Source organism: Sinohyriopsis cumingii, chromosome 2 (genome assembly GCF_028554795.1).
Source record: "Sinohyriopsis cumingii isolate HCF-2022 chromosome 2, ASM2855479v2, whole genome shotgun sequence".
NCBI lineage: Eukaryota > Metazoa > Mollusca > Bivalvia > Unionida > Unionidae > Sinohyriopsis > Sinohyriopsis cumingii.
Window position 1 is genome coordinate 49,479,625 of NC_142962.1, and position 144,179 is coordinate 49,623,803.

The 144,179-nt window shown below is 35.7% G+C and overlaps 2 protein-coding genes and 1 long non-coding RNA gene across 3 annotated transcripts in view; 2 read left to right on the forward strand and 1 right to left on the reverse strand.

The window, feature by feature from the left end:
* Nucleotides 1–2,319: 2,319 nt before the first annotated feature.
* On the forward strand, nt 2,320–59,954 carry LOC149804811 (heterogeneous nuclear ribonucleoprotein U-like protein 1). Its single transcript, XM_089944857.1, has 18 exons — nt 2,320–2,584; nt 4,461–4,654; nt 7,103–7,235; nt 9,134–9,263; nt 10,589–10,659; nt 11,657–11,796; nt 15,303–15,399; nt 16,078–16,190; nt 19,549–19,704; nt 23,062–23,169; nt 28,110–28,232; nt 33,395–33,523; nt 34,556–34,724; nt 35,005–35,157; nt 48,041–48,169; nt 53,485–53,627; nt 54,235–54,453; nt 57,551–59,954. Exons 1-18 carry the CDS (start codon nt 2,455–2,457, stop codon nt 57,710–57,712), a joined length of 2,499 nt encoding a protein of 832 aa, XP_089800983.1. The 5' UTR covers nt 2,320–2,454; the 3' UTR covers nt 57,713–59,954.
* A 19,589-nt stretch (nt 59,955–79,543) lies between these two features.
* LOC149804812 (uncharacterized) lies at nt 79,544–84,236 on the forward strand. The gene is made up of 2 exons (XR_016416741.1): nt 79,544–79,932; nt 81,307–84,236. It is a non-coding gene; the product is annotated as an uncharacterized LOC149804812 (long non-coding RNA).
* Nucleotides 84,087–144,179, reverse strand: part of LOC149804813 (cathepsin L-like) — an 85,571-nt gene continuing 25,478 nt past the window's right edge. Inside the window, exons 4-13 of the mRNA XM_089944867.1 lie at nt 143,053–143,218; nt 141,957–142,070; nt 133,694–133,836; nt 132,884–132,980; nt 105,705–105,785; nt 103,048–103,167; nt 98,232–98,296; nt 92,613–92,703; nt 89,202–89,260; nt 84,087–86,754 (exon numbers count right to left, since the gene is read on the reverse strand). Of these exons, the coding sequence (XP_089800993.1) occupies nt 86,680–86,754; nt 89,202–89,260; nt 92,613–92,703; nt 98,232–98,296; nt 103,048–103,167; nt 105,705–105,785; nt 132,884–132,980; nt 133,694–133,836; nt 141,957–142,070; nt 143,053–143,218 (1,011 nt within the window). The 3' untranslated portion in view covers nt 84,087–86,679. The remainder of the gene's footprint in view (nt 86,755–89,201; nt 89,261–92,612; nt 92,704–98,231; nt 98,297–103,047; nt 103,168–105,704; nt 105,786–132,883; nt 132,981–133,693; nt 133,837–141,956; nt 142,071–143,052; nt 143,219–144,179) is intronic.

Consider the following 144,179-nt stretch of genomic DNA (forward strand, 5'->3'; position numbering starts at 1 on the left):
ATATCAGTCTGACATGGACATCTGTAGGCCGCCAGGGTTGAAGAAGACTTGCGTTCGGCTTGGTGTGTGTGTGTGTATGTGTGTGTGTGTGTGTGTGTGTGTGTGTGTGTGTGAGAGAGAGAGAGAGAGAGACAGAGAGACAGACAGACAGACAGACAGAGAGACAGAGAGAGATTTTATCGGGTAAATGGTTATGACTGGAGTCATATCAGTTTGATTTATTGTAACTATTTTAGTATCTGTCAATAAAGTTAGTCAGAAGATCTACCCATTTTATACATTCATTCTGAGTAAAATATTTCTCTCTTCTTGTCGTCGGAGTTCTATTCAACTTTTGTATTATAGATGCTGATTTATCGGAATAAACTGAAAAGTATTTGATATTTTATTTCTCCAATAATTCCTTAATCTTGCCGTTATACCGTTATTTCCATTCGTCCAACTATGTATTTTCTGGTTTGGGCGCATTAATATGTTATTTCTGAATGCGTTCAGTATGTCATTCCCGTTTTTAATTTAAACTTTTCAGTCCAAGCCTGTTTTAAGAATACGTTTGTCACTGTCCGAAATGCACTTTCCGTTTCGTATGATTGCTTGAGGTTTGATTGCCTCTAGTCATCTGTTTGGTTAACATATACCTTTTTAAAATGGAAATATAAGTAAATACAATTAAGCTTTTCCTCATGTTAATATCTTATATTGTGATGGCATTAAATAAGTTCTTATTTAAGATGTAATATTTTGATAAAATAGTCGAGACCCCCACCCCACCCTTGTTCGAAGTACTTGATATCGTATCTAAAAAATAATCAAATTTAAGTTGATGGAGGGTGACATATATTATTAAGAGCTATTCAACTAAACAAAAAATGAATTCCTGTCATAAATTTAAAAAATAAAATTTCTTGGCACTTTTAAAATGATAATTCAACTACAATGAATCCATTAATTTGAATACAAGACATATATTGGTACTTGATCAAAGTACTGAGAGAGAGAGAGAGAGAGAGAGAGAGAGAGAGAGAGTTTATAGTGATGTCCAGCACTGAGGCATCATGCAGCAGACATGTAACATGATGTCTCACCCAGTCACATTATCCTGACACCAGACAGACCAGTCCTAACACTAACCTCTTAATGCTGAGTGCCTAGCGAGACAGCTGTTAGTACCATTTTTTTAAAAGTCTTTGGTATGAATCAGACGGTGTTCGAACCCACGACCTCCCTCTTCCAAGATGGATGCTCTAACCACTAGGCCACCGGAGCGGTCGTGCTAAGAGAAGTCGCTAGTAAAATTGTTTGAAACAAAGTTATAGTGTTTCTAATGCACGAAATGAATCCAATTAAAAACTGACACTTGTCTCATGCATATAAAAAATAAAATGCGAATGTCTGTGTTAAGAATGAACCAACACGATTTGGGGAGGGAGTATGTCTTGCCTGCTTCGCCTATACATGATCCATAAACTTAGCATAGCTGCTTCGTAATAATATATGCCATTGAAACCATAATTTAGCTTTATGGGTGATAACGTAAGTCACATTTAGGCTAAAATGGAGTCAGTAGTGTTAGCCTATGTTTATTTTGTCCGACTGTACTTTTAGATTAGACCGACCGTACATTAGGCCGACTTTACTATTAGACCAGGCCGATCATACTTTTAGTGTAAGCCGACCTAATAGTGTCAGTATTCTTTTTTCGCTTTATTTCTCTCCTGTTTCAAAAGGTGTGAAACAGCCCGTACACAAATGTGATGGATGTTGATAAAGGAAATATTTAGGCAAAAAGAATGTCTGGGCTTGAAACATTTTGTTTTGGCAAAGTCTAGCGGAGAAAAATAAATAGCGGTTCCTTAATGTGTGCATTGATATCAACAACAAAAGTGAGTATTTCTCGCTCTTTTTCCACAGATGAAAATTTAATTTTCAATATGTCTGTTTGTTTGTTTTTATTATTTTGTTCGTTATTTTTGTTTATTTTTAAAAAGGTAAATCAATGCTATGACGTACTAACACATTAGTCACTCATTAGCTGTCCTTTTTTAATATAGATAATGATATAATGCAAATTTTATAAATCAAACTTATCGAAAAAAAATGCTCCAACGCTCTATTTTTCTCAGTATTATATATTGCAGTTCAGGCTTTGAGTAAAATGTGTCAATGTCTATGTGTTTTGGTTTGGACAGACCATGTCGCGAGGCCAGTTTTAGACACGGTGACAGGTTTAAACAAAACCGTGGTAAGAGAATCGACCAATCAGCAATCGTTCTGTTCTTCGTTTCAACTCCTGTCGTTAAAATAAACGAACATACTTTGCAAGCTCCACATGTGCGCGTTCTTTTTCGCCCGCCATTTTGAATGTGTTGAGTACATTCAGAGTTACGGATCGATTTTTATTTAACTATCTATCGTTCCTCCATATTTCTTCTTTAGTTTACTTGTTAAACAAAAATGAGTGAATTAGACCCGGCCAAATTGGATAAGTTAAAGGTTGCAGATCTGCGAGAGGAACTCAAATCTAGGGGTCTGGATACTAAAGGAACAAAAGCGGTGTTGGTGAAGCGGCTGAAGAAAGCTTTAAGTAAATTTCTCATGCCTTCTCAACTTCTGTTTGTATTTTGCTCTGTTGTTATATTTAATATCTATGTTTGTAATGGTTATTTAGATGCCTTCGAATTTTTGGTCTTACATTTTATATGCTCACCCGTTTGTTTTCGCAAAGCCATGTGGGCACAAGGTCAAGGTCAGTATGTTTGGCTTGTCGATATGCAATGTTCTCATTTAAAAGCATTGTCAAAGTTCTGACATACATTTCCTTGGGATGGTAATTAGATAGTTAACATGTATTAGATTATTTTGATAACATTTCGTTATTTTGAGGAAGCCTAAAACAACCTGACGTGACAAATTTAGAGTTGAGAATTTGTAGAAATGTTTTTTTTTTTTAAAGTCCTACAATGTAAGACTCTTCACCCGATCATTTTTGCTTTGAGGTTGCCTGACACGAGATTGAGAGGTCAAATTTTGAGGAATATCTCGCATACTTGCCCATATGTACACTTCCACAAATTTAAGTCTAATTGATATACTTTGCAGTCTTTATCCTGATGGAATTAAAATCTGTCACTGTCAAATTGTTGCATTTCATGTTCTAATGACATGCATTTCATTTGGTTGAAATGTGATGGTAGATGAGTGCTGAAGTAGGTTTCAGCAGAGTCTTATAGTACTAATATTGGTACCCTTACTCCTACCTCGTGGACAGGGTACTAACATGAGCATATACCTCTCAATGGAGCAAGCCAGGTGTGATTCACACCCGGCACTCTTTTAACCTTATAACAACACTTTGAACATATTTCTTGTATATAATGCAATAAATTGAGTAATCCTTTTATTTATTACTGGAAGTATCGAAAATTATTGTAGAAATAGTTGTGAAATCTCGCTTACCTTTTTTAGCTGATATTTTCGTTTAGATCGTCCGCCTTATTAGTTCAAATAATGATTACATCCGTTCTCAGCCTCATTTGTGTGCCATATAAGGACATTGATGCCTTATTTGGAAACGTAAACAAATCGTAAAAATTTGGCGTTGTTTGAGTCAGAAATTCTGCGCATTAAAAGTAAATATGGTTTATCGGCAACTTTGAGACTCCACCAAGAAGTGATTATTCGTCACTTAATTGATAATATAGCGTAGAATATCCAAATATGGTCTGGCAAGCCTTGCATAGAAAAAGGGTCACGACGAGAGTCTCGCGTTATCTGTCATGGTGGACAGGGTGAGGTTAGTGTAACCATGCCAATTTATTTTTTCGTGTAAGGGCTTAATGAATTCAAAATAAGCCAAACTTATTTCACAACATGATAATACTTATGTAGTAGATTTCTGCACTCTTTGTTTTTCTGATTTTAGTGATGACATATTTTGCTCCATTACATGATATGGTATCAGTTCGTAGCCTCAGCCACAACAAATCAAGTTGAGGCTACAATATCGTAGCTATCTTAGTGCAACAAAACCTAGTGTCTTGTGAAATGTGTTTCATTTTGATGAAGCCAGATTCACCAGAGAGTACATGTAGTTACACGAGTTCAGTAAAATCATTAACACTGCATGATGAATATTATACTGAGAAAATCCTTTTATACATTAAATGCAGGTATGGCTTGATGTAAGGTTATGACTGCTTGTGTGCATCTAATGTACTTTTGGAAAGACTAGTTGCACTGACCCCACATAACAATGTAAGTGTCAGAATAACAGAAATCAGGTGGGATGGGTCAGATGAAACTGAGTACGGGGGGACAACTTTTTTTGAGGGAAAGCGGTTTTTAACAATTTTACCTGTAATATTGCTAAGGGTTATCACAACCACACAATCCTACTTGGAGGATAAAGTATACATTACTGAGGTTAATTGCTTTGACCTTGTACCCTTTTTTTTTACCAGAGTCAGGAGGAGATGGTGACGAGGGAGATACTTCTCTGACTGATGGTGGAGATGGGGATGGTGATGCATCAATGGACTCTTCACATGTTCAGGATGAGAGCACACAGGACTCCAGTCAAGATGCAGAAGCTATTCAGACAGAAGAAGCTGGGGCTGCAGAAACAGGTGATGGCACCCAGGAAGCTCCTGAAAAGGTATCTGATCGAAATTTGTTGTTTGCATGTGTATTTACACTATTCTGTTACTTTTAATGGTAACCAAATTAGCTGATTTTGCTAGATAGCTATTAAATTTATCAAATGTTTTTTTTCTGCTCCAGTGACCTAGTGGTTAGAGCAGCCGCACTGGATGCGGGAGATTGTGGGCTTGATCCTCAGCCCAGTAATACCAAAGACTAAAAAAAAATATGGTACTAACAGCTGCCTCACTTTGCACTAAGCATTAAGAGGTTAGTATTAGGACTGGTCTGCCTGGTATCAGGGTAATGTGACTGGGTGGGACATCATGCTATATATATCTGTGACATGATGCTCCAGGGCTTGACATTAGCGGTAGTCCTCTAGCATGAGGCTAGCAGATTTCCTGTCGGACTAGAAACTTTCATAATGTTAATAGTCTGATGGGGTAGTAAGTTTTGGTTATCAATAGTCAGCATTTCTTTATGCCATTCCCTAATAAAGACTTGACTTTGCAGATGTTCTGTAGAATCAAAGCATTGGCCATTGTAAATAGTCATAAAATATTAGCATGAGAAGATGAAGACAATTTCTGCCTCGGAAAGGTGTGTTTCTGTAACAAGAATCCATCGATTTTGTGCATTTCACATAACCGCATATTATGGTCCCGTCATTAACAATGGAAGTTTGGTAATTGATCCTAATTAATCTGATAACGAATTAAATGAAAAATGGCGTGGTATCACACTTTATTCGATCGACAACAGTAACAAACTACAAAGCAGTATGCCACACAAAAGAACACGGCAAAAACTATTCAAAGAAATTAGTTTGCACATTTTTTCGTTTAAGGTTATTTTTATTTTTTTGCTCGCTACCCAAACGCACCAACAGTCACAAAGAGGAAACTACATATTTTACATTTCCATCAAAATAATTATAAGAATTTGATCAATTTATTACGATTACATTATTGACACATCCTTTTCATACAACTACTTTTTCTATGGTGATAAGAATAGTTTTTATATTTTTCCCATACAAGAATGAACAAATAATTGAATACACAAGAGATATCCAAGTAGAATGCCATACATTTGTTGAGAACTAAAATCTCTGAGCATGGGCATCTAAGATTTGAAAATTTTGCGCCTTATTATTAATTTCAACAATACATTGAGGTTTGATTAATTAGGAACAATTACCAAACTTGCGACTTATGATAACGTAAATGGAGCTGTTAAATACAACACGACGAGTGTTAGATGGTAACACACCTTTTCCAAGCTGAAACTAACACTATCTTCTGATGCTAGTATTTTATAACAGTGTTTATAAAAGCCACTGCTTTGATCATGCAGAAAAACCGCTGAGATTAAGTCTATGTTAGGGAGAGGCCATTTAATTGTGGGAGGGGGCAAAGAAACGCGTTTTGAAATGTGTTTCTTGCTCATATATAAAGGACACTGTGGCATTCCTTTTCTTGCTTTAAATAATTTGCGTCAGCTATACTATAACATCCCGTATTGCAAAACAAGACACAATTCCCTCCTTATAAGACAGGCAAAACGTGCCATGTGATAGGTGTTCAGCCACTGGAAAAAAGCAAAAGTTGAATGAGAATGATGAGGAATAATTCTTATGATGGGAAAAGCATCATGGAAAATTTCAGAAGAAATGTACAGAAGACAGGGAATGGCTGAATTATGACAAGGAAAGGAACGTTATGTGGTGTAACAGGTGTACGCAATTCGCAAAAACAAACACACAGAAAACATCCAGTTTTGTTGTGGTCGTTCGAACTTTTAAATTGAATCGGTAAACGTACATGATAGCTGTGTGACATTGTTTTGTGAACAGGACTGGTAGAGATTTGGCAGGACTAGTAAATTTCTCAATATATTAGTCCTTCTGGCTACAAAGAAATATGTGTTAAAGCCCTGCACTGTAAACTGTCACACTGCAGCGATATGACTGGAAAATTGTTAAAGCTTTGTTAAAAGTCCAAATCACACATGCACACTCAAATCTGTATTAGCAAAAAAATTCCTACCATTTTTGTCCAATATACTTTCAGGCCCCATTTTAATCCATCGATGTTTTGTATTTTTCAACATCAAGTTAGTGATATTAGTGGCCTTTCAAGCAAAGTTTGCTTTCAGGAGGAGTAAACTTTTCACCAGAGCTGACCATGTCGTAACTGTTACCATAGCATATATAAAATCAAAGTATTTTAATTCATGTTTACTCCATGTGAAATATTAATGTTAAGTGAAAAATGGTTAAAAAATATTTGAACATTGTTCCAATTTTGATCAGGATCTGAAGGTGTAAGTATTACTCTGATTGCAATATCTAAACATTGTAGATGCAGCTGTTTAACCAATGATGCTTGTAATTATTGCATCATTACAGCATTTTGTTTTCTTTTTTGTTTTTTTTGCACATGGAGTTTTTGTTTTTTAGCAGGAGGGTGAAGCGGCAGGAGAGCAGAAAGAGGAATCGGGTGAGGAGGAGCAAGCAACAGGGGAAGGGGATGGAGAACCTCCTGAGGGCATTGAGGAGTTCCAGACACTGGATGAAACAAAGGAAGAAGATGGTAGGCTGATATGGACAACAAATTTTGCTCTAATAGAGGCAGTGCAGGGTAGACAAGTTAATATGCTTTAAAGATAACACTTGATTGAGTTGAATCTACAAGATTATGGCTTTGATTTGGATTTGCTCATCCATGAATAAGTTTGTTGCTGGAGATTGATATTTCCACACACTTGTCATGTGTGTTGTTGAAATTGAAGAAACTACAGTGGATCTTTGGAGATCCTAAATCCTTACAATCCCATTCCTTTTTAGGTACCCTGTCTGTTTTCCGTTGCCAACCCTAGCACTTTTTTTCTGCCAAGGTAAAAAAAAGAAAAAAGAAAATGTATATAAAAATTCTGCCGAATTGATTTATGGATCTAATAGAGCTAGTTTTGCCCAGTGCTTAAAGCACTTTTGTGTGTGTGTGTAAATATATATATGCACAGTCAAACCCTGTTATCTCTATTACCGGGGTGGGTGTCCAAAAAACGTGTCCAGCTATATCAAGGTTGATAAAAACTGATTACGATTATACCTTTATTCCTGTCTCTTACTCTAAGGATTACTGAAAAGTTTGGAGTTTTAAGATTAATGATTGTTTTTTTTTTTTAATTTTATAGAGGTCAACTTTAATAGCAAGTGTTCTGATTTCATAACACTTTTTTACACAGAATTTGGACTCCAGCTGTCCATAGCAGACAATATTTCCAGACAATGTATATTTTGTATTGAACATAATAATAATGATAATAATAATATTTCATTTAGAGAAGGTGACTTGAAAAGAACTAATCTACCTTGAGGCTTTCTAGCTGTTATGTATAATATATACGGTATATACATGTGAAACATCGGACTTGACCCTAAATCAAAATATCAAGCCTGGAACATATGCGGATGCATCTGTGGACACATAAACATATATAAAATATAAACTATCATCCTGCAAAAAATACAGCTGTGAAAATTATGCAAAAGTACAGAAATATGCGCAATATTTGTATTACTTTAACTGTTCAGTGGTCTTAGTTATGAAAGAAGAAAGTGTAGGAGCCTGCTATGTGTCACTGGAAATGTTCCATACCAGTGGACCAGTTCAATGAAAACTTGTTTTAAACTTATTCCTTCTGTGGCCTTGATAAAATGTAATTTTTACTTCTAATGGACCTTAAATTTGGAGTACTGTTGGCATCTCTTTGGTGAAGGATATTGCTTATACAGGAATATCTTATCTGGATTCTTTATACATCAATTTGGCCTTTCTAAGAATATCCTTTCATGCATCATTAAAGTCGTTGATTAATATTCATTACATCCTGGAAACTATCAGTACATTGATTTAGCATGCCCTCTGTTAAGAAGTTAGTGTTAGGACCAGTAAAGAGAATGAATCTTATTAGATACGTCGCATAAGAACAGTGAAAGAAACTGGCTTTAACTTTGAACTATACATGCACCCACTCTCTAATAAACTTTGTATCAGTTTAGAGTCTATATTTTTCAAAACAGCAACTCGTTTACTTCATTCTCAAATGCGGGATGTCGCAGAATTGAACCCAGGCAGATTCATAAAAAAATTATTTATAATAATAATGCTAGTGCTCAGCATTACGAGGTTAGTGTTAGAACTGGTCGGCCTTGTGTCAGGATAATGTGACTGGGCAGGACATCATGCTACGTGTTTGTGGCATGATGCCCCAGTGCTAGATATCACTATAAATGGCCTCACTGCAGACATCATACCAGTATGACTGAAAAAATTGTTAAAGCTATGTTAAAAAGTCATAATAACACGAAACAGATTTCATTGCCTTGATCAGAAATTTTCTATGAATAGCTGATGAGGTGGCTGACTCCATTGCCATCACTTGGGCAGAATTTTATGATTATAGTGTTTGTCTTCTATTTTATCAGATGATAAGGAGGAGAAGAGAGGAGACAAAAGAAAGAGGTCCCACTCCAGGGAGCGGAAGCGATCTCGGAGCCGAAGTCGCAGTAGGAGCCGTGACAGGGATCACAGGGACGGCCGCCATCATAAGCGTGGGTAAGATAATGCTGACTACATGGTCAGCATAGTGTAGTAATCAGGAGTTCTTCACAAGAAATTGTAATTAAAAGTTTTGCTTAAAGGTTGCGTAATGTCTCCCTCTTAGTAAGAGGGGTGGTTAAATGGGTTTGGCTGACATTATCTAGATCATGACCTCCCTCGATATTATAGCCTGGTGGGAGTGAAAGAGTAGAATTTTGGCAGAGAACTGAGCAAGAATACTGAGAGAAATAAAGCAATATGGAGCCCTCTTTGACAAGAAAATAACAAATTTAATTAGACCAAATTAATAACGGCAATTCCACTTCAAGTTAGATTATGTCAGTGGAATTTAACAGGTGTGTCTCATTTGGATTTATTTCATCATTATAACGAGAGATGGAAAGAGTGCAATGTCTATGATTGATGTGCTGCATCACCTTCCTTCCTTTTGACCGTATATCGTCTCCTAGTTAGCTTTCCTAAGCTCTATGCTTTGTCCCTTCATGGACTTCCTGATCAACCCTTTTGTAAATGTCTTTAAATGATGGAATTTTTAACCAAATCGTCTTAAGAAGTTTTATTGCCACACAAAAATTCAGGGTTAAACTTTTTCGTTACAAGATAAGATTCTAATACTTTACATTTATTGGGTTTTTTCATACTGTGATAGGAAATGTTTACTTTGTATAACATGCACATATATTGTTCTAGGATTCTTTAGAATTAAAGGTTTGAAAGGAAACAGTAATTTATACTCACTATGTTGTTTCCACATAGCAACATAATGCAGGTCAGTAAAGTAAAGTTTGTATTTGTATTCTGTGCATTGAAATGGCTTTAAATGCCAATTTATGGGAATATAGTCATATTTGTTTTGTCTGACCTATTTTGTGGTTTTGTACATGATCATCTTTTCTGACATATATGTTTTGGAGAGTCTTGAAAGAGAAACATCTTCAGATTTGGAAAATGCATGTTTTATCATCCAAAACATTCTTTAATTCCATTCAGTAATGGTCATATGTTAACCTTGAAAAAATTAATTTCATCCTGGAAAAGACGTAGAAATTTATATTTAGAAAAGTGTCGGAACCATGTTTTTGTGGTAGCATGGGTGGGGTGGAGTTGTCTTAGACGGTCACCTTTACAGATCACTCACCTCTGTCCATTGGGTTTGAGTCTTATTGGTTGACATTTGTATTTGGGAAAGTTTGCCAGTAGCTTCCTGTGGGTAATTTCTTCTTCCTCCACGAAATATGCTGGCTCATGTATACACTTACATGTGTTGAAAATGGCAGACCCACAAATCACCACTTCCATGATGTTTTGTATCTTTGCAGACGTAGCCCACCTCCTCCTGAGATGGAAGATGATAACTGGGTCAATCTTACTGATGCACTGCTGGATAGATGTAAGTGCTGTACTTTCACTCTGTTTGCACCATAATTGAGTGTGAATGAGTGGCATTTTAAGGATGTGGTCGAGATGGCATCATGTCAGTTTATTACATAGTCCTGTATTTGGAGACCAGGTAAACAGGGGCATCTTTAATGTGTTATACAGTTTTTGTTTACATTGCTTTGTGAGCAAGATTAAAAGCAATAGCAGTCAAATGACTAAGTTATCTCTGCATATTATTTCAATGCAAGTATCTCAATATCCACTGATCCAAGAGAGTTTGCACCTTGTATGGAAATGTTCAGACAGAGTTGTATTCTAAAGTTCTTGATGTCTTGATCATGACACTTTACCAAGCAAGTGTCAGTTTTGCATGCACATGCGTGTCAAGTATTAAGCTTTTGGCATAATCATTAAGCTTTTTTCACTGAATTACTTCTTCCGCTTGCCTGTAGATGGATTGCATTTTTCTGATACATTAAGAATAATAGTAAGGCTTTAAAAAGTTGTTTTTGTTACATATATTATCTCTTTTATTCAACTTACAAAAATTTGAGAATCTCCAACAACAAAAAAACGGTTGTGTGAGATTAGCGCAAGAGCTAATTTGTCCATCATAAATCTATAACTACCTTCCTAATTTTCTACTGTAGCAACTATACGGCCCGTTTCCAAGAAAACAGGTGGGTTTCTTTAATTTGAAAGAGTGACTGCAGATTCAGTTTATTGATAATCAAATTAGGTAGCAGGTAGTCTGTAACCCAAAGATATCTTTAAAAATCCTGCAGAGTTCTCTGTTTTAGTAGCAGTTTATTATTTTAATATGTTTCCTACAGATTTCTTTGCAACATGTTTGCTACTTTCTCCCAAATTATGGGCCTTGGACCCATACCAGTTTAAAAAGAATTTTTTTTGTTGAAATTCATGTTTTTTTTCCCCGCCCCTTTTTTGCTCAGTAGGTGCGTTGTTTGCTGGATACGCTCTTTGCTTATGCTGTCTTGTCATTTCAGACAACTGTGACTTAAATGTAAGGATAGATGACAGTGGTTTAAAGGCACATCCCTTGACTGTGGAGGGATTTGCCATGATGTGGGCTGGATGCAGATCTACATATGGAGTCAAATCTGGAAAAGTGGCTTTTGAAACAAAAGTAAGGGAATTCTGCTGACAGCTTTTGTTTTTTTATTTTACTCAAATCTAAGTGATATTACCTTAATGTCTGGGAAAATAGTCGTGAAAAATAACTGATTGTTTAATTTTAATATTACGATGTCCGTTTCTGATACCAAGACTTAAATTTCATTAGCATTAGCTCCTGGGGCAGTTGGTAAAATCAAGTAAACTTAAAACACAACCTGTTAAAAATCTGCTGAACAGAATTTGGCCTAGTTTGATTTAAGGCATTCAGACTTGAAAGCCTTTGGAATTCGTGGACAGGATTAAGATCTGCCATCAGATATGGCAGTCATTACTTATAAATATAAAAAAAAGCTTTGGACTACTTCTCAAAAATGGCTGAACAGAATTTGATTCTGTTTCACAGCATACTAATATTACAGCCTTCCAAATTGGTAGAAAATACCATCAAACATGGTTGCCATTAAAAAAATGCAGAAACCTTTTAACTGTTAAGAATTTGATCAGTTGTGACAGAAAGTAGCCTGGCAAGAGGTCTTCAAATTTACATGTGTTAATTTGTGTAAAAATACAGCTTATGTTGTTAAACAACTTTAGCACAAAAAGTGCAAACAAAATTGTAACCAGATCTGGTGTCAAGCATCCTGGCTTACGAACGTTATTAGAGGTTGGAGAGAGGTGCTTTATATTTTAAGAGGCACTTTAAAATTGTTATTTTTGAAACACGTAAAATCAATAGGATTACAAGAAAATGTTCAAGAAAGCGTCCTACAGAGACAGTTTTTTTTTTTTTGCCATAGCCCATCATGCATTTGGCTTTCAACAAAGGCCTGCAGATAGAACAGTCTCAGGCCCACTGTCGCCTGCTTATGACGGAATTGCACTGAAAAAACCTTCATTCTAACCTTTTTTATTATTATTATACCTGCCTTTCAATTACTTGATCAAAAATTTCTCACTGATAGCAACCATGTTTCTTTAAACCATTGTATTTTTTAAAAGAAAGTAACTTGCCCTTGGCAGTAAGAACACCTCCCAGTTGGGGATGTTTTCAGTATTTGGTTTGCTTGGACCCTTGTTATAAAATAGAAAAACGGTTGCATACACCAATATTTCAGAGAGACATTCTTTACTAGCTCTGACAAGGAGTAGACCCCAACTAGTGTCTCTCTGTTGCTTGACCTGTTAATACTAGATTACAAACCCAAGAAGTTGTAGAGACTGAAGAAGATAGATGGGCTCCAAAACCTCGATTGAGATTAAACTAGTTTTGAGAGATATATCTAGAAACAATCTAGAAAATCTTTCTTAACATGTTAGGAAATTTATTAATAAACTTGATTGTTTATTGATGAACAGATGCATTATTATACAACCTGTTTACTTCTACTGGTCATAAAACGGAAGGAAATTTATACATTCACATTACAGTTCCTCCATATGGGTTATTGGGTGTTTAAAAATTGGGCTGGGAATGGATCAGCATGAGTTGGTGTGGTTAGTGATAAATACCTGTGTAACAACACTTTTCATTGGATGTGACCATTGATGCAACCTTGGATCAAATATTATAAACCAATCACGTTGACACTTTCCTTTTCTAGGAATAACTTGATTAGTGGTACTTTAGTAATAGTAATGGCATTGGGAAACTCGCAGCCATTGACAGTTCTAAGCTTCTTTGGGCCCTCACACCCAAAAGAAAATGAAATCAATTGAAGATAATAACGTAGCCAATAACAATAATAAGACACCAATCAGGCTAAACCAGTTGAGATTAGTAGTGAGATTAAATCAGATCAAAGGAGAAATTTCCATGATGGCTGAAAGATTTTCCATGGTTGGCTTAAAAAGGTGATCACAAGGCTTCTGTTATTGCTGATTCTATGGTGAGGGAATTTCATAAAGCAGTGGAAGGAGGCCAGCATTCTAGTTGCTATGAAAGTTGTATTTTGGATGGATAAAGAGGACATTTCTATTACCAAAATATGACTGTTATGAAGTTACTTGAGGAACAACAGGGATAGCATTGGACTTTGCCAATGTTGCAAATTGCAATTTTGTTTTTCTTATTGGTGACAAAATATACCATCTGGCAGTCTTGTTGGCTGTTAAAAATGTATATACAGTCTTGGGTTTGGAGTTCAGAAATTCAAAGGCACCATGACAGGAAGCTGCAAACTTTGATATAAATTGGGCTGGAATCTATTGTTACATAAATCTTTGTTCATATTGACTAGCCACCCTAACATGGCATTGTTATATAATAATCCACTTCTGGATTTATGTTGAGACAATCTCATGCTGTTAAACTACCAATGTTGTTTATAGGCTTGCACTTGTTACATCTCGGGTAGCAGATGAGGTACACTTCTTAGTTGATCATCAGAGTGTACTGACATGAATATTCTACTTTATCAAAGCCATGTCCATTCGCACTACAAGACTATCAGACATCCAAACTTTGCTTAATGAACCAGTTCTGAAAATGAAAGTGGTTCATGAAGTGCGCTGGTTGTCTGTTTATCCATGTACAAGTCATTGGACTCTCAAATCATGTTCTTTGCACTGAAAAAGATAAGTCAAATGAGTATAGAAACTAAATGAATCATTACAACTTGCCTGCTTATGGATGTCCTTTCTATAGTGTTAGAATTGTGTCTGGTATTTTAGAACTCTGACCTTGATGTGAGCATTGTTTAAGTGCCTGTGGACATTGTAAAAAATGCCTTGAACATAGATAAATTGGGAGAAATGTCATCTGTTTCTCTTCTGGAGCAGTTTGACTGTTGATAAAGGTAAACTTGTCTTCAAAGGCAACCATACTATACTGAGGAAAGAGGGATTTACTGAAGACATACATGTATGGCTTGAAAATGTGCACAAGTCGTGAATGTTTGGCTTGATTATTGAGAAATTTGCAACTACTACTCCTGGAATAAATCTTGCTACTGGGATATATTTGTTTGAAATACTGATAATAAAAGATCATATTTACATGTTTAATATTCAGTTTTTTTTTAATTTATGCCATGAACTTTATATACTGAGCCAAAACTTTATATACTGATCGTTTGATTTATCATTTATCTTTAAAATATTTTGCTTCACTGTGTTGTTGCTGCAATAGATGCAGATGTTTTAGCTGGAATGTTTGTCTAAATGAATACTTCTTGTTTTATAAATAAAAATCATTTTTTATTAAATGACAACAAATTGACAGTTCAATGTTTTTCTAATCCCCTAACAAGGAAAGCGTTTTTTTTTCAAAAGTAACTTGTCAGGAAAAAGTGGACTTAAGATGTGTTTGATCAGCCCTCCAGTCATCATTGTGACTATTGTATCTGTTTAACATAGTGTGCTAACACTAAAGTGTTGATCTACTTAATATATGAGATTTATCTATATGCTTCCGAGGGATTGAAGACAGAGCCATACCTGCATGCATCAGAATAATTGAACATGCCATGTTCCATTTGTTTTCTTCAGTGTTATAATTACTGAAATTGTTCTTTACAGCTTCTGGAGAATTTGAATGTGGATCATTTGGCAGATGAAGTTGACCCCCATGTTCTCAGAGTTGGTTGGTCAACTGATGATACTTCACTGCAGTTAGGTATGTCATTCCATAGTTTCAACTTCTAAATTTGGCATTTGTGTTTTACTGGAGCATTCCTTATACTTGTGTTTATATTTAAGGCTTGATTTGTCCAAAATTTATAATAGGTTTGACCAGGTGAGGTAGGGGTAGAACAATTTTCCCAGATGTACAATTTTTTTTATCTCAAAGTCATGCCATAGGCTTGTAAAAAATGGTACTAGTAGCTGCCTCGCTATGTGCTCAGCATTAAGAGGTTAGTTGTTAGGACTGGTCAGGCTATTAGGAAAATATGACTGGGTTGGGCATGTCTTGGGCAAGATGCCTCAGTTCTAGATATCACTGAACTGCTACACTGCAGACATTGTAGTGATATGACTGGAAAATTGTTAAAGCTACTTTAAAATTCAAATCACAAACAAAATTGAAGAAATGAACTTTAAAAAATAAACAAAAGCTGATAAGGATATACATTTAATCTGGCAATGAATGATTTTGTTGAATTTATGCAACACAACTGTTAATTCCAACTGTTTTTAACATGACATAAAAATTGTCATACTTTCCTATCTTAGATGCATTGTCTTTTGACAAGACAGTTTTATTCTGAATTTTTTAGTATTTTTACTAGTTGCATCTGTATTCTATATTTTGTTTTTGCTCTACGTTTTAATTTTGCTATCTTGAATAATTTAGGTGAGGAGGAATTTTCTTATGGCTATGGTGGCACTGCCAAATCATCTACGAACTGTAAATTTGAGGACTATGGTCAGAAATTCACAGCTGGGGATGTAGTGACCGCGTATATTGTGAGTATCTACTGGTCAGAAGATCTTGGTTTCAGCTTTCATTACACCACATTTTTTTTCAGGAAAACAATTTTGTTCAGTAATTGCTGGGGTAGCTTTGTGGTTACTATGTTGCATTCATGACCATAAGAGTACTATCTTGAATTCTGCCCAAACCAAGCATGGTTACCTGCTGTGGTGCATCTCTTGTCAGCATGCTTTACAATAATTGACTTGTCACAATGTTCTTCTGTATGTGTTTATATTTATTGTATCATTAATTAATATGAATATGTTGACCTTCAATAGGTATTGCATTATACTCAGACTTTGAGATGGACTGGGTACATAGAGTGACCATACTATGTACCTGCAAACCAACTGTAGTCCTGTCAAGTTGGCAACTCAACAGCAGCCATGGACACGCCACATAGCGATGCATAAGAGTAGTTTGAATTGTATTCCCAGGAAAACTCCCTCAATCAGCCCCAGCTTTCATAAAGCTTCTCAGTCTTTAAGGTGGCAACATTTACTAAATTTTTCAACCTGTTGATTGTATACTGTAGATAAAACTGCTGTTTTAAAAGCAATTGAAACTTGACCTTTTCCCTTATGTGCACATTAGGTGTGGACCACATCTTGAATTAGTAGCCATTGTAGAGGTATTTAGCTCAGCTGGGCTTCAGTATGAGTAACGAGGTCTTTGAGATCACTGCAACTTGAAATGCACTTTGAATGTTTTTTTTTAATAAATCTTCATTGGTATAGTTTTCATTTTTATGATATCTGCTAATGATGTTGGAACAGTCAAATTGTGATGGATTGAATGTTGACTTCCTTCTGACCACCCTGTTGGTATTTGGATCATGCTAATTGGAAATCTCACTTGCTGACTTTATATCCATCCTGATATCTCAAAGTCGGATTGTTTGTGCTGTGCAATTGCAGATTGTTTTAAAGCAGAGCTAGTAGAGGAATGTTTGTGTTTACTCTAGTGTTTCCACATTGTTTATGGATTCAGCTTGTCAGTAGTTATTACACGAGATCTGAGGTATAGAAATTCTATACGAGAAAAAGTATCATCCCTTTTTATGATATGCCAGCTCCGTCACATCTCAAGGACCCAAACTCTCCTTCTGTCTAACCTGATGCTCCTTACCTGTGTAAATTTTGATGTGGGATATGTATCCTTTTGTATTTGCATTTGGCTATGGATTCATCAAGAGTTTACAAGCTGTGAGGTGTGTATTCTGTCATGAACTTGACATTCATGAAGTCTGTGAATGGTTAAATTTGAAATAATCTCTCATCATCATTGCATTGTGTATTATTAGACAGGTGCAGATGTCTCCAAATCGTATCTGTTCTTTGGCATGACGGTATTGAATTGAATCTCACAAAAGATTAGTGTTGCAAGATGCATACATGGAGACAAATGCCCACATGTGTCTTTATCATATGTGCATGTTATGGGTCACATTTTGCAGTAGAGAGGAAAGGGTGCTCTCATCTTAGCCTTGTTCAGCATACCTTTTAAGTAAAAACCAGAATCGAACTTTACTATAGTTGATTAAATTGAGAATTATATTTTGAGACTTGCAAACCAGCCTTTTTGTTGATGAACAAAAATATTAAATTTTGCAGACCACTTTTTTATTAATCAGAACTTGTCTTGAACTGATTCCAAATGAGCTCAGAATATTAAATTGGTCACCATTGGATCTAGGTATGCATACCTGCCATAGATTCCAATTTTGTCGGATTCATTCTGATTTCATAAATATTACGTATTTTGAGTATGCTGTTAAAAATTCTTATGACGTCTAGAAGCTTTCAAAAAATTGATTTAAAACTTAATAGCTACTTGATAAATTGTTTTACGACTTTTTTTCTTTTGCCTTGCATGTTTGAGAATATGGGCAGAACTCTGCGAGAGTGTACCGTGGCCTTGTTTTTTTGTTTGTTTTTTCATTGAGAGCATTGAAAGCCATTGTAACATTGAGATTTTCCAGTAAGAATATGTCATTGTGGTGGCATTACATTAAAAGTGTAATTATGTGGGATGATGATGATAAAAAAAAATCTGCATGATCAGATATGACCAGGTGTAATGCCAAGATGAGTATCAAACATATAGTAATCAGTAATTCACACTTGGATGGAGCTTTTGTTTCTGCACAATTTATCAGATAGACACCATAAGCAGACAATATCATAAGCTGTGGTGGTCTTGATGACATAAAGAGACATCTTTCTACTAAGAAACACGTTACTGTGGCATAAGCTGTGGAATCCAGTGGTAAAATTAGTTCACGTTTTACGACTCCTGCACACTACAGTGTAATAAATGCTGAAGTATTGTTTTTAGAATTTATAGTAGAACATGGATTTCTGATATTTGTTGGCAGATCATGCGGGAAACCTTCTGGAAGCTGTTTCTTGATGCAGTACAGTTAGATGTACTAACAAAATAGCTTGGTGGAAAAAAATGTTCATAACAAGTCAACCTCTGAATAAAACTGATAACCAGTACAATGAGTTGGTTGATTCCTTTTGTTTTATCTTGAAAAGTTGGCAGATATGGGTATGACATTAAAACTAGAAAAATCATGGATTCCTGGTTGATTATCTCCATTCCCAGTGGAATCTGTCAAAGTCTTCCTTCCTCACTGTCCAATTCTAATTAATTCTGAATCCATTATCTTCATTCTGCAAAATTTGCACAGTCTGAAAGAGTGCCCAGTGCATGAAAATGATCCAAACGTCAGAATCTTGATTTTCACTTGAATACTAGTCCCATTGCTGTCAAAAGCCATTAAATTCTAGTGTACTTAAGTGGGAAGAAGAGCAGGTTATAGTATGGCCTATAATAAAATTTCCAGTGATGTGTGCAGGATTTTGACCATAAATTAACGTGCAAATGACACTGAATCTTTTTGCCACTGTTCAACAATAGAGTATTCCCCAGTCATTCTTTATTTCCTACTAATCGCCTTTTATTGCTTCTCAAAACTGAATGACAGATAGCTGCAATCATGTTCGAATAATGTTGTCTTCATCATCTACTGACATGATCCACTGACTGCCGTTGATAGTGAATACAGGTATTAATTGGCCTGAGTCACTTATATCAATGAAAAATTAGAAGTTTACTCTATAAAAATTTGTCATCAGCAACTTTCACCAGTCAGTAAAATATAGCACCACTTGGAAGAAAACTTTCGCTTTGGCGACGTGAGGCCTAGAAGAGGCCCTGTGTGCTTCACTCATGACCGTAGTTGGTAGGCTGTTATAAAGTTGGCATTGATAGAAAAAGGGTTAATAGGGCATGGATGTTGATAGCAACAGTGACTTGAGTTCTGTTTTCTTTTTCTTGCAGGAATTTGAAAATGATTCCATCATCATTTCATATGCCAAGAATGGAGAGGATCTTGGAAAATGCTTTGAAGTTGAAAAAGAAAAATTGGGTGACAAAGCTTTGTTTCCACATGTTTTGACCAAAAATACAGAATTTGAAGTTAATTTTGGTGCTAAGGTAAGCTGAATATTTAGTTAGTCCATCTTTCAATAAATGTTTCTTGATGCTCTGGAGGCCCTAATTTTGATCCAGTTTGGTCAGACTTGGAATATAGGCTATATCATTAGGGTCTTGTGAGTTTTGCAAGGAACAAGATCACACATTCATGATTTGAACTTTCATGGCTGGTGAAGTTTGTTACCACTTTGGAGTCCATATTTACCTGTATCAGGATCATAGATGAGTTCATTAACTAGCAAAAAACATGCATATTAAAGAGTTGATTTTGCTTCCACTTAATCTCTCATGTACCATTTTGGCCAGTTTTGAAATATGGACTAGTGTGATCCAGTTTTGATAAAATTTGAAGTCTGTTCTTGTCATTAAGAACTTTGTTATTGGTGCCCTTTTCACTATAGAAGCCATGTTTGTTTTCAGACTTGGAATTTATTTTTTCAGCAAGAATTAATGGGTGCAAACTGTGCAGATCTATGTGGTAATATTGCATTTGAATGGATGAATTTGTTTCCACTCATATCCATGAATATGATCCGATTTTAATGCCGTTGGTATGTGGGCTTTTATTAAGCTCTAAGCTCTAATATTTAAAATGTAAGTTGGCACCATGCATATTTAAAAGGTGATCTTATCTCTGAATGTTGTACCATATTGCCACTCTTAAAGTTATTTTTTTATCAGTATATTGGGTTTATTATCATTAAGGTCTAAATGACCTTGATTATGAGCCAGAGATGGCAAAATTTGTAACATGATCTAGTAAAATGAGTAATGCCTATGGTGGTTTTTATACAGTGTTTTTACAGTACCACTTGGGCGTCACAATTTACAAGGAAGAATAATGCTTTAGGAATAATTGCAAAATTGTACAAATATGATTGTTGCTGTAAAATCCAGATGCTGACCTGTCGATGTTTGATTCAACTCTGGTTTTCATATTAGAAGCAAGCGAGCTGGTCAGGAAATCAGACTAACTTTACAAGTTTACCTCAGATGCTTTAAACTGAAAATTTTTTTACCAGGATGTTGCTTAACAGCATTCACAGAATGGCATCCTCGAAATGATAATGTTGAAAATGAAAGGAATGATAAGTCTTATTAAAAAATTTAAATACCGGTTTCCCATGCTACCAGGAAATCGGAAAAAAGTCTCGAGGAATGATTATTTTTCCACAACCATGATAAGTCCTTGAAGTTTGCAAATATTGATGACAGTCTGGGAAAATGGGGGAATTTTCCTCCAAAACTTGATGGCCGAAACAATTATGTAATTTAAGTCTAACTGATCTGATTGTTGAGTTAAATTTTTCAAGTTCTAACCAGAATATTAGGAGGTTGCTGTATGGATCATTTGGGTGCTAATACATATATTTGTTGAGACAATCCAAATGCTCAGTGGATTAGATTCATCTAGTAGACTTTTTGTTTCACAAGAGACAGCTTGATATCCTTATCTTTTTTATATGGAAGGTATGAAAACCAGTCAATCGTCACAAGAGGTCAACATGGTGGCATTAAAGATTAGCCGCTTAGCAGATGGGCTAGCAATCGTTTAATTGAGTTATGCCTGCATGAAGTCGATATGAAAATTATTTGCTCAAATCGTTGTCCTTGATCTGCTGAAAGATGATAAAACTAATGTGTTGATGAAATTTGATCTGGTACTAGTGATTTTCATTGCTAGTTGCACGAGCACACAGAATCTCACAACCGTCATTTTCAGATATTGTAGAAAAAATATTAAAAGAAAGTCATATACTGGTTTTAATATTTTAAAAAATACAAAAACGAAAGAGCACAAAATTCTCTATATTTATTCAGAGACCAACTTCTGCAGTTTTGTTGTATTATGTTGACATGTGCTCTCTCAAACAGGAACCATATGAAGCAGAGAACCAGACTACTCTGCTTGATAAATCAGACTGGCCAAGTCCTCAAAATCTGTTGAGAATTATGTTCTTTCTGGGTTTTTTCAAAGGTATCAGACTTTCGTTTAATATAATTGAAATTTTGTACAACAAAATTAAAAAGGAGTTTGTTGACATGTGACTATTGGACTTCCGATGTCCTTGTTTGAGATTTGTGAAGTCATGTGACTATTAACGCAAATGGGAAGTACAGGGTCAGGTTTCATCTATGCCTAGTTTCATCTAGTATGTCAGCAGAATAAAGATTTTAATGATTTTAATACTTGCCATTTTTGAGAAAATAATTTTCCTATTGATTTCATGCAGGTACAAGTCTATATAACATACTTTAAATTAGCGAGGCCTGCTGGTAAGTTGTTTTACGGTGACAGCATATTCCAGATTTTTTTAATCTAATTGCTTTCAACCCACACTCCATCCGAAACGTCAAAAAGTGAAAAATGGGGCTAAAATATTCGGAGGAAACCCAGATTAGAAAAATTTCAAATCTCGGAGCAGAACTTTGCTGTGAAACTCTTACACAGTGAAATGTAGCTTGAAGCATTGGTTTCATATCTTATTATATACTAAGAAACGATAAGAGCCTATGTATTAATACAGGTTTTGGGACTGGTTTATTGAACTACAAGACGAGTTGATTTGACAGAAAATTCAGTCCTTGTTTATACAGTAGTATATAATTTTCAAAGTCTTTTTGTCAAAATTTTAATCGACCCTTTTGAAAATGTTTTTTGAAAGAAATTAAGGGTGTCAAGACTTCTTGTCTCTCAAGATTTACAGTCACTACTTTTTTTCTTCTTGTAATTGCAAATTAATTAAACTTCTTGCTTATGAATATCAGCACTCTGCCATTAAAAGGGAAGTCATGGTCTTCACTTCTATATTCTGTAAGTTCTTATTTTGGATAGTAAAGCATCAGTCTCAATGAGGGAATCTTATTTTCAAAAGTAGCCTTGCATTATACCTACTTTTTGACACGAATTGCTTAAAAGATAGCAAAATAGGCCTCACCTTTGTTATAACATGGTAGTTGGGGTCCATTATATATTACCACATGCACTGAATTGCATTATACTTGTTACCCATATCTATATTCACACACACATAGATAGCTGTAGAACAGTAATATAGGAACCATTGTATACAGGTTCTGTCAAAATTGGCAAAATAATGTTATTATGAAGAGGCAGTGCAGAAATTGAACCGAGTTGCACCATGTTTTATTTCAGCCCTTGTACATTTGTATGATTTTGGTAATGGGTTTGATAGTTGCAATGGGAGAGAGCTGTACATTTTGGGTAAATTTTGCTAAGTGTATTTATAGATAAACCTTTAATAGGTAGGGAGAGTTAATGATGTGAAAGGGAATTTGTATTGATGTGTGCAACACTGAACTGATCTATTTATTATGATTCTAATTTTTCTACAGGAAGAGCCATTTTTTCCCCTGAAAGAAGGTTTCACATTTATTGGTACGGTTCCCCCAGAGGAGCGTGTAAGGGGAACCCTTCCACCAGAAAAGAAAGAAGAATGTGAGGTAAGGTTATCTACATTTATCAAGCTTTCTCCAGGTTCTGTTTTGCGGATGTGATGCACAAATTGTATCTGTCTAACCTTTTCCAGCACTTACCTAAAAAAAAATTCATTTAGTTGGCTACATGCAGAAAATGCTGCCAATGTGCCACTTCTTCAAAAGTTGCTTGCTGCACAATAACTGTCACTTGGTCTTCCAAGTACAGGTGTCCCTTGATTTATGCCACCGATGCATTCCTGATGTGGTGTTTTTTTAATTTGTTTTTATTGGCTTTTATCCATGATTAAATATTTTGTATATCTATATTTTTTGATTGACTTTGGCCATTAAACGAGACATGGGCCAACCTCACTAGTAGTGGTGAAACGATATACTTGTGCCGCATATCAATACGAATCTCGATGCACAGCCTGTGTTACAATACATATTGATACACTTAATGGTCTTTTCCTCTCTGAAAGGTAGGTGGTGTCCCGTTATGTATGTTGACATAATGGTTTTATTTCCAGTATGCAGTTTAAAGAGATATAGTTTTATAATTATATGCAATTCTCATCAGTGACAAGAAAACAAAAATACCTTCAGACTACTTGTTGGTTGTCAGTGAGTTTTATTCAGCAATTTAGGCTATTTAATGGTGGCTCCATTTAACTTTAGACACCAGTTCCTTTGGTTTGCACTGCATGAATGCTTTGCAAACAACTTGCCAATTTCCTGTCTAACTTGGAAGCTATTACAATGGTATCTTCAAACAGAAGCAATAAAGTGATTTCCTCATGCAAAGAAAATCTCATCTAGAACAAATCTGGGCATGAGAATGAGGATGAATACCAACAAAATTATCACATTGTACTGAATATGCAAAATACTGCTGTGGCCACAGGTACTTGTATTTATTAGTGAAGAAGGAAAACTTTTGACAACACCAAGTCCTATTCTATAAAAAAAATTATATAAAAAATTACACAGGGTGATGAACTGATTCTGATTCTATGGTAGTATTATTTACTCGGCACCTTTTATTCACTGGTTAAGTATCTCTACATAGAAGGGAAATTCCTAATTTGTTCCCCATCTGCAATTTAAGGAGAGATACTGCCAGGATTATATCTTAAGGGGGACTTCACCCATTGTCACGAAAAGGAGGGGAGAAGGAACAGTCATGGTTCAGTGTTTGCCTAACACTTTAATACTCCACTTTTTTTAGAGCTCTACAGAAATCAAGTCACCTCTAGTTGTATCAGTAACAATCTGTTAATTATTTCTGAGCATACTCAGTTCCTTACCTGTGTATGAGTATTTTTCAGTGCTTCCATCTGGAAGGGCATATGCATAGCTATTTTTGTCAGCTGGAAGATGTTGGGAAACTGATCTTTGTATCTGTTACTTAGAACATATTATCTTTTGGATACGTCTGCTCCAAAATAGGATTTTTCACTAACTTTAAACTTCTTGAATCAGTAGTTCACTGACTGCCAGATTTCGTATCTGTTCCATAATGTTGTTTTTTGTTTTTTAGTTGATCAGTGCCATAGTCTGCTTGTGCAGACAGAGGTATTCAAAATAATTATCTTTGTTTAATTTCCTTTTTTTTTCCCATCCTTATTTATTCAGTTTATGCCGTAGCATGTTATTCACAGGGCTAAATTGATTGAGGAAAAAAAATTGTTTGTATTGTAATTAGGCTCAGTATTCTGCCCTTTCTACATCAGCACATTCAGTATTGGAATCCATTTGGATCACAGGAATTCCTTTGGAACTAAATATTTTTGGACTTGTGATACAGCTTTTAGGACTTTTGGGGATGTAAGCCACAATACTGATTTTGAATTTGTATTTTAGGTAAATACCTTATTTATTGAATTTTACAAGACTTGTTGATTTTTGCTCATTTATGTTAAAAAGATGATGGTCGTAACAATTATGTAATTTACAGTAATGTATGCAAGTGATATGTGCGCGAGTCGGCACATGACAACAATAATGGAGTAAAAACAAGCACAGTGATACAAATTGAATGTTGTTTCCTAATTTTAAATGGCATTAAATGAAAGCACATAAATTGAATTGGCTTAAATTGAGTATCACCTGTAACAGATCTTGTTTCTTTAGACTTGTGGAATTTGTTAGATCTTGTTATCTGATATCAACAATATTTCTCTTGAATCACTTTGTACATTTGTATATTTGCTTTATCCTTCCTGCTCTGGCACTGTCCTTTGCAGATTACTCCCCTTTAACCTGTCCACATGGGTTCAGGTTTCAGCTTGGTCAAAGTGGGTATGTGAGAATTCATCAAGTGGGTTGGTGGTTCTTTCTGGGTTCTTCCTCACCTAGATATACTGGCTACTATGTATAATCTATCATGTGCTCAAAAGGTGTTATTATCCTTCTGTGTCGTCGCTTAGGAGAGTTATAGCTCCTAATTGCGGAAACCAACCCCATTTCAGTCACACAAAAAACAGTACTTTATTAATTTTGTATGTTTACCAAAATTTGGTTTGCTGTTTGCTACTGTATCATTAGCATTTTGTGTCGTCCTTTAGTGGAATTTTTTCCTGTGATCATCAGACTCACCAAACTTGGTTTCCACAGCAATAGTTCCATTGTTCTTAGATTTTAGACAAATTTGGTATATGGCTTGATTTTCATGAGCCCTTGAACAAGTTCACTTTTCAGTGTTTTGCATCATGTTGTGACAATAAGGTATTATGTATCTGACCCACCCACTTTTGTTTTCAAACAGTAACTTCATTCAAATATTAATAGACTGCTCCTGTGACCTAGTGGTTAGAGCATTCGCCTTGGATGCAGAAGGTTGTGGGTTCGATCCCCAGCTGAGTCATGCCAGAGACTTTTAAAAAAATGGTACTAACAGCTGCCTCGCTTGGCTATCAGCATTAAGAGGTTAGTGTTAGGACTGGTCGGCTTTGTGTCAGGATGATGCGACTGGGTGGGACATCATGCGGCATGATGACCCAGTGCTAGACATCACAATAAACTGCCACATTGCAGACATCTTAGCAATATGACTGAAAAATTGTTAAAGCTACGTTAAAAATCTTAATCACATCAAATATTAATTATGAAGCCAATGAATGGGGAGGGGACTTATGTTCCTCTAAATGCTTTTCTAAGTACGATTTGGAAAATCACAAGTGCTCTCTGGGACCATTGTCAAGAGTTTTAATTGAATGTCTTCATTGGGGTTTGTGAGTTAGATTTTGTTTTTCATACTTGTTATTCAGACTTACGTACGGTCTCCCTTTTACTTCTATCCTTTCTGGAGTAGTGGTTTTTAAGGGTTAGCATAGGTTACGAAAATGTGTGAAAGCTTGTAATTTCAGTGTTTATTTGATGTTCATGAAAGCTTGTGAAAAATTAATATTTGTGGAAAAGTTTGAATTTTGAGAGAAGTGGGAGTTCATTTTTTTCTCTTTCATACCTGTTAAACATCTTGCTTTTTTCATCAAATTATGTCTTAGATTGACCTGTACTTGAATAAAGTTTTTTTGTACCTTAAAAAATAAAATATTTTTGATGTTTCGTCACCTTTTTAACGCAAATAAATGAGAATGTTCTTTAAAAGATGACTGCTGCATAAGAGTACCTGCGTGTATGCTACTTATAACAACTGTATTTGACTCATTTGCAAGAAAACAGATGGGTTTTACTTAGATCTGAACTTTTTTCTCGCAGATTCATTATATTGATAAGCCAGTTTGGTAGCGGATCAATCTGCACTTTTAACCAAAATGGCGCCAGATTTTAAGTGAAATGATTCAGTATGTGAGTAGTTCATGTTATATGAAGGAAAATGTTAGAACAAATGGATCTTTTCAAACTGCAGAACAGAAAAAAGACAACACCACTTTAAAAACTATAAAAGAAGAATATGCGGGTATGATAATATGGCACTCAGATTGAGTATGTCATGTTCATTGCAGAATTTGCAACTGAAGTTGATAATCATTCAGCGAAAGTTGCAGATGTTGACTAACAGAAGTGAGTGTTAAATATAAGTGATTTTGTCTGTATATTTTGGGTTTGTATTCTGTAGCAGGCTGTTTTCAATCATGGAACAGGCAAAACAACTCGATGATTTACTATAATATTCACAGCCAGCAGTGCTTCCTTCAAATCGTAATAAACCTAAACCCTATTCTGACTTGGAGAATAGTATTGCATCTGTTGAAATAACTCCATCACCAAGATAGTTAAACTATCAGTATATGCAATCATCATAGTACATATACAAAAGTATTCTTATGAAAGCTGGAATCATATGGACCTTGTACATTGTGGATAGTCATCACAGATTCAAACTGATGGTCAAATAGTTGTGCAATATTCCTGTGCGTGAAGAAATTTGGATGCACCACACTTTAAATTACAGATTATCAACAAAGACTGGCAGAGCAATACGTGTTTGTCTAATTGGGGAGTCCTCAAGAAAACCAACTCAAAATACACAATGAAGACAACAATTAAAAAAAAAATTTGATTAAAATTGTGAAGACCTCCGAATGAAAGTTCATGAAAAGTCTGTATTAACTCTTTGTTGAGTACGTATGGCTACATTACTATACTAGAACAAGTTCAGCTTCAGAGAGAATTTTTGGAGTACATGTGGTTTATCATTACAAAGTATGTTCTGTAATTGCATTAGAAGTAATGGTTGCCAGTCTTGTGCATAGCATGATCTTGCGACAGTAAAACCATGAAAGTGACTATCCAGGTCGTGCTTGAGAGCAATCAGAATGCTGATGCATGATTAGGTTGTCCCATTAAGATGGACATTTGATAGAATTTGTGCATAGCACAAAGGGTCCTTCTAGCAGTAACATAACATTGCATAACGTGCGTGCTTGTGGCAGACTTAATGTGCTGTTGGAATTTTCTGAGCAAAACACATTCTTATCCATTATGCTTTTCTGTTTCAGGCATTGATGATGGTGGGTCTGCCAGCATGTGGCAAAACAACATGGGCAGAGAAACACAGCAAAGCTCATCCAGAGAAGAAGTTCAATGTTCTGGGAACTAACATGATCATTGACAAAATGAAGGTGAGGCTGACTTTTTGAAAAATACACAGTTCCTTAGTCAATCAGGGTGTTTTAGCTGTTGTGTTTTATGCTTTAAACTTTGCTTAAGTTTATAATTTAGTGAGGGTGGGGACCATCTTAAGAATTAACTTTGGTACAGTTTACATCGATAATATGCATGATTTGTCATATCAGCATGGTCCAACACAGTGGCCACATGGTTATAAAATGAATATTTGTGGACATTGTATCTATGCACAGGGTTGCATCTGGGATTTGATAAATGTTTGTACTTGCCCCCACTGAATCTGAAGGAGGGGGTCCTTCCAGTATGGTAAAAAAAAAACCTCAATGTATTAAAAAAGAGCAATAGCAAGTATAACAAGTGCATTAAATGCATCTCATGTCTTCTGTATATTACATAGCTGCCAACTGTCCTGTTTTTTCTGTATTTGTCCCGTATTTTGGACCTGAATATGGGTGTATGTTTTTTTGGCAAAAAAAAAACGTTTTCTATTTTTTTTAAAAAAAATATTTAAACAATTCCCTGCAATTTTCAGTTTAGAACAGGCACTTGGTTCCATTCTGATAGAAATGTATCGCATGTACATAGGAATACAGTTCTACAATATGATTGGTTCGTTCGAAATCGAGGCTACAATGCCTGTCTTTATCTGCCATATTGGATTTCGCAAACAGTTACCGCTGTCACTGTATCTCATTTTCATAATATTCAGCTTCTAATCATGTTGAATAGGAAAGCAGAATATTCAGAATTTTCTCCAGGAAAGACAAAAAAAAAACAGAACTAGAAGGACAATTGTGCTGTCTTGTTTACATTTGTGCAACCATCTAGTGAAGGAGAAAACTACGTTTTGCAAGTTGTGTAACGTGATTTCGCTATTGGGCGCCTATGAAATAAAGAGCACGAAAAAGCTAATAAACATCAGCTTGCTGCTTCATCATACACAACTCAGCCTGAACATACGACGTATATAAATACCAGAAAGAACCTTGATGTAATTTGATCGAAATTCGGTTTATTAAATTTCTTTTGGAAATTAACCTTCCTCTTTCAGTTACTAGTGTTGCTGGCGATTTATTTCGCACACATTTTCCAGACAGTAAAATCGCAAAGGATTACTCGTATGCTAGAACGAAAACAGTTCATTAAGAAAATCACACAGAATTGAGATCATCAGTGAAGGTTGATACATTCAAATTGATAATGATTGGAAAAAGATAAGGTGTGGAAAAGGCTACAATAAAAAGTCCGTGTCTGAGTGTGTTACACTCTTGCACCTTCTGAATGGGCATCTGAATGGAATATGGTACAACATGCATATTTGACATTAAATAATTATGTAAAGCACTGTCCTACTTTACTGATGGTTGTGTATGTTGTAAATAGTTACATATGCATTAAAATTTTAAAAATCAGTATTTGTTGCTGAAAATCAGTATTTTTGTCACAAGAAGTCAGTATTTTTTTATTTGAGGGTTGGCAGCTATGATATTATAGTATAACACTTAAAACTGAAGTCAAATTCTTATGTTTTCTAATAACAATATTCTATCTACACACTAACCATTAAAGAATCAAACCATAGACTGCAAATAGTGTCACTCCTCTGGCCAATCTTAAAAAGCAGTGTCATGTACTTCCTGTGTGTCACATGCTCAATTCTGATTGGTTTCAAATCCATACTAAGAAAGATCAGAAGAGCACATTGGCATATTCCCAGTATGGTTCATCTTTGATGATTTCATTGGGCAAATAATGGCTGAGGATAGATATGATGACAATGATTTTTAAAGTTGTGAAGTATATCAGACTATTGGAGCTGGGAAAGTGTAAATGGAGCTAGCAGTGAATTTTTGAGCCCAAAAATGGTGTTAAATTCAAGAGATATGCATGCTGGGTAGTGTGCGGATGAACCCCTCCCCCCTTTCAGCACCATTTTGAAATGTAAAAAAAGCAGAAAGGCAAGCCTAATTTAAAAAAGAAAAAAGACAGTTTAAAAGCAGAGTGCAATTTTAATATATTTGCTCAGTTTAGCTCTGCTTAAATAAGAATCAAAGAAGGGAATTCTAAAGTAAAGATATATGATCTGAATACCTCTTATTGAGGAAGCATTGATAGACTAAAAACCTGAATACACCATTTTGGAACAGAGGAGAAATCTGGAATATATTTGTAGTCGTAAAGCACCGATTCCAGAACGTGTAACTGGCAGAGCTTATTATGTTAGTGAAAAATCTTATTTTGGTTTTGAAGTATCTTGAAGATGAAACATGTGAGCTGTAGTAAATTGTACATAACAACCATAAATAAGTTTCTTAACTTTTTCAGTCTGGCTGATCTAGCTATGTGCCTTTTTATATAACAGACTTTGTAAGGGGTTGGTGGTCTCAGCACAGCAATACATAGATAGGGAACAAATTAGGCTCAGAAACAATCAACAAATTAATGATATACAACTAGATGCAATAACTTTTAAAGATTTTGATTACACTAGAACTCGAGAGAAGTAGAAGGAGAGACTCGGATATTGAAGTATAGTTGTTTATTCCTCTTTTTTTTTTTTTGCACAACTCCCCCCATATTTTGGTGACAAGGGTGGAGCTCCCACTTCACACGAAGTATTGATACCATCTCTTCCTATTTCACTCCTTGTAAGACTAATTAGGCAGGTTTATTTTCATTTTTTTTTTAAATTCCCAGTGGTGGTAGATGGGTGGGCAATGAGAATTGGGGACGGCAGACTGGAAATGCACATTTTTCTTATTTTTCCTTCCTGTGAAGACTTGCATATTTTCTATTGTTCATTGCACCAGCCAGTTTGTGACCATTTATGACCAGCAAGTTGTAGATAGTTTATGGGGTATAATCATCCGTTGTATCTCTAGTCCAAAATTTGTATGGCATAGATTTTCATAGTTCAGTAAAATTGATCACTGATGTCATACACACCATGCCTTGTTGAATGAGTGCATGGTGGACCAGTTTTAAAATTGAGTACATGAATATTTTTAGGACTGCAATATACAAACAACAGTGCTTAAATTGGTGCACACTATCTATATTTGCACTCAGAGATTAAGATTGCACGTGAAAGGCGGCAGACAAATCACTCTGAGTCTTTACATATCCATGATTTGCCAGTCTCTGACAGTGTTGAAAAGTGGCAGTGATCTAGAAACAGTCGTCACAAGTGGACCTACATGTAACACCATGAAAAGAAGAGAAATCTTATGATAAAAATATCTACCTTACAGTTGGTTGTGTCTTGTTTTAATGTATTTTCAAGTCTGGAATAAGCTCTGAGAAGAGTAAAATTACAGCTATAACCTAGCAGCACAAGCTACAGATATCAGTGGAACAACGTAAAAGTCCTGGCTAGCAAGATTTACTAACTTCTAATTGCAGTATTTAAAACTGATAACTCTGGGGTCGCCAACAAAATAAAGGGTGGATTGAAGTAACAGAACACACTTATTTTTTTACTAAACATAAGAGTTAAGCATTTTATCTAACACGGTGCTCTGACTGTTCAGCCTATAATTTGATCATGTTACTGCTTTAGAAAATTAAATATAATGAATCTAACTACTTGTGTCATAATCTTGGTTTGCTTTGTGAGCTCTCAGTAAGCAGCATATTTATGATTTTTATGCATACAAATTGTTTAAACAAAAGATGTTTCTTGCATTCAAAGGTCACAAAATAGATCTTAAATTTGTGTTTCAATAAGCTTAGTAAATGTTCTTATTATGGTACAGTAGATTAATATAAGCAAGGCTTGAACATTAGCATTTGTCTGCTAGCCTGCAACTGTTAAATTTTCTTTTGAACTAATATTTATTATTTGAGTAGTCATTGGCTAGTTTTCATCAGTCAGCATTTATTTGCAAGTAATTTGGAAAATCGGAATGATTGGAGGTGTCCAGATTCATGAAGTTAATTGTATAAAACCCAAAGATTCAGTGCTACATTAGAAGGCTAGAATTTACCAATCATATTTTAAAACGAAGCTGTGTCAATTTTTACCAGTTTTGTTAAATTTATAAGAATATTGGATGTCAAAGAAGTCTGTTCTTTCCTAACCCATTTTAAATCATTATGCATGTTGACGTTTGAGTGCATTGCCTGTTGAAAAGTGGAATCTGCAGAAGCCACACATCACTGGCATAAGCTAGCTGCTTACTACATGCAAAATTAAACAACCCTAATCTCATGAAATTGATTGACAGGTGAGTTATCTTCTCAGAAATTATAACTAAAACCAGACTTGTGAAAATGCCATTGCAGTGTCATGGCCATCAGAATCTCTATTATGTTTAACCATTCTGTCTTTAAAGGATCAACATCATGGAGACACATACTTCGTGCAAAAGGGTCATATATGTTATGAAAATTTTGCTGTCATGAATGACTAATATTAAATACTAAAAGTATTGTTAATCTAGATATATCTGACATTTTCTTTAAAGAACTAGTTAAGATTCAGCAAGAATTTTAATTTCTCAGCCAGCCTGACCTTCTGGCAACTGAAATTGTTTTGAAATTCTAGGCCTGACAAGCAGCATTCTTTGGAGAAGTTTGAGATGTTCCATGCATGTTGATAATGGTGACAACAGTAGTTAAATCGATATATGTAATGACACTCTTACCTTCATCTCGGGCAATATGGACACTTGTTGCCTTTAAATCTTAGCCAGTTGATACAGTTGATGTTTTTGAAACAAAATCTCATTTGCTCACACAAGAAAAGGTTAGAAAAATTACTGCAAATTTTGAGTCTTTGCTATGCTAAACTGCTCTGTCAAAATACAAGATGGCATTGTCCAGTTCAAAGAACGAAAAATGAAGTAGCAGATACTACTTTTGGCTGGATTTCTTGTCTGAGCAGCTTTTATTTCCCGAAACATTGACCAGTTCTTATAATTGGTAGGAAATAAAGCTACTGCATTCAAGCCAAACATATTCCTTATTCTTATTACAGAAGATGGTGAGATTTAGTTCAAGTGCATTGTCAGCTTGTATTGTACTTGTTTGAAATTTAGTGAAATGCATTAGTTCCTAAATAGGAAATAAAATTCTCACTTTAAAATCATAGGAAGTTTTGTGCTTTGATCTGGTTGGATATTTAATGTAACCATTTTTTAATTTTTTTTTACAGGTAATGGGATTACCTAGGAAGCGCAACTATGCGGGCAGATGGGATGTTCTTATTGACAAATCCACCAAATGTCTGAACCGATTGATTGAAGTGGCAGCCAGAAAGAAACGCAACTATATTTTGGATCAGGTATATAATTATAATAAGCCAAGCTCACTGTCTTCTTCCCCCAGCCCCTTCTTCTATTCCCTTGGTGTTATGGTCAGCATGAAGTGCTTGGATCCTAATAATGGAAGTAATTGGATTGTAGTTGGTAAATCTCCAGCTTAAGTCTGTCATGGACATCATAATTATCTCCCAAAGTTGTGTGTAGAAAGTAGAGAACAGGTAAGACTTGGAAGGAATTGAAGTATTCCCTCACTTTACTTGTGAAGGTAAGTTTTTCTGACTGCCAGCTAGTCTGATCAGGCCTCATCAGGATTAAACAAATCATGTAGGTGGGCATCCCTGTACTGTTCCTAACTCTTACCTATATGTAGTCAGCCAGAACAGAAGGATATGGACAGTCAAGAAAGGTATGTACTGCTTTCAAAGAATATTAATAGGACTGAAGTAAGTGAAACTGAAGCATCATGAAGATGGTCTCGAAGCAAATCCAAATATGCCAGTTGTACATGGATGAATTTCTATACATATATTTGATAATCTTGCTCAGTCACCAACAGAGAGTATGTTACAAGATGAACAGTTAACTCGTCACACAGAGGATGCATTTTTATATTGTCAAATTAAATGTAAATTATGGAGGCTGTCCATTTATTTTTACCATGCTGTATGGAGATGTATCTGAAAGATTAAATATGGAACATATACCATGGAAATCATCCATTTGATGACACTATATCAGTACTTATAAATACTTGGGGCCACCCAGAGGAGAATCAAATTTATAATACTTCATTAGGGTGAGTTCTTTTCAGCATATAGAGGTAAGTAATCTTGTATAATCAGATTGACTTTGCAGAAGGAGCACAATGTTATTTTTGGAAGATTCTTGATGCTAGAGCTATAATGATATTTCTTGGAGTATATTGCAGGCCTTGCTACCAGAGAAAAAAATGCAACATAATTGATATATTTTTCCTGCCTTAGATGGCAGTTCAACAGTAATGATGCATCAATTAACATGATAAACATTTCATATGTTCTTTGCCACACCAGACAAATGTGTATGCATCAGCAAGACGTCGCAAAATGCAGCCCTTTGAAGGCTTTCATCGCAAGGCAATTGTGATTGTACCCACGGATGAAGAATTCAAAACCCGCGTAGAGAAACAGCAGAAGGATGAGGGAAAAGATGTCCCAGAAAAAGCTGTTCTTGAAATGAAAGGTAGGCTGAGCAGCTTTAAGAGCTGTCTTGATTCGATACCCTACTTGCCTTGCCTTATAGCATTGGATAAAGCAGCCAAAAGCAACAATTATTGAGCCTAAAGTAGTAATGATATCGTAAAGTAAACTTGGCTCTCAGTATGATCCTGTGTTTTAGTTTGTGATAGAAGTAGGCACAATGGTATGGGGATTGGTCAGGCACATTTTGAAAGTGGCTTGCCTGGTTTCCATACCGTCCACCTGGGAAGAACACAAATAAAATATGTATTTTCCTGTTACAGCCAATTTCACAGTACCAGATGCAGGCTCTCTATTTGATGAGGTGGAGTTTGTTGAGCTAAATAAAGAGGAGTCTGAGAAACTAGTAGAGAAATATCGGGAGGAGGCGCAGAAAGCTCTTCCTCCCCCAGAGAAAAGGTGGAGAGATGCAGGAGGTAAGTGCCATCATCTTGATTTGACCATGTCCATGTATATATTCATCTGTTCAGAGAAGCTTATTAGCAAGATTGCCCAAAGCCTACTAAATAGTCTCACATTTTTTTTTATAAACATTTGTACCATATACATGAACATGATCAGTGTTTTTGGCCATTATATTGTTGATGGCTTGCACATGGGGTAAAGAAAAAGTGTATAAAATTTGGGATCAGTATTATGGGTCAAGGTCAATGACTGAAGGACGAAGTGTTTTTTTTAAATTATTTTTTAACTGCATATTGCCATTCGATTTTGACCAAACTTCATGATTGTCGTACACTTTGGATAAAGAAGATGCCCATCAGTCTTGAGTCAGAGGTCAAGGTTACTGTGATTAAATGAAGTGAAGTGGTTTCCAAAATAATTTCTTTTGTTTACATACCCGGGGCAGATGTTTATTGTTTATGGTTTTCTTGATTTTCTCCATTTTACATGTCATTCACCATTCTTATTACACTCTGGAGTACCCATTTCTGACCTGATTGCAGTAAAACTTGGAATATAGGCATGTATCATGAAAATATCATGCAAGTTTGATCCTGAGTGAGATCCAGTCATATTAATGAGTTCATCATGTACCTGATATGCAGAGCTTGTTGCCACTCTGGAGGCCATATTTTTGATTTGATGTTGATCAAAATTTGGAATATATGCTTATTATAATTACCAAGATAGTGGACAAATTTGATAGTAAGTGAGGTGCATATACATATTAATGATCAGATTGGCTACATTGTTACCTCTCTGGAAGGCATGTTTCTGACCTCGTTTTGATGAAATATGATATTTCTGATTATCCAGTGGGAAATTTTAACCTGTCAGCTTTTCAAAAGCCAAGTAGGAAGAATGAATCTAACAATACGGAGATTGGTACCTAAAATTGGAGGATTTTCAAGGCCTTTTTAAAGCATTGTTTTCACTAAATATTAACCAATCTTTGGGTCCAATACGTTCAAAATTCACAAAGGACATGGTTTATCCCTGTGATGCACCCTATATTTGCTCAGGACGTGTCCTCTTTTCATATTCCTGTCAGCTGTGGCAAAACTGCACAATAGCTAAAGGTGTTTGTTCATTCCTTATTTTAATTTATTGATGGTAATTAACCTTTTATTTATGAGACAGTAATACCAGGTGTTCACTTATGCAGGTTTCTTTGGTGGGAAAAGAGATGGTACTGAATTCAGTGGTCATTCTTGGAATCGAAATTGCAGGCAATTTTATTATGGTGGCTTTTTTTTTGTAGTTCATTTTAGTATTGTTGTAGCATTAAAAAAAATTATTAATTGATGTGAATGTTTAAACTTAACATTCTATTTATTGCTGAAAAAGTTCTTTGTTGTGTGATATTTTATCACAAAGATATTCAGAGGTGTTAAAATAGAACATGGCTTCTGTGGATTGCATAAAATATATCAATTTATATATGGTTTTTGTTTGGGAGAAATGAAAAATGACAGACATAATGTAATAATCTTAGCACAAATCTGGAGATATTAAAAAATCGGGAGGTTGAATGACCCAAAAATCTGGCATTTTTTTTCCTCCCAGTGTGATAGTTAAATACATGCCAGCCATTACTCTTTTGGCGTAATCATTACACTTTTGTTCCCACTAAAATGTGCCTTACATATAAAATGTATTCAGATTAAACATTTTTTGGTATATCTCCCTCAAAAAAATTTGTTCTCTTATTTTTTATTATCATCCCATTAATCCTACAGACTATATTCTAGAAAACATGGCTTCTATGTAACTACAACATAAGAGTACGCTTGTCCGTAGACTTCATGCACTTTCCTAACAGTATTATGTTCTATTTATAGAAGCTGCCCTATTTCCAAGAAATATGCTGGTTTCTACTTTCAAACTTTTGACCTTGGTTTCTGTTTATAGCAGTTTATGGCTTAGATGAGAACGGACTGGTTTTCCAACTTTTAATCTTTGCTTGCAGATTCTTTGTTCTAGTTCATATATGGTACAGAACCAGTCTGTAGGTATTTGGTGCTAAAGGTCAAATTAGATTTATTCTAGCTGATGTGTGTTAGAGCAAAAATGGTTTTCAAATAATTTCACGGATAAGGAAAAGATGAAAAAACTGATTCAGAGATGAATATAAGAATTACACAATACAGTGTTCCATTCTAGGGCATCTTCATGCCCCTTGTAGGCTGTGTGGAAAGGATTTTGATATTGGTCAAGGTGGTAAAACAAAGAAACCTTGAATTAGCTCGTTTTACTAACTCCATTACTGGGGCCCCGAGTGGCCGAGTGGTCTAAAGTGCTGTCCATTAAGGATCACAGCCATCTCACCTCTGTCTGCATGGGTTCGAGTCTCGGATTCAGCCAATGTGGGTATGTGAGAAAGTTTGCCAGTAGCTTGTGGGTCGGTGGTTCTCTCCGCGGTTTTCCTGGGTTCTTCCTCCACCATTAATACTGGCTGCCATGTATAGCCTATCGTGTGCTGAAAAATGGCGTTAAACCTTACAACAACAACAACAATAACTCCATTACTAAGGTAACTTTGTTTTTTACAGCAGAACTAAATTGTGGACACAAATTTTATAAACGCAGGGGCGTTATTATACAGAGTTCTTAGTAGAACACGGACTACCCCTAGTGGTAGAAGACTACATTGGTCCTTTGTTCAAACAAATGTTTCCTGATTCCAAAATTGCAGAAAATATGCATGTGCAAGAACAAAATCATCTAATGTTAGGTGTGTAGCATAAGATACTTCACTTAAAATTGCAGAAGCCATGAAAATTAGGCCATTTAGTATTGCAACAGAAAGGAGGAGGGATTATGGTGACAAAAAGTTGTACCCAGTCTTGTGTGACTGTGATAGCGAAAAGGGCAAAGTCAGAGTGCTCTTCTTTCATTACCAGAATTAACAGTAGATTCTGCTGGAGAAAACATTTTTTTATTTGGATGATACTGCTTTGGATAAACATAAGATGGCAGAACTGTGTGGTGTTCTCAGTTGATACTGCATCAGTGATGACTGGAATTCGTAAAAGATTTGCATTCTATATTTTGAAAAATGTCTCCATGATTGTACCTATCAGGTTGTCTCTGTCATATGATGCACCATGCTGCAGGAAAGGCTGCTGATAAATTAGAAGAACTCCTGAAGTATCAAGTTAGCACTTGACTGACAATGTACTTCATGTGGATAGAGTTGATTTTTTTTTTCATCTTATTTCCCAGCTAAAAGACCCAATAACTGGAAGATATAAATTTCATCTTCTTTGTCTGGTTATGAAAGGAATATTGTTTCTTTACCATTCTAATGCCGACTGATAGAGATTGTTCAGTATTGTTAACAAAAATAAAACTGAATTCAGATCCAGGCTTTGTAACCCAGCACTTAGTGCTCTACTGGTGTGCAAAACATTCATAGTCTCAGCTGGTACAATGTGTTTTGAAATGCAATATGAGAGAGTCTGTTGCTTTTTAAAGCTCAGAGTGTTATATACGAAACCTTGAAGGAGTAATTGATGTTAGAAGTCCAGAGGGATAAATAAATCATTTTGTATATATGCTTATTGAATTTTTATCATGTTATTATAGCTGCCAACCCTCACAAATTTGGCATGAATTTCACTACTTTTTCAGCGATTCACAGATTCATACCTCAATCCAAAAAATCACGAATTCACCAATTCTCAATTATTTTAAATCTAATAAAATAACCAATTTCCTGTTAAGCGCTAGTCATGATATTCACAGTTGCCAAAACAGTCTGGTACTGCCGGTTGCGATAGTAGAACTACAGCAGATTAGTACAGTTGGTCCGGTAGTAAGCATTTTAGCCTATTTTAATCTATATGCATAAAAGTAGTTTTACAAATGCTTTTGGGGGCCCCGAGTGGCCGAGTGGTCTAAAGCGCTCTCTGTTACGGATCACTGCCATCTCACCTCTGTCTGCATGGGTTCGAGTCTTGGATTCGGCCAATGTGGATATGTGAGAAAGCTTGCCAGTAGCTTCTCGAGGGTCGGTGGTTCTTTCCAGGGATTTCCGGGTTCTTCCTCCACCATTAATACTGGCAGCCATGTATAGCCTATCGTTTGCTGAAAAATGGCGTTAAATCCTACAACAACAACAAATGCTTTTGAGAGAAACTGGGGCCTAACTGGAATTTTGCTCCGAGCATTTTGTTACCAACACTGATTTGAGTTACCGTTCAGCATTGCATGTAAGATCTTGAAAATGTCTTCACCACCAAGGAAAAAGAAATGTATTGCTCAAAAAGGGAAGTTTAATTTGGAATATATCAAAGATTGGCTGTGCATTCTGCCATTAAACATTGATATACATAAAGTATTTTCACAGTGTGCCACAAATTATAGTATTGGGCATGGTGGCAGAGATGATGCGAGGAAGCATATTGGTTACAAAAAACATGTAGCAGTTGGGAAAATTAAGAATTCGCAAATTTCAGCTCTGGAATATTTTAAACCATCGGCGAAAGACCTGCAAGCTACCAATGCTGAAGCATTATTTGTGAGTTGCCTTGTTGAACACAATCTACCTTTATCATGTGGAGACCATGCTAAACATTTTTTCCGACCAATGTTCCCGGGCTTGAAAATCGCTTCCAAATTTTACTGTAGAAGAACCAAAAGTGCTGCAGCTCCTGTGCATTCCTTACAGCAACAGTAACAGCAAAAGAGTATTTTCTCTAATGAGGAAAAATAAGACAGACCAAAGGGCCTCCTTAGCTGCAGAAAATTTTTCAGCAATTTTAGTCACCAAGATCAACCAACAGGCAAGAAGTCGGAACTGTTTAGAAAACAAATTTACGATCAAGCAGTTTAGGAAGTTCAAGTCTGCCACAGTATCATGTCTTGATAAATAACCACAAGAACACGTGAAGTTTATGAATACCATAATAAATAGAAATGCAGATATATTTCTGCATATATGTAGTGTTTTAGTTTTATATTGCGATCTTGATATAGTTTAGTATTGATGGTCAGAGTGGATGGAGTTATTGTCATCGTATTTTTCACTGATTCATGTTCAAATTCACGCCTTTTTATCCCTATTTTCACTAATTTTGAGCCTGGAAGGTTGGCAACTATGTGTTGTATGTGGATCACTCTCTTTCTGCTCGGATTACTTTTTATCCACTTGGATAAGACTTTTTCCTCGCCGGGGTTGGCATGTATGGAGTTAGATCTATATAATTGATGAGGTAATATTGCAAGCCCTGTTTCTGATGCAATTTTAGTTAAATTTGGTATATAAGCGTACATTGATAATTTTCAAGATACTAACAATGTGATCTTGCATCTGATTGAGTTGTTACCTCTGAAGGCCATAATTCTCATCAGATTTTGATCATATGTGGGGTATAGGCTTGTATCGCCAATACCTTGGACTAATATGATAAAGAACAAGATCCATGCATGGCATAACTGGCATAGTTTCCTTTTGGCTTGTATTACCAAGATCTTGTATGAGTTGGATCATTAGCAGTATTAGATTTTCATATCATTACAACAGTATACATTTTTGCTTTTAACCATGTTGGGACAACGAAGTAAAAACCACTTGATGTAAACATATAGATACCTGGTTAGATTTCCAAGTCATTATAGCAATTGCTAATTTTTTTTACTGATTTGTATATTTTGCGACCAAAACTTGTTGGCAGGATTCAGTAAAAAGTCATTTGAGACCCCCCAAAAATGACAGGCATAATGTTAAGCAGACATGGATAGATTTTCATGGCATTATTGTAATTCTTGAAATTTGCATCAATTTTGGACAGATTTTGGGATCTACACTTGGGCAGATTATGTTTTCCGATCAGTGTTTCACAGTTGGTGATTTTTTTCTGTAACCTGTATTTGGGTTTGCTTATTTTATACAGAAATTATGTCATTGGTATATTACTCATCAGAAGTCAAAACATGCAAAATCTGAAGTTTCATCTTTACATTTTGAACATTATCATGTGAACTTTATATACCCAGATGCTATTCTGGCAAGAGATTTTGAAGTTATTTTTGTCCAAAAGTTGAGCATGTATTTTTTGTTTTGTTTTAATGACACTTTTAGCACATTATTTGCTATATCATTCTAAGGCAAATGGGAGCCAAGTGTCCTGCCCAATCAAACACCAATGCAGCTGTTCTGGGTGGGTATCGAGTCTGCTACCTTTAGGTAATGCGTCCCATCTGTAGCAGTTAAGCTACCATGGCTTCTCAGTTCTGCTTGAACCCTCAATTCCTAGTGTGTAGACAATTAGATGTAATTGTTCTGGCTGCTTGCATTTTGATTTTTTTCTTAAGTTTATTCAGTAATTCTCGATAATGGGTTCAAAACTACAAGCATATTCTAAAATGGGTCTAACTAAACCTGTCAAAGTGGATTCTTTCCCATTTTGTGGGCAAGATGCTGGCAACATTTAGTTGGGTCTTCCTAAGAACCAACTTGTCTTCATACATTTCTTGAATTGGAAGGTTGCACATCAGATTATAGTTATTGGCCTGCATTTGTAATCAGAAAGGCTTCTATTGATTTTGTAGTCCAGTCATCAAGGTCACAGATTCTAAAGAGAACAATGGTTTCTGCATGATATCTGTAGTTTGTATTAACTTTGTGGAGACCTAGTCATTTTTTAGTCCAAAGTTGAGGTCATGGAAAGTGGAAGAAGGATGATTCTTAAATATTTTGAACATTATGTATAACTGATCTGACACCAAAGATAGTAGTTTAGGGAACCATGGCTAAGTATTTAAGATTGGTGCTACCAGCGCCACCTCCTCTCCTCCTACATCTAGACTGTATCAAATCTATCTTTGCAGCTGACAATTCGGTCTTGAAGCAAAAAAGTTGTATCACATTTACTAAAGTGCTCAAATTCCTGAAATTTTCAGGCTCCACCATTTAGAATTGTGGTTGAATTTGCATGATAAAATGGCATCCTCCTTGTTGTCTGGCAGATGACGAGCACTGAGCAAAATACCTACACGATTCCCATGTTTTAAAAAGCCAGATATATTTCCTTATACATCCCCCCAGCATTTTGTTATTGTATGATTGGGCAACAGTATTGTACATTAGCAGTTTATTATCACTTGCTGACCTGAAGAAAAAAACATGCTTGTCTTTAAACTGTTTGGTAAGAAGGCAAAATGTAATTTACCTAACTGCCACATCTGCACACCTCTCGAGGCCTGTTTCTCTCTTTTATTGTGAGAAAAAGTCCATTACTTTAAGATACAAGGGGAATAATAGTCTTGGTCATGTTAACCTAATATATTTGCAATTGGATGTCAAGACACCTTTTATGGTTCAACTTCTTTAGCCAGATTTCCAGGTTTACCTTTGGACTGTTAAAGATTTGGTTGCATGGAATGTGCAAGGCAAAATTGGCAACAGTAGCCAATTTGTTGGAAATAACATGCTTTGTTTGATTTAGGAGTTGATAGAAATGTGACAACTCGGCAACAAAATGAAAAGATTAATCTCCAGCAGGGTCACTTGCGATGCTTTTCTGCAAAGAGACCTTCTAATTTGTCCCCCAGGTGTTGCCCAATTAAGTGTTTTGAGGGCAGATACCTTGATAATTAATTGTGTCTTGTTAGTCCGAAAGTATAATTAGCCTTAAGACATATTTCTGGAATTTGAATGTTGCTTATCACTTGGCAGGTATTGGCCTGCATCTGTAATCATAGAAGCATCTATTTAATTTGGTGTCCCTACATCAAGGTCTGCATGATATCTATAGTTATCACTTACTTTGTCTAAACTGTGAATGTCTTGCATAAGAGGAAAGGAAGACACGTATTCCTTTTAGAGTCCAAAGTCAAAATCTGGAAAACTGAAGGAAGGAAAATTTCTGCAATATGCATAGACTAAATGTTTTTAGGGCATGCATTTTACATGAGGATGATACCTTTTTGATTTTAGGTTTAAAAAGTTAAAGGTGAAAGTGAGATGGACTTGAAGTAAGACTTTCCACAAGAAACATATTCCTGTACCAAAACCATGTCCAAACTTTTACAAATGTCTTGCATTTGAGACCAGATGGGCACTCACTGTTTTTGAGGTCAATGGTCCGATTCAGTTTTATAGAAAGAAGTAAAACAATTGTTACTGTATAATAATGTGATGTGGTGTGCTTCTTTTAGTAATTACGAAATACTACTTACTGATGTTCTATTTGATTTTATTTGAATATCCCTTGCTGCTGGCAGAAATTCCTGCTATTTGTAGTTGGACAAGCCCCTTGTATCTGGAGAGAGCAATGCTGCTTCATTTTGTCTGTTTGTGGGGTTTAGTACGTGATACAGAGATGATCTCAGGGCATGCAATTGTGTGATTCATGCAAAATTTGTGCACTTGGAAAGTGGTAATGAACTAGTATACAACTTTATTCAGCTGTTCACCCTTAAAACTACTTTTAGAAATGGTAAAAATATTGAAGAACTTGTTGACATATCTGGTTTCTTCGGCAATCTTATTTGTTCTAAATTTGAATGGCACATTAGGAAGTTTTACAAATGCGTGTTTATAATATGGGCTATCGAGAAGACCCAAAATGGCTGATTCCCAGCGTTGTTCATCTATAGATGACGATTTATTTCGTCAGATGCTTTCTGATCAGAGTAAAGAAGGCAATTCATTATTTTTAAGTCTGGAAGAATATCAGATTATATAAACTTGCAAAGTGAGTGGTTTTGAACCAAAAAGTGGCGTTAAATTCGAATCAGATGTACTTGCTGGATGGACCAAAACAGAAGACAGTCAAACCCTCATATCAGCGAGATTAAATGCAGAAAAGGCAAACAAACAAGCCAAATTAAAATACAAATTTAAAAGTACATTGCACTTTGCATTTCTTTTCTAGTCAGAATTTCACCCAGTGGGATCATGTGCTACAAAACTATAACCTTATCATAAAGGTCACAATAGATCTAATAAATAAGAATCTAAAAATGAAATTAAAAAGTAATGATATTTATTTGATTAAACTACCTCTGAACATGTAGACGATGGCATTAATGGACTTAAAATCCTAAATCAGCATTATGGTATAGTAAATCTAACATAGTAGTCCGTAGAGTGCTAATACAAGAAAGTTGGACTTTGACCTTTGACAGAATTTTGTTAGTGAAAAATCCCTGTGAGCTGTGAAAGGGTTTTCTCAATACAAAACAAGTCATGCACAGATATGAAGCTGATCAAGCTGAGAAACACTAAACATGTTAATTCTTGTACAGCTAGAAGTAACATCTTTTAAAGATGTAGATTTTAATAGGGGTCTTACAGAGTGGATTAGTAGGAAAGAGTGATGGAGATCGAAGTTTTATGTAAATAATAAAGTATGGCCGATTCCTCGTCTCACTGTTTTGTTCTACTCCTTATTTTTGGGACAAGGACTGAAATCCCTCTTTGTGATAACATCCTGGGAGTGTCTCTGAAAACACTACAGCAGCAGCCAAAAGTACTTTTTTGTAGTATACAAATATACAATTTAAATTTATTATTTGTGAATTTATGACAGTTTGAAACAAGAAAAGATGATATTGGTGCTTGTGTCTTGAGAATGAGGGGAGATGATTGCACCTTTATTTCATAAATATTTATTTTATTGATATTGATCTTGGGTCATCTCATGAAACATACAGCCAGGATCCACAGCAAGCAGACGGTGAAATTTTCATTATGAAGTCTGTCATATCATCAAAACATGCCCCTAGAAGTGTAGCTCGCTTTACATTGCCTTGATTTGATGCCATTCATCCAAACTAATACATTACATTCATAATCAGAAGTGAAAGGCAACTTTTTTCCAGGTTCTGTTGTACGATAACTATGTTATACAACATGGTGAAGAAAAATAAGCATATTTTTTATATTTTTTCAGCATTTTAATCATCTGACATGAAAACAAAAAAGCAAAAGTAAAAGGTGATCATTATTCATCAGACTTGTCCCATACGTGCCAACCATTACTCTGAGTAATCGTTACACTTTTTTCCACCAAATTAAATTTTACACTGGCCTGTATATGGATTACAGACCTGCGAACCCTTATGATTTTGCCATAAGTTTTATGAAAATAAGCCTTAAAATACGGACTTGAGTAATAAAAGCAAAAATTACAGGAAAATGACTGTTGCCAAAAAGTCCAGATAATTGGTTCATCTGTGTTTGATTAGAATTGGGTTTTCTTATTAAAATAAGTTTAGCAAGGCAGAGAGCCAGTCTAACTTAAGAGCAGTACCACAGATGCTTTAAACTGTACATAGGCATGCAAAGCGTCTGTATGATCAAACTATTGATCATAAAATTTACAAAATGGTATCCAGCAAGCAATGAATATTGAAGACGAAAGGGAAAATAAGCCTCAAAAAAAGCGTTAATAATCAGCACAGAAAAATAAAAAGGGTTATTCATATTCTTGTGAATAAAACCAGGAAGGGGCACAATTTCATTTATTTGACATCACATGTCAACTTAAGTATATCTCATGGGGGAGATATGATTGCTGTTGTCATTTGAAATTGAAAATTTTTCCAAGAATTACGTCAAGTTGAGAGATAGCAACAGGCTGTTAAGCTCTGAAGTTTATGCAACTGTACAAGTGGTAAATAAGGTCTGTGTGTACTTAACAAACTTTTCAGTTGAATATAATGTTTACCATTGCTGCATGTTTCAAATACAGAACTTCTCAATAGGTTTGACAGCTTTACAATTAGCAGTGTGTGATATTTTGTTGTACCTTACTGAAAACTGCTCAGAAAAAAATCAACTGCCTTGCTGCACAGTCTCATCAGGGTTGACATGTCTGTGATTGTGCTTTTTTGATACATTAAAAAATAAAATCAAAACAGCAATAAAAAGGGTTTTGATCATTTTTATTATCATCTCTTTAATTCCACTCACATACAATTGAGAATGTTCTTAAAAAGATCACTGCTGTATAAGAGTAATTTATTTACTTTTTATAGCAACTGTATTTGACCTATTTCAAAGTAAACAGTCAGGTTTCTTCAAATGTGAACTTTGCCTCACAGATTCATTATATTGATAAACTACTTGGGTAATGGATCATATTTTGAAGAAAATGGCTCCAGATGTTAAATGGAATGCTGTACAGTGTGTTGTTGTATGATGGAAAATGTTAGAGCACATGGATCTTTTCAAACAACAGAACTTGTCACATCAGAAAAAACTGACAAAGCACCTCTTAACAAACTTTAAAAGAAGAATGAGAGTAGAATTCAGCACTCTGAGCACAAGATCATACTCATTGCAGAATTCCAGTTCATGATCATTCATCGAAAATAACACATGTAGACTAGTTGAAGCGAGTGCTGAACATACTTTTTTCGCTATATTTTTGTGTTTGTATTCCGATTCTGATTCATATGGATTTTGCCCTTTGTGATAAGAATTTTGATCAGCTGCAGATCCAGGTTAAAAGCAAAAATCTTTCATTCATGCTATAATTTTGGCATGTAATATAGATTACACTTTGCACTTTTTTGTCCATTTGAAATAATTATGCTTATGGGTGGGGTAATTTCACCCAAATATTAGTCCAGCTAGGACCCTGAAAACTTGTACTTTGTTGAATTTTTATCTTCCTTTGGACATTTGAAGGCAGAAATTGCCCTTTAACCACTGTAATAATTTCTTGACAGTTTTCAGCTCTCTTAGCAAAGTTCCATTTTAACCACCTGTTACATGTATTAATCCACTTGTGCAGGCAGCAATGATTCCAATATTGACATACTAGCCTGGGAAGGAAGATAGTGAGAAATTTGGTCTTGAATAATCCTAATTTTGTTCTTTGTTTCTTTTTGAAGTTGGGCTGGTTATGTGAAAATTACTTGCCCATTGTTGTCTGGATTTGTTAGTTGACCTGGCCATCAGGTCAAGTAAGCTTACGTCATCTGATGGCACATCAACATCAACTGTAAAACATTGAAGAGCACCTTTTACCTGGATGCTTTACACCAAAAGTTGTTCAAATTCATTTCAGCCTTTATTACATATACGTTTTTCTATTAGTAATGTCAGCCATACAAGTTATTTTAACTCTTTAGTAACAGCTGTCATATTTTAATAAAAGGCCTGTATGCCAAGATACTTTGTGATATGATTAGCTGAAACTGGTTCTTGTAATTGTTTATGGACACCAATGACCCACAAAGGGCCATCAAATGTTTATGAGGATGGAAAAAGAAAAATCTTGAAATGGTTGTTTTCGGGAGTTGTAAAGTCAGTAGCATTAGGCAAATTTCAATAGAAGGCATCTTACAGATTGAGATTCCTTTGCCAACTGCCTTTTGTTTTGCATTTGGCTGTTGGCAGTTGGCAGCCAAGTGAGCAATCACAGGCCTATGTATGCTTCTTGTTGCCACAGTAATTTTCATCTCCTTTTGTAAAAATTTTTTATTCAGATAGAACAATAAACTTGCCATGAGTATCACAATTATGTTATTGTAATTGATTGGGCATTTTATTACTTGAATATTACATTTATCTTTCCTTAAACACAGTGTTTGGGAAATTTATGCACCCTGTATATTCTTTCTAGGGACATATTCTTTTAGCCATATCTGTACATCGTGTCCAGTAATGGCTATCACATATATAGTTTCTACTTCATAACTTTTAAGGACTTTATGGATTAGGACTGAATTTGTTATGTGCCTTTTTTATAAGAAGATCTGTGTAGAGTTTGATTTTAAATGCAGTATGAAAATATGACAGGAGTACTCTTCTTTGGCACCATATTGACTGGTATTCATGTTCTATTGTTGCATTAAATGTTGTGGTATATTAAAGAGATTCATCTGTTCCTACAGGTCATGATCGATTTGACAGAAGGAATGATTTCAGAGGTGGTCGTGGGGGCTTCAGGGACAGGAGGCCACAGCCTTACAACAGGGACAACAGGAGGGGAGGTGGTGGCTATCAGAATTACAGAGGTGGAGGTAGGAAGATATTGTGGGAAGTGAACAGCTCATCAATTCCACTTTTTAAACACAAATCGAGGTTTATTATCGAGTTCTTCACTGCATGTTTTTATTTTTTAATGACTTTTATAGGTTAATAATGTTGGAAGCTGGGCTTAGAATATTTTGTGCTTCAACACTGCTGTTATAAATAGGTAATTGGAAAGATTGTATTGGCTCTTGGCATATGCTGTATAAAGAGTTAGAAGCAGACCTCGGAAACCTAATGAAAGCTTTTAAAAAAACTGAAGGTAACCCAAATTTTGAGGAAACAAAAATGGGCAAATTTTTGGTTTAAAAACAATCTATCTCAAAAATTGCATTTCCCTCTGTACCTGTTACGTGTGTAGAAAGATTATTTGGTATCACTGTAGAGCTCCTTTGGTTTACGTTTTTGTTATACTGCCCACTTTGGTATATCTTAAATGACCTTGATCCTTCAGAGCTCGGAAGTAGGGTACATCCTCATGACGTATAAACATGTCACTCGACCTTAATGAGTTAATACTTTGTTTGCGGGACAGTGTTCACGAGGTTAATACTTTGTTTGCAGGACAGTGTTTACAAGGTTAATACTTTGTTTGCTGGACAGTGTTCACGAGGACATATTAGTGGAAATTTTGTAGACTTAAAGCTATTGGATTTTTTAATTTATTAATTTATCTTTTAATTTTATTGAGAAACAAACTTTAAGCACACTTCATATTTTTAATGTTATGCTCTCTGAGGAGATAATCTTTTAACTGTAGAAAGTTTGGAAACCTTGGCAAAAACATGAAAAAGAAACCCTAAAATTAAAATAATTACCAAGTTGCCAGCTACCAGAATAATATTGTTCACAGTTCATAACAGGAAGCAGCAAAGGAGTTAATCAGACATTGCAAACATAATTTGTAGTTTGTAGTAGCCTTGAAATGAATGTTTCCCCTACCAAATGCACTTAAAATTAACCATTAAACTTGACAAATTGCAATGATTTGACAGTCGTCAATTGTAATCATGAACGAACTAATGGTATTTTAAGCTTTATGTTCACAGGAAATCCTTATTTCATGACCATTAATGAATGGTTTTCATAATATTATAAAGATTTATCATTTTTGCTAGTCATATGATTATTTGATATCGATACAAGAGATGAAGGATCAATAAAAAATAAACTTACACTATACACGTTTGTTTACTCCAGCAGTTGTAAATAATTATTACCCTTTTTTGCATTGTTTGAGGTGGAGAATTCATTTGAGACGGATGTCGCAGACTATCAGTTTTAAAATTAAAAAATGGACACCACCCATTTACTTTCTGCAAAGTTACACAAGGTGTCTAACTCCAGTGGTACAAAATCTAAACACCCAACACCACCCCTTCCTGACATTTCCATGCTAAATATTTTATCCTATCAGTATGTTCAGCCACTGATGTCCTAAAAGCGTAAACAGACATTATAAACATGTTCCTCGTGTATGATTTAAATACTTTACTGATCATTCAGTAACTAATGTGACATGAAGCTTCTCTCTTTTGCTATGTATCTTGTATACTTTGATTGAATTTGAACTCTACACTTACTGTCGCACACTGTAATATGTTGCTCCGAGTTCTGATTGGTGGTAGCATGCTGACTGCATGACACACTGGAAGTATTGCATCAAAATTCTATCCAAAATGATGCAAAGCAACAGATAGGACCGCTCCATTGGACTATTGGTTAGAGTGTCTGCCTCGGATCAGGGAGGTCATGGGTTCGAACCCCGACAGTCATACCAAAGACTTCTACAAATGGTACCTACAGCTGCCTTGCTAGGCGCTCAGCATTATGAGGTTAGTGTTAGGGCTGATCGGCCTGTTGTCAGGATAATGTGACTGGGTCAGACATCATTGTACATGTCTTAGGCATGATGCTCCAGTGCTAGACATCACTCTAAACTACCACACTGCAGATATCGTAATGATGTGACTGGAAAATTGTTAACGCTACGTTAAAAATCTAGATCACACATACACACACGTGCAAAGCATCAGATAGCACTTAATGCAAACGTGGCTGTTAAATGATCAGTTAAGTACCTAAGTTATACACGTGTACCAAGTAGGGAATGTCTCCTTTTTACAGTAATATTTGTAGTCATTGACTGCTAATGGGATTTAAAAAATTGGCACTGAATTGGCAGAAGTAGATTACAAATGACAAAAGTTACAGCTACCTTGATAATTTTTAGATGGGGAGCAAGGTGTTGTCAATAAATTTCTTTTTTTGTCCACAGAAGCGAGTAGCAGTGGCAGATATCTTGCAGCTGCAGGAAAGTTCAGTGTAATGGATATGGCTGTTAGGCATCTATGTTCCCCCAGTCTGACTTGCTTTAGATAAGATTTTCATTTATATGTGGAAATTGAACCATCTTTTGAATATAACACTGTAATGCCCTCCAAATTCAAGCAAATACACGACTTAAGATGTTTTTAAAGCATTTGTGCAATGCAAACAGTGGGTGTGGTGATGAGGAGTCATGCATTTAATCATATGGAGTAGACTGAAATGCCATAAAAGGTTGAACAAAATCAGAAAACAGGTCATCTGTTTGGAAGTGGGTTTTGTTTTCTTCTTTCACTCGTTCTAAACGTTCAAAAGTGAGAATGGCATATAAAGATGTGACTAGTCTATGTCTGTAATCTGCAGACTGGAAATACAACCAAGGTGTCAACACATAAAATGGCACCATCCAGCACTGACAGACCTTCAAGAGATGAATAGATGAAGTTGATAAAGTGTATCAATAATGAATTATATCATATACTGTGTATCACAAATCGTGTCAATATGTGGCATTGGTTTTTAGTTTCACCCTAATATTTACACCCTTACTATTTCATTTACAAGATTTAATGGGCAAGTTTAATGATTCTTTGTTTTCCAGGGATTTTTTTGGTGACTATCACTTTTGCACAAAGTATTGTTGCAAGGCCTCCATCTCTTATCTTTAAGTTGATGATTTAATTTGAACCAATATGTTCCTATCAGTGGACAGAAATTTTTAAAAAAATTATCTGCTGAACTAAAACAGTCTTGCAAATTGTTTGGTGGGAAAAATGATCGCAAAAAGGTACAGGCATCATGCTAAATAACAGATGGTCATTTAGTCAGATTTTGTTATTTAGTTGGCTTCATTTTATACCCCAGGTGAACATTGAAGGGACAACAATTATATTGGTATGCAACTTGGCTCTCCCAGAAATGCAAGATGTACTGTCAGCAGGGATTTTATGATGCTAAGCCACTGTTGAAAAAAGTGAAATGAATTTTCAGAAAGCCTTGCCATTTTTTTTATAATTATGACCTTGTACAGTAACTTTCTCTTAAATCATGGTACATGTTTTACCTTAAATTTGACACGACCACTAGCAGTGACAACAGCATGATGGAAAAGTATTTTGCAGAGCAAGCTAGAATTTTCCTTAAAATGAGAACAATTTAGACTGTCAAATGCTACTAATAGATATTGATGTACATGCAAGCATTGATACTGCCATGCTCACGAGTATGCAAATCGTGTCAACTTTACATTATCTTGCACTTTCAGATAAGCTTTGTGCAGGAACTTGTGCATTGAAACCTGAACCCCAAGAAAAAAACATCTGTTACACAAATATAATTAACTCCTGCCATGTTTGCTCTGCATTGGTTGTCTGCTTAGTCTTGGTCAAACAGTTTTGTTTGTGTATGTGTATAATATTTCATTGAATTTAAAACTGAAAGTGTATGGTAGGGTGGCAGTTTACTTCCAGATACTCTGTTTCTTGGCATTATTGAACTTGATAAAGCAAATGCTTCTGCAGAAGTTTTATTCAGTGTCCTATCTACATTTCTTGACCATTGATATCCAGGCTTGAAACAAAAAAGAAAGGTTTGGTTTTGGGAATAGCAAGACCTTAACTGTAATAATAGAAGCTAGTCCTTTTCAGTGAGTAAAATTTCATTTTTGACATACTTGTATAAAAGGTGTGTGCGTGTGATTTTAAAATGTTATGGTTTGTAAAATAATTGTATGGTTAAATAAAAGTAGTTGTCTTAATTTTGAGTTTGCATTAATTGTTTTTTTTCTCCAGTGTTTCATTTATGTTAATGCACTGTAGTACATATTCGTATGTCAGACTTAGCTGATGGACTGATCCTTGGCTTGTTTGGACCTCGGTAATTTAGGGTCCAGGATCAGGAAGACCTTTATTCCACATAAGCCACATTTATTGGGGATCTTTGAATCTCGGTGCTGTATTTAACTAAAAGTTCTAAGTATCATATGAAAATATCAAACGCCCAAATAAAATGGAACACATTTGCCAAAGCTCATTAAGTGCAACAGCTGGGAAAACAACCCATGAAGTCTATTTATATACTGTACAGTTGTTGGCCCAAAAGTAACAATGATACATTTTGACATTTTTATTGTCAAAATATCTTGGATTGGAATGGTCAGAGTATTTGGCGGATAGTAAACTTCAGATGAACTTTGCTTTGGCCCACGAAGTGTACATGTCAAGTACCATGTTCTCTTCAAAGAAGGCAGGCAGCATGCAGTGGTCTTGTGACAGATATTGTCTATTTCTGGTCCCTCTTAGATGGTGAATTACTGGTTGAGCACTCAGCTTTGTAAATGCCAAGAAAGTAAGGGTCTTGATGATCGAGATGGATACATTTTATTTACTTGCAATAACCTTTCTGGCGCAAGTAATGTGCTTTCAGCTTGTTTCACATGCAATTGACAAGTAAGTTTTAAAGTTGGACATATCTTTGAGTAAGAAATTTAAATAATTGGCAGACTGCACATGCTCAGCAAACTTAAATGACCACTTTTCATCATACTTATCCCATGGCCAAGTCTCTTTCCAGTCATCCTGAAAAGTGGGATTATGTTTATGTTAACATAATTTCCATCCTTTTCTGACCTGGGACATTTAATGACTTACAGTGCAATATGTCTTGTAGCAATCAAATTCTCTGGCTGATTCTAGTCTTCCACCTTGTGTTCAGGTGTTGAGGGGACCAAACACCATTCTGTAATTTTCTCCAAGAAACAAACTTTTCAAATGCCAGAGTTGGAGCTTCCACTCTCCTACCTTTTTCCGAGAGCTTCACTGGGCATGCTGTACTGTCTTCTGACTTCTTTTTTTTTTTGTACATGCATATTTGAACAAATTGGTCTTATGGTATGAACATTGTGCCTTTCCTCCATGATAAATGAGAATATCTAAACTGTATCATCATCGTGAGACAAGGTCTTTATTCTTTGTTCCAGGTGGCAGCCGTTATAGTGGAGGAAGTGGCAACAGATACGGAGGTGGTGGTAGTGGTGGCGGTGGCAATCGTTATGGAGGTGGTGGCAATTATAGGGATGACAGAAGATCAGACAGCAGGTCCAACCGCTATGAAGATAGAAATGTACGTTTCAGGTTATGTTCATCTTAAATTTTCCAATGGTGCAAGAAAACCATGGCAATTATATTCCAACCACATTCCATAGCAATTAGTCTGCTTAGATCAGGCTTTCAAGTGTCAGCTAGGCATGTTGCTTCATGTCTGTGTTGATATTAATGTGATGCATTTCTTTGCTGAGTACATTTTTTTTTTCTTGTTTCTGTAACTCCCAATAAAGATATTGGCACAATTGCTTTTTAGTGTCTTAAAAATTTTGACTGCTTTGCAACATTCAAAGGGAAAGGATTTTGGCATTTCTTCTTAACATATTTTACAGTTGTCATTTTCATGCAAGTTACAATGATTAACTTCAAGGTGCCAACATTCACTGTATAACATCTACGAGTTTTGTCAGAACAAAAGAATGGATTACATGTGAATGTTGAAAATGTTCTAATTAAACCTTCTCCTACATGTTGTGATATAAAATGAAATGCATTTTAATTGACTAAGTACCTAGCTGCAAGAGTTGTTTCCCATTAGGGTTTTAAAACTTGCAACTGATTGTAATAAGTACTTAAGTGAAATAATTGTCACCAGTTGTGATAAAGCTGGATATTTATTGGTTCAGAGTCGCAGCTATGGAGGAGGAAGTGGTGGAGGTTACAATGCCCGCCAGTCAGGTGGATCATCGGGGTGGGGAAAGCAGAGTTATGGAGGGGGTGGCAGCCGTCAAGGTGGCAGTTGGGGTAGCGGTGGCAGTAGCAGTCAACAGTCCAGTGGGGGCTGGGGTAGTCAAGGCTGGGGTCAGCAAGCAAGCCCATGGGGCACTCCTACCGGTTATAACCAGGTCAGTATCCTTCACAGGTTAGAACTATTTCAGAAAAAAATTGAAGTGAAATTTTCAGGTAGGAATTTTCTGCGTTTGATGCCACAGAAGAAGCATTGTGACTGTCCAGTTTTGCTTTTCATATTGGTTTCATAGTAATAGAACATCAAAATTCTCTTAAAATTTCATTTGAATTTTTTTCCTTCAGACTGCATTATCTGAAACCAAACTTTTTTGGTGTCATTATAAATACTGTATGAAATGTGGTATATGCAAAAAGGTGTACTTTGTGCCCACCAACATAATTTGCATACAGTCTATGTAAGTTCTTGTTACACTAGTCAGAAAATTATGAGAATGGAATAATAAATATCAGTGTAACTCAGTTGATAATGCACATAAAGAGTTGATTAGTGAACACTACTGACTAGTTTGCATGTCTTGGTTGTAACTGTCATTTGACAATCTAGTTAATGTTATAAATAGTGGTGATTTATGCAAGTAGTTCATTACAAATTCAACATTATACATGTTGGGTCACTTGGAAGAGCAAACAGATTTGTACAGCTGGCGATGAGTTTTATCTGTCTTAAGAATATAAAGTGATTTGTTGAAGATTATAATCATTTCTTTATAATATTATCATAATTGATCTATCGGGTGGTGACTTCTAGGAAACTTAAATTTGAGGTCCACTCCAAAAAGCACTGGTAAAGTGTTTGAAAATATTAGTTCTTGAAAATAGCTTGATTTTTGAGGCACATTTCATTGAAAAACGAATCTACTGATAAAAATATCAAGAGAATTTTTTTTTACAAAATCTGTTGAAAGCATTGAAACCCTGATCTTCCTAGAACTTGACTTATGTTTGGTTGCTTATGTATTCAGCATTGGAAAGCATTTTTAAACAGGATTCCTGTGAGCATTATATATATTGTATATAAGATTAATAACAAGTGGTACTTTAAGTGCTGTCATGTGCTTGTCGAAAGTCCTTGGATCAATGATAGGCAAAGTTTTTAAAGTCCCCATATTTACTGTCAATTTGCACAACAATAAAAAGTCTAAAAGGGGTACATTTCTTCCCAATTTGTGTCCAGAATCGCTCAAAACTAGATAACTGATTATAGAATAGTTTTGGGGCCCAGAGTGATCTAAAGCACTCTCCATTACGGATCACTGCCATCTCACCCCTGTCTGCGTGGGTTCGAGTCTCAGAATCAGCCAATGTGGGTATGCAAGAAAGCATGCCAGTAGATTCTCAAGAGTCAGTGGTTTTTTCCGGGGTTTTCCTGGGTTCTTCGTCCACCATTAACACTGGCAGCCAAGTATAGCCTATCATGTGCTGTAAAATGGGATTAAACCCTACAACAACATCAATGGAATAGTTTTCTTTATTTAATTAAAATTGATGAAGAAATGCCATAGAATGAGCGCTAACTATTACATTGCCAGGATCTGCCAACTGCTGAAATTGTGCATATGTTAACTATAAAGTCCAACAAAAAAGAACTTGCAGAGCTGCAGTAAACTCGGTGTAATCTTGTGGCAAGAGTGAAAAGCATAAAAAGAAAGAATTGTCGACATTGGGAATGAATTTTTATATTTTGTTCTTAAAAATGAAAACTTTGATGTAACTGAATCTCTAGCTTATGAGACTGCTAAATCTGAAAGTGATACAACTGAAATAACTTCACCTCTACCCCAGTGTCCCAAATTACACAAAACATAACTATCTTTTTCTAACCCATGTTTTAAAAAAAATATTCCTGAGTTGTTGCTTTAGAATAATACTTGATTTTGACATTTTGCTTACTGTGTATACCATAATCAACATTCTTTCCAAGTTAAGCACAGGTAATTACAGTGCTTGACAATTAATTTTTTCTTGGAATGTCTTTGAAAAATGCACAAGTTTCCCAGTTCCATATCTGTATGAATGGTGTTGCATCACAGAAGAGCACATTTAGTATATGATCCATATGATAGACAAATGTTTGATAGAGAAAATAGACATTCTCTTCAACTATTGCATCAAGTGTCTCCCTTTTGTTTGGCAACCTTATGATCAGTGAAAAAGTATCTATTCTTCTTGAATGGTGGGAGTGGAAACGTCAGTCAGTACATTTGGTACATGCAATAGGTTTTGTATAAAGTCTATGTAAACATGACAATCATTATAAATGGACTCCTAACTAGACCTGCCAACCCTTATGATTTTGCAGTAAGACTTAAGAAAATGACCTTTAAAATACGGATTTATGGAATAAAATTGAAAACTTTGGGAAAAAGATTGTTGCCAAAAAATCTGGATAATTGGTTCATCCGTGTTTTGATTTTGATCTGTGTTTAATATTGAAACTAATGGAGTTGGTCAGGGAACCAGACTAACTCCACAGCGTTAACTCTGATGCTTTAAACTACATTTTTTTCTATGCAAAGTGTCTGCATGATCAAACTTGATTATAGCATTTTAAAATGATGTCCAGCAAGCGATGTATGTTGAAGACCAAAGCCAAGAGAAAATAAGCCTCTTAAAAAGTGTTGGTAATCAACACAGAAGAATAAAAAGGAATATTCATATTTTTGTGAATTAAAAAAAGAGGGGACAGATACATTTATTAGACATCACGTGTGTGTTTGAGTATGTCTTGTGGCAGGAGATTATGATTGCCAACGTCCTGTGAAATGATGAAGAAGAAAAAAAATAAAACAAGTTGAGAGATAGCAACAAGCCGTTGAGCTACATTGGGTTTGGAACTGAGTTGGTGCAACTTTACTAGTGGTAAATAAGGTCTACATTTACTTTTCACTTGAACATAATGTTTACTGTCACTGCATGTTTCAAATACCGAACTTTTAAATATGTTTTCCAGCTTTAAAAATGCAGTTTATGATAATTAATTATACCTTTTTGAAAACTGGTCAAACTTACAGGGAAAAAAAACAACTGCCTTACTGAGATCATATCATTAGGGTTGGCAGGTCTGTCTTAAGTCTAGCTTTATGTTTGAAGAACTGGGTTTTAGGATAGAGTGGATTCTTCAAATACATATGAGTACTACCAGGACAGTCTGTTTGGTGTATGTGAAATAAGTTATTTTCCTATGTCTTTCAGTGGAGTGGGTATGGCACATCAGGTCAGACACAGGGAACACAGAGCTCAGGAGCCCAGGGTTGGGGCACAAACTGGGGCAGTTACTGGGGTAACCAGGGATACAGTCAGCCGCAGAACACTTCTCAGCCATATAACCAATGGGGCTCCTATGGAAGCAAGTAGGCGGCTAAATGGACAGAAGGCAGTAGATCTAAGAACCTCAGATATAGAGCATAACCATGCTGTTTTCCTGGATCAAGACCATTGGGTCACGACTCTTTTCTTTTAAACTTGAAGGGTTTCTTGCAAGATTTTTTACATTTTTATCCTAACTATTGCATTTTCACAATTTGCATCTTTAAAACTAACAAAAACTGCCAGATCATTGAAGCCAAGCCTGTTGTCCCAAATATCTGGTGAGAATAGTGGATCTGCTCCATAAGTATATTTTCTGTAACCATTGGGAAACAGACAGTGCAATTTAAGAGATGGGAGTTCACTTTGAAAAACTTTCAGCGGTATGATATGTGCAGGGTTAAAAACAAAATAAAATCACTAGTTGCATGTTGAGTATCGTTCTTGAATGCTGCCCCAAATCAGAAAGTTCAGTATATATTGATGCCTATGTATGTACATTTCCAAATTAGCATTGATATTCATCTAGCTGAAGCATAGTTCAGAAAAATGTAGATTCAGTTCAGATTACCATTTTTTTAAATCCCCTGTATAGGCATAGAGAGATGGGCACTAGTGTCAACATTTGACATGGCAGCAGTTTATATCATTTTAGGTTATTGTACAAATTTTGATGGGGAAGAAAAAGACCCTTAGCACTTGAATGTTTACTACTGTTTGAAATAATATGGACATCCAGGTTCAAGTTGTTGTTTTTTGGAATGTTTCATACTGTTCTAAGTTGTGAAACTTGAAGACTTTTCTCATCATTGCATCATGTTACCAAGCTGCTCAGTAGTGTTCAGGCAAGGTGAGTGATTGCATAAAATGAATCGACTATTTCAGGCTAATAGCTACTTGCAATGGAAGTAGCAGCTGGAGGGCTTTAAGAACATCTTTGCACGAAATGTTAACTAAAAGATGCACCATTTTGAAAAACTTACAAGAAACACGTTAAAGTCAATTTTCTTTAGCAAGCATCCTCATTCTGCAAACTTAAGCGTTTCTATATTTCCATAAAGCTGTTTCTGCAAGTGGAGTGAAATTTTCTCTCAGGTCTGTTGTTAACTTTGTTTACTGTATGATCTGTAGATAATTATTAATTTACATAAAGTAGTACAAGTAAAAGTAACACTAATAGGATTGGATATTTGTAAAATAAATTTTAAAGGAATTTGCTGTCTAATATTTTGATTCATAAAACAATTGTATTAACAGCTTTTGCTCTTTTAGATACTGAACTTTGGAGTTCTTACATGACTTTTGTTCGTCATATTTCAGATTTTTAAAACTTGTAAATAAACAAGAGTAGTTTTGTGTAGGCTGTTTGTTTTGTAATTGGAAAAATTCTAATAGTGGATTACTTCAAACTTTTTTTCAAACATATCTTTTATCAGAGTTGAAATGAAATGTTAAATGTATATTATGCTATGAATTGTCCCGTTACACAGAAAAGAATTGTCTGGCTGCCAGAAGTTGCAGAATTTGACCTTGTAAGAAATCAATGCAAGAATGTCATTATCATCTGGTTGAAAACCAAATAAAGATTGCTATCACAGTATGGAATAAATTGTAGTGGGTTTTTCCATGAGAAACCATTCTATTTACTCCATATATTCATGACCTCAGTTATAATATGGCCAGATTGTTTGAAAGTTAATTTTACATCATCACTTTTTTCACATGTAAAATCATTTTTGTGTGGAAGTTTTTTTGTGTGTCGTTGATAATTGATAAATTGTGTGTATAGGTTTTACTGATTTTATTTTGAAAAATTCTATTTGAATAAAGTAATAGTTTAGACTAATCATGTTGGAAAAGAAGACATTAATTTATGGTTCGCTAATTAAATTGTAAAAAACAATCTTTCACTGCTTATATTCTGATTAGCTGTTGAACTGATAATGTTGACACAACCAGTGCAGGGCTGTGGTAATGTTCATTTACATCCATTGGGCGTCATCATGCTATGACAGGATCTGCCTGCTGCCTGTCATGGTGTGGGAATTGATTGGAAGCTATCATTTCTGTGGCCATAGTTCATTTATCATTATAAAGTAGCAACATGGTTGTATATTTGCAGTTGACCATGTTTTGCTTCTCGAGATTTGTGTATATATTTGTGCTTCACATTGGATCATAAATGTCATCAAATGTATTTCACATATTCTGACCTTTTATAATTTGGCCTTGATAAAAAAGTGTTGTAGAAACATTTTTCCATGTAATAAAACACCTTCATGAATTATTATGACGTTTTTTTGTGTTGATTTCCATTCATTTTAAAGATTTGAAAGAGAAAGATGTTGCAGCAGTTGAGACAGTTAAAATTGCTTTAACTTGTCCTACAACAAAATGTAGAAGTGAAACAGCATCACAGCTGTAGTAAGAGCCAAGACATTGACATGATATAGTATGAGCAAAGACGATGAGAGAACTCATTTGGTTTATGCATGTAAATGCAGTAAGCACCTTGTTTCTGTTTCAGATACTTAGCTATTAAATTCCTCTTGACAAACCAAAGGTGGATAACCATTCATCCTAAAAAGTTTCTTTCGTCTTTTACTTCTATCATACAAGACTTCTACTTTTAGTTATGTGAATTGATTGTTGCATCAGTGACCGCTTCGTGGCCTAGTGGATAGAGCATCCACCTCGGATGTGGAGGTCACGGGTTCGAACCTTGGCTGAGTCGTACCAAAGACTTAAAAATGGTACTAACAGCTGCCTCGCTTGGTGCTCAGCATTAAGAGGTTAGTGTTAAGACTGGTCGGCCTGGTGTCATTCTAATGTGACTGGGTGAAACATCATGCTACATGCCTGCGGAATGATGCCCCAGTGCTAGACATCACTATAAACTGTCACACTGCAGACTTTGTAGTGATGACTGAAAAATTGTTAAAGCTGCTTTAAAAATCTTAATCACACACTCGCACACACTTAGCTGCCTCACTAGGTGCACAGCATTAAGAGGATAGAAAGGTTAGTGTTGGGACTGGTCAGCCTGATCTTAGGCTAATGTGACTGGGTGGGACATGATGCTACATGTCTGCAGCATGATGCCTCAGTACTAGACATCACTATAAACTGCCACACTGCAGACATTGTAGGAATATGACTGAATTTTTTAAAAATCTACATTAAAAATCTAGATCACACCACACACTGTTACATCAGTGGAATTGATGTCAGGGCTGTTCCAGTTAAGCATATATGGATACCCAGTGAAGGCACTTGGAAAGTCAAGTAGTTCTCCATAATAGCACTGACATGGTAAGTTTTAAGATGGTGCATACATAACCTTAAATCGAGAAGTCTTCTTATCTAATATCCGTATTGCTGGATTTTGCTATAGAAACACAAGTAAAATAGCATTTGTATTTTTAGTTTGGATAATTCATCATATTAGTTTATGTAAGAACTAGGACTTCTTGTCTCATTTTTTGGTGTGGAAATGTAAGTAATGTAAATATGGTATGCATTGACTGACGTGTAGAATATCAAAATATGGTATAGCAAGCCATATTTGGAAAACAAAAATAAGTTTATTGGTAGCCAAACTGGAAAACACAACTCTAATTTGTTTACTTTTTTTTTAATTTTTTATTTTTTTATTTCTGACGCATTTGCTCCATTACAAAGTATAGTTTCACTTCATAGCTGTCTGCCATAGATGCATTTTAGAACTTTGTATCCTTTTCAAATGAACTTGAGTAATCAGAATAATTTTTTTTCTTTGAAAACTGCCTTCCCATAGTATTAAGTGTTTAAAGAGAACAGCCCTCAAAATATGCAGTGGCCCTATGTGACCCAAAGTTGGTGTAAACAAAGGAAACTTGTGAAATAGATGTTGCTAGTGCAAAGCCCTTGAATATCTGATTGATCCATCAGGGTGTAAATAGGGTAATAAACCAGAACCTGGGCTAGTGAATATGTTCTGGTGCATGTACAACACTTCTGGGTATGCAAAAGGCATTATTGCAACAGTAAATTCATGGGATCATCCCCATCTGACGACTTGGTGGGTTTCCATCAGACTTGACAGATGAACATTCATAACAGGGTCTCGTCAGGTCCTAAGTGAAAATGGTGCTGACCAGGTAAAGACCATGGCAGCCATTTTGGAAAACTTTGTATCAGTTCTAATAATAAATGGATGGTTGTGTCAATATTCGTGTTTTACTGAAAGATTTGATGTCTAGTTCGTCCTTACTGAAAATGCTGCACTTCTGACATCAGGTATTGCTGCCATGGCAGCTTCTTGGAAATCTTAATATTTCTGATGAATGGAAAGATGCAGACATGGGGGTTTTCAACAAAAGATTTCTTATGAAGTCTAGGTGGTCCTAAATGGTGTTGGCTAAAATATCAAACATGAACCACCACTTGTCTAGTTGGTCCTAAATGAAAATGGCACTGATACATCCAGTATGGCTGTCATAGCTGCCATTTTATTTTTATTGCTTAACAATATCAGAGGTAGTTTCATCAATTCACAGCTAAGAGGAATAAATACTCACCTTGGATTTCAGAGGAGGGGGGAAATTATTCCAGCAGAGCATCAGTCCCTTTGAGGGACTTATTGCTCAAATTTGAGAGTATAGGACTCCATTTAGCATCTCAGAGGACACGTGTAATTTATAATTTTTATTGTTAATCTGGCAGAAGGTTAAGCTAAATTATGTGATGACCCAGCTTTCACGATGTTTGGTGTGAATTTCACAACTCTTGATAGAAATTCACGGATTCATGCCACATGCAAAAATATCACAAATTCACAAATTCTCAATTGGCTTAAATTGGGAATAAAATAACTTTATCGCATTAAGTGCTAGTCAGAATAGCAGCAGTGGTCTCTGATGTCAATAACAGTCCCATATTCTAGTTGCGATGTTAATAGAAGTGTATCCAATTGTTACAGTTTGCCCTGTAGCAATCATTGTAAAGTAGATCTATATTTAGAAGTGCTCGTGAACCAAATTTGGGTCCAACTAATTCCTTTTTTATTGGCATATGTGAATACTTGTAGTAAATGTAATTTTTTAAAAACAATAATAAATGAGAATTTTTTTTGAGTGCGGGAATTTTTGTGATGTTGAAAGATTAGCATATTTCATAATTTGCTTCATATTTTTGTCGTACATCCACCAACACCACTAATTAATCGTTCTACATTTGATCTTCTGGATTAAATACCATTTCATAATTAAGCTACACTACAGTTAAAATGTTTTCACCTCCAAAGCAAAAAGATGTGTATTCCACAAAAAGTGATGTATAGATTCGAGCACACCAAAAATTGGCCTTGCATTCAGCCACGAAACATCGATAGACATTGTACTTTTCGCACAGTAGTGTGCAGCGAATTTTAAAATCGGGAATGTTCACAGGGGCTCGTATTATTGCTTAAAATTTGCCTGTCATACATGTACTATATAATAACATTTTGGGCATGTGGCAGAATGATGTGAAAAAGTACGCTGCTGGCACAAAGCATATAGATATTGGGAAAATTAACATCACCCACAGCAGATTTCATCTCTAATACTTTAAGCCACCTATTAAGTCCTGTTAGCTACCAGTGCTAAAGCATTGTTTGGGAGTTTTCTTGTTGAATATAACCTACCTTTCTCAGTTGGAGATCAGCAACAGTGACAGTGAAAGAGTATTTCCTACTGTTCAGAAAAATAGGACAAACTTCATAGTTTCTTGAAGTGCAGAATATTTGCAGCAATTTTAGTCACCAAGTTTAAACAACAGGCCTGAAGCCTAACTGTTTTGAATACAAATTTACCATAGCCCAGTTGAGGACGTCTGCTGCTACACCATCATATCATGACAAATAGCACGAGGTAATTTTGGCTGCAAATAAATTTGTACATGTTTTCGGTGTACAGAATGATTTTTGTTTTATTTTGAGATATTTATGTAATGCAGTACTGGCCATCAAAGTTGGAGCTAGTGTAATGGTATAATTTTTCACTAATTGTGTTAAAAATTCACTATTTTTATCCCTCTTCACTAATTGCAAGTCGGGATGGTTGGCAGCTCTAATTGTAAAGGGCCATCCATTTAGTATGTACGCAAAAATCTGGCAAAGCTTGACACCTCCCTGTACATGTGCATACTTTTTTAACACCCCCACCTGCAAACATATGCTTGATGCCCCCCCCAATCAAATTCTATAGAATGGCCTATATTTAATCCACGCAGAAACGATGAAGGATTATTAATATTAATGTGTTTAATAAAACAGTCAACTGATTTTGATATTCTGGCTACATCAAAAAAATAACTACCCATTAACTTTAAAAAGTTTGTCTTGCATCGTCTAAAATTCAAACACTGTCAAACAGGTTACGTATTGGCAGACCTGCCAACTCTTGCGATTATGCAAAATCGGACTTGTGGCATGCTAGCAAAAACTACGGAAAAATGATCGTTGCCAAAAACAGTGGATACAGTGTGACCCCGCTGTAACACGGTAGTCGGGAGCCATAGAACCCGACCGCATATTAGACCGAACAGTGTTGTAAGCAACCAGGTCAGTTAGCTGAAGAAAATTATGCATGTACCCAAAAAAAATTGCGGGGAGGGGGTGTAGGTAATAAATGCGGGCAGTAAAATGTGCTTCATTGGCACAGTTACCATCTTAAATTGATGCATATTAAATGAGAAATACACTTGTAGCGAAAACAGAGAAGACACATAATAGTTTACTTTATTAAGAAAACCACGAATTGGTACATATACATGAATCCTGTTTATATATACATGTCTAATATATAGCATGAATAGTATCAACACCGTGTACTCACCTGTGAACCTCATCATGTACATTGAATCCACAATACAAGTGATTCCATCGAAAATATGCACATGCAGCTTTAAAATATTTAATAATTATGTCACAGGCCATATTGGTCTGAATTCATTGGAAAAATATTGCACAATCACATAACGAATGACAAAGCACATTTACTTTTCTGTACATCCCAAGTCGGTAAAAGTTAGTTTGCGTTTTAAACCACCGTTGGTAGCGTTCATATAAACTTTTTCCCTATAAAAAGAAAATTTTCATGGCACAGTTAACGTGTTCCAGTCACGTTGGAAAGTGCAAAAAATCCACGGATCACTGCCATCTCACCTCTGTCTGCTGCGGTTCGAGGCTAAGATTCAGCCAGTGTGGGTATGTGAGAAAGCTTGCCAGTAGCTTCTTGTGGGTCGGTGGCTCTTTCCGGGGTTTTCTCTGGTTCTTCCTCCACCATTAATACTGGCCGCCATGTATAGCCTATCATGTGCTGCAAAATGGCGTTAAACCCCACAACAACAACAACAAAAGCAAAAATCCATCAGATTCCATCACTTTTATTTAAGTTTGGTACTGACTTCCTTTGATGAAAAGTTCTTTGTTTTTATTGAAAGATTGTAGTTGGATTTCTTTGACGAAGGGTTCATGCGTTGTTAAAGTCACCGCTAAAGGGCAGCTTTGGAGAACCAAACAAATGCCCATTTCTTATTGCAGCGGTAACATCAAATCATTGTATTGCATGATTGCTACTGATTTTTTTTTCTCCATTTGCTTAGTACGTTTTCATAACAATCGGTGCTTCAAAAAGGTAATCTGTTTCCTTTGAAATTTCAGAAAATTATTTTATCTGGGTACATTTTTAAAAAGGAATTGGCTGTCGTTTGGACTATTCTAGTTACTGTCCCTCCATGCGTATAATAAATCAATAAGTAAGATGTAGTTTTTATTTTTTTTTAATTTTTCTTTACATTTGTGGTAGCAGCGTGATGCTGCCTTCCATGCATGCGTCTGAAAATAACAAAGGGTCAACGGACGATAGAGATGCATGTGTTATGGTTTGATTACGGATTATTACAGAAAATGTGAGTCTTCTGAAGGATTTAATTCTGAGTGAAAAGAGGAATTTTACTTACCATCCACTTACAAATGTCAGCCTTTATAAATATATTAATTACTAGCGAGTGGCCGAAAATCCGATAAAAGATAAATTACGAGATAATACCTCGTCTGGTCGATCTTCTTTACCAGAAATACGACAACAAAAAAGCGGATATTTCACAACATTCAGTACTCGTGCTAGATGTCATGATAAGCAGATTATAATATAACAAAGCACTGTTTAGATGGTTTTTCATTATGGACAAAGAATTTGTTTATGTAACAATAGATATAAATTTCAGTGCCTTTTATATCCAGTTTGCGGCTTCCTTTCATGGGGCCTCTGAATTTCTGCACTCAAAACCAATGGTTGTATATAAAAGTTTAAACAGCCAACAACGTCACCAATAAAAAAAATCGCCACATGGTATGTTTTGCCGCCAATAAGGAAAAACAATCAAGTTTGTGACATTGGCGAAGACCTAGCGTTCCCAGAATAAACTTTGTTATTTTTTGTACTTTTAAGAAGAAAAAACTACTTTTTCATGTACAAGAAAAGTACATACAAAATTTCAGGAGCCACGCCACATATTATTCAGACGTGATCTCTTCCCCAAAATGATAATAAAGTTTTTACATTATTTTTCATATTTTTAAGAAAGAAATTTTTTTTGTATACAAGAAAAATATATATGAAATTTTGGGAGCCACACCATGACCATGTTATATCCGAATTAGTGTTATAACGAAACGCGCTATAGCACGGTCACACTGTAATTGGTTCATCCGTGTTTTATTTGGATCTGAGTTTCATTTTAGAATTAGTGAAATTAGTCACTGAACCAAACCAACTTTACATCAGCACCCCAGACACTTTAACATGCACCTATTTGTTCATGCGAAGTGTTGGCATGATCAAATTTTTGATTGTAGAATTTTTACAAATTGTGTCCAGAAAGCAATGAATGTTTAAGACTAAAAGACAAATAAGCTTCTAGAAAAGTGTTAACAATCAACACAGAAGAATAGAAAGGAGTATTCAGATTCTAGTGAATAAAAGCCAGCCTTTTCAGTTGAACATAGTGTTTATCGTTGATGCATCAATCTTTTAATTATGTTTTCAACTTTAAAATAGCAGTTATTGATATTTTGTTACACCTTACTGAAAACTAGTCAGTCTTACAGAAAAAAAAAACTGCCTTACTGAGATGTTGTTTTTCAGGGTTGGCAGGTCTGTATTGGACAAATTATTATCAAGGTTTCACCCCACCCACCTCTATTTCCTATGCATATGTACATTATCAGTAGCCCCCCCCCCCCCCAACGCATACATACTAAATGGACGGCCCCTAATAATACTTGTATATAATTTATGTGAAAAGAAATACTTAGAGAATTTGACAACAAATTGCAATAAGATGTTCCAGGTTTGTATAAATGATGAAAATCTACCATAAAGTATGTTGGCCATTACTTGAGATCAGAATGCCTTAAAAGTATGACAGCCATTTCTAATGACAAATGCTTTAATGGAACTTTTAAAAGTCACTCAATATAGTTCATTTAAATTTGACAGGAAGTATTTTGGTATTGAGGTCTTTAACTCCCAGTGACCAAACTCTGTGGATGATGTGTACTTGGGGTAAGAAAAAATCTTGTTGATTTTAGGGTTATGTCAAGGTCAATGGAAGAAGGGAAATATTTTTTGCATAATAATTTATATTCTCCACAATCTCTAGTTGCCAAACATTGGATGGCTTACAATTATGGTGCGAAGAACGCTACTAGTTATGGAGTGAAAGAAGAAAAATGTTTCCACAAATTCTAGTTCTCCATCTACAGTTACTAATTTGTGGATGATTTACACTTGGGATAAGACACCTATCGATTTTTGAGTCTAAGGTCAGTGGCCATGGTGACTGACTGAATGAAGAGAAATGGTTTCTGCACATTAACCATACATGCCAACCATTACACTTTTGGCATAATCGTTATGCTTTTTTTTCACTCACTTATGCCTTGTGCATAAATGTATTCGGATTTTGCGTTTTTGGTATATCCCCTTAAAAAAATTAGTTTTCTCATTTTTGTTAACATCCCATTAATCCCACAGACTATATTCTAGAAAAGACGGCTTCCATGTATCTATAACATAAGAGTACGCTTGTCCATTGACTTGCGTGCACTTTCCTAACAGTATTGTTTTATTTATAGCAGCTGCCCTATTTCCTAGAAAAATGCTGGTTTCTACTTGCAACTTTTGACCTCGGTTTTTATTTACAGCAGCTATATGGCTTAGGAGAGAACAGACTGGTTTTCTAACTTTTAATCTTTGCTTGCAGATTCTTTGTTTTAATTCATATCTGGTACAGAACCAGTCTGTAGGTAATTGGCACTAAAAGTAAAGTCAGATTTATTCTAGTTCATGCATGTTTCTGGAGCAAAAATATTTTTCAAATAATTTCACAGATGGATTAGGAAAAGATGAAAAACTGATTCAGAGATGAATACATGACACAATAGTGTTCCATTCTAGGGCAGCTACACATCCCATGTAGGCTGTGTGGAAAGGAATTTAATATTGGTCATGGTGGTAAAACAAAGAAACCTTGAATTAGCTTGTTTTACTAACTACATTACTAAGGTAAATTTGTTTTGTTTTTTTACAGCAGAACTAAATTGTGGACACAAATTTTATAAATGCAGAGGTGTTATCTACCAAGTTAATAGAACACGGACTACCCCTAGTGGTAGAAGACTACATTGGTCCTTTGTTCAAACAGATGTTTCCTGATTCCAAAATTGCAGAAAATATGCATGTGCAAGAACAAAATCAACTTATATTGTTTGGTGTTTAGCATAAGATACTTCACTTAAAATTGTAGAAGCCATGAATGTTGGGCCGTTTAGTATTACAGAAGTGATTATGATAAATAGTTTTACCCTGTCTGTGTAAGAGACTTTGCCAACAAAAAGGGCAAAGTCAGAGTGCTCTTTTTTCACTACCAGATATAAGAGTACATTCCACTCGAGAAAACATTTTTTTTGATTTGCTTGATAATGCTTTGAATAAACGTAAGTTGGCAGAACTGTATGGAGTCTGCAGTTGATACTACATCAGAGATGACTGGAATTTATAAAGGAGTTGCATTCTGTATTTTGAAAAATGTCTCTATCATTGTACATATCAGGTTGTCTGTGTCATATGCACCATGCTGCAGTAAAGGCTGCTGATAGATAAATTAGGAGAACTCCTGAAGTATCAAGTTGGCACTCTACCTGACAATGTACTTCATGCAGACAGAGTTGATTTTGTTTCATAATATTTCCCAGCTAAAAGACCCAATAACTGGAAGATATATATTTCCTCCTCTTTGTCAGGTTATGAAAGGAATATTGGTTCTTTGCCATTATAATGCTGCGAGAGATTGTTCAGTATTTTGTTAACAAAAATAAAACTGAATTCAGATCCAGGCTCTGTAACCCAGCACTTGGTGTGCAAAACATTCATAGTCTCGGCTGGTACAAAGTGTCATGAAATGCAATATGAGAGTCTCTGTTGCTTTTTAAAGCTCAAAGTGTTATATATGAAAACTTGAAGCAGTAATTGATGTTAAAAGTCCAGAGGAATAAATAAATCGTTTTGTACATAAGCTTATTTAATTTTTATCATGTTATATGTGGATTATTCATTTTCTGCTTGGATTGCTCTTTTTGTCCGCTTGGATTACACTTTTCCTCGCCAAGGGTTGGCATGTATGACATTAACTTTAGTTCTCCACCATATTCAGTTCCAAACCTTTGTGGATGACTTGATTGATTGATATTTTAGAATAAGATGAGATGTATTTAAGGTTAGTATAATTAAAATCACGATTTAACATGAGCTGTAACGAGTTTATATCAACACTGCATTTGACACTATAAAAAATTAAAACTACACGATTTGCAAGACCTGCAGATTATGGTATATAAAAACAATGAAATGAATCATTGGCACTTAAAAGCAAGCAAAGCACTTAAAAAAAGAAAAATAGATGACTAAAGTCTTGGCATCTTAAAAGGAAGCATTGGTTAGGAATAAAAGCATGTTGATATGCAAATTAAGCTTTGCTTGAATAAAGAACAGAATTGGGAATTAACAGCAGGGCACTTGACGGTAAGATAAAACAGTTAAATAAATATGACAGCTGATTTCAGTTGTCATGGCAGCAGAGTATTGGTGAATGTGTACTATTTGCAGATCTGATATTTACAGTGAACCATTCCAGGATAAAATTAATGATTGATACGAGTCTATGCTCTTGAATAAGTAACAGAAAAGAGTGAAAGACAACAAGCTTTGTAAAATTTGACAATTTATTTTCCTCGAATACAAAGTAAAAATGAGAAAAAAGAACTTGCGATATTGCGAATTAAATCCCCAAAATAATCCAAGAATTACAGACACAAGTCCTAGAAATTTAAAGTCCTGAATTAAACTCTCTTACAAGTCCTGAAGAATTCCAAAAAGTGAAGGTGAAGACCTGTCTCTTTTAGCTTAGAGTATTGATGTGTTAACAGCCTTTTGTTGAACCACAGTAATATAATTCCAGGTTTAAATTCAGTATAAATTCCAGTGAATGTCTCCATCCCAGAAATATCACTTGAATTCAGTATTTTTTTTGTATTTTATGATTCCAGCAAAAATACCAAGTTGAGTCCCAATCCCAAAGCTTTCTTTGTACGTTTGACCAATTTGAATACCATTAAGAGTTTTTAGAATTGGAAAGAAGGAAGATGGTAGCCTAGGTGATGTCACAACTGCCTAGGACATTCCTAAGAACAAGAAGCAGATATAAACACTGGTGTTACTAGTAGTAAATTTATCATGACATGCTCTTCTTACACGTACTTGATTATGTGGTCTAAAAAGATGACATCTTTACATACAGAAATTGACACTCGTGAGATGAATAACTCCTATGGTGCTGTCTCAGCATGTGGACGATTCATGGGATTTTCACATTAACATCCATGTGGGGAGGTGTGCTTCAGCTGAAGGGAATATTTTCAGTTAAAGAGGGTGTTTGCATAGAAAAGTCACAGAGCTGGCATCTGAAGTTTTTGCTTTAATCATGACTTTACAAGAACGACATCTGTATAAAAAAAAATAATACATGGAAGAATTGTGATACAGATATTAAGTAGAAGTTGGGTAAAGACTTCCATCTTTTTACTGGAGAATTGCCCCGTTCTGGTGCATGTTTGCTAGTTTTGCCACCAGACTTGCCACAGGAACAAAGAATGTATTGTCTGGATAATGCTTCCAATGGCAAGGATAAAGAAAGACTAGAAAATGTTTCTTCAGTTCCTCGACCGAATTGGCATTTGACATAACTTTAAAGTACTTATTACAAGCATGGAAAGAATGTGCATATTCCGCTCATTGTAACAGGGTAAAAAGCAGCAAAATCCAAGCTCCTTGAGAAGGAACTCTAAGCGACATGGGTAGCTATAAAAGAAAGGAGTAGACAGCAAATGAAAGTGGTGATAAAAGGTAATACTAATGGTTCTTTTGAAAGCAAGCGACCTCTCCCATTTGATCTCACTTTCCCAAATCATCATCATCCCACCATCCTGCCTACATGTCATGACTTGGTGCCTAAATATTAATCTGTATGGCTGTGCAACAGAGATTTTTTTTATAGTCTTTTATAATATTACTATTTAAATCATCTTGGAAATCCTGATTGTGCAATCAGTAAAGATGATAGGTGCTTACCCCTCATACTGTACTTCCAATAATGGAAAATGTTACATAGAATTGTACAAATATAAAGATATTGTGACTATTTGAGAACCCTTTAAAATGGTACTGACATTAAAAGCTCTTATTTTGATCTTATTATATATCTATTGCCATTGATCAAATATTGAAAATTTATATTTTGTGCTTTTATTATTAAAAAAATCGTGATCCTCAAAATTTAACACAATAAAAAAGCAGTATTAGGACATTTACTATTTCTCTCAACATTTTCAAATGCCTACTAGATCAGAAAGCACACTTCACAATGGCTACCTTTGTATGCTGTTGGTTAATCATGGTCAGTTAGCCAATTTACAGCAAGTTATACCAAGTGCAAATTATTTATTAAGTAATTGTATAGAGCGTGTGTCTAACTATTGTATGACATTGTGCTGTCGAGTACTGACAATATTTTCTCTATGGAATAAAATTAGGTGATGCAAATATGTTTCACTTTTGGTAAAGGGAGGTGAAAAATTAATTTCAAAAATAATATTTTTATTTGATTGACCAACCAGTTTTTTTTTCCAGCATGAAACCAGAAACTTGCATCTCGCATGTTTTGTATTCCTTATAGAGAATGTGACATTTAGTGTTCCAAATGTTTCTTTCATTCTGCAATTTCAATGTATTAATTTGTTTCACAAACGGGCATCTGTAATTAAGCAGTTAGCAGTACAGTGCCAACTTGAATCTCTGGTTTCCAGTTCCTACATGAAGACTTGTTCTCCCAAGCTTTAAACAAAACCAGCAGTTATAAAGCTATTTAACATAGTGGGCCACACATTCAGTTCTCAATGCGTTATGTGGTCCACACCCACCTGTTATGTTTATCTATATTTTTTGTAACTCCTGGTACATGATTTTGTCTAATTTTTAAAATGTTATATATGGCTGTAAATTGCTCAGAATAACTTTATTTTGTTTTGCTTATTTGACCTGAATCTGTTAATATCTTAGTAGTGCATAGGATCTATATAAAGATGCTTACATACGTGTTGACAATTAATAATAATCATCTTAATAATAAAACTTAAATGGTGCTTATGGCATAATTTCTCTGTGGCTGATGAGGTTTCAACATTTCTAGAATAATTCTCATCTTTCCATTTCTTGGGCTAGGTCGCATGAAGAGGCCAATTTGACGCAAAACGACTAGTGTATTCTGTCGTGTGAAATACAGTCACAACAGACAGTATATAAAGAGAGAACTGTGCAATCAGTTTAATTCCAAGTTTGGAGTCATTTTCACTTTTTGTGTTCCTGTTGTAAGTCTGCAGATGTGTTGTATGTTCTACTTGAATATTATTTGAGAGGAAAAACATTTGATTGGACTGTTCATTGGAAATAGAAAGTGCTCATAATTTGGACTACAAGATTACTTGAGAACCATTATAAAGTATTGAAAGGAATTTTTGACAATGTTGTGGTTCTTGCAGGACCAGTACTTATCTAGTTTTAAATTTATAAGGAAATTTTCATTCATTTAGGACTTTCATAGACCTTTATAAGGATATGTTTGGAATCACTTTATAATACTGTAAGTTTCTCTTACATTTTCATTCATAACTTTGATAACTAAATTGTTTAAGTTTTACAAAACTTGTTGGTTTCACTTACTTCTGTTACTTAGTTTGTGACCATGGATTTGTAACACACCCAGCTTGCTTCCTGTGTATCCATTTAAAAAATGTTAAGTTATCTGTTATCTGACAGTTATCATAGTAATGCAATACAAACCAATAAACTCTTCTCATTTCTACACAAACAGTGTGGGACATAACGCTTCATGTCTACAGCATGATGCCCAAGTGCTAAGTGAAAAATTGTTAAAGTGAAGTTAAAATCCAAATCACACACACACACCAAGCACATTTTAAATATACCTTTTTAAATAGGTAGGATGTCACACGGACCACAGCAGTGCACTGATGGATCACCAGGTTGAGAACAACTGCTCTGAACTATGACAGTTACTGCAGATATTTACTAATATAATAGTTTGGTTTGGTATGTGATTTAAGGCACAGGAACACAAGTAGGCTATTTAGTGCCTTGGCAATTGGAGTAACATGCCTTGCCCAATGACATAATAGAGTAGCTGCCACAGGCTGAACTGATGGTAGGATTCAAGACTGCACCCTTTCGATAGCGAGTCTGGCATGCTAACCACTGAGCCACTGCAGCTTCCTTTACTAGTATAAAATAATATCCACCTAAAGTTTACATGTTACCTTGGCAGTCAGATGAAATAAACTATTTTAAAAAATAACGCTGTATAAAAAAAAATAATACATGGAAGAATTGTGATACAGATATTAAGTAGAAGTTGGGTAAAGACTTCCATCTTTTTACTGGAGAATTGCCCCGTTCTGGTGCATGTTTGCTAGTTTTGCCACCAGACTTGCCACAGGAACAAAGAATGTATTGTCTGGATAATGCTTCCAATGGCAAGGATAAAGAAAGACTAGAAAATGTTTCTTCAGTTCCTCGACCGAATTGGCATTTGACATAACTTTAAAGTACTTATTACAAGCATGGAAAGAATGTGCATATTCCGCTCATTGTAACAGGGTAAAAAGCAGCAAAATCCAAGCTCCTTGAGAAGGAACTCTAAGCGACATGGGTAGCTATAAAAGAAAGGAGTAGACAGCAAATGAAAGTGGTGATAAAAGGTAATACTAATGGTTCTTTTGAAAGCAAGCGACCTCTCCCATTTGATCTCACTTTCCCAAATCATCATCATCCCACCATCCTGCCTACATGTCATGACTTGGTGCCTAAATATTAATCTGTATGGCTGTGCAACAGAGATTTTTTTTATAGTCTTTTATAATATTACTATTTAAATCATCTTGGAAATCCTGATTGTGCAATCAGTAAAGATGATAGGTGCTTACCCCTCATACTGTACTTCCAATAATGGAAAATGTTACATAGAATTGTACAAATATAAAGATATTGTGACTATTTGAGAACCCTTTAAAATGGTACTGACATTAAAAGCTCTTATTTTGATCTTATTATATATCTATTGCCATTGATCAAATATTGAAAATTTATATTTTGTGCTTTTATTATTAAAAAAATCGTGATCCTCAAAATTTAACACAATAAAAAAGCAGTATTAGGACATTTACTATTTCTCTCAACATTTTCAAATGCCTACTAGATCAGAAAGCACACTTCACAATGGCTACCTTTGTATGCTGTTGGTTAATCATGGTCAGTTAGCCAATTTACAGCAAGTTATACCAAGTGCAAATTATTTATTAAGTAATTGTATAGAGCGTGTGTCTAACTATTGTATGACATTGTGCTGTCGAGTACTGACAATATTTTCTCTATGGAATAAAATTAGGTGATGCAAATATGTTTCACTTTTGGTAAAGGGAGGTGAAAAATTAATTTCAAAAATAATATTTTTATTTGATTGACCAACCAGTTTTTTTTTCCAGCATGAAACCAGAAACTTGCATCTCGCATATTTTGTATTCCTTATAGAGAATGTGACATTTAGTGTTCCAAATGTTTCTTTCATTCTGCAATTTCAATGTATTAATTTGTTTCACAAACGGGCATCTGTAATTAAGCAGTTAGCAGTACAGTGCCAACTTGAATCTCTGGTTTCCAGTTCCTACATGAAGACTTGTTCTCCCAAGCTTTAAACAAAACCAGCAGTTATAAAGCTATTTAACATAGTGGGCCACACATTCAGTTCTCAATGCGTTATGTGGTCCACACCCACCTGTTATGTTTATCTATATTTTTTGTAACTCCTGGTACATGATTTTGTCTAATTTTTAAAATGTTATATATGGCTGTAAATTGCTCAGAATAACTTTATTTTGTTTTGCTTATTTGACCTGAATCTGTTAATATCTTAGTAGTGCATAGGATCTATATAAAGATGCTTACATACGTGTTGACAATTAATAATAATCATCTTAATAATAAAACTTAAATGGTGCTTATGGCATAATTTCTCTGTGGCTGATGAGGTTTCAACATTTCTAGAATAATTCTCATCTTTCCATTTCTTGGGCTAGGTCGCATGAAGAGGCCAATTTGACGCAAAACGACTAGTGTATTCTGTCGTGTGAAATACAGTCACAACAGACAGTATATAAAGAGAGAACTGTGCAATCAGTTTAATTCCAAGTTTGGAGTCATTTTCACTTTTTGTGTTCCTGTTGTAAGTCTGCAGATGTGTTGTATGTTCTACTTGAATATTATTTGAGAGGAAAAACATTTGATTGGACTGTTCATTGGAAATAGAAAGTGCTCATAATTTGGACTACAAGATTACTTGAGAACCATTATAAAGTATTGAAAGGAATTTTTGACAATGTTGTGGTTCTTGCAGGACCAGTACTTATCTGGTTTTAAATTTATAAGGAAATTTTCATTCATTTAGGACTTTCATAGACCTTTATAAGGATATGTTTGGAATCACTTTATAATACTGTAAGTTTCTCTTACATTTTCATTCATAACTTTGATAACTAAATTGTTTAAGTTTTACAAAACTTGTTGGTTTCACTTACTTCTGTTACTTAGTTTGTGACCATGGATTTGTAACACACCCAGCTTGCTTCCTGTGTATCCATTTAAAAAATGTTAAGTTATCTGTTATCTGACAGTTATCATAGTAATGCAATACAAACCAATAAACTCTTCTCATTTCTACACAAACAGTGTGGGACATAACGCTTCATGTCTACAGCATGATGCCCAAGTGCTAAGTGAAAAATTGTTAAAGTGAAGTTAAAATCCAAATCACACACACACACCAAGCACATTTTAAATATACCTTTTTAAATAGGTAGGATGTCACACGGACCACAGCAGTGCACTGATGGATCACCAGGTTGAGAACAACTGCTCTGAACTATGACAGTTACTGCAGATATTTACTAATATAATAGTTTGGTTTGGTATGTGATTTAAGGCACAGGAACACAAGTAGGCTATTTAGTGCCTTGGCAATTGGAGTAACATGCCTTGCCCAATGACATAATAGAGTAGCTGCCACAGGCTGAACTGATGGTAGGATTCAAGACTGCACCCTTTCGATAGCGAGTCTGGCATGCTAACCACTGAGCCACTGCAGCTTCCTTTACTAGTATAAAATAATATCCACCTAAAGTTTACATGTTACCTTGGCAGTCAGATGAAATAAACTATTTTAAAAAATAACGCTGTATAAAAAAAAATAATACATGGAAGAATTGTGATACAGATATTAAGTAGAAGTTGGGTAAAGACTTCCATCTTTTTACTGGAGAATTGCCCCGTTCTGGTGCATGTTTGCTAGTTTTGCCACCAGACTTGCCACAGGAACAAAGAATGTATTGTCTGGATAATGCTTCCAATGGCAAGGATAAAGAAAGACTAGAAAATGTTTCTTCAGTTCCTCGACCGAATTGGCATTTGACATAACTTTAAAGTACTTATTACAAGCATGGAAAGAATGTGCATATTCCGCTCATTGTAACAGGGTAAAAAGCAGCAAAATCCAAGCTCCTTGAGAAGGAACTCTAAGCGACATGGGTAGCTATAAAAGAAAGGAGTAGACAGCAAATGAAAGTGGTGATAAAAGGTAATACTAATGGTTCTTTTGAAAGCAAGCGACCTCTCCCATTTGATCTCACTTTCCCAAATCATCATCATCCCACCATCCTGCCTACATGTCATGACTTGGTGCCTAAATATTAATCTGTATGGCTGTGCAACAGAGATTTTTTTTATAGTCTTTTATAATATTACTATTTAAATCATCTTGGAAATCCTGATTGTGCAATCAGTAAAGATGATAGGTGCTTACCCCTCATACTGTACTTCCAATAATGGAAAATGTTACATAGAATTGTACAAATATAAAGATATTGTGACTATTTGAGAACCCTTTAAAATGGTACTGACATTAAAAGCTCTTATTTTGATCTTATTATATATCTATTGCCATTGATCAAATATTGAAAATTTATATTTTGTGCTTTTATTATTAAAAAAATCGTGATCCTCAAAATTTAACACAATAAAAAAGCAGTATTAGGACATTTACTATTTCTCTCAACATTTTCAAATGCCTACTAGATCAGAAAGCACACTTCACAATGGCTACCTTTGTATGCTGTTGGTTAATCATGGTCAGTTAGCCAATTTACAGCAAGTTATACCAAGTGCAAATTATTTATTAAGTAATTGTATAGAGCGTGTGTCTAACTATTGTATGACATTGTGCTGTCGAGTACTGACAATATTTTCTCTATGGAATAAAATTAGGTGATGCAAATATGTTTCACTTTTGGTAAAGGGAGGTGAAAAATTAATTTCAAAAATAATATTTTTATTTGATTGACCAACCAGTTTTTTTTTCCAGCATGAAACCAGAAACTTGCATCTCGCATATTTTGTATTCCTTATAGAGAATGTGACATTTAGTGTTCCAAATGTTTCTTTCATTCTGCAATTTCAATGTATTAATTTGTTTCACAAACGGGCATCTGTAATTAAGCAGTTAGCAGTACAGTGCCAACTTGAATCTCTGGTTTCCAGTTCCTACATGAAGACTTGTTCTCCCAAGCTTTAAACAAAACCAGCAGTTATAAAGCTATTTAACATAGTGGGCCACACATTCAGTTCTCAATGCGTTATGTGGTCCACACCCACCTGTTATGTTTATCTATATTTTTTGTAACTCCTGGTACATGATTTTGTCTAATTTTTAAAATGTTATATATGGCTGTAAATTGCTCAGAATAACTTTATTTTGTTTTGCTTATTTGACCTGAATCTGTTAATATCTTAGTAGTGCATAGGATCTATATAAAGATGCTTACATACGTGTTGACAATTAATAATAATCATCTTAATAATAAAACTTAAATGGTGCTTATGGCATAATTTCTCTGTGGCTGATGAGGTTTCAACATTTCTAGAATAATTCTCATCTTTCCATTTCTTGGGCTAGGTCGCATGAAGAGGCCAATTTGACGCAAAACGACTAGTGTATTCTGTCGTGTGAAATACAGTCACAACAGACAGTATATAAAGAGAGAACTGTGCAATCAGTTTAATTCCAAGTTTGGAGTCATTTTCACTTTTTGTGTTCCTGTTGTAAGTCTGCAGATGTGTTGTATGTTCTACTTGAATATTATTTGAGAGGAAAAACATTTGATTGGACTGTTCATTGGAAATAGAAAGTGCTCATAATTTGGACTACAAGATTACTTGAGAACCATTATAAAGTATTGAAAGGAATTTTTGACAATGTTGTGGTTCTTGCAGGACCAGTACTTATCTGGTTTTAAATTTATAAGGAAATTTTCATTCATTTAGGACTTTCATAGACCTTTATAAGGATATGTTTGGAATCACTTTATAATACTGTAAGTTTCTCTTACATTTTCATTCATAACTTTGATAACTAAATTGTTTAAGTTTTACAAAACTTGTTGGTTTCACTTACTTCTGTTACTTAGTTTGTGACCATGGATTTGTAACACACCCAGCTTGCTTCCTGTGTATCCATTTAAAAAATGTTAAGTTATCTGTTATCTGACAGTTATCATAGTAATGCAATACAAACCAATAAACTCTTCTCATTTCTACACAAACAGTGTGGGACATAACGCTTCATGTCTACAGCATGATGCCCAAGTGCTAAGTGAAAAATTGTTAAAGTGAAGTTAAAATCCAAATCACACACACACACCAAGCACATTTTAAATATACCTTTTTAAATAGGTAGGATGTCACACGGACCACAGCAGTGCACTGATGGATCACCAGGTTGAGAACAACTGCTCTGAACTATGACAGTTACTGCAGATATTTACTAATATAATAGTTTGGTTTGGTATGTGATTTAAGGCACAGGAACACAAGTAGGCTATTTAGTGCCTTGGCAATTGGAGTAACATGCCTTGCCCAATGACATAATAGAGTAGCTGCCACAGGCTGAACTGATGGTAGGATTCAAGACTGCACCCTTTCGATAGCGAGTCTGGCATGCTAACCACTGAGCCACTGCAGCTTCCTTTACTAGTATAAAATAATATCCACCTAAAGTTTACATGTTACCTTGGCAGTCAGATGAAATAAACTATTTTAAAAAATAACGCTGTATAAAAAAAAATAATACATGGAAGAATTGTGATACAGATATTAAGTAGAAGTTGGGTAAAGACTTCCATCTTTTTACTGGAGAATTGCCCCGTTCTGGTGCATGTTTGCTAGTTTTGCCACCAGACTTGCCACAGGAACAAAGAATGTATTGTCTGGATAATGCTTCCAATGGCAAGGATAAAGAAAGACTAGAAAATGTTTCTTCAGTTCCTCGACCGAATTGGCATTTGACATAACTTTAAAGTACTTATTACAAGCATGGAAAGAATGTGCATATTCCGCTCATTGTAACAGGGTAAAAAGCAGCAAAATCCAAGCTCCTTGAGAAGGAACTCTAAGCGACATGGGTAGCTATAAAAGAAAGGAGTAGACAGCAAATGAAAGTGGTGATAAAAGGTAATACTAATGGTTCTTTTGAAAGCAAGCGACCTCTCCCATTTGATCTCACTTTCCCAAATCATCATCATCCCACCATCCTGCCTACATGTCATGACTTGGTGCCTAAATATTAATCTGTATGGCTGTGCAACAGAGATTTTTTTTATAGTCTTTTATAATATTACTATTTAAATCATCTTGGAAATCCTGATTGTGCAATCAGTAAAGATGATAGGTGCTTACCCCTCATACTGTACTTCCAATAATGGAAAATGTTACATAGAATTGTACAAATATAAAGATATTGTGACTATTTGAGAACCCTTTAAAATGGTACTGACATTAAAAGCTCTTATTTTGATCTTATTATATATCTATTGCCATTGATCAAATATTGAAAATTTATATTTTGTGCTTTTATTATTAAAAAAATCGTGATCCTCAAAATTTAACACAATAAAAAAGCAGTATTAGGACATTTACTATTTCTCTCAACATTTTCAAATGCCTACTAGATCAGAAAGCACACTTCACAATGGCTACCTTTGTATGCTGTTGGTTAATCATGGTCAGTTAGCCAATTTACAGCAAGTTATACCAAGTGCAAATTATTTATTAAGTAATTGTATAGAGCGTGTGTCTAACTATTGTATGACATTGTGCTGTCGAGTACTGACAATATTTTCTCTATGGAATAAAATTAGGTGATGCAAATATGTTTCACTTTTGGTAAAGGGAGGTGAAAAATTAATTTCAAAAATAATATTTTTATTTGATTGACCAACCAGTTTTTTTTTCCAGCATGAAACCAGAAACTTGCATCTCGCATGTTTTGTATTCCTTATAGAGAATGTGACATTTAGTGTTCCAAATGTTTCTTTCATTCTGCAATTTCAATGTATTAATTTGTTTCACAAACGGGCATCTGTAATTAAGCAGTTAGCAGTACAGTGCCAACTTGAATCTCTGGTTTCCAGTTCCTACATGAAGACTTGTTCTCCCAAGCTTTAAACAAAACCAGCAGTTATAAAGCTATTTAACATAGTGGGCCACACATTCAGTTCTCAATGCGTTATGTGGTCCACACCCACCTGTTATGTTTATCTATATTTTTTGTAACTCCTGGTACATGATTTTGTCTAATTTTTAAAATGTTATATATGGCTGTAAATTGCTCAGAATAACTTTATTTTGTTTTGCTTATTTGACCTGAATCTGTTAATATCTTAGTAGTGCATAGGATCTATATAAAGATGCTTACATACGTGTTGACAATTAATAATAATCATCTTAATAATAAAACTTAAATGGTGCTTATGGCATAATTTCTCTGTGGCTGATGAGGTTTCAACATTTCTAGAATAATTCTCATCTTTCCATTTCTTGGGCTAGGTCGCATGAAGAGGCCAATTTGACGCAAAACGACTAGTGTATTCTGTCGTGTGAAATACAGTCACAACAGACAGTATATAAAGAGAGAACTGTGCAATCAGTTTAATTCCAAGTTTGGAGTCATTTTCACTTTTTGTGTTCCTGTTGTAAGTCTGCAGATGTGTTGTATGTTCTACTTGAATATTATTTGAGAGGAAAAACATTTGATTGGACTGTTCATTGGAAATAGAAAGTGCTCATAATTTGGACTACAAGATTACTTGAGAACCATTATAAAGTATTGAAAGGAATTTTTGACAATGTTGTGGTTCTTGCAGGACCAGTACTTATCTGGTTTTAAATTTATAAGGAAATTTTCATTCATTTAGGACTTTCATAGACCTTTATAAGGATATGTTTGGAATCACTTTATAATACTGTAAGTTTCTCTTACATTTTCATTCATAACTTTGATAACTAAATTGTTTAAGTTTTACAAAACTTGTTGGTTTCACTTACTTCTGTTACTTAGTTTGTGACCATGGATTTGTAACACACCCAGCTTGCTTCCTGTGTATCCATTTAAAAAATGTTAAGTTATCTGTTATCTGACAGTTATCATAGTAATGCAATACAAACCAATAAACTCTTCTCATTTCTACACAAACAGTGTGGGACATAACGCTTCATGTCTACAGCATGATGCCCAAGTGCTAAGTGAAAAATTGTTAAAGTGAAGTTAAAATCCAAATCACACACACACACCAAGCACATTTTAAATATACCTTTTTAAATAGGTAGGATGTCACACGGACCACAGCAGTGCACTGATGGATCACCAGGTTGAGAACAACTGCTCTGAACTATGACAGTTACTGCAGATATTTACTAATATAATAGTTTGGTTTGGTATGTGATTTAAGGCACAGGAACACAAGTAGGCTATTTAGTGCCTTGGCAATTGGAGTAACATGCCTTGCCCAATGACATAATAGAGTAGCTGCCACAGGCTGAACTGATGGTAGGATTCAAGACTGCACCCTTTCGATAGCGAGTCTGGCATGCTAACCACTGAGCCACTGCAGCTTCCTTTACTAGTATAAAATAATATCCACCTAAAGTTTACATGTTACCTTGGCAGTCAGATGAAATAAACTATTTTAAAAAATAATGTTTATGCCCTACCATGAAAAGTAGTAGTACAAAATGTAACCCTTGTGCAGCCATAATTTACACTTTGCATTTAGATCCGGTTTCAGGCACTAGTGGGGTATCTGTACTCTGCTTTTTCAATATTTGTGATAAGAGGGTACAAAATACCTATTTTCTGATTTCTGACAAGGTGGTAGTAGGTTTGTGCAAGGTAGTTTTTCAAATGAGTAATGTACACTGTTATTCTTGACCAAGATGCATCAAAGAATAAAAATTAGTGTTTTGTAAAGAATTTGATTGGTTTCAGTGTATTTTCTTGCTCTAATTGATTGCAAATAGGAAATTCAAGTCTCAGAGTATGGCAAAGCAGTTCTTTAGATCCCAGCACGATAGTAGTAAGGGAATATTGCATTTACCATCTTTCATTCACATGGTACCGTTTCCATCTAGGTCACTTTTTTGGCACTGTGGTAAGCCAAGGCAGTGTTCCATGAATGCTTTAGTAGTTCAGTTTTCTTTTTATTGCAAAAAATGTAACATAGCAAACTGATGGGGCAATGTAATAAAGATTAGTTTTACTATTTGGTATTGTGTTGTAATTGTATTTTAGAGGCACATAAAATATGTTTGCAATAAATCGATGTTCACACCTATTCAGCCAATTCCAACAACAAATTCATTTTTGGAATCACTTTTCTCTAGTGTCATTATTAGGACATGTTTATTTTACAAACTACACTTGTATCCTTGAATACATCCTAAAAATCAATTACTCGGCATAGCAAGATTACTTTTCAAGATGCATTAACATGGTGAAATTACTTCAGTACAACACTGAAATTATCGAGCCTCATTAATATGTGTCATTTCAGATTGCTCAGTAAAATATCTGTGTTACTACCAACAATACACTGCACAGACATGAGCTTTAGAATTTTCTGTAGTACAGATGAGTAGCCAGTTGTTTCCACGTTCCTTCACTCTTTGGAGTTGTTTCCCCTTCCGTAGAAAGTAGTTATATGCAAGAAGTCTTAGTATATATTACATGTTATAAAGACATGTCTTTAAATAAAACTGGCAGAGTGAAGTTAGACAACAAGGATGACAAAACTCTAGGACCTGGTATGAGCCATTCTATTTCAGGTCTTTTATACCAGTATTAAATTCTGTGGCAACATTAACTATGACACTATCCACAGTCACTCAGTGGTTAGCATGTCAGACTTGTGATCAAAAGCTTCAGATTCAACTTCTAATAGGCCCAAGACAGATAATGAATTGTGTCCTTATGCAAGGTACTTTGCCCCAAATGTATCAGTATAATAATTACCCATTTGCATTGTTCTGCTGTAAACAATGGACAGCTAAGGTATACCTGCTATAGAAATCTCAACTGAGTTGTAGGCTTTTATGTTGAAATGACTTTAAAAAGAGCGTAAATGCATGGAGATGAGCAGACTTTACAGAGAGTTACTGAAGAAATCTGTCTTCTTCTGCCAGAAGTTGGACAATATGGAACAGGGGACAAAGTTTGTCACCAGAAATAATCATTCAGAGCAATTGCAGGTGTTTAATATATAACAGGCTGTAACATGTACAGTGGGCAAACCACTTGTGCTACTTATTGTACAAATAACATAAATCTGGCATGTATGTATATATATATTTATGTATATTGGAGATTGATTGTCAATATAGTCAGGACATTTTGTCAGGCAAATCATGAGATGGAACCATAATAAAAATATGCTTTATTCATGTACATTACATGTCTTAAGTAAATAAAAAGTGTATACATACTCTTTAGTTACTGAAAATGGCACCAAGTGTTTTGTGAAATTCAGAAAAATTGGATGAAAAATATCAGTGTTACAAAGAGTTTAATTTTTATATGTTATATCAAAACTTGCTGATATTTGTTCTTCTTGGTCAAGAAATTGTTTGCCTGCCTTGGTTAGGTATGCTCTTGTCCTGTCACATGATTATGCAGTGTAACACCAAGCAAGCAATCTAATTGGCTAGCAGTTAGTTGGAATATCTTTTGTGCTGAAGTTGATTGATCAATGCCACTCAATGCTGAGGGATCCATTGGAATGGTCATCTGGTACATTCAATTTCACGTCACACATAATTTTATAATGTACCCTTTGTTCATTTAAGAGATGAGTGGAACAGAAGGGGAGAAAATCTTAAAACGTCAAAGAAACAATCACATCATTTTCAACAGAGGCATTTTCAAAACAATGATACTATACATTTTTGAGGCTATATTAGAATGTGAAGGAATTTACAGTAAGCCACACATTTTATAACAAGTTAACATTGCATATTATTTTAGTCAAATTGCAAAGTGAACATAAAGCAAATTATCTATATTTATTTATACAACCAGAGAATAACAGTATATTTCCAAAATGTAAACTGCAACAGATTCATATATTTGAAATGTGACAGCTGAACCCAAACTTGTATTTTGTGCATCCAGTACAGTTTTCATAATAAAGTAAGGAATGCACACTCATTTTGAAAAACGGTCACATCTCCTGTATGGCATAGTCATTATTTCCAATGCTGTACATCTATGCTGTTTGATACAGGCGTAGAATCCTTGGCACAATGACTCAAAAGTCTTGCATGGATTTCTTTACAAATGGACAAAAATTTAAACAATTTTTAAAAAAAGTTTTAATTGATTAGTATATAAAGTCTTATGCTAAAATAATTTTAAACATAAGTAATGGTTTTTACAGTGTTATAAAACAAAAAAAGAACAAAAACAGAAAATTTATTTAATATAACCTTGTTTACAGACACCACTGACCATTCTTGTCTCATTGTTGGTGAAAGGATACTGCCTCACATTTCTTTAAACCAACAGTTGTAAACAAAAGCTTTCAAAAAATTACTTTTTAGAATAATTTATTAAAGAAAACAAAAGCATATATTTCTATTATTTTATATATGTAAATAAGAATTTAAAATTTATCAAAATCACATTCACAAGTTATTTCTTTATAAACAACCATATTTACACAAAACTTTAACAACAATTCTGAGGAATTTACATGAGATAAAAATCAGTCTGATATCCATGGTCCTGCAAGGATACTGTCTGTTTTAAGAACCAGAAAACTATAGTAAGAACTAGAAGTGGGAAAAGGTCACAACTGGTCTGGCATGTAAACTGTTGATATACTGTCACCACAAAGTGGCCTATTAAAAGCTTGTATTACTCTGCATCAGTTGAAAAACAAAATCAGTCAACTAGAATAACATATTTCCCTGGTTTCCCACTTACATAAAGACTCGTAATGAAAATACTCTTAATTCCAGCACTCGGTTTATGTAATACTTATGCTAGGACCATATGACCAAGTACCATAAGTGTATATACTACTCTCATTATTGTCTTACTTATGCTTCACTTTGTTTCCATGGTAACAAAACATATAATAAATGCACAAATTTCTAAGCATTAAAAGACACATTTGTACTTGCCTGGCAAGTTTGCCTAATTTGGTTGAACAGTTTGATAGTTATGTTCTCTAGAAATGAAAAATGTTCTGGTAAGATGGATTACAGACAGACAGATGGACATAATGATACATACCAGGGGTGTAAAAAAAAAAAAAAGTGCTTTTTCAATTCATCTGGCTGTAGTGAAATAAAGTTGAACAAAGTAAAAAGCAAAATTTATTGGAAAATCAGTTAGTAAAAAAATGGTTCAATTTAATCCATGCATCCAATAGGACAGATGAATAAAGGAAAGTATTAAGTACACACTCGTTGGTTATGCTATGAATGATGGTTCAATTTAATATATGCAAGCTTCAGTACAGATGAATATAAGAAAGCATTATGTATACACATTGGTTATGCTATTGATGACAGAAACAAATACTGCTAGTAATTTTCAAATGGATAAAGTTTAGAATTTTACAAGAATATTTTCCATGTGTATATACAAATTAAAATGTGCTCTTATATGGTGAAGCTTTGAGAATCTATTACTTTGTTTAGTAGAATTATCCCAAGTGTTGAATCATGTGGGATAGATGGAACTGCAATTAGATGAAGCCATTCTAAATTACAAAGCATCTGTGTGATACACCATGTAAAAGCACCAAGAACATAAAAGCTTCAACATTCATGTTCAATAGTGTTAAATGCATATATAAAAATGAAGACTGGCAAGTGACTCCTTGTCAACAGTTGTGTTCTTCTTTCGTCTTAATACACTCTCTAGTCAACAACAGCTGAAGTACACATGGTGTTCAGCCCACAGACGCCATCCCCACGGTACACATAGTAGTAACCCTGAAAAAAAATTGGGAGCATGATAGATTACTCAAATACAGCCCATCCACCCAACAGTACACACAGTAGTACTAAACCTGAAGGAAAACAAAAAAATATGCCTTGAAGGGACTTGTACTCGACTGACTGAACAAGATTTCCCAGATTTCAGTATAAGACTATTTTTTCTTTTAACTGCTTAGTGTTGAAACCATCTTTGATACTCATGTGCTATAAGATTTTCTAACTCCATGTTGCTATGACCATATAGTCGGAAGAATTAGTGACAAGATTTATTTTAATATATTCAGTCACATATGTAGATATGTAGCAGTCATATCTTTGTCAGATCAGCAATATTTTCCTGCAGAACTACTTCAATATCATAATTAGTTTTCTGGTGAAAACCCCATGTTGATATTCCTTTCTGTTTAGGTATAGCATTAATAAGATTTTCAAGATGGCTGCATGGTGGCCATAATGGATGTCAGATCATCACTATTTTCTGACATTATGAGAAGACTTATGTTTAAAAACCAATGCAGATATGACTTTCCATCTAGGAGTAGTGAAAGATTTCAAGTGTATCATATCAGCACAATTCTTATTTAAGAACAACTAGACACCATAAGAAGTCTTCTGGTAAAATCCCCATGCTGATACAACCTTCTGTTCACAACAAATAGCAATAACAAGAAATCCAAAAACAGCTGATGTGGTGACCACAATTGTAAGTGACCACAATTGTAAGTCAGATCAGCACCATTTTCTTTAGGAAGCTAGATATTATAAGAAGTCTTAGTGAAAACAGAATTATGTTATCATCATCCAGTCAGGAGGAGTAGATTTTCAAGATGTCTGCTGGGGGGTGGGGTGGAATACTGAATGTCCAAACAGAACCAATTTCATTTAGGACCATTTAGACATCATAAGCCTTCTGGAGAAAACCTCATGGCATTGACTTGTCATTCAAAAGGAGTAGCAATAACAAGACTTTCAAGATGGCTGCCATGGCAGCTATACTGGATGTACAATTGTCACTATTTTCATTTAAGACTCACCAGCCATCATGAGAAGTCTTTTAGTGCAAGTTCAATGTTGATATACCATCCATTCAGGAGATGCAAAGATAAGATTTTCGAGTTGACTGCTGCAGTTACCAAATTCGATGTCTGAGCAGCTGTATTTTCATTTAGGACCAACTCGACCTTGGGATGAATGTGTGTATTTTCATGGCAATCATCCTAGTAATTTAAGAGTATTCATAACAAAGTTGTTCTAATAGATGGATGGATTACAGATAATAAATTGCCTGGATACACAAAGTTCCTTTCATATTTCCTTCATTTTTCCACATTTGAATGAAATCTAGTGTATTAAAAGTTCTGATGTAGCATGATATCTAACGTGTGAATACCAACTTGGATGCATTGTATATAAACAATAGTTCCTTGAAGGACAAATGCTCTACTGCCCAAAAAGTATTTCCAGGAATCCAAGATAAGACCGTTTCTTGTCCACAAACGATACAAATTAAATATGCATAATAGAAGTAACATTAAAATACAACACAAGGTCCAAGATATACAGTTATCACCTTGTAATTAAAAAAAATTGACTTCATATTCTACTAGAATGTCATTAATAGACCAAAAGTCATATGTTACTAAATTTCCTGTCATGATGCTATCCACTTCCATTTCAAGAGACCAATTGATCCAAGTTGCCAATCTAATTCTATAAACGATATTCAACTGGCTTGATTCAGGATTAGGAGGAAGTCAAAACAGTTATACAGTTATATGTACTTCCCTGAAAAACTGCTAAAAGTGCCAAAAAATGGGACATGGTTCAATCATATTTACTGTAAGTCATATAAATATTCAAAGTCAATTTCTGAGGGAATAAGAATTAACTGCGAGGAATTCTAACTAAAGCCTGACACTTATGACAAAATCAAAGAAAAATGCCACTTATGACAAAATCAAAGAAAAATGCCACTTATGACAAAATCAAAGAAAAATGCCATTGCAACAAATCTAACCTATAACTGAATTTGGAAGAATATGTGCAAAGATGACCAGAATATCATGTTGTCATAATGAGATAATGTGACCTTTCAATGGTATTTAATTTAATTTCAAGCTTATAATGCCCTCCAAGCTAAAGGTTCACAAAAATGTGAAATAAAACATTTATCCTGGAATGGCATAAAATTCAACTGAAAACTACGTCTATCCAAGTCAGAATTGTACATTTTTTGCACCAATATTTTTAAATATTCCTGTTTATGTTAAAGACACTGATCATTGGGATACTTCTTTTTTCAACTTTAAAAACATCAGTGTAGGAAATCAAGAAGTCGCTCAGTTATGTAAAACATACTTGCAAAAAATTATTAGTGTAGGAAATCAAAAAGGTGCTCAGTTCTGTAAAACAAATACTTGCCAAAAAAAAAACTGTCATACCTTCTCTCCCCAGCTTTCTCCCCAGCTGTTCTTGATGATCCAATATGGTTTTCCATTTTCTAAAATAAACAAGCACAAAAATAAAAATGAAAAGATCAACACTATAAAGAACTGAATAAACTCTTACAAAACAAGAGGTGCCAGAAGAAAGCAAAGTTCCCCATTACACAATGCCAACTGCTGACACCTGATCATATAGCATGGTTTTCCTTTGCACAATGCCAACTGTTGACATCTGACCACAAAGTATAGTTCTCCTGCACATAATGCCATCTGTTGATACCTGTACATAATGTCAACTGCTGACGCCTGATCACATAGCATGGTTTTCCTGTACACTGCCAACTGTTGACATCTGACCACACAGTATAGTTCTCCTGTACACAATGCCAACTGTTGACACCTGACCACACAGTATAGTTCTCCTGTACACAATGCCAACTGTTTACACCTGACCATACAACATAGTTCTCCTGTACATATACCAACTGTTAACACCTGTCCATACATCATAGTTCTATACATAATGCTAGCTGTTGTCACATGACTACACATCATAGTTCTGTACGCAATGCTAAATGTTGTCACCTGACCACACAGCATAGTTCTCCTGTACACAATACCAACTATTAACACCTGATCACATAGCAAAGTTCTGTACACAATGCCAAATGTAAACACCTGACCACAATCATAGTTCTGTACATAATGCTAACTGTTGTCACCTGACTACACATCATAGTTCTGCACACAATGCAACTGTTAACACCTGGCCACACAGCTTAGTTCCATATACAATGCCAACTGTTAACACCTGAACAAGTCATAGTTCTGTGCACAATGCTAGTTGTTGTCACCTACCTATCATAGTTCTGTACACAATGCCAACACAACATAGTTCTGTACACAATGCCAACTGTTAACATCTGACCACATGGCATAGATCTCCTGTACACAGTGCCAACAAATCATAGTTCAGTACAAAATGCCAACTGTTGATACCTGACCACACAGTAAAGTTCTCCTTTACACAATGCCATCTGTTGACACCTGACCACACAGTAAAGTTCTCCTTTACACAATGCCATCTGTTGACACCTGATCACATAGCATACTTTTCCTGTACACAATGCCAATACATGATAGTTCTGTACAAAATGCCAACTGTTGATACCTGACCACACAGTAAAGTTCTCCTGTACACAACGCCAACTGTTAATATCTGACCACATGGCATAGATCTCCTGTACAAAATGCCAACACATCATAGTTCAGTACAAAATGCCAACTGTTGATACCTGACCACACAGTAAAGTTCTCCTTTACACAATACCATCTATTGACACCTGATCACATAGCATACTTCTCCTGTACACAATGCCAACTGTTGATATCTGACCACATAGTAAAGTTCTCCTTTACACAATGCCATCTGTTGACACCTGATCACATAGCATACTTCTCCTGTACACAATGCCAACTGTTGACACCTGACCACAAAGTATAGTTCTCCTATACACAAGACCAACTGTTAACACCTGACAACATTATATACAAGAGCTGCCAGAAGACAGGATAGTTGTCCTGTACACAGTGCCAACTGTTAACACTTGACTGCACCATATTGTCCCATTTTAAGGAAGTCATACCATGCTAAGCAATACACTTGAAACTGTTTTTCCTCAAAATTACGGGAAGCAAGTGAATGGGGTAATATAAAAAAGCACTCTCTAACTGTAAATTTACATTGCTACTCACTAATAACAATTAACTGACATATACATTTGCTTCTAGAGTCAAATGTACACAAGATATTTTAAACAAATCTGAACAAATGAATTAAGCATAAAATATAGGTCATAGTGATCTACTTTTGCAATTATGGTGTCATATACACAAGAGTATATAACCCCAAAAGTAACATTACTTGAGATTCTTACCTAAAAGGAAAGTACAAGCAAAGTGGCCAGTGCATGCAATATAGATCAGTGTTGAAATTTTAATGTGTAATGTACCCAATATAATTAATCCTCAGATGAAACAATATCATTGTATAAAGCTGTATGACACACTGATCAAATGTCCAAGATAAAACAAGTTACTAGCATAAAATACAGGTCATGGTGACTTCCTTTTGGAATGGTGGTTTGGTTTTCTCCAAGCTGTATCCACCCATTAAACTACAAGACCCTTAACATGAAAACCTGAAACTGAAAAACTTAAATAACCAAAGAACCTGACCAACTGGAATGAAAAACTGAAGGTCAGAATTTTCTTTCTCATTGTACAGATGTAAAATTTAAATGCAGTTTCTGCACACAAATATAACCAAAGCCTGTCATGAACTTTAACCTGCTATCTATGTATAAGATATATTAAATGCAAACTTTAACATCAAACAAATTATTACAAATTATCCCTTCCCCTCCAGTAAAACAGCACAACTAGTAACCAAACATATAAGTTACATGCTATTAAACACAGAGATAAAAAATGTCAATACAAAATTCCTTTATTTGAGCCACAATTAAAACTGTCAAGACAAACTTTAACTTGCTGTCAGCAATAACACATTAAACACAAACTTTTAACTACAAATTGCATAACAAAAATTAATAATACTTTAAAATGTCAACAATGATGAGAGGCACATGTTATTCAACACACCAAAGCAAAATTTAAATGAATAATTCCTCCATAAGAGCCATAAACAAGAAACTCAAGTGGACCTAATATCACTCACCAAGCTTATCTAACATATCAGTTTACCATTTCATTAGACAGGCTGATGTAATATTGTCAGAACACATCCTACATAAACTATCTCACAAACTTTCTATCATGTTGATTTTTATTTTACTATATTTTGATAAAAATTCTTTCTAAAGATAAAGGCATTGTCTCTTGCCAGATCTTGATGACAATAAACCCAAAAGCTCAAAAATAAGTCTTCAAAAGTGCTAACAAGGTCAGCCAACCATATCCAAGGTCATCAATTTATTATGCATGGATCCTGATAACTTTTAAAATTGCCCAAGATCTTGATCATATGATACATATTCCAATTCTGATTCAAATCGGATCAGAATTATTGTTTCCAAAGTGGTAATAAGCCCAGCCAATATCTCTCTCTCTCTCTCTCTCTCTCTCACACACACACATGTGGAAACAAGCCTATGATTGGCTTAATTTACTGATATAAGAAATGCCGGACAACTAAATTCATAATTTAAATACAGTTATACTGAATTTCTGACCTCTGACTTCACAGAATCTGAATTCATTAATTATGTTTATAGATAAGATCATTTTAAAACTGCTGAGGCATGGAGGAAAACAATTTTCTTAAAGCTTGATAGGGGCAAGTTTACTGATCAACCACAGGGTGGATCTGGAGTAACTGCTACTTACGAGTACCATAACCAACAATCAATACACCGTGGTCCAAGTTATTGGGGTTACAGAAGATTTTCCATGGGTGGGATATTCCTCCCATATAGAACTGAAAAAAAGGTTTTGACCATCAGTGAACATGATGATATACTGTAACAACCATTGGTGAATATAATATACAGTGCATTAGATTTGTGAATATGATGAGATACAGAACAGACCATTAGTGAATATGACATCAGTACACACCATTGGTAAATATAATGATATACAGTACAGACTATAATACAGTCACCGACTATCAGTGAATATGATGATATATTGTTCTGCCTGCCAGTGAATAAAATGATTTACTATATGCTCATTTTTTGCTCTATTAACTTTACAATGTATAAGTCGTGCAGTATATTTCCATACAACATGGCTTCATACTGCATGACATGTCTTAAAATAGTTAAGTGTATTAGTAACTACTCTGTAAACAAACCATGTACACTCATGTAGTAGACACTTTAGGTTTTGGCTCATTAGATTTGTTTGTGAATGAACTAAACAAACTGTTTTGTCCTTTGGGAAGAATAAATGATAAAGTTAATGATGTGGATGAGTTCAACGAGTCACAAAGAAAACTTTCAAAACAAGCCAATGAATGAATGTCATATTCGAAATGTCGACAACAAATGTGAGCGATGCAGTAATTGAAAATACCATTCTGACCAATTCAACAGTTATTTAGGAGAAACATTTGTAACTTTTCACAAATAAATCATTCAGACTATGAGGAGTGTTCTCTAGGGTCTAGAAAATAGCATAGAAAAGCATATTGAGGCCAAGGATACCTATCAGAGACATACCATTTTACAAGTCAGTCAAAACATTAAAATAGAGGGAAAAAATGCAACTGAAGGTTTTGTAGGAAACTAAGAATGAAAATGTATTATTTCCGCTGGCTAAATGGACTATCACATCTGTTCCAAAACTTGATAAACACAGCAAAATTGTAATGTAACTTCGACTACATTCCCAACTGAAATCACATTATCCTTGCTTCACTCAAAACAAAATAAACGTGATATCAGTGAATTTGGTAATACAGTACCAACCATCAGTTAATATAATAATATTCAGTACTGACCACCAGTGAATATGATACACAGTACTACTGACAATCAATAAATATAATGATATATAGTACTATCAGTGAATATGATATACAGTACTACTGACAATCAGTAAATATAATGATATATAGTACTATCAGTGAATATGATATACAGTGCTACTGACAATCAGTAAATATAATGATATACAGTACAGACCATCATTGAATATAATAGTATACAGTACAGACCATCAGTGAATATAATGACAGATAGTTGTTGTTGTTGATGTTGTTGTTGTTGTGGGGTTTAACGCCATTTTTCAGCACACGATAGGCTATGCATGGCGGCCAGTATTAATGGTGGAGGAAGAACCTGGGAAAACCCCGAGAAGAACCACCGATCCACCAGAAGCTACTGGCAAGCTTTCTCACATACCCACATTGGCCGAATCCTGGACTCAAACCCATGCAGACAGAGGTGAGATGGCAGTGATCTGTAACAGAGAGCGCTTTAGACCACTCAGCCACTCAGGGCCCCAATGACAGATAGTACTATCAGTAAATATGATGAACTACAGTACAGATCATCACTGAATATAATAGTATACAGTACATACCATCAGTGAATATAATGATATACAGTACAGACCATCAGTGAATATAATGATATACAGTACAGACCATCAGTGAATATAATGATATACAGTACAGACCATCAGTGAATATAATGATATACAGTACAGACCATCAGTGAATATAATGATTTATTATATGCTCATTTTTGTCCCTGTTAACTTTACACTGTCAGAATCATTCAGTATTACCCGATGCTGAACTTGCGCGACAATACACATATAGCATTCAAGTGCATAAAGGAACTACTTTTTATTGTAAACAAACAATGGATGCAGATGCCAGCTCTTTTGATTTGTACACAAATCATGTACACTCGCGTAAGAGGCTCTTTATGTTGTGGTTGTTTAAATTTATTTCTGAATGAACTAAAACAGATGTTTCATGGACTGCCACATACCAGCTGCTTTGGCACAATCCAAGCTGATACAATGTTACAGATTTAGGCTAGCTTCAGTATATAACAGACGCAAGATAAGGTCCTTACAAAATAAGATACAACTGCCAAGTCATATACTCTCTGATAAGAATGGCAAAATAAAATATACTTACAGTTTTACATCCTGAATTTCCTCAAAATTTATTTTCTTAGTTCTGCAAATTCGAATTACATGAGCCATGTCATAGGTTTTCAACCTGGATTACACATTTCGAAACTGTGCTGTAATTTTGATGACAAGTGCGACTGCATCCTCCTTACTGCACTCAAAATGAAATAAGCATTAAATTCCATAGCGTCTTTTTGATAATTGCAATTGAAACACTTCATATTTTTCCCCACATTAAGATTTCAAACATTCAATGACAGAAACAGAAACACATTTGCAGATGTAAACACGCTTCTCCCACGCCACTTAAATCCAATGTGTTTCATGTATAATTTGCACAGATGAATCCAGTCCAGAATCACAAACTTTCGTCAAATCGAAACAAAATACCAAAATATATTATTCCAGATCAAATGGAAAAGTTGTTGCAATGCGCATTCATTCACAATATGACTGCAAATTTCAATTTTAACTAGACATGCCATTTTCTTTTTCGAAAGTTAAGTCGAGCGTGCGACTAAGTTCAAATTGATCTGGGCAGAGTTATGTGCGCATTAATATTGATGTTACAGTGTAATGACAAATCTGCGCTTGTGTATTTAGTTTGGAATACGGCATTCATTCATTTACATTGTTTCTTGTAGTGTATTTTGTTTATATAATTAAACCTTAGGTAGAATAAAAAAATGAGCATATAATAAAAAGGTTACTGCATTTGTATTGGAAAATATGCTTGTTTTGGCGGAAGGATATACTGCACTCCCAAGGTCATGCAGTATTCCATCCCAAAACTTGTTCATATTTTCCCATACAAATGCAGTAACCTATAAATACAGTACTGGTTATCAGTGAATATGATAGGTGGTACTGACCACTGGTGAATATGATAGGTGGTACTGACCACTGGTGAATATGATATACAGTATTGACCATCAGTGATTATGTTGATATTCAATCTCCATGATAATATAAACATGTCTGCTTAAGACATTATCACATGTAAGTACATATTAAGCAATATTCTCTACTAAACCAATTAAACAAAATCTGCACCATTTTAAAGCACAGTCAATAGATTAATTAATCATTTTGAGATTAATTAATCATTTTGAAAAGACTTCAAAACAGTAAGCTGTGATAAATGCATTTATGTTGAGATATACTGTAGGAATCAATCACAGTAAAAAGTAACTAAACAAAAGACAGACCTACTATCAAGTATTGAATAAAGGTCAAAAATGATATCGCTGGATCTGTTTAAATGTAATATCAAGAAAAATCTCCTTTAGGTGCTATGTCCTGTCAATTCCACTCAAGTAAGTATTATAACCTACTGGTGCCATGGAAATAAAAGTTAGGTTACTGAAACCTACTTTCTGTGTCACAAATCTGGACATCATTAACAAATTAATGTGGTAAATAAGAATTATGAAATAAGGTAAATAAGATATACTTTGCTGGAAGGTGTTATCATGCTCTCCATGATGAATGTACATACACATCTCTTGTTCTAGGATCATAAACGCAAGTTTCAGAAAAATGTACCTAAGTTTGTAATACAGGCAAAATAATGACAACACTACCACAAAGGTCATTGCTTTGTGGGGGGGGGGGAGGAGGGGGGCACAAAGAAAAGAAATGCAAAACCAGGTTTATATTTAAGAAGTTAAAAATTTCAACAGAGAAGATGATCCCTACTGGCTGTAGAGTATGTAATTGGTATATCCAACAAATTCTCTATCTTTTCTATAATGAGTGCTACCAGAAAGCTCTAGATCAGATATAATACTTTATATTATCTGATATTTAACATGATCAATAGATTAAAATGCTTAGACAATGGGGAATCTTTATGATAAGGGATATAACTCAAGTGTTCTTTTATTCTTACTTGGAATTCCCTTTTAGTCTCACTAAAATGTATTGTTTATCACATTTTGTGCAGGTCAGTAAACAGATGACATTACATGTGGTAAAATGTCGTCTTAATTTTTTATTTATATTTAAGCCTCTTGCAATCTAATTCTTTATTTGCGAATGATTTATTCGTTAGGCCTGGATGTTTGCTAGAAAACTTAGCTCTTAGGAGTTGGTTACTAAATTTATAACCAATCCTCTGTGCAAATATCAGTTGATCTTGGAAGAGCTCTGGTAGAGGCAAATTGACAACTAGCCAGAGTTTTAATTCCAAGTCTGACAAAATAATAATCTTTATCATATGTAAAGATAGCTGGTATTACACTGCTGTTTATTGAAATGTTATGAATTGGTTTCAGCAGTCCCAAACGACCTATCCAGCTTGCTTTGTGAAAAGCTTCTGTTAGAACTGCAGTCAGATAGCCTCTTCTTTCGTAGAATTGAACAAGACTGGAGGCATGTTTCTCAAAGTCCAATTGTTTAGTACAGGATCAGCTGAACAAATGATTCAATCAGAACAATTCCCTCTGATGAGTTACAATAATAATGAAACCAGTCAGGGACTGGGGGTGACTAGAACATAACTGGGAACACTTGCACATCCATTCAGTCATCATCTTCCCTACGTTTTAGTTTATATTTATAGACTTAGAAATACCATATGAATCATCTGAAGTATCTTAGTCATGCACAATTGAATTTGATGACCTGGATAACTTGATCAAAATTGTAGTGAATCTATTTGATGCACAGAAACAGAATTGTGTAAAGATAAAGACTGTGTGGTAGCTCAAGTAATTTCTCCCAGCTGGGATAAAACCTGGGTCTGATAAAGTTTTTCCAGCTGGAATCAGACATGATTCTGATTAGGATATTAATGTACTTCATGCATGTGCAATTATATATTTGTATGACTGTCCCATACATGTGAAATTAAATTTTTGTATGACTGTCCCATGCATGTGTAACTGAGTTTTTTTATGACTGTCCCATGCATGTGTAATTAAGTTTTTGTATGACTGTCCCATGCATGTATAATTGAGTTTTTTTATAACTGTCCCATTCATGTAATTGAGTTTTTGTATGAATGCCCCATGAGTTTTTGTATGACTGTCCCATGAATGTGTAATTTAGTTTTGTATGACTGTCCCATGCATGTGTAACTGAGTTTCTGTATGACTGTCCTATGCATATGTAATTAAGTTTTTTATGACTGTCCCATGCATGTGTAATTAAGTTTTTGTATGACTGTCCCATGCATGTGTAATTGAGTTTTTGTATGACTGTCTCATGCATTGTAATTGAGTTTTTTAAGACTGTCCCATACATGTATAATTGAGATTTTTATGACTGTCCCATGCATGTGTAATTGATTTTTTTGTATGACTGTCCCATGCATGTGCAAAATGAGTTATATGCATGGCATAAAATACCAACCTGCATTGCAAAGGCATTGATACCAATGGAGATTGGTCCATTTTGGAATAGCCATGATGCCATTTCTGAAAGAAGCAAGCAAACATATTAACAGGTTGAGGACTCAAATTAATTTTCTTCCATCAAATATTTTGATCTCACTATACTATCAAATGAGAAAAATAAATCTTGGCCAGTTTTCTAAAGTGGCAGTGTTCATCTTTAAAACATTATGTTACAACACCATAATTAAAACTAAAGAAACACAATACCATTAGCCTCACATTTGTTTTATCAATAGACACTTAGAACCTGATTAGAAAAGCAAAATATATGGTCTAACTTCAGCAGATATTTTTGTCAATTACAGTTACATGTATATTCAAATGGCACTGTGCAACTAAAACTCTGTTCTGAAAGTAATCTAAAATATGGAAACTGACAGCATTTTTTGCATGATTATATACTGCCCTTTTCAATAATTTCACACTTTTCTTTTAATTTAAACAATTTATAATTTTCTTTCCCAATTATCATGAAAACTATGTATCACAATCATCCTTAATTTTCAGAACAAAAGAAAAGTGACCAGATGTTGTTATAACTCTGCTTGGGTGACCTCCCTTGAACAATCACACTCTACTGACAGCTGTGTTGTAATCTGCAAACATAATTGTTTCTGCAATAATAAATACAACATAATCTTAAACTAAAGAAAATAGTTTATAAACCTGAAGAAAATGTTCGAAGACAAAGAAGCAGAATAGCTATTGACTGGAAATCAGTCAAGAGTTTCAAACCTGCATATCCCTGGGAGGTAAACCGACTGAACTACATGGTGGTAATTTTAACACTACAAGGGTCATGATCTTTTGAGGGTGAGTTAAATTGATACCGTCTGCATTCATGGAGAAATAAAAATAGCATGAAATTATCAAATAAAAGGACCTCTTTGTCCTTAAATGAAGCCATTTAATATATTTCTACACGTAGTGCCTGGTACAACATCACAATGCTATTTAAAACCAACTAAGAGGTTATGTACAGTTAAAGCTCCTTATGAACACCTCAGACAAGCGACCCACCAAATTTAGTGTTTATTTCCAGTGCTTCCTGCATCACTGGCAGATTTTAAAACTAAGTTGTTATGTTCCCATCTTTCAGCAGCGACGAGTGACCACAATTATTCAGATCAAAAGTTCATAAAGTTGTGTGTTAAGTGACTGCCACTGCTTTTTACTGTTACTTTATGATTCCTGTCAGAACTTAATTAGAGCACCAAACTGTACAATATAAAACACAATCAGCTGATTGATGTTTTTTTTTTGTTTGATATTTAATGGTACAACAACATATAAAGACAATATGTGCTATGACAGACAACTGGAGTTGTGTCTTACCAAGAGGCACATGACAGCACCTGACCTAGGCTCATGTGACAAAAAAGGTACTATGCTATGAATTAAATTGATATTTCTATGGTTCTATGTATGCACAGCAGACTGAAGGACACAACTGCTTTTCATATGAATGGAGACCACAATTAGCAGTCCAGAACCTAGTAAGAAGAAATGACTGCTACCATCAATCTCATTACAACTGAAAATCATTCATTTATTCTAATTCAGAATACACTTAATATAAAAATAATCTTTCAAAAGATGGCAGGAATGTAGTTTATCTAAGATAATGTGGCAGTTCAAGTGTGTTTTTTTTAGGAAGCAAACTGTATTGTGTCACAATCATCATAAGGAATACACAGTTAATAGGGTTTAATTTTTAACATGCAATTGTGAGCACAAAAATACCTTTTATTATATATGAATATAAATATAGATTAGGTTTTGCTACCATGTACATCATTATCCATGGCATATGGTTTTAGTTTTTGTTTACTTACTGATACTCTTGCAAACAGTGGTGAGCAATTATCCTATGTTCTCCAGCTGTTTAATATGATCACATCCTAGTACATACATTGCTATTTTTCATTATATTGTTACAATGTAAAGTGGTGAGCAATTACCCTATGTTCTCCAGCTGTTTAATATGATCACATCCTAGTACATACATTGCTATTTTTCATTATATTGTTACAATGTACAGTGGTGAGCAATTACCCTATGTTCTCCAGCTGTTTAATATGATCACATCCTAGTACATACATTGCTATTTTTCATTATATTGTTACAATGTACAGTGGTGAGCAATTACCCTATGTTCTCCAGCTGTTTAATATGATCACATCCTAGTACATACATTGCTATTTTTCATTATAGTGTTACAATGTACAGTGGTGAGCAATTACCCTATGTTCTCCAGCTGTTTAATATGATCACATCCTAGTACATACTCCTAGTACATACACTGCTATTTTTCATTATATTGTTACAATGTACAGTGGTGAGCAATTACCTTATGTTCTCCAGCTGTTTAATATGATCACATCCTAGTACATACATTGCTATTTTTCATTATAGTGTTACAATGTACAGGATTCTTGCCAGGGAGTTGTCTAGTTTATGAAAGCAATTTTCAGCTGTAGCTATATGTTAAAATGTAAAGCATTGTTTTTTCTTAATGTCCTCTGTACATAGAAAAAATGTTTAATGCAATGAATGTTTGGATTTTATCCTGAAGTTTTAGACAGTAAAACCTATTCCACACGATGCCATACCATCAGAAAGAACATTGCCTATTGCAGATCAGACACACTAGTAGCTGAAAAGAAAAACTGAATTCAATTATATCTTATATGTAGTAAACAATTAGAAACATTCAGCTTTTTATAATCCAGTGCAAATATTCATGTTATAGGCAGAGTCATTTAAGAAGGTGGTTATCATTTTCATCACCAGAGTCCAGTGGCCTACTGGTTAGAACATCTGCCTCGGATGCAGGAGGTTGCAGGTTCAAAATACCAAAGACTTACAAAAATGGTATTTACAGCTGCCTCACTAGGCGCTCAGCATTAAGAGGTTAGTGTTTGGACTGGTAGGCCTGGTGTCAGGATAATGTGACTGGGTGGGACATCATGCTACATCACTGCAGTATGATGCCCTAGTGCTAGATATCACTATAAGCTGCCACACTGCAGACATTGTAGCGAGATGACTGGAAAATTAAGATACATTCAAAATCCAAATCACACACACAAATCACTTTCATGTCATAGTCATTTTTACTGAGGAAGAGTTTAATGTGTGACAAAATTCATGTTCATTCATGTGTAATGTACATCACTGTTTGTATTTACATTTTGTTGTGTGACTCATTTATTTCATAGTGCAATTCTTGTCTTTTCTGCTGTTTCAGCAGGCTATGAAACTCTCGGGGGGGGGGGGTTGCATAACATGGATATTGTGTTAATGGTAACATTGTGACATTGGGGATTGGATGATATGGATCAACTCTGCATGAGGGCACATATTGGACCAACGGTTTTGCACAGTAGCAAGGTTGTTGTAGTTGTAGGGTTTAATGCCATTTTTCAGCACACAATAGGCTATACATGGCAGCCAGTATTAATGGAGGAAGAACCTTGGAAAACCCCAGAAAGAACCACCAAGAAGCTACTCACAAGCTTTCTCACATACCCACATTGGCAAAATAAGAGAATCGAACTCACATAGACAGAGGTGAGATGGCAGTGATCCATAACGGAGAGTGCTTTAGACCACCTGATCACTCGGGGCCCCCAGTAGCAAGGTACCCAAGACCATTCAGCAAACAGAGGATTCCTTATGAGATAAGCAGTATATCTAGTTCTCACTTTAAATTCAGTGTGATAATCTAATGCATCATCATACTTGTTGATGTGCATTTTATCAGGTCTGTTGATGAATGTCTGTCAGGTCTGTTTTATGTACATGTCAGGTTTGTTGATTTATGTACATCTGTCTGGTCTATTGATGAACTGTGCATTCTCTCATATCTGTTGATCTATGAAAATCTATCAGGTCTGCTACTTTATGTATATGTCAGGCCTGCTGATTTTTGTATATCTGTCAGGTCTGCTGATTTTTGTATATCTGTCAGGTCTGCTGATTTATGTATATCTGTCAGGTTTGCTTATTTATGATCATCTGTCAGATCTGCTGATTTATGTATATGTCAGGTCTGCTGATTTATATATGTCAGGTCTGCTGATTTATATATGTCAGGTCTGCTGATTTATGTACATCTGTCAGGTCTGCTGATTTATGTATATGTCAGGTTTGCTGATGAACTGTGCATTTTATAACATCTGTTGATTTATGTACATCTGTCAGGTCTGCTGACAAACTGCTAGTACAATTACTCACAACTGCTGATGATGTATGTTTATTCATGTATTAGTGGATAATACTATTTTACTAAAATTGTGTGAAATTGATATACACACCAGTCAAGGTGTGGAAACGGCATTTTACATAATTCTGGTCATTAGAATCAGAGTATCTGTGTGCATGTGTAGTTTTTCCGTCCTTTAAATTAAATCGTGTGAGATCGGAATATGGTAGTTAGCATTGGTGTCAAAAGATTATGTATTCATTAACCTGCATATCATACATAAAGATCTCTGTCATGTTTCCTTGTTGTTTGTCTTAGCTAGATCCAATCCCACCAGGTTTCATCCTGCTACAACTTTCACATGGGAAGGAAATGGTTACATTTTACTGATTTGGCTAACTTATGATGTAATAACAAAACAATGCATTATGAATGGCATTGGGCACTTGCAAATGTCATTAATGGATATCTAGCAATAGTCATTACTGCAAACATGAAGTCTTTCTTTTTAAATCAACATGGTTCAACTTTAGGACATTCAGCACAAAGGTGGTATAACACTCACCATCCTCATTACTGGAGATAGACACAGAGTCATTGATGGTGACCTTGACGTCCTTCTGTATAAACTCACATTTCTCATCATGGCCTTTGTACTGGTACTCAGACTCAGTCTCCATTCCGCCTGAAACAAGGATATTGCATTCTGTAAGTGATGATGATGTACTTGTAATAACTAGGAAGCATAAATTTGGTACTGATGCCAATAAAAGTTATCCCTGGTACAATGACCCATACAAATTATCCCCAGACAGTTACCCATACAAATTATCCATGGTACAGTGACCCATACAAATTATCCATGGTACAGTGACCCATACAAATTATCCCCGGTACAGTGACCCATACAAATTATCCCCAGCACAGTGACCCATACAAATTATCCATGGTACAGTGACCCATACAAATTAACCCTGGTAAAGTGACCGATACAAATTATCCCTGGTAGAGTGACTGATACAAATTATCCCTGGTACAGTGACCCATACAAAAATTATCTCTGGTATAGAGACCCATACAAATTATCCCTGGTACAATGACCCATACAAATTATCCCTTTTACAGTGACCCATACAAATTATCCCCGGTACAGTAACCCATACTTATTCTCCCTGGTACAGAGACCTATACAAATTATCCCTGCCCTGATAAAACTGCAACAAACAACATTATAGTGCATGTTACTTCAATAATTATTATTTTACAGTTTACAAAAATGTAACAAAACCTATAATTACAGTAAAGTTTCTATTAAAAACAACCAATACCTCATTTTAAACAAATCTGATATTAACAATATTAAATAGAATTCAAGAGAAAGGAGTTCCAAGAAATATAGAATTACACTCAGCTGCTTTTCAAAAAAATCTTACAGTTTTAGCGCATAATATAAAAGTGTAATACATCTAGTGATTTTCTTTTAAGGGTATCAATTTTCATGGTGATTTTCCTGGTTTAGCAAAGAATATTTTTATGGTGGATTGGGGAAGATCTGATTGTCCCCATAATAGGACTATTGTTCATTAGGCCTTTAATTTTGTGGGTTGTAACAACACAAAAATTGGTACCACATTAATGAAAAGTAAATTCACTGTGTCCTGTATTACCAGCATTTCAATCAAGCATATGCAAATTCATGCAAGTTAAACTCAATGATTTTTCATGGTCAACAATTCCAAATCCCCATGACCCTTACTGCATATTGTACAATACCCTAGCCACCCCACAACCCAATTCAACCACTCACCAAACAGTGATACAGAAGTCACAACCAGTGTTCAAATTATTATCTGCCAGTAGACCTGGCTCCAATGTCATAAGACCCATGCCTCTGGCAAAACAATGTTCCTTCTGGCAATGTCTTATTATGTCATAAGACCCATGCCTCTGGCAAAACATTGTTCCTTCTGGCAATGTCTAACTATCAAGACCCATGCTTTGGCAAAACATTGTTCCTTCTGGCAATTAATTATCAAGACCAATGTCTTTGGCAAAACATTGTTCCTTCTGGCAATGTCTAATTATCAAGACATATGTCTTTGGCAAAACATTGTTCCTTCTGGCAATGTCTAATTATCATGACCTATGTCTTTGGCAAAACATTGTTCCTTCTGGCAATGTCTAATTATCAATACATATGCCTTTGGAAAAACATTGTTCCTTCCTGCAATGTCTAATTATCAAGACCTATGCCTTTGGAAAAACATTGTTCTTCTGGCAATGTCTAATTATCAAGACCCATGCCTTTGGCAAAACATTGTTCCCTCTGGCAATGTCTAATTATCAAGACCCATGCCTTTGGCAAAACATTGTTCCTTCTGGCAATGTCTAATTATCTCTTCTCTTAATTTTTCACTTAACAACATGTGAACCTCCTGCCCAGGAAGGTTTCCTTCTAAGATCAGGGGTGTCTCCCATTCCTCCCATCTTATGGACTGAATCTTTTACATATACTCATTGAATGTATCTTTTACATATACTGGTGGGCAGTATCTTTAACATGAACTGTACTTTTTACATTGAGTGTTTCTCTTGCTACATTCTTAGATATTTCAAAGTGATAGGTGTTTGTATGGATGCTCAGTCCGATAGGTGTTTGTATGGATGCTCAGTCCAATAGGTGTTTGCATGGAAGTTCAACTGGCTGAGCTAGCACAATCATTTTGTACTGATGGCGATTTCAGGTGTACTAAAACTCTTTAGTGAATAAAAATCTGACAAATGCTGAATACAGTAATTTCTAGTCAGAGTTGAACACTGACACCAAATTTAAATGAAGTGCTTATATAAATCTTCAAGCTGATAAAAATAGGAAATTATTCTGATTTTTCAAAACAAAAAATGTGAATCAGTGCATGCCATGACTGTTTTTTATGTGATGTATTTATGTAGTAGTGCTTAATGGCACCTAAGCACAACAGTAGCTACATGGTGCTAACAATAAGTAATGTTTGAAAAAAATGTAAAAATCAAGAATTGCTCCAAAAAAATGTGGAAGATGTCTGAACTGTGTGAAAGATATACTGAAGGAGAGCTGCATTATAAATATATATGTCAAAATCCAACATAACTAATTCCTTCTGAAATAACATATCCTGCACATCTGTGAAGAATGTATATATCATCGACAATGTCAGTGAGATCTGTGTACAACAGTCATACCCAGTCTAATGATCTCCTTGTAAGCTTGGCTGGGCAGACCCCCTTCACAGCCCTGGTCAACCTTGTCACAATCCACCAGCTCTGTAAAACAGAGAATGAGTCAATGAAATATACAGTGTGACACCACTATAGCACACTCCATTATAACATAAATTCAAATATAACATGGTTGTGGCATGGCTCACAAAATTTCATATACCTGTACTATTCTCATACACAAAAATCTTTCTCCTTCTTAAAAAGTACAAAAGGTAACATGTAAAAAGTTTATTATCATTTTTGAGGAGGAGATCGTGTATGAATTCTAATATAAGACAATCGCGGCATGACTCCTGCAATTTCATATATAGCTATTTTTCTCATACTCTAAAAAACAATTCTTATCAGAAGTACAAAAAATAAAGTGTAAAAAGTTTATTCAGGGATCAAACTGGGCTTCACTACATCAAAAATAGCGATTCATATTCCTTACTGGTGACAAATGATACCATCTGGCAGTTTTTTCCCCCCGACATCACTGGTTGTTTGAACTTGTATATACAACCTTGGGTTTGGAGTGAAAATATTCACAGGCATCATGAAAGGAAGCAACAAAATTGAAAAAAAAATTCACTGGAATTTATTTTTTGTTAGATAAACAAATTCTTTGTTGATATTGACAAACCATGTTAACAGTGCATTGTTATATCATAATCAACTTATTCTGACATCTGGCCTGAGTACTGTATGCTGTGAGATCTTGGCATTTATTTATTTACTGTAACATTTCTGGTAGTGGAGATCAATCGGATGAGGCACTATCTCATAATAGATCTTTTGGACATAGTGTCGATTATCAGCTGCTTGCTAGTAATTATTTATTTTGACTGACACTCTGTGGATTTTAAATAAAATTCCTCTTTATTTCACTCACAGAATTAAATTCTTCAGAACACTCATATGTTCTGTAGGAATCCATGTCAGAACAGAACATGTGTATTCATTTGTTGGCCTTTTTAAAATAAAATCTGATGCACATGAGGAAGGCAGCATTACTCCCCCACCAGAGATGTCATTAAAAAAGGAGATCTACTTACTGGTCTCCTAATGCTACCAAGACTAGCTAAAATTGACCAACTTTTGAGGCAGAAAAAGTAACTGTGACAATCAACCAAATGATGTTTTTAAAAAGTATCCAGTAAAAATTAGCTTTGCTGAAACTTTAAGCACTGATGTTCTGTATAAATACTAAGCAAATGAAAAAATAAATCAGTCTAAATCAATGTTATACAATTATTTGATGTTGCTGCCATAATAAAAAAAAACAGACATATGTTTGGTCCTCTAAAGGTGTCCTTAAATGGTAACTACTATAATACATGCACGTTCATCAAAGAAAACCAACTACAATTTTATATAAAAACAAATAACCTTACATCAAAGGAAGTCAGCAGAAAACTTAAATAATAGCAATGGAATCTGATAGATTGTTGCATTTTCCAAAGTGACTGGAACATGTTTATTGTACCATTAAAGTTTCAATTTTGCAGGGAAAACAATCATGCTTACAGTCGCAACCAACGGAGGCATAAAACGCAAATTAAACTTCCAATTTTTTAAAACTTTTTAACTTGTTCCAATTTTCATTTTCCTATCAATAGCCTCATACCCTGGGTAGTCTCAGCAAGTTGATACTGTCTCCAGCTGACCAAAATCTAGGTCAATTTAAGTACATGTACATGTAGCATGTAAACAGCTATAGCCATGTGCTACTTGCAACAAATGGTAGTTAACTGTTAAGTAACAATCGGATATTGATCAAAACAAGGACTACCTTTTTTTTTTATAAACATGTATTATTTGTATTTTTCAAATAGGATGTGAGTCTTTACATGAAGTTTATAATGTGATCAACACTCAAACTTATGGATTGATTATATACATGCACAGTACCTAATGGATTATGGATTGTACTACACAAATGTCAGTTGTCAATATACACGTGTTTTTCAGACTACTTTGTCTTCATTTAATCAAAAGCACATATTTTTGCACTCGCTTTTACTACCACCCATATCCTGCCTGTCATATTTTAGGTAAATGCATCGTTTTCTTTAGCTTGCCGACTTAGATGGTTATAACACGGTTCGGTCTATAACACAGCTGGGATCTACGGAATCCAACTACCATGTTATAGCAGGGTTACACTGTATGCCATGGTTCTCCAACAAGCAAATTATGTCACATCAACCACATCCATGCAGCGTAAGTAATAAAAATTTATGGCAACATAAGTAATAAACTTTTTAGCAATCTAATATATATCAAATTACAGACAAAATTCCATTAAAATGTACATTAACCAACACACTCTGTAGATTATATATTTCTCTGTGTGTGTGATTTAGATTTTTAACAGCTTTAACAATTCTCCAGTCATATCGCTACGATGTCTGCAGTGTGGCAGTTTAAAGTGATGTCTAGCACTGGGGCATCATGCCACAGACATGTAGCATGATGTCCTGCCCAGTCACATTACCTGACACCAGGTCAACCAGTCCCAACACTAACCTCTCTATCCTCTTAATGTTGAGGGCCTAGTGAGGCAGCTATTAGTAATATTTTTTGAAGTCTTTGGTATAACTTGGCCAGGGTTCGAACCCACGACCTCCACCATCCCTGGAAGACACTCTAACCACTAGGCCACCAGAGCGGTCTATATTTCTGTGTATCACACAGCTTATATGTACATCATAATACAGTGACAAATATTTAGATTACCTAAATGTAAAAATATAGTTCTTACTAATATTAATTACATAGATTTGCAATGTGAATCATAAAACTGTAATATACAACAATTCTCAAATACACATTTTGAATACTAGATCTAATTCAACACAATATGGAAGCCACCTCGATAAATGTGGGAGGGGAAGATAGGTATCACTATATGCCCCCTCCACAGGTGAGGGAAAGGATGATGGGCATAGATGTTGGAGAGGAGGCAGGTGGTCTTGGGTAACAATATGTGACACATCTATAGATGGTGAGGGGGAAGCACGGAGACATGGGTAACACTACAAACTCCCTCCATTGATGTGTATGGGATTGATGGACATGGGTAACACTACATGGTCTCTCCTTAGATGGGGAATAAGAGGACAGACATTGGTAACACTACATGCCCCTTCCATAGAATGGGGAGAAGAAGAGGCTGACAGAAGTGGGAAACACTACATATGCCCTCAATATGTGGGAGGAGATGAGGCAAGCATACGTTTTATATTATATGCCTACTGTATAGACATGGGAGAAGAGGATGCAGATGGGCATAGGTAACACTATACACCCCTTCCATAGAAGGTGGAAGAGAGTTTGATTTTGCCCAATCCATAGAATTGAGAGGGAAGGACAAAGGTAACACTACATGTCCACTTCACTGATGAGGGAGAAGAAGAGGCAGAAGAACATGGGTAACAATTTATGGCTCCTCCACAGATGAAGGAAAGGAGGATTGACATGGGTAGTACTGCATGTACTCTCTATAGACAAGAGAGGGAAGTGGATGAACACAGTAACTACAGGCCCCTTTCCACAGATTGGGTAGAGTAGGAAGATGAACACAGGTAAAACTACCTTCTCCTCCATAAATAATGGGAAAGGAGGGCTGACATGGGCAACACTACATACCACCATGTTCATAAATGGGGTAATATAGGCAGATATACATGGGTAACACTATATGACCTATTATCCATAGATAGGGGAGGAGTGGAGGTAAACAGACATGTGTAACACTATATGTCCTTCCATACACGGATAAAGAGAGGCAGACAAACATGGGTAACACTAAATATTCTCTTCCAAAGATGGGGTAGAGGAGGTAGACAGACATGGGTAGAAGTATATGCCTCTCCATATATTGGGGATGGGGGTGCAGACTGATGTGGATAACACCATCTACCCCTCAACAGATCTGTGAGGGGAGGCAGATGAACATGGATAAAACTACATACCCAATCCATAGATGGAGAAGGTGAAACAAACACTGGGTAGCTCTCCATAACTTGAGGAGAGGAGGCCAGACATCAGCAACACTACATGCCCCCATTCCATAGACTGATTCAAGGAGGCAGATGGACTTGGACACTATGTCCCTTCCAATATATGGAGGAAGGGAGGCTGACAAACATGGGTAAAACAACATGCCTCCTTCACAGATGGGGACAGTAGGCAGATGGACATGGGTAACATGATACATTCTCTCCATCGATTGGGGATATGAGGAATAAAAGTAGGATTTCAAATGGATGGAAATGGGTAACACAACATGCCCCCTCCACAGATCACAGATGGGGGAGAGGAGGCAGATTGGCATAGGTAATACCTGCCATTTATGGTGGAGAGGTGGCATAATAATAAGATTTTAAATGGATGGATATGGGTAACATTATATGCCTCCTCCACTAATGGAGACAGGTAGGAAAAAGAACATAGATAATAATACATTCTCATCCATAGATGGAGGGGTGGTGAGGCAAAGAGATGTTGGTAACACTATATACCATCTCCATAGAATGAGAGCGAAGCCATAAACACAGGATTTCAATCATACCATTCCTGTTATATTTTAGTGAGAGGGGGAAAAAAATCTCATAGATTTTTAATAATCTCACATGTACATGGAATGTTAGAGTACACTCATAAAAAGAATATCAAAATCCACTTGAAGATGGAACATTTGAGTAAATTTGATGGAATATTTGAGTTAACTTGTAGATAGATGTAATGTTTGTGTACACTTGTTGTTGTAGGGTTTAACACCATTTTTCAGCACAAGATAGGCTATACATGGCAGCCAGTATAATTGGTGGAAGAAGAACTCTGGAAAACCCCGGGAAGAACTACCAACCCACAAGAAGCTACTGGCAGGCTTTCTCACGTACCAATGTTAGCCGAGGATGAGACTCGAACTCACACAGACAGAGGTGAGATGGCAGTGATCCATAACAGTGAGCACTTTAGACCACTCGGGGCCCCGGGTACACTTGCAGATGGAACATTTGAGTAAATTTGATAGAATATTTGAGTCAACTTGTAGATGTAATGTTTGTGTACACTTAAAGTAGGAATATGTGAGTCAACTTGTAGATGTAATGTCTGTGTACACTTAAAGTAGGAATGTATGAGTACACTTTTAGATGTAATGTTTGTGTACACTTAAAGTAGGAATGTGTGAGTACATTTTTAGATGTAATGTTTGTGTACACTTAAAGTAGGAATGTGTGAGTACATTTTTAGATGTAATGTTTGTGTACACTTAAAGTATGAATGTGTGAGTACACTTGTAGATGGAATGTTTGTGTTGTTGTTGTTGTTGTTCTGGGGTTTAACACCATTTTCAGCACAAGATAGGCCATATATGGCGGCCAGTATAACTGGTGGAGGAAGAACCCTGGAAAACCCAGGAAAGAACCACCGACCCACGAGAAGCTACTGGCAGGCTCTCCCACGTACCCACGCTAGCCGAACCTTGAACTGAATGTTTGTGTACACTTAAAGTAGGAATGTGTAGATGTAATGTTTGTGTACACTTAAAGTAGGAATGTGTGAGTACACTTGTAGATGGAATATATGAGTACACTTAAAGTAGGAATGTGTGAGTACACTTTTTGTTGGAATGCTATACAATGATCATTTCAGTCAATTTAAATGGCTTTTATAAAAGAATACAGTTAATGTAACAAATTTGGACCCTATGTTCAAAGAATTTAATTTTTATCAAATATTTTATCCTTGATTGTGTTTTACCTTCTAAAGCATTTTAACATTTTTACAATTTATCTTTTATTTGTAGGGGTACATGGTTTGGTTTATTTGGAAAGGTTTATCTTACTATTAATATTTTTTGCCATTTTTAATTTTTACAATCTCAGATGTAAATATTTAATTAGCAATATATATCTAGCATTGTGCTGATATGCCATTAAAACCTCCACACACACACACACACACATCAAAATTCCAGACAGCAGTGGTAGTAAGGAGGCACAAAAGTGGGGTCAGTGGTCCCATGTAAGGGGGAGGGTCAGTTTATGACTGAAATAAGCAATGTTATATACTTTAGATTACTGGTAAGTTTTTTAGTCATAGAAAGCCTGTAAAAATGGCCCCAAATTCAAATACATTAACATTTTCATACACACACAAGCATGACAAACACAGACATATAGTAAATAAAAAGCAGCACAACTGTCGTCATAGTGCCTGAAAATGACCTAAACCAAAACCTTATCTAAATGTGTAAGACAGATGACCATATAACAGGCAAGGGTAACATTATATGCCCCTAAAACTGTTATAAAAAAATTCAATTATTCTGTCTTTAAAATCCATTATGAAAGAAAATAAGAATTTAGTTAGCATTTATTTTCCATCATTTATGTCAGCATCCGCTGGACAGACTCTCTCTCTCTCTCTGTCTCTCTCTTGTGTAAATTCCGTGATGTTAACACAGATAATCATTTTAGACAAAACACTTCAAAGAAGTAGAAAATTTGTCATTAAAACCAAATTTAAATAAAGCCTGAAATCTGAATTACATTTCATTCCAGAATTCATTAAATCCACTTTCTTAGTAGGCAGGCTGCACTGTTAACAAGAATTAACCATCAGTATATCTCTGGAATATTAAAAACCATTTCTGTTAACCTAAAGTGGTCTCTTGTTAGCAATTATCAAACTATATAACTCAAAAGAATAATGCATTAAAATATAGTCTTAAATGACAGATGGTCTCGCAAATTGTCTTTCAAGACTTTTACTGTACTACTGCTATTTTTAACACATGGTGGGTGTAATGTTTCATTTTGCCTGATAGCAGAGCCATATTTTAATTCCTTAATAGAATGAACATGGTCAAACTCTTGTTGTCCTTTTTCTACATGATGGATTGGTTTTGTTTCCCTTATAATCCAACATTCCATGCTGAACTCTGAGTGGGCTTGTAACAATTGTGTACAGTCCAACAGGTGCATGGACAATCCCTTGTCACGAATGACCCAAGTCCAGAGTCATCCCAGCTGTCAGTTCCCCAGAACATTATCTTGTCCCTGTAAATGCACGATGTCAGTAACAGCCCTAAATTAGGAAAGGAATTATCTTATCCCTCACTATTATGTGCTGACAACATAACTTTTCAAAACTGAAACAAGATAGCAGACAATGGATCTATCATCCACTGTTCAGGTCATTATACACAATAAATGGTATGACCATGTACATACCAAACTCTTGTTCACATTGTTGATAAAATTGTTAAAAGTCCTACATAAACATAGAAATAAAATCCCTAAGATCTGTACAATTATCATGTATCGGACAATTTTACTGGACTTGCAAACTGTGTTCTGAAACTGCCTCAGAATATTTATTGAATCTATTTTCAGGTCAACTGAACTACACTGGCAAACTATGTACTGAAATTACCTCATCATATTTGACCTTTTCAGAGGACATCTGACCAGAGATTATTTTAGTCCAACATTTATGGACCTGGAAACATTAAAGTCAATTCTTACAATAATTTTACCTTTACGATTAGGTAATGATAAAGTTAAATCTGTTAGCAGGCATTAAATATTGTACAGAAATGATGTTAAAGTGGAGTCATAATAAAACATAGTAATTTTCCAACAACTGAACCCAAATAATATACATTATAAACCATTTCATGATTGAATAAACAAATCCTGCAATTAAATATGAATGGGTTACTCATCTCAAATGCTATCCTCAAGAAGGACAAGAAATTTTATAATTGTATTAAAAAATAAAGGCTCTCAACATTCAATCAATTTATTTCTATGTTTTGAATATTAATAAAAACAAGAAATAATAATGAATGACACTGTACTGCCCAAACTACAGTGGGTGCAAAACAAGAAATAATAATGAATGACACTGTACTACCCAAACTACAGTGGATGCAAAACAAAAAATAATGAATGACATTGTACTACCCAAAGTACAGTGGATGCAAAACAAGAAATAATAATGAACGACACTGTGCTGCCCAAACTACAGTGGATGCAAAACAAGAAATCATAATGAATGACATTGTATTACCCAAACTACAGTGGATGTAAAACAAGAAATAATAATGAATGACACTGTACTACCCAAACTAGAGTGGATGCAAAACAAGAAATAATAATGAATGACATTGTACTGCCCAAACTACAGTGGATGCAAAACAAGAAATAATAATGAACGACACTGTGCTGCCCAAACTACAGTGGATGCAAAACAAGAAATCATAATGAATGACACTGTACTACCCAAACTACAGTGGATGCAAAACAAGAAATAATAATGAATGACACTGTACTACCCAAAGTACAGTGGATGCAAAACAAGAAATAATAATGAATGACATCGTATTACCCAAACTACAGTGGATGTAAAACAAGAAATAATAATGAATGACACTGTACTGCCCAAATGACAGTGGATGCAAAACAAGAAATAATAATGAATGACACTGTATTACCCAAACTACAGTGGATGCAAAACAAGAAATAATAATGAATGACATTGTACTACCTAAACTACAGTGGATGCAAAACAAAAAATAATAATGAATGACATTGTACTACCCAAAGTACAGTGGATGCAAAACAAGAAATAATAATGAATGACACTGTACTGCCCAAACTACAGTGGATGCAAACCAAGAAATAATAATGAACGACACTGTGCTGCCCAAACTACAGTGGATGCAAAACAAGAAATCATAATGAATGACACTGTACTACCCTAACTACAGTGGATGCAAAACAAGAAATAATAATGAACAACACTGTACTGCTACACAAACTACAGTGGATGCAAAACACGAAATAATAATGAATGACACTGTACTACCCAAACTACAGTGGATGTAAAACAAGGATGAATGACACTGTACTACCCAAACTACAGTGGATGAAAAACAAGAAATAATAATGAATGACATTGTACTGCCCAGAGGATGCAAAACAAGAAATAATAATGAACGACACTGTACTGCTACACAAACTACAGTGGAAGCAAAACACGAAATAATAATGAATGACACTGTACTGCCCAGTGGATGCAAAACAAGAAACAATAATGAACGACACTGTACTGCTACACAAACTACAGTGGATGCAAAACACGAAATAATAATGAATGACACTGTACTACCCAAACTACAGTGAATGCAAAACAAGGATGATGACACTGTACTGCCCAGTGGATGTAATAATATTAAAGAGGATGCTGTCCTCTATGACCCCATTTCACACATACATGTACCTTTCACTTTGGGTAAAAAATATGATTTCCTCTTGCTAATTAGTCATATTTCATCTCTTAAATGGGAATGAAAAGATTTTTAAAAAAAATTCATTATTTCATTCTTAAGAACCATAATTTGTAATAAATCTATTTAGCTTTAAATCTGTCATGCTTTATGACCTTATAACTTCCTGACTGAAAGGCAAGCAAATCAAGTAGTTTTGAACCTACAAATACCGACCATATCTTGAGTGAAATGTTGGCAAATCAAGGCATTTTCCCCTAGAATCAACTAAGCACCTCCTGACTGAAATGTTGGCAAAATCAAGGCATTTTCCCCTAGAATCAACTAAGCACCTCCTGACTGAAAAAAGGGCGGCAAATCAAGGCATTTTCCCCTAGAATCAGCTAACCACCTCCTGAGTGAAATGAAGGCATAAACATTTTTTGTTGCCCTAAGCATATGACAACCTCCTGATTGCAAGATTGGCAATCATGACTATTTTACCCTAAACAACTTACCACCTCCTGACTGAAAGGTGGGCAGACCAAGTAGTTTTTACCCTAAAAACTGACCACATCATGAGTGAAAGGTAGGCAAATCAAGCAAATTTTAATCTCAGAGGGACTGTCACTTTACAGGCCAAAAATAATTTCCAGGAATTGAAATAGTCCATTTCTTCTTTTTAACTGCTGAATGTTGAAACCATCTCTAATATCTTGAGCAATAAGATTGTTATATTAGCCACTGTAGCACCCATATTGGATAGAAGACTGGCACCATTTTCATTAAGAACAAGCTCAACACCATTAGCAGACATGAGGTGATAACCCCAGGTCACTATGACAAGCAAGAGAATTAGCAACAAGATTATGTTCATTTGGCAGCCATACATGAAATCATTTTAGCACCAATTTAATTCAGGACCAATTAGGTGTCAATTATTTATTCTTCTGGTGAAAACCCAGGTTGATGCGACTTTCCATTTAGGAGGAACAGCATTACAAAGATTTTCAAGATGGCTTTTATAGTGGCTATACTGGATATCACATTAAGATTTTTACGATGGCCAATGTGGTGGCCATTTAGGACAACAATTGGTACAAATGTTATTTAAGAAGAACTAGATACCAAAAGAAGTCTTCCAGTGAAAATCCCATACTGATATGACTTTCCATTTAGGAGATGCAATAACAAGATTTACAAGATGGCTGTCGTGGAGACTACAACAGATGTCAGATTGGCACCATTTTCATTTAGATCAACTAGACATCACGCAAAGTCTTTCAGTGAAAACACTATGCTGATACGACCATCCATTCAGACTGAATAGTGATAACAAGGTTTTCAGCATGGTGAATAGGGTGGCCATGTTTGATGTCTGGGTAGCATAATTTTCATTTAGGACCAACAAAACATCATCGAAAGTCTTCTCATGAAAACTCCAAATCAATATGAGTTTTTCTGAGGGTTAGCAATAACAAGGTTTTCAAGGCTGAATAGCGATTACAAGGTTTTCAGCATGATCATTGGGTGGGACATATTGGATGTCTGGGTGGCACCATTTTCATTTAGGACCCATAAGATACAGGAAGCCTTCAGGTGAAAACTTCATGCCAATATGTGTTCCAGTTCAGAAGAAGTAGCAATAACAAGATTTTCAAGATGTTCTTGTGTCAGCAATAATGGATATCAGATTGACATCATTTTCTTGTAGGACTACATACGTGCAACTTGAGTGCAGCATCACAGTTTCCTGTAACTTTTGACCCCCAAATCATGACCCATATGCACTCAATATGCATGCCTTTTCTTCAGGAAAAAGTAAACAAACATGCCTACTACTTTTCTTTAGTGTCCATCTATGCCAGGTGCTGGCAATGGCCACAGACAGCAAAGTGGATAATTAACATCCTTTTTATTGTGAGGTAATAAGCTCAGCCAATTAAAGGACCTAAGGCAATAATGATAAAAGTTTATTAACCAAGTTGGAGCAAAACCCGAGTGCCTCCATAGTGGCCACAAACAGCAAAGTAGATAATTGACATCCTTTTTAAAGCTATGTACTACTTAAGAATCACAACATTACAGATTTGTGGAAGTCGGCCAAGTTGCAATGAGCAATATAAAGACTTCATTGTCTGCCAGTGTCATGTATTGTTGAGTTCGAAAAGCAGATCTATAGCAGCAATGATTTAATTTATTTGGAGGCTGAATTATAATGACAAAAGAGCCTATATTTATGCAAACACACAACTTGCCAAATAATCCATGAATTCCTAATTGGAAAAGAAAAATATTTCAGAAAAGGAAATATTACAATAAATGTAAGTTTGATAATTAGTGAACATTAAAGTTAAATGATGACAAGATCTGGAATGGAAAGTTCCAAAGTGCAGCACTTTCCAGATTAACTTGATATTCAAACATGTTAATGGTTACATCAGTTTTGAAAAAATTATAAAATGTTTATTTATAATAATGTAAATATCTGTGGAAAAGATGACAGCAAAGTGCAAAGTAAGTTGACAAAACAGTCATAGCTGTTGCACCACATGTGCATTAATTACTATCTACTATTTTACACAGTCCCATTAACATGGGTATCCCCCAAATTTGGAGAACAGATCCTAGGTGCAACACTATCTACTCAGGATGTGTAACAATAGCAAGATTTTCAAGTTGGTCATTGCAGCAACATGCTGGATTCCTATGCGGAACCACTTTTATTTTGGACCAAATTTGTCACCATAAGAAGTCTTCTGGTGAAAACCCAAGGTCAAAATCACAATCCATTCAGAAAGAGTTGCAATAAAAATACTGAATGTCCATGTGGAACCAGTTTTATTTCAGACCAACAAAAAACATCGTAAGAAGGCTCCTGGTGTAAACCCCATGTTGTCCAGAAGGTTTAGCGGTAACAAGATTTTCAAGATGGTTGCCATGGCAGCCATACTATATATCAGATCAGCACTATTTTCATTAACTTGTTCAACTAAACATCATGAGAAATATCTTAATGAAACATTGAAACCCCGATATTCAAGTGACCATCCACTCAGGAGGAGTACCAATAACGAGATGGCCACTGGACATCAAACAAACACCATTTTCATTTAGGACATCGTAAAACGTCTTGTAGTCAAAACTTCATATTGATATGACCATCGATTAAGGAGGAGTAGTAACAAGAAGACTGTCAAGAGGGCGACTTTGGCAACCATATTGGATAAGCAGCACCATTTTCATAGAGGATGAACTAAACCTTAAACTTGTGCTAATAAACAGATGGATGATGGACAACAGGCCATCCATTAAGCTGTCCTGGTCTATTACCAGTACAACTAACAACCACACACTTCCTAACTGAAAGGTATGCAAATCAAAGTGTTTACCATAAATATACTGACCACCTCCTGATTGGATGGTAGGCAAATCAAAAAGCTTTAACAAAAATATACTGACCACCTTGGATAGTAGGCAAACCAAATAGTTTCTAAAAGATTGGGAAATATGAACATACCAATGATTACTGCCCGAGTAAACAAAATTTAAGTATATTGTTGATTTAACTGAGTGTTTTGATACTAGAAATATGCAAGATATCAAAGTACTTCAAACTAAAGTGGCATATCTATGTTATGAAAACACCTTCTCCTGAATAACCTAGAATGTAACACTAGCTAGATTAATAGATAACCAATGTCAATTGTGAACAAAGTCTAGTATGGATGTTAGAAACTTGTGTCACAACAAGGGACAAGTCCAATATTGGCATCTTTTGGGGATAATGTTATATTGTCAGTGTTGTAATGGACCTTTGGTATCTGAGTGCTGCTCATGCACACATATAACAATGAATATAGTACTACTTTAAATTTGTCAGCTGAAGCACTGTCATGATGTATGTCTGAAACGACCCTGAGCTTAGGAAATGACAAATCTGTTTTGTCCAGTCAAAAATGACTGCTGCTATTATTTGGTTCCAGATAAATATCTCTTCACCACTTACAGGACAAGGCAGGGCCAGGATATAGAACCATGACTTGAGATAAAAAGGTGATGAATCAGCAATTTGAAATAATCAATCATGAAAGTTAACAAAGTTGAGAAAATTACATCCCAGTGAAAAGTAAATGCAAAAATTGTTAAGATGACTGTAAATCAACAATAAGCATGAATAAAACTATAGATGAAAACTGGAATGTAAGCAGTGGAAAAAGTATACAGTTTTATTTATGTGATATCTGATGAATGTCAAATGTTTGACTCAGCACAATGGCTTTAGGTATGGTTGTCCAAATAGATGCATCAGGAACCTTTATATAGCAGTATATCACATTGGTTTTTGTCTATAAGCGTCCTGTATTGGCTAGTGAACATGACAGATGAAATTACTTTTTCATGGAAAACTTTGAGTCCTCTTAGTCACTACACACTATCAGTCAAATTCAAATAAATTAGGAAATGAGAAACCATCACCTGATGGTGAGAACACTGAGGTCAGTGATATCATCAGTGAGTAAAATCTGATAAAAGTCACATGAACAACCTAAGATTGACTGGTTACAAGCTGATTTTCTAAAGTCACCTCATCTTGTCAAAATTGTGCTTTAGGAGGCACTCACCAGTTAGTATGTACTTTTGAGAGAGTGATGTATGTTAAGGTGAAGTTGTTTGCATTTGAAACATGCACAATGGAGAGAATGTTGGCATACCTGTATGCTGCATTGATGTAATGTGGCTGACATTTCTTTGGATATTGTACTTGTGGAAATTGTAAATGATCTAAGCACACAGCTAACTAATATGACTGCTCCTTTGTGCTAAATAAATCTGCCTGAATTAATCTAAAGTACACTATCTTTAAAACCTATTAAAATTGGGAAAATGAATTTTGCCAAACATGACAATACCAGCTTATGAAGTGCAATGGATGAATTACCAAATATATAAAATATAAACAAAGTTATTGATCTTTTTTTTATATACATATAACCTCTGAAGTCCAGGAAGTGAAAATGACCAAGCGGAGCTAGCAGCTTTTTGAAAGGTGCACATCTGGAGTAAGGGCAAGCTGTATACTCTATAACACAAATTACACCCATCAATCATACACCAAAATAAATGGAATTAAAAGTTCTTTGAACAATACCTAAGATATACAAGGTCTTTTTTAAATAGCAAGTATAGCCAGTGAGGAAACCTGGGGAAATTCTATTTCTTTAAAATTTGAACCCTATGCAAAATACCAAACTGTAGAGCGCCACCTTATATACTGCACTATATATATATATATATATATATATATATATATATATATATATATATATATATATATATATATATATATATATATATATGTAGAAGGCCTCATGAAAGATTGGTCAGTTGACAAAATGAGCTTCTACTTTAAATAAAGTCATTATTATCATTATTATTATTATTATTATTGCTGTTATTATTGTTGTTGCTGTTGTTATTATTGTTGTTGTTGTCTAACCTAGAAAGCATATGCTGAAGTATTTTCTACCTGCAGTTTCAATGGTAACAATGTTATGAGTATTAATGTTTAAGCAGAAAATTTACATCATCTTTGGGACATAAAATGAAGACAACAATGGGATGTGTATTTTTATTTTACTATGGTGTAGAATGGTGTACTTAGAATGCACTGCTATCAGATTTCAAGATTGTGCATGCACATGTCAAACTTAAATGCAGTGCACACTGTTGTAGCAGTCCATAAACCACATCAAATGCAAATTAAATTTATATAAATTACACATGCATCACATTCTTGTCAATATGTGTATTTATTGAACTTATGATTCACCTGTACAGATCATCATGTGGTCTTGTTCATTTGTATTGTCTATATGTTTCAGTTTCATGAGAAATGGCATTATTCATTTTTTTCCCTAACAGTACTGAAATAACCTCTTTAAAAAAAGTGTATTAATTAAGCAAAGCAAGGAATGTGTTTGATTCCTTCAAACAACAAAATTCTCAAAATGTCCAATGTTCAATTTTCACCAAGAGACCAAAACTGAACTATAACACTTACCTGGTTTACATAAGTTAACAGTTAACCATTTCTCATTAAGCAGGTTTATGTAGTATTGTAACAAAAGAACAATATGCAAAGTATCTCCCAAACTTTATATCCTGTAGATTTTACCTATTTTACTATATCCTGATAAAAATTCTACAAGAAGTTACATGGCATAATTAAGTTGTACAGACTCTTGCTCATAAATGAACTCATCAAAATCTTGATAATATAAATGTATCAAGTTTTACTGAGATTGGATGAGAAATAATGTCTATTGTGAGGTAAAAAGCTCAGCCAATTAAAGAACCTAAGACAATCATGATAAAAGTTTATTAACCAAGCTGGAGTAAAACCTGAGTGCCTCCAGAGTGGTAACAAGTTTACCAATTAACTACCTCATTAAAATCCAAAGATCTCACTCAAAAACACTCATCTAACATCCTGCTGAAAATAAGTATATTTGGCAAGTCTGATTTAAATTGGACCAAAAATAGACTTGTCTGAAGTGTATGATCACATTACAAACATGAATGGGTCTTGCTCATAACCGTACTAAACCAAAAACTTGATAATATAAACTTATGCATAAAGTCTGGTGACTGGTAAGTGTCTCAGCAAAACAAATGCAAGATCATCTAAGAAATATGTTTATTTCTTGCTCATAAGTCATTCAACTTACTGATTATATTAACTTATTCAAAGCCCTGGGAGGCAGTCTAGGGGGAAGCTAAAAATGGAGCAATTCTGACACTATTTTTGCATGAAAACTGCAACTGAACAATCCCAAATTTTGATTCTTTAATATGATGTATGCATCTTGTAATTTTCTTGTAACAAGATCTGGCAAACAGGAGTATGGCTATGGCCATGGACCCAATCACTGATGATCACCCTATCCAACAAAGGCAATTTGCAACAGTGTCAAAACCAGTGTAAATCTTATAAGCCATCCACGCAAAGTCATGTTGGGGATAGTGCTGAACAAATAAAAGCCACAGGCTAAAAAGATTATTGCTGAGGAGCACATGGGGTTCAAAGCAGGGCACAGCACAACAGAGCAGATCTTCAGCTTCAGGATATTGTGTGAGAAGTACCTCCAACACCAGCACGATCTGTACCACGTCTTCGTGGATTTCAAGAGGGCATTTGACAGGGTAGGGCATGCAACCTTGTGGGCAACCATGGGACTGTAAAACATCAATGCCAACCTCATCACAGCAATAAAGCACCTCTGTGACTAGGACACCAGTGCAGTATACTTCAATGGCAGCAAAAGGACTGGTTCAGAATGAGTCAAGAGTCAGACAAGGCTGTCTGCTCTCTCCCACACTATTCAGCATCTTTCTTGAAAGAATCATGGCTGAAGCACTTGAAAAGCATAAAGGGACAGTCAGCATCAGAGGGAGAACAGTCACCAACTTACGTTTTGCCAACGACATTGATGGACTAGCAGGAAATGAGCAAGAATTAGCTAGCTTACTAGAGAGCCTTGACAAAACCTCTGCAGCCTACAGCATGGAAATCAGTGCAGAGAAGACCAAAATGATGACCAACAACACCAAGGGCATCAGCACTGACATCAGGGTCCAAGGTACGAAGGTAGAAACAGTCCACAACTTCAAGTAGTTGGGGACAACTGTAACAGATGAAGGATTAAAGCCTGAAGTACCCTCTAGGATTGCACAGACAACAGCAATGTGTTGTAATAGTTCCAAGTAAACCTTAGCAACATGTTGTAAAAGGTCCAAGTAAACCTTAGCAATGTGTTGTAAAAGGTCCAAGTAAACCTTAGCAATGTGTTGTAAAAGATCCCAGTAAACCTTAGCAATGTGTTGTAAAAGGTCCAAGTAAACCTTAGCAATGTGTTGTAAAAGATCCCAGTAAACCTTAGCAATGTGTTGTAAAAGGTCCAAGTAAACCTTAGCAATGTGTTGTAACAGGTCCAAGTAAACCTTAGCAATGTATTGTAAAAGGTCCAAGTAAACCATAGCAATGTGTTGTAAAAGGTCCAAGTAAACTGCAGCAATGAGTTGAAGTAAACTTAGCAATGTGTTGTAAAATATCCAAGTAAACCATAGCAATGTGTTGTGAAAGGTCCCAGTAATCCTTAGTAATGTGTTGTAAAAGGTCCAAGTAAACCTTAGCAATGTGTTGTAAAAGGTTCAAGTAAACCTTAGCATTGTGTTGTAATAGGTCTGAGTAAACCTCAGCAATGTGTTGTAATAGTTCCAAGTAAACTTAGCAATGTGTTGTAAAATGTCCAAGTAAACCATAGCAATGTGTTGTGAAAGGTCCCAGCAAACCTTAGTAATGTGTTGTAAAAGGTCCAAGTAAACCTTAGCAATGTGTAATAGGTCCAAGTAAACCTCAGCAATGTGTTGTAATAGGTCTAAGTAAACTTAGCAATGTGTTGTAAAATGTCCAAGTAAACCATAGCAATGTGTTGTAAAAGGTCCAAGTAAACCTTAGCATGCACTGCTCCCCATGGTTAATATCATTTGAACACAATGTCCCATGCACTGCTACCCATGGTGTATATCATCTAAACACAATGTCCCATGCACTGATACCCATGGTGAATATCATCTAAACACAATGTCCCATGTACTGCTCCCCATGGTGAATATCATTTAAACACATTGCCCCATGTACTGCTCCCCAAGGTTAATATCATCTAAACACAATGCCCCATGCACTGCTCCCCATGGTGTATATCATTTAAACACATTGCCCCGTCCACTGCTCCCCATGGTGTATATCATCTAAACACACTGCCCCATCCACTGCTCCCCATGGTGTATATCATCTAAATGCAATGCCCCGTGCACTGCTCCCCATGGTGTATATTATCTAAATACAATGTCCCATGCACTGCTACCCATGGTGTATATCATCTAAACACAATGTCCCATGCACTGCTACCCATGGTATATACTATCTAAACACAATGTCCCATGCACTGCTCCCCATGGTGCATATCATCTAAATGCAATGTCCCATGCACTGCCACCCATGGTGCATATCATCTAAACACAATGCCCCATGCACTGCTCCCCATGGTGCATATTATCTAAACGCAATGCCCCATGCACTGCTCCCCATGGTGTATATCATTTAAACACATTGCCCCATGTACTGCTCCCCTTGGTGTATATCATTTAAACACATTGCCCCATGTACTGCTCCCCATGGTGTATATCCTTTAAACACATTGCCCCATGCACTGCCACCCATGGTGCATATCATCTAAACACAATGCCCCATGCACTGCTCCCCATGGTGCATATTATCTAAACGCAATGCCCCATGCACTGCTCCCCATCATGTATATCATCTAAACACAATGCCCCATGCACTGCTCCCCATGGTGCATATCATTTAAACACATTGCCCCATGTACTGCTCCCCTTGGTGTATATCATTTAAACACATTGCCCCATGTACTGCTCCCCATGGTGTATATCCTTTAAACACATTGCCCCATGTACTGCTCCCCATGGTCTATATCATTTAAACACAATGTCCCATGCACTGCTCCCCATGGTGCATATCATCTAAACGCAATGTCCCATGCACTGCTACTCATGGTGTATATTATCTAAACACAATGTCCCATGCACTGCTCCCCATGGTGTATATCATCTAAACACAATGCCCCATGCACTGCTCCCCATGGTGCATATCATCTAAACACATTGCCCCATGCACTGCTCCCCATGGTGTATATCATCTAAACACATTGTCCCATGCATTGCTCCCCATGGTGTATATCATCTAAACACAATGTCCCATGCACTCCTCCCCATGGTCTATATCATCTAAACACAATGCCGCATGCACTGCTCCCCATGGTGCATATCATCTAAATGCAATGTCCCATGCACTGCTACTCATGGTGTATATCATCTAAATGCAATGTCCCATGTACTGCTACCCATAGTGTATATTATCTAAACACAATGTCCCATGCACTGCTCCCAATGGTGTATATCATCTAAACACAATGCCCTATGCACTGCTCCCCATGGTGCATATCATCTAAACACATTGCCCCATGCACTGCTCCCCACGGTGTATATCATCTAAACACATTGTCCCATGCACTGCTCCGCATGGTGTATATCATCTAAACACAATGTCCCATGCACTGTTACCCATGGTGTATATCATCCAAACACAATGTCCCATGCATTGCTCCCCATGGTCTATATCATCTAAACACAATGCCCCATGCACTGCTCCCCATGGTGCATATCATCTAAACACATTGCCCCATGCACTGCTCCCCATGGTGCATATCATCTAAACACAATGCCCCATGCACTGCTCCCCATGGTGCATATCATCTAAACGCAATGCCCCATGCACTGCTCCCCATGGTGTATATCATCTAAACACAATGCCCCATGCACTGCTCCCCATGGTGTATATCATTTAAACACATTGCCCCATGTACTGCTCCCCATGGTGAATATCATTTAAACACATTGTCCCATGCACTGCTCCCCATGGTGTATATCATCTAAACACAATGTCCCATGCACTGCTACCCATGGTGTATATCATCTAAACACAATGTCCCATGCACTGCTCCCCATGGTCTATATCATCTAAACACAATGCCCCATGCACTGCTCCCCATGGTGTATATCATCTAAACACATTGCCCCATGCACTGCTCCCCATGGTGCATATCATCTAAACTCAATGTCCCATGCACTGCTACCCATGGTCTATATCATCTAAACACAATGCCCCATGCACTGCTCCCCATGGTCTATATCATCTAAACACAATGCCCCATGCACTGCTCCCCATGGTGCATATCATCTAAACACAATGCCGCATGCACTGCTCCCCATGGTGTATATCATTTAAACACATTGCCCCACATACTGCATCCCATGGTGTATATCATCTAAACACAATGCCCCATGCACTGCTCCCCATGGTGTATATCATTAAACACAATGCCCCATGCACTGCTCCCCATGGTGCATATCATCTAAACACAATGTGCCATGCACTGCTCCCCATGGTGCATATTATCTAAACGCAATGCCCCATGCACTGCTCCCCATGGTGTATATCATTTAAACACAATGCCCCATGCACTGCTCCCCATGGTGTATATCATTTAAACACATTGTCCCATGTACTGCTCCCCATGGTGTATATCATCTAAACACAATGCCCCATGCACTGCTCCCCATGGTGCATATCATCTAAACACATTGCCCCATGCACTGCTCCCCAGGGTGCATATCATCTAAACACAATGCCCCATGCACTGCTCCCCATGGTGCATATCATCTAAACGCAATGCCCCATGCACTGCTACCCATGGTGTATATCATCTAAACACAATGCCCCATGCACTGCTCCCCATGGTGTATATCATCTAAACACACTGTCCCATGCACTGCTCCGCATGGTGTATATCATCTAAACACAATGTCCCATGCACTGTTACCCATGGTGTATATCATCCAAACACAATGTCCCATGCATTGCTCCCCATGGTCTATATCATCTAAACACAATGCCCCATGCACTGCTCCCCATGGTGCATATCATCTAAACACATTGCCCCATGCACTGCTCCCCATGGTGCATATCATCTAAACACAATGCCCCATGCACTGCTCCCCATGGTGCATATCATCTAAACGCAATGCCCCATGCACTGCTCCCCATGGTGTATATCATCTAAACACAATGCCCCATGCACTGCTCCCCATGGTGTATATCATTTAAACACATTGCCCCATGTACTGCTCCCCATGGTGAATATCATTTAAACACATTGTCCCATGCACTGCTCCCCATGGTGTATATCATCTAAACACAATGTCCCATGCACTGCTACCCATGGTGTATATCATCTAAACACAATGTCCCATGCACTGCTCCCCATGGTCTATATCATCTAAACACAATGCCCCATGCACTGCTCCCCATGGTGTATATCATCTAAACACATTGCCCCATGCACTGCTCCCCATGGTGCATATCATCTAAACTCAATGTCCCATGCACTGCTACCCATGGTCTATATCATCTAAACACAATGCCCCATGCACTGCTCCCCATGGTCTATATCATCTAAACACAATGCCCCATGCACTGCTCCCCATGGTGCATATCATCTAAACACAATGCCGCATGCACTGCTCCCCATGGTGTATATCATTTAAACACATTGCCCCACATACTGCATCCCATGGTGTATATCATCTAAACACAATGCCCCATGCACTGCTCCCCATGGTGTATATCATTAAACACAATGCCCCATGCACTGCTCCCCATGGTGCATATCATCTAAACACAATGTGCCATGCACTGCTCCCCATGGTGCATATTATCTAAACGCAATGTCCCATGCACTGCTCCCCATGGTGTATATCATTTAAACACAATGCCCCATGCACTGCTCCCCATGGTGTATATCATTTAAACACATTGTCCCATGTACTGCTCCCCATGGTGTATATCATCTAAACACAATGCCCCATGCACTGCTCCCCATGGTGCATATCATCTAAACACATTGCCCCATGCACTGCTCCCCAGGGTGCATATCATCTAAACACAATGCCCCATGCACTGCTCCCCATGGTGCATATCATCTAAACGCAATGCCCCATGCACTGCTACCCATGGTGTATATCATCTAAACACAATGCCCCATGCACTGCTCCCCATGGTGTATATCATTTAAACACATTGCCCCATGTACTGCTCCCCATGGTGAATATCATTTAAACACATTGTCCCATGCACTGCTCCCCATGGTGTATATCATCTAAACACAATGTCCCATGCACTGCTACCCATGGTGTATATCATCTAAACACAATGTCCCATGCACTGTTACCCATGGTGTATATCATCCAAACACAATGTCCCATGCATTGCTCCCCATGGTCTATATCATCTAAACACAATGCCCCATGCACTGCTCCCCATGGTGCATATCATCTAAACACATTGCCCCATGCACTGCTCCCCATGGTGCATATCATCTAAACACAATGCCCCATGCACTGCTCCCCATGGTGCATATCATCTAAACGCAATGCCCCATGCACTGCTCCCCATGGTGTATATCATCTAAACACAATGCCCCATGCACTGCTCCCCATGGTGTATATCATTTAAACACATTGCCCCATGTACTGCTCCCCATGGTGAATATCATTTAAACACATTGTCCCATGCACTGCTCCCCATGGTGTATATCATCTAAACACAATGTCCCATGCACTGCTACCCATGGTGTATATCATCTAAACACAATGTCCCATGCACTGCTCCCCATGGTCTATATCATCTAAACACAATGCCCCATGCACTGCTCCCCATGGTGTATATCATCTAAACACATTGCCCCATGCACTGCTCCCCATGGTGCATATCATCTAAACTCAATGTCCCATGCACTGCTACCCATGGTCTATATCATCTAAACACAATGCCCCATGCACTGCTCCCCATGGTCTATATCATCTAAACACAATGCCCCATGCACTGCTCCCCATGGTGCATATCATCTAAACACAATGCCGCATGCACTGCTCCCCATGGTGTATATCATTTAAACACATTGCCCCACATACTGCATCCCATGGTGTATATCATCTAAACACAATGCCCCATGCACTGCTCCCCATGGTGTATATCATTAAACACAATGCCCCATGCACTGCTCCCCATGGTGCATATCATCTAAACACAATGTGCCATGCACTGCTCCCCATGGTGCATATTATCTAAACGCAATGCCCCATGCACTGCTCCCCATGGTGTATATCATTTAAACACAATGCCCCATGCACTGCTCCCCATGGTGTATATCATTTAAACACATTGTCCCATGTACTGCTCCCCATGGTGTATATCATCTAAACACAATGCCCCATGCACTGCTCCCCATGGTGCATATCATCTAAACACATTGCCCCATGCACTGCTCCCCAGGGTGCATATCATCTAAACACAATGCCCCATGCACTGCTCCCCATGGTGCATATCATCTAAACGCAATGCCCCATGCACTGCTACCCATGGTGTATATCATCTAAACACAATGCCCCATGCACTGCTCCCCATGGTGTATATCATTTAAACACATTGCCCCATGTACTGCTCCCCATGGTGAATATCATTTAAACACATTGTCCCATGCACTGCTCCCCATGGTGTATATCATCTAAACACAATGTCCCATGCACTGCTACCCATGGTGTATATCATCTAAACACAATGCCCCATGCACTGCTACCCATGGTGTATATCATCTAAACACATTGTCCCATGCACTGCTCCCCATGGTGTATATCATCTAAACACATTGCCCCATGTACTGCTCCCCATGGTGTATATCATTTAAACACATTACCCCACGCACTGCTCCCCATGGTGAATATCATCCAAACACAATGCCCCACGCACTACTACCCATGGTGTATATCATCTAAACACAATGTCCCATGCACTGCTCCCCATGGTGTATATCATTTAAACACATTGCCCCATGTACTGCTCCCCATGGTGTATATCATTTAAACACATTGCCCCATGTACTGCTCCCCATGGTGTATATCATTTAAACACATTGCCCCATGTACTGCTCCCCATGGTGTATATCATCTAAACACATTGTCCCATGCACTGCTCCCCATGGTGTATATCATCTAAACACATTGCCCCATGTACTGCTCCCCATGGTGAATATCATTTAAACACATTACCCCACGCACTGCTCCCCATGGTGAATATCATCCAAACACAATGCCCCATGCACTACTACCCATGGTGTATATCATCTAAACACAATGTCCCATGCACTGCTCCCCATGGTGCATATCATTTAAACACATTGCCCCATGTACTGCTCCCCATGGTGTATATCATTTAAACACATTGCCCCATGTACTGCTCCCCATGGTGTATATCATTTAAACACATTGCCCCATGTACTGCTCCCCATGGTGTATATCATTTAAACACATTGCCCCATGCACTGCTCCCCATGGTGCATATCATCTAAACACAATGTCCCATGCACTGCTACCCATGCTGTATATCATCTAGACGCAATGTCCCATGCACTGCTCCCCATGGTGTATATCATTTAAACACATTGCCCCATGTACTGCTCCCCATGGTGTATATCATTTAAACACATTGCCCCATGTACTGCTCCCCATGGTGCATATCATCTAAACACAATGCCCCATGCACTGCTCCCCATGGTGTATATCATTTAAACACAATGCCCTATGCACTGCTCCCCATGGTGTATATCATTTAAACACATTGCCCCATGTACTGCATCCCATGGTGTATATCATTTAAACACAATGCCACATGTACTGTTTTCCATGGTAGATCCAGCAGCATCAGAAAAGGTTCATTAGAAGATATTTTCAATGTTGATGAAATTAGTATTTTTCATTATGAAAATCATGTCAAAATCGCAGCATATTGTTGGCGAAATATGAGAAAGAACTAACATCCTGACAAACCTCAAGACATTCTGCTACAAAATGACTAAATAAAAAAATCTTTGTGTTCTTGCAAAGCTATGCAAACTTATTAATTATCAGATTTTCTAGAATGGCTTCCGTATTTTTTTAAAGTGTTAAAATAAGGATTTCCTTATCTTTTTGCACCCATTATATTTTGATTGTACATGTATAATTGTCATATAAGAATAAAGCAAGTACTTTTTACACACAATTAATAATTTCATTATGTGGGAAAACAAATACTTTAGTTACCATAAATAAATAAAAAATTTATACAAAGGTGCCTGAGCAAATGATGGGAATGTTTCAAATTCTTTATGCCACATTAACATGTATCCTCAGCTGGATGGATAAAACATTTCACAAGGGTATCATTGAAAAACCAGTCAAGTTAAATTATATTTGATCCCTGTAATAATGGCACAATGAAATAAGTTTGAAAATTTTAACAAAATTAGCAATAATTAAGAATGATGCAGGATTCCAATATTTGCAATTCAATTTTAGAAAGCCAAACCAAGGTAATAAAAAGACAAAAATGAACAACACATATATACATATCTTCTTTATTGCATGTAATATTATGACTTATATATGATACAGAATTTTAACATAAGCATACAATTAGCGTAACATTGTGCTGAATAGTTTCACTTCCAATGCATACAATTTCCCATACTGGTGTTTCATTAGGGATATTTGGTTAAAAATCTCTCTTGAATCTGTTCATAATAATTACAATCTGCATTGCATGTGGCCCAAGCACAATGGTGAACCATTTTTGGGATAAATCAGTGATTTTCTGTGTAATCTTACAAATTCCTCTGCAATGTAATAAGAAAGTAATCATTGTTGTTGTTGTTCTTGTTGTAGGGTTTAATGCCATTTTTCAGCACACGATAGGCTATACATGGCGGCCAGTATAATTGGTGGAGGAAGAACCCGGGAAAATCCCGGAAAGAACCACCGACCCATGAGAAGCTACTGGCAAGCTTTCTCACATACCCAAATTGGTCGAATCCGAGACTCAAACCCATGCAGACAGAGGTGAGATGGCAGTGATAAATAAAGGAGAGCGCTTTAGACCACTCAGCCACTCGGGGCCCCAAGAAAGTAATCAAGCGTGGTCTTATGTTTGTGAGCAAATATGGTGGATAGCAATGCATAACTATGCATTGAGTTCAGTGCCTATTTTTGATTAGTTGATCTGCCCAGTTTGAATTTCAGGTCAGAACTATCCATACTAACTGGAGGAGAGAATATTTAGCTTAAACTAGTGACTAGGAGTCATAGAAAAGAAAAGCAATGCACCTAGAAAAATAAACATTATAGGGTAGAATTATATAATATTCCAAGCACACAATTTTTGATGGAAAGATTCAATCGACATGTACTGTAGAAGGACTGAAGACACAATACAAGGGAGGAGGTGTGGGAGTCCATTGTGGCCTATGTGATACACATCTTAATGTAATCAGTCATTTGTCTGCTCTGTGGGATTTTGTAAGAAACCCATGTCTAGATGAGCTTATATGCTGTAGAGTGCCACAATTGTGGTAAGTGAAATTTATATCTCAATATAATCCAATATTTATTCACTTTGTGAGAATCTGTGGAACCCCACTTGTTGGTGAGCTAAAATGTTATAGATACCAGAACTGGTGAAGTCACCAAAAATGTGCAAAGGTGCATGGAAGTCTACTTTAATAAAGTCTGAATTCACAGTTCCACATGAGATGTACAATATGTATATGGTCAAGAGTGGAAATCTTTGTACAGAAACAATTTTTAAGCCAGTTATCTTGACCTTCACCCTTTTGACCCACAAACTGATAGGCTTCTTCCTTAACTGATATGAAACCCATCCAAAAAAGTTGGCCCAGGACTAAAATGTTGAACTAATATATTTTTTTCAGTCATAGCTACCTTAACCTTGGACCTTTTAACCCCCAAAATCAACTGGCTTCTCCCTAAACCTAAGTATAAGCCATTTGCAAAGACTGGTAAAGGCATACTGTGTACAACTAAAGTTGTTACACAGGAATCAGATAGGTCATTTATACACTCAACCTTTTGGCAGGAGTATAGAAACAAAAAAGTTGATACTAAAAAGACAGATGTTATACGTAACAGTTTTTGGAATTCTTGGTATCAGCATTATATTAGCTGATTGGGTATCAGTTTCTTTGCTTAATAAAATTTAATATGAGCGGCTAATAAAGACCATTAACCAATGATTTTATGAGCTATGTACACTAAGTGTGGGAGAAAAAGACATTATTACCTTGTTCCGAGAGTGAAATTAGCTCTTTCTTTTTGATGGCCCACTGTCCCTCAATGTTGCCTGTAGTGCTGAAGGCCCAACAGGAGCCACAAGAACCCTGGAATTGTCAGAAAGACTACTTTTAGTAATCTCATGCAAGTGTCTCTGCTTCATCTCATTCACACAATATTTACACATAACATTATCATCCTAATTGATCTATTATCAGTTTTTGAAAAATATCTACTATAAACCTCATACACAATGCAGCCTGCATTAAACTATTTTTGTGATTCATTGGAGAATTTCAGAAAGGAAATTTTGATTTATAAGATATTTAAGTTTCTATGAATCTTGCAGACATGTTGTAACAGATTTATTACAATGGTGCCACTGATATTTTACCTCTAGCGAAGAAATTTATTTTTCCATTGGAAGAGACAAAACCTACATTACTAAAAGCATTTGGACTACTCAAGTTAAGACTTAACTCAAAATTTTTACATCTGATTGGTCAATTAATGGACACTAGCCAGTCATAAGTCAGATATATGAACTGAATCTAAGTCTAACTGCAAGAATGATTTTGTAATCTTGGAAAAACATACCTGAATGGTTTAATTAGAAGAAAATGAAGAGCAACATAGATCAATTGAGAGGCATTTAAATCCTTAACTTTTCCTTGATATAAACAGCTAAATATGCCTGACATAATAAGAACATAGATACTTATAGCTGAATGAACACTACAGAAGACAGCCAATACATACTCTTGACAGGTATGAGAATATATACAAGTCAATTTGTACCAGTATTAAATAATCAATGAACCTGGTTTTTGACAGGTGTAACAGCATTGTGATCCCTCCAGTCAAATGCATCAGGTATAGGCCCCACTGGGATCTCAGCTTTCCTCATTCCCTCATTGGCCCTTAGGTCCCATGGCTTTCCCACATAATGATGAAACTCATCCTCTACAATAATACATTACTGAATGAGCTTAACTCTAAGTCACCACTTTTTCACTGTAAAGACCATTAATCCTATTTTGTGGTTCTCTTTTACCACATATACTCATTTATAAGTCCAGTTCAGCCACAAATTGTTAAGACCTAGATCTGCCAGCACATAATGGGTCAGCAGATCTGGGTCTATGCAGTTAGCAGTAATCAGTAAAACAAAAAGCATGTCCCCTGGTCTGTTGGTGCATTATGCGATGGCAGATCAGGATCTATGTTGTTTGCAGTTGGATTCATCTTATTAATGAGTGTATATGGTACCAAATTTCACCATCACAACATTAACAATACTAACATCTGGCACAGAATTTCACTAGTAAATCTAAGACAAAAAATTAAAATGTGGTATTATGTTTGTATTTACATGACAACAATAATAACTTGAGGAACAACTTGCTCACATAAATATACTCCCAACCATCATCATCACTATCCCACACCTGTCTAATGATTGAATTGAGTAAAAAGATTGCACAGTTCTTTGGAAAGTAGTACGAGGAAATGGATCCAAGGAAACTTAATAAAAGCTATTACATTCATAATATTCTGTCATGCTGCTGTGAGTAAAAAAAGCAGCAAGTCTGAAAACAATAATGGAAGCATAATGATTTGTCAATGTGTGTGTCTTTGGATGATGACCATAATTTGTACCAAGTTTCATAGCAAACCTTAAAACAAGAGTTCCTCAAAGGACTGATGCTTTATTGCTCCCCAACTCATGTCCAGGAATCCAAGATATGACCATTTCTTTTTCATTTCTGCTGAGTGCCAAAACCATCTTTGATATTCTTGAGTGATAAGATTTTCAAATTAGCCAGTGTGGTAGTCATAGCGCATCCAAGATCTGTACCATTTTCACTTATGACAAATATCATTAGAAGACTTTTGGTGAAAACTTTATGTTCATAAGATTTTCAGTATATTTATTATGGCAGTAATATCTGAGGTTAGATCAGCACTATTCAAGACCATCATAATTAGTCTCTGATGCAAACCCCATGTCAATATGACTTTCCACTTAGGAGGAGTAGCAACAAGAAGATTTTCAAGATGACTGCCATGGTGGCCAATCTGGATGTCAGATTGCCACCATTTTGATTTAGGATCAATCAGACATCAGTCTTCTACTGAAACCCCATATTGATACGACTATCCTTTCAGGAGGAGTAGTGATAGCAATATTTTCAAGATGGCTACTGAGGTGTCTACAATGGATATATGAGGAGCTAAACTTGTGCTGACTGATGGACACAGCAAGATGGGCAATGGATGATAGGCCATCCCACAAGTTCTTCTAGTCTATGGCCAATAGAACTAAAAGGTACAAGAAAAACTGCAGAACTAGTTGCAACAATGCAATTGTGTCATACACTGCAATGAGCTACAAAACAAAAAGGGTAATAAGTCCCCAAAAAATGTGATGGGTTGATCAACAGAATAAAAATTCATAATGTCTGGACATGGTATGGGCAGAAAAGCGTAGGGAAAGGTGAAAAGCTATCATCCCATGCTTGACTTCATTTCCCTTTGCGACTTATCCACCATTCATTGCAAAAGGGAAATTATGTGGAGTATATTCATGATGCTGTCCCTCAGGCTCCCAGTCCAGAGTACATGGCCACTGAAGTCTTGGAGTTGGCCAATAATGTAGCCAATGACAAACTGAATAAGCTCCTACCAGGAGTGACCATTATCTAGGGTAGTGTCAGGGCCAACATCCAGGCTGTTCTTCTGCCCAAGAAAACCAAGCAGGCTAAGGCTAAATTAGCTGTTTCCCAGTGCCAATCATATGCACATCTACAAATGATGACCAATTCCATTGCCATCCATCAAAACCTGCTGGACTAGTTGTGCTAATGAGATCATGTCATACACTCCATTAAACAATGTGGACAAAAGGGTAATAATCTAACAAAACCTGTGGAAGCAGAGGGATTTTTTTTACATGTACATCTTTAAGTATGACCATAAATTGTCCTAATATTTACCAAGCTTCATAGCAATCCATCAAAATCTGCAAGAACAGTTGTGCTAACAAGATTTTGTTATACACTGCATTAAGCTACAATGGATTAACAGAGGTACATGAAGACTTCTTGATGTTATAAAAATTGGAATATATCATTAAATGAGGGAAAACTGGATGTACAGTTACAGCTGTATTCTGCCCATGGACAGAATGTGGTGTGTGCTGATTGTCCATACAGTACTGGTGCACTATGGAAATATATACAGCACTGCTTCATGGTAAGTACTAATTATAGGTTACTGAATTTGTATGGGAAAATATGAATGAGTTTTTCAGAAAATACTGAAAGACCTTGTGAAGTGCAGTATTTTGTCAGAAAAATTAATTCATGTTTTCTCATACAAATGCAGTAACCATTTTATTATATGATCATTATATTTAAGCACCTAAAGCTTAATAATAAAAGACATCAAAAGGAACAATGTAATCAAATTAATGCTTTATTTAAAAAATAAATTCACAACCACAGATTCATCAATACACAATAATAGTTTTTAGGTGCACATAGCTCCACACAGCAACCTTTTAGTTGCGTGCTCTGTATCAGTTGAAAAAAAGAAATGTTGTTTTGGTCTACTTTAAATTAAAATTGAGAATCATATTGTAAATGAATGCGCATGGATTTTGTTTCTATTTTAATAAATAAATGTAAGTATATTTATTAACATTCTTATTATCAGCTAAAGGAAACATGCTTATGCCCTGTCACTCGCATCTCGCTGTAGAAGGGACCCCAGCTATTACACTGTGTGTCATCTACTGCTAGCCTAACATTGTACGAAAATAGTTACATGGGGAAAATTGAAAAGCAGTTGTTGTGTGACACTCCATTTACCCAGTGGAAATAGTACTTTTTTGTCATCTTGGATTACTGGCTCTGAGGCTTTTAGTTTCCTGCTTTTTTCTCAAATCTAGTATTTTTACAAACTTGTAAAATGTTTTGTTTCTGATAGATAAGTATTAGTCTTCGGCCTCAATACGCTTTTCTATGCTGTATTGTTTTAGCCCCTAGAGAGCACTCATCATTGTCTTTACCATTATATTTGCAAAAAGAAACGAATATTCTCCTAAAAAACTGTTTCAATGATCAGAATGGAATTTTCGATTACTGCATCTCTCATGTTTATTGCTGACATTGTGAATATCATGTTCATTCAAATTGCTTCTTTGAAAGTTCATTTCTGACTCAGTGAACTTGTTCAAATCATTAACTTTATCTTCTATATCTTCTGGAATCTTCTATACATGTACTTTCAAATGGATGAAACAACTGCTTCAGTTCATTCACAAACAAATTTAATCAACCAAAACCTAGAGCATATACTACATGAATATACATGTTCTGCTTACAAAGTAGTTCCTAATACACTATCTTAAGGCACATGTATCGTGCATGTGCATGCAATATGAAGGTATTCAGTATTGTAAACTACTGCCTGATTCTGACAATGTAAAATTAACTGACACAAAACTGAGCCTATAATAAATAACATTATACAGCTAATGAATGTAGAGAATTAGTATATATGATTAATAATTACAGTAAGTTAAGAACAGTTTAAACAATGCAGTGTCGCCCACATAAGACAGATCATGTGGGAACAGCTTGAAGGATGCAGCTAAATGACTAGACTATATTCCTGCCACAAACTTATTACCCTGATTTGGCCTTCTTAAGTATATAATGGCTGTAAAATAACCCTGGGCAATGATTAAGCATATATTTTCTGGAAATGCACAGAAAGGTGACTACTGGTAGTCCTCCTGATACTCCTTGATATCTTCCCACCAACCTCAGCCCTGAAACCTTCTTTTACTTACTATTTCACAAATATATAAAATCATCCCTTTAGACCTCCCTTACCTAACCTTTCAAACATATATAAAATCATCCCTCAAGAACTCTCTTCTCTCCACATTCACACAGATGTAACAATAATGCAGATCTTAACAAATGCTAATAATAATAATAATAATAATAATAATAATATTAATAATAATTCATTTTCTAAGGGTACATCTCTTTTTTAGCCATATACAGGCAAATCTCATGAGACCCTCACTGTATAAAGTATTAAATACATGTATGCAATATTTATAAACCCCAAAAAACCCACAAATGTATTAATGTGTGGGTTGTTATACAAATATTTCATTTGTAGAGATCATGTGAGCTTTCATGTGCCAGAATAAGTCTGCCACAAACATTCCATTATGCTGAGATTAGATAATACAGCTTTTAGATCCTGAAGATGATTCACACAGAATCAGATCTGTAATTGGGTATGCATTGGTCACAAGATGGTTCACACAGAATCAGATCTGTAATAGGGTATGCATTGGTCTCAAGATGGTTTACATGGAATCAGATCTGTAATAGCCTGGGTATGCATTGGTCTCAAGATGATTTGCATGGAATCAGACCTGTAATAGGATATGCATTGGTCACAAGATGGTTTACATGGAATCAGATCTATAATAGCCCAGGTATGCATTGGTCTCAAGATGATTTACATAGAATCAGACCTGTAATAGGATATGCATTGGTCTCAAGATGATTCACACATAATCAGACCTGTAATAGGGTATGAATTGGTCTCAAGATGATTTACATGGAATTAGATCTGTAATAGGGTATGCATTGGTCTCAAGATGATTCACATATAATCAGACCTGTAACAGGGTATGTATTGATCTCAAGATGATTTACATGGAATCAGATCTGTAATAGGGTATGCATTGGTCTCAAGATGCTTTACATGGAATCAGATATGTAATAGGGTATGCATTGGTCTCAAGATGATTTACATGGAATCAGATATGTAATAGGGTATGTATTGATCTCAAGATGATTTACATGAAATCAGATCTGTAATAGGGTATGCATTGGTCACAAGATGGTTGACATGAAATCAGATCTGTAATAGGGTATGCATTGGTCACAAGATGGTTCACACAGAATCAGATCTGTAATAGGGTATGCATTGGTCTCAAGATGATTTACATGGAATTAGATCTGTAATAGGGTATGCACTGGTCTCAAGATGATTCACATGAAATCAGATCTGTAATAGGGTATGCATTGGTCACAAGATGGTTTACATGAAATCAGATCTATAATAGGGTATGCATTGGTCACAAGATGATTCACACAGAATCAGATCTGTAATAGGGTATGCATTGATCTCAAGATGATTTACATGGAATCAGAAATGTAATTGGGTATGCATTGATCTCAAGATGATTTACATGGAATCAGATTTGTAATAGGGTATGCATTGGTCTCAAGATGGTTCACAGAGAATCAGACCTGTAATAGGGTATGCATTGGTCCCAAGATGATTTACATGGAATCAGATATTTAATAGGATATGTGTTGGTCTCAAGATGGTTCATACAGAATGAGATCTGTAACAGGGTATGTACTAATCTCAAGATGATTTACATGGAATCAGATCTGTAATATGATACGCATTGGTCTCAAGATGATTTACATGGAATCAGATCTGTAATAGGGTATGCATTGGTCTCAAGATGGTTCACACAGAATCAGACCTGTAATAGGGTATGCATGGCTCACAAGATGGTTTACATGGAATCAGATATGTAATAGGGTAAACACTGATCTCATGATGATTTACATGGAATCAGATCTGAAATAGGGTATGCATTGGTCTCAAGATGATTTACATGGAATCAGATATGTAATAGGGTATGCATTGGTCTCAAGATGATTTACATGGAATCAGATATGTAATAGGGTATGCATTGGTCTCAAGATGATTTACATGGAATCAGATATGTAATAGGGTATGCATTGGTCTCAAGATGATTTACATGGAATCAGATATAAAATAGGGCATGCATTGGTCTCAAGATGGTTCACACAGAATCAGATCTGTAATAGGGCATGTATTGATCTCAAGATGATTTACATGGAATCAGATCTGTAATAGGGTATGTATTGATCTCAAGATGATTTACATGGAATCAGATATGTAATAGGGTATGCACTGATCTCTAGATGATTCATACAGAATCAGATCTGTAATAGGGTATGCATTGGTCTTAAGATGGTTCACACAGAATCTGACCTGTAATACAGTATGCATTGATCTCAAGATGATTTACATGGAATTAGATATGTAATAGGGTAAACACTTATCTCAAGATGATTTACATGGAATCAGATATGTAATAGGGTATGCATTGATCTCTAGATGATTCATACAGAATCAGATCTGTAATAGGGTATGCATTGGTCTCAAGATGGTTCACACAGAATCTGACCTGTAATACAGTATGCATTGATCTCAAGATGATTTACATGGAATCAGATATGTAATAGGGTAAACACTTATCTCAAGATGATTTACATGGAATCAGATATGTAATAGGGTATGCATTTATCTCAAGATGATTTACATGGAATCAGATATGCAATAGGGTATGCATTGATCTCTAGACGATTCATACAGAATCATATCTGTAATAGGGCATGCATTGGTCTCAAGATGATTTACATGGAATCAGATATGTAATAGGATATGCATTGGTCTCAAGATGATTCACACAGAATCAGATATGTGATAGAGTATGCACTGGTCTCAAGATGATTTATATGGAATCAGACCTGTAATAGGATATGCACTGGCCTCAAGATGATTCATAAAGAATTAGATCTATAAGAGGAAACACATTGGTCTCAAGATGGTTCACACAGAATCAGATATGTAATAGGATATGCATTGGTCTCAAGATGGTTCATATGGAATCAGATATGTAATAGGATATGCATTGGTCTCAAGATGATTTATATGGAATCAGATCTGAAATAGGGTATGCATTGGTCTCAAGATGGTTCACACAGAATCAGATCTGTAATATGGTATGTATTGATCTCAAGATGATTTACATGGAATCAGATATGTAATAGGGTATGCATTGGTCTCAAGATGATTTACATGGAATCAGATATAAAATAGGGCATGCATTGGTCTCAAGATGGTTCACACAGAATCAGATCTGTAATAGGGCATGTATTGATCTCAAGATGATTTACATGAAATCAGATATGTAATAGGGTATGCATTGATCTCTAGATGATTCATACAGAATCAGATCTGTAATAGGGTATGCATTGGTCTCAAGATGGTTCACACAGAATCTGACCTGTAATACAGTATGCATTGATCTCAAGATGATTTACATGGAATCAGATATGTAATAGGGTAAACACTTATCTCAAGATGATTTACATGGAATCAGATATGTAATAGGGTATGCATTTATCTCAAGATGATTTACATGGAATCAGATATGTAATAGGATATGCATTGGTCTCAAGATGGTTCACACAGAATCAGATATGTGATAGAGTATGCACTGGTCTCAAGATGATTTATATGGAATCAGACCTGTAATAGGATATGCACTGGCCTCAAGATGATTCATAAAGAATTAGATCTATAAGAGGAAACGCACTGGTCTCAAGATGGTTCACACAGAATCAGATATGTAATAGGATATACATTGGTCTCAAGATGGTTCATATGGAATCAGATATGTAATAGGATATGCATTGGTCTCAAGATGATTCACACAGAATCAGATATGTGATAGAGTATGCACTGGTCTCAAGATGATTTATATGGAATCAGACATGTAATAGGATATGCACTGGCCTCAAGATGATTCATAAAGAATTAGATCTATAAGAGGAAATGCACTGGTCTCAAGATGGTTCACACAGAATCAGATATGTAATAGGATATGCATTGGTCTCAAGATGGTTCATATGGAATCAGATGTGTAATAGGATATGCATTGGTCTCAAGATGATTCACACAGAATCAGATCTGTAATAGGATATTCACTGGCCTCAAGATGCAGATGATTTTAGATCCACTGTAACCCCTAGGTACAATTTTCTTGATTATACTGAAATATCCACAACAAACAACTGTTATGTTACTTATGTAAAATTCAACAAATGGAAAAGAAACCTGAAGTTTTATGTGATGTCACCCATGCAAATTTTTGTTACCTGTCAGATCAGCAAATATGGTGGCCCCATACTGTGCTGTACCCTTCTCTGTTGCCTGAAGTTTCTGAGCTTTCTTCATATTATTACAGAAAGTCCAAAATCGTTTGTGTTCAGCTGAAAAATCAAAATAAAATTCATTTAATTGTTCAGACCTAAAAATGAACAAAACAATTTCAATTCTTCAACCAATTAAATGTCAACCTCTATTCAGAATGCATGTCAACTGTCAACCTGTATTTAGAGTGTATATCAACTTTCAACCTGTATTTAGAGTGCATATTAACTGTCAACCTGTATTTATAATGCATATTAACTGTAAACTTCTATTTTTAGAATGCATAATAACTGTAAATTTGTATTTACAATTCATACTAACACTGTAATTACAATACATATTACATGCCAACATGTATTTAGAATGCATATTAACTGTCAACCTGTATTTAGATTGCATATTAACTGTCAACCTGTATTTAGATTGCATATTAACTGTCAACCTGTATTTAGAATACATATTAACTGTCAACCTGTATTTAGAATGCATATTAACTGTCAACCTGTATTTAGATTGCATATTAACTGTCAACTTGCATTTAGAATGCATATTAACTGTCAACCAGTATTTAGAATGCATATTAACTGTCAACCTGTATTTAGAATGCATATTAACTATCAACCTGTATTTAGAATGCATGTTAACTGTCAATTAACTGTCAAACAGTATTCAGAATGCACATTAACTGTCAACCTGTATTTAGATTGCATATTAACTGTCAACCTGTATTTAAAATGCATATTAACTGTCAACCAGTATTTAGAATGCATATTAACTGTCAACCTGTATTTAGAATGCATATTAAATATCAACCTGTATTTAGAATGCATATTAACTGTCAACCTGTATTTAGAATGCATATTAACTGTCAACCTGTATTTAGAATGCATATTAACTGTCAACCTGTATTTAGAATGCATACTAACTGTCAACCTGTAATTAGAATGCATATTAACTAAAACAACTTAAATACTTATTATCTTTAAGTTTGACAAAGTAAAGTTTCAAGTAATCTTTAAACAGACATAAATATATTTTTACCTTGTTTTGACCCATATGACTTTTTGTACATTCTCTGGAAGTCAACAAACATAGTGTAGTTACAGCTATCCTTCCCCAGAAGTGAATTCGCTCCATTCATATCGGTATCCATAGCTTTCACCTCCTCTTTCTCCCCAGGTGCCATCGGATCTACCAGCTGCTCTGTCTGAAATATGCACAGCAATGTTTGAAAATAACTTTCAACACCTTCTGGACCTAAGGCCTGCAACTATTGAAACAAATAGCAAATTCCTTATTGGTCTTGTTTTCAGCTGTGAGACAGTTCACAATTCTTAAGACTGATAAGACATAGTGGAATCAGAAGAGATAACTCAGTTTCATTGAATAGTGATCAATATAGTAGATCATTCTAAAGCTAAAAATCATAGAGTGGATTACTCTCATGACAACAGTAATCAAGAGAGTTGATCACTCTCACAGCAATAATCATAGAGTGGATTAGTCTCAAGACAACAGTAATCAAGAGAGTTGATCATTCTCACAGCAATAATCATAGAGTGGATTACTCTCATGACAACAGTAATCAAGAGAGTTGATCATTCTCACAGCAATAATTCACATGATGTAACTAAGCGGCAAGTATTGAAACATATATCAAAATGACAATAATGTAGCAAATGCTAATAATGAAAAATGAGAGAGGAGAGAGGGGGGAGAGAAGGGGGAACAATGACAGCATTTGTGACTGGAATAAGTTATTGAATTGTCCAGTATCAGTTACAGACTATAATACATGTTAAAGAATTTCCATATTTTTCATTTTCATCACCCTTTCTCCAAAGCAGAATATGCTAGTACTTGGATATGGAACTTGGAGTAATTTTCTCATCAAATCAGTTTGTTGCTAGCTATACATAGGACAAAATGTAATGATATGCAAGGTGGTTCCTATCCCGCCATAGGAATAGATAGGGTGGCAGCAAGTTGAAGGCAGTAAATATCATCTTTTAGTGTGCTTACATTATATTGCAATCTAGTATGGAAAAAAATTGGGCTCAAGGACTAAAACAAAGCATTTTACTGGATTCAATACTTGGCCATAAACACTTTTTCAAAACACTTGCTGCATTGGGTATCCTGTTCAGCAGTGTTCCATAAGACCATTG

Bases quoted from the DNA above. Each gene is read 5' to 3' on its own strand.
- LOC149804811 (XM_089944857.1), top strand. From the start codon at position 2,455: ATGAGTGAATTAGACCCGGCCAAATTGGATAAGTTAAAGGTTGCAGAT. The intron at 7,236-9,133 runs GTAGGCTGATAT...CTATTTTATCAG, and splicing joins TGAAACAAAGGAAGAAGATG to ATGATAAGGAGGAGAAGAGA. The intron at 54,454-57,550 runs GTCAGTATCCTT...TATGTCTTTCAG, and splicing joins CTCCTACCGGTTATAACCAG to TGGAGTGGGTATGGCACATC.